This window comes from Callospermophilus lateralis, chromosome 3 (assembly GCF_048772815.1).
Source record: "Callospermophilus lateralis isolate mCalLat2 chromosome 3, mCalLat2.hap1, whole genome shotgun sequence".
In the NCBI taxonomy this organism is placed as follows: Eukaryota; Metazoa; Chordata; class Mammalia; order Rodentia; family Sciuridae; genus Callospermophilus; species Callospermophilus lateralis.
Window position 1 is genome coordinate 72,179,668 of NC_135307.1, and position 119,315 is coordinate 72,298,982.

The window sequence follows — 119,315 nt, forward strand, 5'->3', positions numbered from 1 at the left end:
GCACACCAAAACTTCATATTAGGTCACTTGTTTTAATATCTACCCCATTTGATTACACATTCCATGAAGACAGGGACCTTCTTCACTTTTGTGGCTCCTGGCTTAGCATTATTAGCATAATACCTGCCACACAGAAGATACTCAATAAATTGTTGATGAATTAATTCTGATAAGGGTTTTGTGTGCTGCTGAAGTTAGCTTTAAATGTTTTCATAATTTGATAACTGTTAACTTACAGGGCTCATAAGAAAGGTACATAAATAAATTAATAGCTTAATCAATATAATTTCCATAATTTAAAGCAATTTCACAGATAGTATGTAGTAGTCTTCTAAATGTGCTAAGTATAACCATCTTTCCTAGTAAAAGACAGTTAAACTGAATATTTATTACAAAAACAGCAAACAATAAAGGCACACATGGAAAACTAAAATTAAATATCTTGATTTTACAGATAAAACCTTCCATTTTAGGTATTAGAATGTCTTTGCCCTTTTACTTTCTTAGTCACATGTAAGAACTATCTAAATTTTAGGTAAACTCAAAACATGCCCAATATTTGAACTGTAATGCCTAGTAAACATTCACTTAATTTTATAACTTTTCCCAGGCCCCAAATGAAAGGAATTTAAAGTGTCTACATATTTATTCAATGAATATATCATTTACTCTCTGTAGCAACACCCCAATACTTCACTACCAAATTTATATCAATTAGAAGGGATAGACAGTACTCAAACTGAAAACTTAGTTATCTCAGATTTACTGATTTGCCTCTGAAAATATCTCAGTGTCTAAATCTAAGGTTGCTTCCTAGTTTCAACTAGATTTGAATGACACATTTTTTATTTGTATAAGTACTAGAAATATTTAATTAAAAGGCTGAAGAATACACTGAAATGCTTTGTTTTGTGAAATCTGATTTTTCCAACTATAAAGTTACTGGCATTTGGGGAAAAAGCAACAACTTAAATGAAAACTAAAAATATAAAGCCTATGTTTAAAACATAGCCTTTATTAATACTGACCGCTGAGCTCCATTTTTATTTTACATTGAAATACTTCTGCTTTGCAAAGAAAAGACAGAAAAGTGCATTTTACAAGAGTACTTTTTTTTGTTTTTAATTCTCTGAGAAAATGGAAGGAATCTGAATCACAAGTTCACAATGTGGTAAAATGAAATTAAGAAACAATGATTTCAGTAATGCTATGCCATCACTAGTGTTTAGCTCTGACTTTGTTCTTGTAAATCAGATCCTGATATACAGTCTAGAGCATCTAGGTTATACTCTACAGCGTATTAAACACAGAAAAGGAGGTTTAAAAAAAACCCTTTTCAATGTACAAACATGAATTTAAAAATTGCTTTTAAAAAATCACTTTTTACATAATGTATATGCAAAACTGCTTTAAATACATGATTTTGGAAGAATTATTTACAAAATGTATCAGCCTGTGGAACAATTCACAGACAAAGCATACATAGTTGCTTTACTTAGTTGTTGCATCTCAACTTTGGGAGATATAAATTTATTCGGCAGTATAGCAAACATAAAACTGTGACAAAATTTCTGAAGGGCAACCAAAAATTTGATCCTTAAAACAGTTTAAATACTAGGACTGCCAAAGTTTCTAAATAAGGACATACTTCAATGATCCAGATGCCCATTTATAGTTCTATTCTGTTTGAAGGACTGAGACAGACTCCCTTCAGTACAGGCCAGGCTGCTGGAGGTACCCCTCCTGTAAAAGGGACAGCTGAGAGCTAGCGTCATCCAAAGAGTGAATTAACCTAGAATTTTCTTTTTTTCAATTTTATTAATATTTTAAAAAATACATAAAAATACAACATCCAATGTCTGAATAAATATATTTAACAAGTTGCAAGATAATACCTTATTTTACACAAAATTTTCAGCTTTAGAAATCTTGTTAAATAACTTCATTGTTGTTATATATTTCATTTTTGTATTTTTGTAACAAAATAAAAACTCTGAAATTACATAGAAAAAAGACAAAATATTTTTGTCAAGGGATAAGATAGTCCACTGAAAACTTATTCACAATTCCACTGTAAACATTAATAAACATTAAAATATTTGCATAATTGTGTGCTCAAAAGTCCTATAAAAAGTGGAAGACTTATTACAACTGTAGTTTTCAGTCAACTACACTTCCTTTCACAATTTATTTTGTCCCATTTACACCTTTAAACCTGGGCACACTGCTGAACATATACTTTGGCAGTTCTAAATAGCAAGTGCTTCCACAGAAATTAAAAAACAAAAACAAAAACATCAACAACAATAAAAAACACAACATAAACCCCCTACTCACCAAGTGTACAAATACATCTTAGTGAAAGTGCAGCAGTATCTATTCAGCTGGATAATATTTTGATGTTTACCATGTGCACTTGCTTGTCTATGATTTCTATAACACCTGAAAAGCTTTATTTTACAAATTCAAATTTGCTAAGTGCCCTTTTTTTCTATATCACAAAAAATGAAAAAAATAAAGAGGAAAAATTATAACAAATATGGCAGGCTGCCTAACCTTCAATTATTAATCAGCTTTTTTTTTTTTTTTTTTTTTTTTTTTTGCAACAAGATAAAACAAGAGAGAAGGGAATAGATACAATCCAGCCTGGAAAAGTACACAGGATATACTTAGCAATGTCAAACCAGTTGAGTGCTCTCTGTGGTTCTATTTCAGGGTTTTGGAATTTATGTCCATGGCAGCAAACTGCTGGGAAGGCAGAGAAATGTTTATCACCTGCATTCTACAGCAAGGACATTTTGTGGGGGAGATGATGATGAGGGACTCATTCCAGTGTCTGATGAAGCAGATGACATAGAGGCTCCTGCATGAGACACTGTAGAATCAAAACAATGATGTTAGAGTCAGAAATGATTGCACAGAGATACCTAGTGGATGGCAAAGTAGAAATAAGATTCTTAACATTATTTTCTTTATTCATTGGTCTCTTAGTGTTACATGATGGGATAACAAATGCCAGCAAATATTTTGTTTGACTCAATTGAGTGGAATCAGACACCACAGGGTTGGGAGTGTTGCATGTGTTTGGTATATGCAAGGCCCTGGGTTTAATCCCTAGCAGTGAAAAAGGGAAAGAAGAAGAAGAAGAAGAAGTAAAAAGAAAGACACCACAAAATGTAAAGATTAGAGAGATTAAACTTTTAAACCCCTATTGAAAGACCCCAGTAAAGGACTTGGCTTGACCCAAATCAGAAACATCCAGAGAATTTCCGTAAATATCAGCTATCACAATTGTGCAGGTTATGGCAATGTGGGTGTATGAATAGGGGAAAATCTCAAATACCTTTAACCTAACTTTAGAGAGAAAGTGTTTAGCCAGTTTTCAGACTTTTTCCTTTGTTTTCCCTTTTTGCTTTTATCTTCTCTCTTTTTTTTTCCCCCAAAACTTTCCTTCTCCAATCCTTTTTTTTTTTTTTTTAAATGGTACTGGGGATTGGATCCAGGGGCACATTACCTAAACTGAGCTATATCCCCATATCCCCAGACCTTTCTACTTTTTAAATTCTGAAATAGGGGGCCCTAAGCAACTTAGTGAGACCCTGTCCCCAAATTAAAAATTAAAAAAGACTGGGGATGTGACTCGGTGGTAAAGTATCCTGGGTTTAATCACCAGTCCAAAAAAAAAAAAAAAAATATTTGTAGATGTGTGTAATTACCAATAGATATGTTATTCATTATAAAAGATTCTTGTTTATATGCTAGAAATCACTTGGTCTCAATTTAATAACTTACTATAAAAATTTCCAAAGAAGAAAAAAGGAAGGAATCTTTTAAGTTGTCTGAAACTTACATCACCATTAGGAAACTGAACCCAAAGAAGTGAGGAGTTCTCTGAAGAAATTTAAAACTAAAAACTGCTGGAGCCAACTGTGTTGGCACATGCCTGTAATCCCAGTAACTCAGGAGGCAGAGGAGGAGAATTGCAAATTTGAGACCAGTCTCCCCAATTTAGCAAGACCCTGTCTCCAAAGAAAAGCAAATTAAAAAAAAAAAAATTTTAAAAAGGTCTGTGGTTGGAGCTCAGGGGGTAGAGCACCCCTGGGTTCAATTCCCAGTACCAAAAAAGGGCTAGATTTGAGTGATTCAAGACCACGCGACACAAGTTATTTTATCAGTAATTCCTTCTAAATCTTTACCGAGGGCAGGAAATTTGTCTCCATAAAGCCAAGCCTGTCAATTAATTCACCTTGTACTTAATTATTTTTGAGAGGTACTCCTGGAGCCCTTCTGCCTGCTTCTGTTCCATCCTATTTCTGGAGTAGGTGCTTCCCAGGCTTGCTATGCAGCGGTCATCCTACAGCTTCCGTTCACCATCCCATCCCCCTGAGATTTTCCTTTTCTATTTTTCTCTGTGGGATTGCCTATTTGCTGGACTACATATCGTTTCTTAGCTTGGCTTCTAAATCTGACTTAAGAAACTTGATGCTGTTCTGAGACTTATTTCTTTCATATGTACCTTCATAAAGTAAACTTTTAGAAATCTTTGTCCATAGGATTCTAAAATTTCAAGACATGCTTTGCTATTACTCTCTCCCTGTTCCCCTCATTCTTTAGAGGGTACAGTGAGTCCTTTCAATCTTCTAGTTTCATTTCCTCCAGTTCTGAATTGTTTTTGTTTTTCTTGTACCAGAGATTGAACCCAGGGTTGCTTAACCACTGAGCCACATCCCCAGCCCTTTTTTATATTTTATTCTAAGGGCTGGGGAGGTGGCTCAGTGGTAGAGCACTTGCCTAGCATGTGTGAAGTACTGGATTCGATCCTCAGCACCAAGTTAAAAAATAAAAATATAAAGTTAGATTTTATTCTGAGACAGGATCTCAATAAGTTGCTTAGTGCCTTGCTAAGTTGCTGAGACTGTCTTTGAACTTCTGATCCTCCTGCTTCAGCCTCCCAATCTGCTGGGATTTTACAGGCAAGTGCCACTGTTTCTGGCCCCTGAATATTTTTAATAGTGTACCTTTCGCTTAAAAAAAAATAAAAAGTTATACTGTTTTCCCTCAAGTTCCTTTTTGGTCTCTTTATCTACTTTAGCATCTGTTTTATATACAGGCTTTCCTCAATTATCTGGTCAGGTGGCTCCCACATTGAAGAGAGGGGCATCAGGAGGCTAACTGGAAGCTGTCTATGAACACTCAGGCTTTTTAACATATGCAATGCACATGCACTGATTAGCACAGATATTACTTTCTGGTATAGAAACATCCAAATGTTGGTATTTATGTTAGGTCTTTCTTCCTGTGGTGGTCAATTTCTTCAGAATCTCCTCCCAGGAATGGACAAAAACTTGGCTACATCTTTCAGTGAGCCAAGAGGATCAAATCCTAGGCTGGAAGATGGACAGGAGTCTTACTATTCAGTGTTCAAAATTTTTGCTCAATCTATAACTTTTGATTCAACCTTACTCTCACTTCTAGGTATGGCTGGTGTCCCTGAGTCTATAAACCTACTTTCTGTTAAGTTATTCTCCTGTTTTATCCTGGACATGAGGAAAGCCATAACCTTGTTTTACAGAGGGGGATAGGAGGATCTAATTTCTCTTTCCATTTTCACCCAATCTCTATTTTTTCGGCATCGTCCCACATCCCTGCCTTCAGAGCTTTTCTGGAATCAGGTAATATGAACTGGCTTGCTGCTTGTTTTGTCTCTTTGTAAGAATCGTCTCATCTGCTAGGAGAGTTACAATAGTCCATTGGCTGCTCAGCTATCAAAAGACATGCTGTTGACATTTCTTTTTTCCTTTAGTCAGCTGTCTTATTCTCTATTCTTTCGAGGTATAGAGTTTTAAGTTTTTTTTAATGAGTAAACCATTATTTATTCATCCATCCCTATTTATGAATGTTTAGGCTATTTTCCATTTTCCTCTATTTCAAAACAGTGCAGTAAAGAACATCTTTGTATAGTTGGTTTTGGCCACAGGAATAAGGATTTCTCTAGGTTTGAAGGATACACCTAGAAAAAGAATGTATTCTGCATGTTTTTAGTTTTTGTGGGTACAATAGTTCTCTAGAAATAGTTATACCAAAATTGTTCTTTCATAAACAGTATATAAATTCCAGTTATCCACATTCTTTCCAACACATTTAATTAGAAGTCAACCCTACACTTTTATTTTGTGTGGTGTGTATGGTGCTAGGGATCAAACCCAGGGCCTCCTGTGTGACAGGCATTCACTCTACCACTGAGTCACACTCCAAGTCCAACCCTTCATGTTTTTAAGATCTAACTGGGATACTTTATCCCTTTAATGATTACTTCAAAGTATCCTGTCCTTCGACTAACTCCTACACTGGTTAATGTAATTCCTGGCTGTCCTTCTAGATGTTCACATTTTTGAGATCAAAGTCTGCACTCATTTAATTCATCTTTTCAATTCTACCAACTGGCAGAGCACCTAGCACCTGATGAAGTAGTCATTAATGATGGTGAACTGCACTGAATTATACTACAGTTGCTTAGAAAATGACTTACTGCCCCAGCAAGATAACCCCCTTGAGGATCAGCCTTATATCTTATTTATTTTAATGACCCTCATAATAACAAATACAGTGTCTGTGAATAGGCACTCAATAAATTCCTGTTGATCAAAGAGTAAATTTCAGAGAAAGTCAGATCTTCTGGAGAACCCACCACATTTAGTAAAATAAAAAATTGTATAACTTAGTTCATACTCCCTTTCGGAGGTCTCATATGGACTAATTCAGCTGCTAACCCATTCACTTTAGTAAAGGCAACAGAAGAAAACACTAGGAATCTAAAAGCAACAACCAATAAATGTATATACCATATTCAGAGAGTGACAAACAAATCTTCTAAATTGATAGTATATTTGGAAAAAAAATGAGAAAAAAATTAATAAAATTACCTTCTCTGTCTTTCTTTTTTAATCTTTTTCTTCTCCTGTCTATGGTTGCAACTTCAGACTTCAAAGACATGTAATATTTTCTGATTTCCTGTAATTTTTCTTGAAGAAAAGAGATTCTCTCTGTACTATTCATATTATCTAATTCATCTAAAAGGGAAAAAATTTATTTTAAAATCTATGACAAAAAAGATAGCAGTTCTATCAAAAATCTAAATCATAAGTGACCAAAAAGTTTAGTTTATTAAAGCATACCATAATAAGTTCAATAAGGCTCTTTAAAAAGGTAAGATATAAATTAAATTCATGATTAAGCATCCTTACATATCCAAAATTTCTATACTCAACATGCATTACATAAATGAACACAAAGCAACCCTTATCTATATATAAGTATTATTTTAAATTACTGATATGACAAAAGGTGGCTCAGTTTAATCAATTTATATCAGACTGGTTCTGTTTTTTTGGTACTGGGGATTAAACCCAGGGGCACTTCATCACTAAACCACATCTCCCGCCCTTTATTTTATAATTAGTAACAGGGTCTTGCCAAGGCACCTAGAGTCTTGCTAAGTTGCTAAGGATGGCCTCAAACTTGTGATCCTCCAGAGCCGATGGGATCACAGGCGTGTGCCACCACACCCGGCCATGTGTCTTTTTTTTTTTTTTAGTTATACCTGGGCACAATACCTTTATTTTGTTTATTTATTTTTATGTGGTGCTGAGGCTCGAACCCAGAGTCTCACACGTTGAGAGGCGAGTGCTCTACTGCTGAGCCACAACCCCAGCCCCATATGTGTCTTCTTAACTGGCAATCTCATCAATATTTATCAAGTTAATCTTATAAAAAGTTACAGATTTGTATTTAAGATAACAAGTAGTGATTAATGATTTGGAATACATAAATAATTTGTTAACCATTATTCCTTATTAAGTTGGCATTTTAAATATACTCCACTTTACAATATATATTCATGTTATCCATAAGCTGCTTACTGAGTTGAAAGCTCCACTTGTATGTCCTAGGAGATGAATTTGGATGTTTTTCTCTGTGTTTCTCTTTCTCTCCATCTTTGATATGAGGGGAGATTCTTGCAGGTGATCGTGTAAGCTTCTGAGGCTTAGACACACTAAGGTGTTTCACTGGGGTACATTTACTTGAATTGTCCACAGCTGGGAGATCTTCACTATCACTGCTTTGTCCTGTAACAACAACAACAGGTTTACTTGGAGACTATAAATGATAAAAACCTAAATGCAACAGACTCAGCAGTTACACTTCTTTTTTACACAAACATATATTTTAATGATTTCCAAAAAAAAAAAATTGTTAATTTAGAAAAAAAAAATGCAGTGCATTTTCAGCAATATTATTGCCAGAGACTCTGTCTGCTCAGTCCACACATAAGAAGTAGTTGCCTTCTATGGTGATATGGTTTCTCTGTACTAATTCCCAAAACATTACAGCAGGGAAGTACAGACTGAATTGTTGCACAAAGGAACATTTACTCACCAGATCCCACCGATCTCTCCTGTACCCGCTTCCTGGGCAGCCTTCCTGATGAAGCTTTATTGATTTGATTCAAAGTTTCTTGAGGAATCCAACTCATGTCAACATCATTCTGACTTGATGTACCCATTTCTACTTTCTGTATGTGTCTCTTGCACTTTCTAGATTCTAGGAGTTGATGAAGGCCAACACCAGAAGTCCAAGACCAGCAAGGAACATATACATAATGTTTCTCCATCTAATCCATCTTCTCTTTTAATAACTATAACCAGTTGATTAAAGACAGCATCTTGGAATACACTGCCATTCAAGTCTTTAGTTCAAATTGATGACCAGACCAAAGGGTCGTCTACCCATGGGCTCTGCAGGAATACTCAAAATTGGCCTATCTCTGGGGTGGTACTACAGTGTTCAGAGGAAGAGCTTTGAAATTCTGGATATAACACTGATAGTCCTGAAGATAACGAAATGAGGCATCTAGGGATTCGACAATAAAATCTTCTGTACCCTTGTTTGTAAAGCCTACCAAGAACTTCACTATGTTATTTGCTGGAAAATCTTCTCCTTTCAGAAACAGGATAGTTGTATCTGCATTTGGTGATGCTTCAGAAGAAGATAAATCTTCTTCCTCTGATTTATCTTCTGCCAAATCTGTGGGTTCATCTTCTTCTACCTCAGCTTCGTCATCTTCATCTTCAATTATTGAATCTTCCACTGTTTCTTCATCCTCTCCAAGATACTGAGCCACTGCTAATGAGCCAGCAAGAGAAGCAGAAGCAGGCAGGGGAGGAGTCTCATGGCACGGCCAATCCAGTCCCAGTCAGCGAATGCTCCTGGCGGCTCTGGCGTTACTCTTCATCCCCAGTTACACTTCTTAGTATCATATCAGCAATCTCATATTAGAAGATACTTTTGGTTTTCCCATAAAACACATTGGAATTGTCAATTTTATTTCCTTTTTTTTTTTCAAGCTCTACCCCTTACCTCTGACGTAACTTCATTCTCTAAAGCCAACCTTGCCTTCTACTAAAAAGGCAAAGTTGAGGGTTACACATTCAATTTCCAAGCCCCTTTCCTACCTGTATTTGTCCTTAATGTCTTTTTATTGTTTTGGTTTCAAAAAGAGTTTCTGGACAAACTGATCTCTTCAGCTACACTCTTAAGACCAGCTGTACCAGCTCCTCTCCAATAACCAATGTCAACTGTCTGTATTCTCTTCTTTGGTTCCCAGAGTGCAGAGCATGCTTAGATCTTTCCACCCTTGGAAAAAGAGAAGGAGGGAGGAGGAGAAGACCTCGCCCTTTAATTGGCAGCTCTTTTCCTTCAAAGAGAAACTCTTGTTAACCTGACTTCCATAGTCTAACCACACCTCTATGCTGTGGTTAGGGTCCCAAACTTAAACTACTGGTTCAACTCAATTATGTATTTTAATCCTACTTGAATAATCTACAGCATTTGAAACTTCTTATTCAAATCTCCTAGTGTTTACTAACTTCAATTTATCTCTGGTGAGTTTCCACACTCTTCCTCCTAGCCCACATAAAGGGTTATGCCACATAGTTTTTGTTCCTGTTTCTGCTCATTCTTTTAATTCTTTCATGGTAATCTCATTCTCTTTCGAGTCTCTGACAACTATCTTCTAAAATCCGATTGATTTCTAAGCCCAAATCCTTCTTTTCCTAATATTGGGTACCTTTAAATAAACATTCTCCAAATTTCTCTTCCTATAGCCTGCTACTACTACTCCCATATTCCATATCTCAGGTAACTAATTCCTCATACTTGACCCATCCTAGTGATTTTATTTATTTTATCTTATTAACTAAATCCTAGTGATTTTATTTACCAAATCTCTTTAATTATTTTCTCTTTCACTGCTTTTTAAACCAGATTCTAATAAAATTAGTCATGTCCTTTCTTCCTTTTTAAATCTTTTTTTTTTTTTTTTTGGTACCAGGGATTGAACTTAGGGGAACTCGACCACTTAGCCACATCCCTAGCCCTATTTTGTATTTTATTTAGAGACAGGGTCTCACTGAGTTGCTTAGTGCCTCACTTTTCCTGAGGCTGACTTTGAACTCGTGATCCTCCTGCCTCAGCCTCCTGAGCCTCTGGGATTACAAGCGTGAGCCCTTATACCTGGCCTCCTTTTTTAATCTTCTAAACTTTGTATCTGAAATAATCTTCAAATCTACAAACATTACCCATATTATTTTCTCACCCAATTGCTACACTAGAGTACTTCAATGTGTGATATTTCTACAAACATTCTGTGTGTCAGTTATCTGCTGCTGTATTACAAATTAGTCCCAAACTTAGCAGTTTAAAACTGCAAATGTGTTCATTATCTCACACAATTTTTGATTATCAGAATCTGGGAGCAGATTGTATGGTCTGGCTCAGGAATCTTGTGAGGTTACACTTGAACTTTGAGCCAGGGCTTTTGTCTGTGAAGACTTGACCAAGGCTGGAAGATATTCTTCCAAAGTGGCTCACTCACTCTCTCAGGCTATTGGTACAATGCCCCCAATTCTTCAACATACAGGCCTCTGGACAAACTGCTTGAATATCCTCCCAACAGCAGACTTCCCCTAGAACAAGCCATCCAATGGAGAATAAAGAGGAATTTGGTGCCTTTTATGACCTATTTTCCAGAGTCACACTCTGTCACTGCCACTTTGTTAGAAATGGGACAGTGAGTTCATCCCACACTAAATGGGAGGGGATTTAGGTTTTCTTTCTTTCTTTCTTCTTCTTTTTTTTTATATTTATTTTTTAGGTGTAGATGGACACAACACAATGCCTTTATTTTTATGTGGTGCTGAGGATCGAACCCAGGTCCCGCCCGTGCTAGGCGAGCACTCTACCACTGAGCCACAATCCCAGCCCCTAGGTTTTATTTCTTGAAGAGAAAAGTATCAATGTATATATGGATATTTATTAAAACTACCACACTCCTACAGAACGATGATAAAGCATCAATATCAGAAAGTTAGCACAGATATATTACTATCATCTAATCCTCAGATCTCCAGTTGCCCCAATTATACCCTTTATAGCAGTAGTATCCAGGTGAAAATCATGTATTGCATTTAGTTGCCACATCTCTGTCTCTAAAGTCTCCTTCATTCTGGACCATTTCCTCTTTCCTCAATGCTCATGACCTTTTTAATTTTGAAGATTATAGGTTAGTTATTTTACAGAATATCCTTTAGCTTAAATTTTTTGATGCTGCCTCATGATTAGATTCACATTATGCATCTTTGATAGGAATATCACATATGTGGCTGCTAATGTCCAGTGGGACACTATTTCAATAAGGATGGTGTTCACTTTGATTATTTGACAAGGTGATGACTGCCAGGCTTGTCCACTTTAACATTACTCACATTCCCTTTGTAATTCCTAAGACTTTTATATACTCATCTCCTATCACGCTCTTTTCCTTAGACTACACTGTATAGCTGACAGTAACCCCCGACTACTAAAATGCCTTTTATCCTGTGTAAATCATATGTTCTTTCCTTGAACTATGTGTCTGTTGTAACCTAGAACTTCCATTTCAGACTTGTATGAAGGCATATTTTAGAGGTTAAATTTTTAATCTGTCAAAATCAATTGCATTTATTTCTACCACATTTTCTTATTTAATTTTATTCATTGCGCAAAATTTTTTTCATGTAATTTAATCCATTCATATAGATTTACTAATTTTTAAAATCAATAAGAATTGCCCTTATTTCTCCATGTTTTAAAATTACCATACTATCTACAAATTAGCTTTTTTTTTTTAGCTCAGAGGAAAACATTCCCTGCAAAAATGTAAACTTTATCTACTTTTTTTTTTTTTTTTTTTTTTTTTGTGTGTGTGTGTGTGATACTGGGGATTGAACCCAGGGCCTTGTGCATGTAAGGCAAGCACTCTACCAACTGTGCTATATCCTCAGCTCCTTTATCTATTTTTAACACCAGAGTAATTGTATTTTTCTTTTGAGTCCCTAATATGTTTCACTAATATTAAACTGCTTTCCATAAGAAATACACATAAAATAAGTATAAAAAATAATTGCATCTATCCCAGTTCTAAGTAAAATTGATATGTACCTTCAGATTAAAGTTGATGAAAAAATATAATAAACTAGATTTATTTTTAAACAGACACAAGCCAGGATCAAAACCAGCGAAGTGCTGAAATGACTACCACCCTACAGAAGCCAGCACTGAAAAGCACTGACCTGCTCCATTCTTGTCATTTTTGGCTACAGCACTTGTTCGCTTTGGGGTGCGCTTTTGTTTTTTTGCCATTAATCCACTATTTCCATCGCTTGGCCTTTTCTGACCTGAAATAAAGGGAAAGAGATAATTTGAAAACAACACAAAAAATAAAGAGTAGGTACATTTATTCATCTATGCACTCTACGTTTACTTCTATATAAACACCTATTATTTTGGTACTGAGGATTGACCTCAGGGGCACTCGACCACTAAGCCACATCCCTAGCCCTCCGGAGCCGCTAGGATTACAGGCGTGCACCACCACTCCTGGCTATATATACATTTTAAAAGATTATTTATTTATTTATTTTAATTAGATATATATGACAGCAGAATGCACTTTGATTCGTTGTACACAATTGCAGCACAACTTTTCATTTCTCTGTACACAATGTAGTGTTGCACCATACATGCACTCATACATGTACCTAGGGTAATAATGGCCATCGCATTCCACCAGCTTTCCTGCCCCCACGTTCCCTTAAATACACATTTTTAAAAGAGAAAAGAAAAAAAGATGGTACTTAAAAATCAGCAGTACCTGAAACTCTTAACTTTCACTTTAACACAAAGGCAAGTATTTCCCTGGCAAGCCTTACCTTTCTCCCTGCTCTCTCGTTCCTGTACAATTATATTGCAAGTACCAGTGGCAGCACTGGCTTCAAACCCATTTGCTGATTCCCTCTCACAGAGACCTTCTTGAGACTCTTCAGCAATGCTGTCAACCTCAATCGTTATGTCGCTCTCACTTTTTACACTTCGAGATTCGTCCTGAGAGAGAGTAAGTGGTGAAGCTGCTGAGAAGTTATGCTGAGCTGCAGGAGGGAGGGCAGATGGGACAGAAACAAGGGAGTTGGACTCAGAGCTCTCAACTACCACCTCCTCAATGCTGGTCTTTTCCTTCTCATCCAGATCATCCAAATCTACTTCATGGCACACCAAGGTTTCGGGCCCAATCAGAGGCATTGCCTCTTCCTCTTCTTTCAGTGGTGTATTCACAGTTTCTTCAGCTGGACTATCAAGTTTTTCACCACTGGACTCTTGAGCACATTGGTTTGACTCTGCTGTTAATGATGGCATTCCTTCATTTTCTGTTTCAAAGTGCTGTTCGAAATTTAAGTTTTTTATTCCCTCAGATCCAATACAATCACCAGTCCTTTCTTGAGACACACTATTTGTCATTTCTGTTCCATTCTCCAGTCTTATTTTTTTCTCTGGTGATGACTGTCCTAATATTTTCCTTTTCAACTTTTTTTCTTTCCCATATTGGTCAATTTCATCTTCAGTAGCACAAGAAAAGTTTTTACCATCTAATGAGGAAAATTCAAGACTATGAGTTTCTATGTGAGGTTCACTTCCTGCTTCATCTGGGCTAAATGATGAAATCTTTATAATTTCTAAAGAAAGATCTTTTGTTTTGCTGCGCCTTCCCTTTCCTTTAGGAGATTTTTCTGCCTCTTTCTTAACTTCTTCTACTTGTTCCACTTTGTTTCCAAATATCTGCACTATTTGTTCATTCTCTCCAACTTCTAACTTCAGGGTTTCTAAAGGCTGCATTTGAGTCCTATCATTTTCTTTTAATATATGTGCAGCAATCTTTGGATTTTCTTCATCTAGTTTATCATCATTCAAATTTTCATTTTTTTCAAGTTCTTCCTTAATATCAGGAGAGAGTTCTTCATTTATCAAATTCTTTTCTAAAGGATCTTCTGTTTCACTATCAGATGAGCAAGAGTCTGCAAGAGAAAAAATTATTATACTATACAGGCTTTTATCTTAATTACCAATGTAATCTTATAACAAAAATCTTACAAAATATAATCAAGACCCTTAATCATCTACTTCCAAATACTCTCCACACAAATTTCCTACATAAAATAAGCTATAACATTGTGACAAAAATTTAGAAGAAGGGGATTTCAAACTAAACTCTGTGAAGATACAGTAAATAGCATATTACTATCTCAATGATAAATAAAAAGCTGTTTGGTCATTTTCCTTAGTATCATATTTAGGTTATAAGAATATGTAGCAAAGTCAAATGACAAGTACTAAGAAGTTAGTATGTTAAGCAGTTTGATCTAAGATCTAGTATGTACTAATATTAACCGTTTTGGGTCCTAAGAAGGGAATATATGACATTCCATTTTAAACGATTCTGGAAAGATGACTATTTAAAATGAGCACTTTTAAATTTAAAGCAAAACTTTAAATAGACAAAAAAGTACAAGAAAAGGCACCTACTTGCAAGTAAAATTACTTTTCTTTACATTAGAAAATCTTTAAAATAATAGAATAAGGGGGGTTCTAAAGTTGTATAAGAACTGTAAAACATAAAAATCCTGCCCATATGATGCTCATATCCAAAACAAGTTCAAAAAGGCAAACAATATATTTTTTAAGTGAAAAGTATAAAGTTTCATTTTGTGGTTTTATCATAAAAGAATATAAATGGGGGTTGTTTTGTTTTTGCTTTTTGTGTGTGGTACTGGAAATTGAACCCAATGGTGTTTCCCCTTTCTTTATTTTGAGACAGGTTCTGACTAAGTTGCTGAGGCAGGCCTGGAACTTGTGATCCTCCTGCCTCAGCTTCCCAACTAGCTGGAATTATAGGCATGTGCCACCATGCCTGGCTTAGAATTCATTTTTTTCATGTTTAAAAAAAACCACAACTTTTATACAGAAGTTTAATAAAGCTGCTATGGATAATTCTGTAGTTTGTACACTGCACAAAAGCATGCCACCTATGGGGTACCTTTCACTTTGTGGACATCCTGTATTTGTATTTTATGACAGCACTCCAGCAGATGGCAGTAAAGAGAAAAGATGTCCTTTTTAATTTGCACTCAACCACCACATAAACTAATGACAAATTGTAGTTCAGGACAATCTCATGAAGGGAGGGACATTTGTAAGATAATCATTTAAAATTTCTTACATTACATGTAAAAATACACAAAATTAGAAAATTGAGGTGAAAGTAAAAGAACAACAGCACAGTCTTGGTTTTGCTGAATAACACTAAACTTAACATGGGATACTAGTGCATGCTTTGCAGCAAAGTGTTGCACACATCAGGTCTCATGGATTGTTAATTAATCCTCTGTTAAAACATCACTAGATTTTAAATAAAATCTAGTAGCAAATAAGCATTAGCTTTGAATTAAATTTTGTAATTTAAATCATGAGATTAAAACCTAGATTATTTTTACTATGTCTCTCTCACACAACAGTAATTTTAACAACAGTTAAGTAACACAGCGTGATGTTTCAATCAATGATGGTTGCATGTATGATGGTAGTCCTATAAGATTCTATTGCCTAGTGATGCCATAACCATCTTGGTTTATGTAAGTGCATTCCATGATATTAATAAGATTACTGCTGCCTAGTGATACTACAACCATCTTGGTTTGTGTAAGTATACTCTATGATGTTGCACAATGACAATGCTGTTCTCAGAATGTATCCCCATTGTTAAATGACACATGACTATATATGATTTTTTAAAAATCAGTGATCCTCAAGAGTGAGCACCTTCCATTCCATTTGACAGAGGTGAGCTGTCTGGCATAGCGCTGTGAGCACAGCTGGTACCTGATTTTCCTTCACTGTTTGCTGTCTTAGATAAACCATACGGCATATTTGATGAAAGGGTTGATTTTAAAGGAGGTCGTCCCCGTTTTGACTTCTGCCTCTCTTCATCCCTTTTTTCATCCTTTTCACTATCTTCTTTATTCTGGGTAACAACAATGACAAAATGCATGAGAATGTCCAATGCCTTAAGAAAAATGAACATTTAAATTCTCTAAGGAAAACTAATAATAATAAATTAAAAAGCTAGTTTATATATGTCAACCCCTAATTTGTGTTTATAGAAAAATCAAGAACAGTTTTCTAATCTATTTATATGAATACGATATTCCACAATTTGTAACCCTGCAATTATTTTGTGAAGCTAGTGCATTGGCAAGCTATACAACTATTCAGCACTCCCCCTGGTTCCTTATTATCTACTGACCAAGACATCAAAAATAGATAATATGCTAGGCAGATCTCTACAGCAAAGGTTGAAGACTGAAGGTGTACAGGTAAGGCTACAACTTCTAAGTAGATGTGTTTTAAATTTACTATTGCTTCCAGAATTTAAACATCAGATTTTGCGTTTTTAAAAATATAGTGGTTCTGGCAGTTGCACTGACAATGATACATAGGCACAGACCAGTGTGTCCTTGGACTAGAGAGTGGGATGTCCACTTCTAATCGGGGACCTTCTTTGCGCTAGTGACAAAAGAACAAATTAAAAATGGGTGATGTTGAGAAAGGCAAGAAGATTTTTGTTCTGAAGTGTGCCCAGTGCCACACCATGGAAAAGGGAGACAAGCACAAGACTGGGCCAAATCTCCATGGACTGTTTGGGCAGAAGACAAGTCAGGCTGCTGGCTTCTCTTACACAGATGCCAACAAGAACAAAGGCATCACCTGGGGAGAAGATACACTGATGGAGTATTTGGAGATTCCCAAAAAGTAAGTCCTTGGAACAAAAATGATCTTCGCTGGCATTAAGAAGGGAGAAACGGAAGACTTAATAGCTTACCTCAAAAAAGCCACTAATGAGTAATAGCTACTTACTGCCTTATTTATTACCAAACAGAAATGTCTCTTGACTTTCTTATGTACACCATAATTTAATTGATGTGATACACCAGAAATCAGATCATGAATGACAAAACTATTTTTGTTGGACAACCCTCATTTAAGTAAAAGTGACTTGTAGTTAAATTAATATTTGGTAATACTTCCACTTCAGTAAATTCAGTAAATTAAAGTTATGGTTGGACTTAATTAGTAAGGTTCAGTATTTCACAAAAATCATGAATGACATCTGAAAAATGGTTTTATATTTAGGTTTATATAACTGATCCTGTGAATATGTTTAAATATAAGGGAAACCCTTTTGCACTCTCAGAACCAAGCATGATTCACATTTGTTTCAATTTGTGTTCATCAGCCTATTAAAGGCAGTGGTTGAAGATAAGGAAGCAGTTTCTATATTTTTGTTGACTATGCCAGTTTAATTAGAATCTTTGTATCTAAAATGCTGTTCTTTCCTTATAGAAAGGCATTTTAGGGTGGTTTATGTATGATATTAAATAAAGAATACTTAACACTTCTCCCATTTTATAGTTGATCTATTAGTTCAGATGCTTTTATGTCAGCATAATACAATAACAAGTTAGACTTTACTTTTTAATTCTTAATTTTCTAAGACTAAGTTATCATTCAGGATTGTCTTTAAACAACTGTTCAGAAACAATACTATGGAACATCTATCTAGGTGGTTGGGAGTGGTGCTTTTTACCAACTTATTAGATGGAAAAATTAAGGTAAGAGATCAAAATCAGTACAAATTTGTAAAATAGGTAGCGTGCCTGCCTGGCATGCGCAGGGCGCTGGGTTCAGTCCTCAGCACCACATAAAAATAAAGTAAAGATGTTGTATCCACCAAAAACTAAAAAAAAAAATAAATAAATATTTAAAAATTCTCTCTTTTTAAAATAAAAAAAATCTCAGATCATGAAAAAGTAAAAAGAAAAAAAAAGATTGAATTGGGTGTCAACATACTTTATATACAGAGATATGAAAAATTGTAGTATATGTGTATTAAGAATTGTAATGCAAAAAAACAATGTACATGTATAAAGGCATAAATCGGCGTGAACATACTTTATTACAGAGATATGAAAAATTGTGCTCTATATGTATAATAAGGATTGTAATGCATTCCACTGCTGTCATGTATTAAAAAAAATAAAATCAATAAAAGATAAATATATACATAGTGGTTCCAAATAATAAAATCTGGCAACCGCATTGCCCCAACAGAATGATTATTTCCACCCTCTCTAGTGAGAACCAAGTCCTCTATGTATCTCTGAGTCCTACTTTACCCTCTTCCTATGAAGGCTCTACAGGCATTCGAGTTCTAGTGCCCTAGGCATTGCTGGTTTTCATCTCTCTGTGAGATGAGGTGGTAATAGATTTTAAATTTCAAAAAAATTTTTTTTTAGAACCTGAGTTATAACAGAGAAAATCTGCAACTCTCTTAATAGAATCAAGACAATTATTACAGTGAGAAAACAAGATTTATTAAAAAAGCACAACACCTTAAATGCTATTACTAAATGGAAGAAATCAATCAGAAAAGGTTATATGCTGTAATGATTCTAACTATATGACATTCTGGAAAAGGCAAATTTATGCAGACAGTAAAAACATTAGCTGTAGCTAAGGATTAAAAGAGAGTATAAAGAAGAACTGATTGAGCACAGAATACTCTGTATGACACTTTAACAGTGGGTACCTGCCATTATACATTTGTCCAAACTATGTGTGTTATACCTTTCTGTGCTCATTACCCTGTTGTAAACTGTGGATTCTGATAAAGCTCTGTCAATGTAGGTTCATCAGTTGTTAACAAATACAATATTCTGGTGGGAGTTGAGGGAGTGACAGTGGGAGAGGTCATGCATGTATGTGGCAGAGGGCATATGGGAAATCTCTATATCTTCTCAATTCTGTTGTGAAAGCAAAACTGCTCTTAAAAAAACAATGTCTTAAAGAAATAATAGAATTTAAATAATTCCTGTACCTATCATAAAGTCTATGAATATAGAAACATACCTTAGCTTTCTTCTTTTGTTTTTTCTTTGGTCCACCTTTGTCCAAAGGCCAGATTATCCTGTCAGCCTTCACCCATTCATCATACCTTAAAATGAAAATTTAAAAAATACATAGTGATATCCTATTCAAAATATATTCATCAAACAAAAACAACTGTGAGAGAGATTAAAGAGTTTGTTTCCATGTTGACAGAAATGTGAAAGACTCAGAGGTGGGTTTGTGAGTAACGTGTACCAGCCACTATACTAGGTGCTTTGTGTACCAACCATCAACAGGAAAAGCGAAGAGCAGTTTTTAGAGTTAACAGATCAGAGTGAGCAGACACTAAGTATATTCAAAACTATTGGAACTGCTTTGTTTTCAGAACTCCCAAATATAAGCTTATAAGCAAATTCTGTACTAGAATTCTTCTACTAAACAAATAATACAAAGATAACTCAGGTAATTCAAATTTGCAACATGATTGATTCCAGATTATTTTTATCAAGTCCTGTGAAATTTCTTTTCCTCCCCAGAACTCTTTAGCCTCTACTATTTCTAAAAAAGTTTTATTCTGAATCTCATCATCTTTGAGACTTTCTAGTTTTTTAGAGATATTTATATTTAATTTTCTTCAACAATTTATATTTTTGTTTAACTCAAGCAGAGAATAAAAAATACAGGATGTCCTCACTTTAGACTGCACTATGTAAATAAACTCAATGTATCTGGAAACCATACCACCATACCTGTGCTTTGTAAACCAGTTACCATGAAGAGGTACAAAATAAGAATGTGGTTTCTACATGCACAAGTTTCAGCTAAGATGGCACACTGATACTTACACTGTAGTTTGAAATATAGTTAATCCTGGTAGATTAACCCAAGATATAAAGCTTTTGAGAAAGGACTGTTTATAAGCATTGTACCAGACTTTTTAAGTATCTGTATTTTATTACCTTACTTAGAAATATTCATTCCTGCATTTTATTACCTTATTTAGAAATATTCATTCATTTGGACAGTCACTGAGGATCTACTGGTATGCCAGGCTCTGTATGAGGAAGAAGGTAGAGAATAGAAAGAACAAGGCCTTGCTCTCATACAATTCAGTCCCATATGAAAAGAGGGCATAAAATGAAATGAAATAGAGTCTGGGAAGTACAATAAGACTTATGTATCTGACCCAGAACTAACAAAGAAGCAAATGTCCAATTCTGAAATTTTCCAGGAGACATCAAATCACCAAGAAGCACAGGCCTGATCTGAACTTGGCATAGGCTACAATGTTCTGATGAAAGCAGTCTGTTGTATGGGTACTTCCAGATCAACATTGCTAACCAAGGGTGGGACCAGGATATCTCTAAGTAGAGACCTGAACCCCACACTAGCACATGTTTTCATTTTAGAAATTCAACTAAATTCTCTAGGAACGATAGGAGCTCTATCTCAACAAGCAGGCCAGAATTATACCAGTTTTTTAGGAGTACGGAGGACAACAACAACAAAAAATATCATGTGAGTAACCAAGTAGGAAACTACTAGCAAATTACATAATAAAATGAGGATTGATTAGTCATAAAGTAAAACATTAAAAAGATGAGACAGAAGATATAGGAAAGAGAGATTCTAGAAGGAAGAACTGAAATACAGTAGGTAAATAACAGTATATGGGCCAGGCACGGTGGTGCATGCCTATAATCCCAGCAACTTGGAAGACAAATTTGAAGCCAGTTCAGCAAATTAGTGAGGCCCTGTCTCAAAATAAAGGGGGGGGGGGATGGTTGTGGATGTAGATTAGTGTTAGGGACACCCATGTTCAATCCCCAATACTAACAAACAGTATATGGCTGTGAACTGAACAGAGTCAGAGAAAAGAAATATAAAAATCTTACATTATGTTCATTAAGCTCCCACCTTTTCAGATGATGCCAAATTAAAAAAAAAAAAAATTGTCACTGAGCACACACTAAGTGCTAAGCATTTTTCTAGGCACTTTACATGTTAATTACAGGTATTATCATTTTATAGCATTCCTCTGAAATTTTTATTTCAGTATTTTATTTTCCCCAATTTAGTGATGAAGGAATTGCGCCACAACAGAACATGAACCTAGTATGTGGAAAAACCCTGGAGTAAGATGGCTCCAGGTGAATCCAGGCAACCCAGAGATTTCAAATACACAAGACTTTAGAGAAAAGAAGCCCTGACATTCAGGAATTGGTGTGGTATAGCTCTAGCTAGACTTTGGTGTTGTAACAAGCTGATCTGGCTTTTATAGGCTCTTGTTGAATATGAACAACTTCACATAACCTCAGATGTCTGCTCAGTGCCCATGATAGATCTAAGCAACAATAAGACCATTCCCTAATCATGTCTGAACACAAGAGGCAGGAGGCAGGGGACAGACAGGAATATCTTTTAAACCACAAAAATGACTAAACATCCTTTTTTCCTGATTAATGAGTCATTGCTGCTTCTTCACCAAGTATAGTGTCAACCTTGGACTAGTCTTCCAGTAAAACTAAGAAAATCAATTATAGAATTATCCCAGCTTCCTGACAGCACTTCATATAAAAGCCAAGTCTCACTTCCTTAAAGCTTCCCCCAAACCACCTAACAGGAGCTCAAATCCAAGTTCTTTCCAACATTCTTTTTTATTAATTAAGCAACTCAGAATTATTATAATGCTTGACAGAAGGCTTGATTTCTCATAAACAAACCAAACCAATGTTTGCAAAGTTGAGCTACAGGCCTCACTCTCTGATCATATTCTGCAATGTTTTCACAGAGTCCTGGGCTATTCCTGTTCTCAAAGGTGGCACTCTTGAGCCTTTGCTATTGACCTAACTCTCTGTTAGTGCAATGCCCCATAATTCCCCATGTTATGTGTTCTTTCTCACTGTAAATGAGTAATAAACCCAGCTTGTTCCGATGACAGATCCTAGTGATCTTAATCTGGAAGTACTGACATAGCTTGTAAAACAATACAAATGTCAACATGTTGGGACAAGTTAGAATCAAGTAGTGCTTTTTAAACACTCACACATAAACACCACTTATTTAATAATTCTTCACAAAGTTAAAATGATCTCTCAACTACTGCCAAAATTTCAGTAGTAAGAAAATACTTTCTTACTTACCTGACATTCCATCCATAATAATGTACCAAGTATAGAACTTCTCCATCATCAATTTCAGTGCTTTTAATGCTGGCTTCATAAATTTTCTGAGTTTTCCCTCGTCCATATTTCACTTTCACTTTGGTTCCTGTTAGGCAGGGTTCCATGTCTTCCTCATCTTCTTCCCCTTCAGAGTCACATTTGCTTTCAGTTTCTTCCCTGCAATAAGTTATAACATTGATAATGCTACTAATAACTTAATGGAGAACAAAATAGCATGTATTAAAAAGAATCCAAATAATCACAACCTAAGTATTACCTTAATAATGTCAGTGGAGGAGGAGAAGAAGGAGGAGAAGGAGAAGATTTTTATGGACTACTTACTAAGGAATTTATTATGTAAAGGTGCACTGTACCAAAAATAAATCCATACTTATTAAAAGCCAATCAATAATCAGAGTTAATGATGATACAGAGTCAAATAAATCATTTTTGATAAAATAAGAACAATCTGCTCTGAAAAAAAAATCTTTGGAATTCATATTCAAGTGCCACCTTATATGTGAAATAATCTAAAGATATTTTGTAACTTCCTGCAACTAATTATCTTAAATCTACTCCTATTTTATGTTTTATTTTAGAATAGTTCTTAGTTTTTTAATGGGCTTAAAAAATGAACAAGGGCTTTCTATCTTAGTAACCATGTTTTTAAAACCAATTTATATTTTAAAGTTCTCCCCATTCTAACAAATAAACAGATTTTTTCTGTTGTTTTGTTATTTGTTTGACTTGAGATGTCAGATAAAACTTATGGGTGCTTTATCACTGAGCTACATCCCAAGCACTATTTTATTTTTAATTTGAGGTAGGGTCTTGTTAAGTTGCCAGGGTGGGTAATGAATTTGCTATCCTGTCTCAAGTCTCCCAAGTAGCTGGGATTACATCGAGCACTACTGCATCCCAGGAAACGAAATGTTTGAAGGTGAGGCCATTTGTTGAAAGTACAGGATAGTACCAGGAGAATGCATTTTTTGGGGGTTTGGGGGGGATTAAACCCAGAGGCACTTTACTCAGAGCTATATCCTCAGCCCTTTTTATTTTGAGACAGGGGGCTCGCTAAGTTGCTTAGGCTGCTACAGGCTGGCCTTGAACTTGTGATTCCCTGCCTTGGCTTTCAGAGTCCCTGGAATTATAGGCCTGTGCCATTAAGCCTAGCAAGCTCTGCATATTTTATGTTGTTTTATGTTTTTTCACTTATCTCCCATCAGCTCTTCTTTGTTTTGAAAATTGTGTGTAAAAAGATATTCACGCAGGTAAGTCCACAATATTTTGAATATTCTTATTATAAAACAATCTGTTAGCCCTGGTAGGATTCAGAAGAGAACTGCGTCATAGAACATTTAAATGTTACAAGAGTTTTAAAAGCTTAAAAAGAAGGACTATGCTCTATAATAAATATAGGGCATTATTTTGGTGACCCCTCAGGGACTCAACTCAAAGAGGCTTTGACAGCCCATTTGCAATGGGAATGTTTTCTCTCCAAGGACACCATCCAATAATAGCCTAGAGAGGTAATTTCTGAAAAAAAACCCTTAAAACAGAAATCACCATGAAGTACTATTTCCATAATTCCTAATGTAGAATGGGAATACAGATGTGTTTGCTGTCTGTATATTTGATTTTTATTTAATAAAAATATTATTTATTTATTTATTATTATTATTATTATTATTATTATTATATTATTTGGGTACTAGAGATTGAACTCAGGGGCACTGGACCACTGAAACACATTCCCAGCCCTATTTTTTGTATTTTATTTAGAGACAGGAGGGTCTCATTGAGTTGTTTAGTGCCTTGTTTTTGCTGAGGCTGGCTTTGAACTCACGATCCTCCTGCCTCAGCCTCCCGAGCTGCTGGGATTACAGGTGCGAGCAATGGCGCCCAGAAAGAATACTATTCTTTATATTTAATCAAATCTGTTTATTTTTCTCTAAAGAAAATTTCAATTTCATTTACATATTAATTATGAAGACTTTTAAAGCCATGTATTATTTATATGTAGAGACTAATCATGTTTTATATTATATATACATTATAATATACACACAGTATCTTGATGCTTAGTTTGCATATAACTACCAATAATAATTAGCCCTTCCTTTGTAAATAGTTCACTTTCATTTAATTTATTAGCCAAATATTTAAAATACTATACTTGTATCATTATACTCAACTCTAATTATTTCCTCCCACTTTTCCTAATCCTAATTATATTTCACTATAGAATTTTCATTTTTTACTAACCTACTTCACAAATAATTGTGATACTTTCTGTACCTATTCATATTGAATCAAATTACCTCTCCCACTAAAATATTAATTATTCCTATTTTTCTAAATATTTATTTTCTCAATGGTTAATTTTCAGATTGTGTCAGCTACTAGTTGGATGCAGTAGTCCTCTTTCTCCAAGTCAGGCTTAACAACTCAATTTTCCAGAAAAACCTGGCATTATATTAATAAAAGAATAAAAAATAATTATAGAGAAGAGTTTATATTTTAAGGAAGTGTGTTATGCTGCTGTTGCTCTTTATAACTTGTTTCTTGTAGCATCTAAAAATTAGCAAATCTATTCAATGACACTTACAGAATGGCCAAGTAGGTAACGTGTGGTCAGACATGACCTTGATTTAGCCAGACTGCCTAATCTTTGGCTATTTTTGTCAATTCAATACACACATGTCTAATACATGGAAAAAAGATACAATTTTCACTCAACAGCAAGCAGGATGGACATTAAAAAGCTGAAATTTATTGGTGGGATGTGGGGCAAGAATGTATTTTCCAAACAAGAATCAGGGGTGCATGCCACTTATTCTAATACAGTAACTTGAAAAAGAAAAATATCTCAAATAAAGCTAACACACAGAAACATCTGCTAGTACTGTGCACCCATGTGTTTGTTAGCTTTCCCACATTGTACCTTTTTTAAAATGGAATTTTTGCTGCCGCTGTTTCCTCTTGTCCACTTCCTCCATTTTTCTCCAGCTCCCTTCCCTGCTGTCAACTGCAGGACCTTTCTTTTGACTGGGTGGCGCAGCCTTCTTTGAGGCCACTGTTTAGGGCACAAGTGCTATTAAAATGGTGCGACCAGTATATTCTCCAATTCCGAAAGGCGATACACATCATCTTCACAATGTGTCTCACCTTCATTAGACAAGAGGAACGGAAGTCCCAATAAGAAAACATTCCCTCAAACCTGAATTTCTAAGCAGGAACAAAACGCTGTTGTACCCCAGACAGCTGCTTCTGGAGAACAAACATAAAATAATGTACCTCTCTTGGCTTTTTTCTTCCTCTTCATCTGAGTCTTTATCAGAATCTTCTTGCTTTTTAATTTTCTTCTCTTTTTGCTTTGGTGTATTTTTTCTCCCCAGTAGCAGTTCATTTTCTTTTTTCTCTGAAGTTTCATAGTCATCATCTACAATCTTATTTTCTGCATCAATATCTTTTAATTTGTCTTCTGTTTTCTCCTCTTCAATTTCCTTTTTAATAGAATTTGCATCTCGAGCAATTCTCCGTCGTCCCTAGTATAGGACATAAAGCTTTAAAATAGCTATCAATACAGAGGGGGAAAGATATCTCTCCCCTGAACCTTCACAGCAATGACTAGCTAGCTATCTGGCTTGAGATAAGACCCTGAAACCCACATGTTCTTTTCTCTTCCTTCTGAAGCTTTTTAAAAGAATAAACCATGTAAATTAATTAATTATATCCAGATTTACCATAAGCCCTTCCATATATTACAAAAGAAATAAAAATTTCTCCTGGGGCTAAGGATGCAAATCAGCAATAGATCATGTGCTTAGCAAATGCAAGGCCCCGGTTTCACTTCCCAACATTGAAAAACAACAACAACAAAAAACTCCCTTGTTCACTATATTATTTTATCCACTTTTAATAAATATTTCTTGACTACAATAAAATTTTATTTGAATTATGCAAATGCTAATAACAAAAGTTAATAATGATAACGAATTAACCCCCTGAATTATGGCCTCTGTGGTCTATAGTTCTACTGTTTATTAAGACAAAATTTACATCATCCCTGTACAATACCCCTCAACTTGAAATACAGCAAGAAAAAAAAATGAAGGTACCAGCAATGCAGGGAGCACTAGAATATTTGACAACTACTATCTCAGTAAACAAATGTTTCCCCTAGTTCCTATGTGCTATTTACACTTCAAAAGCACAAAAAGAATAACCTTACTTCTACCGTAAAGCACTGGAACCTAAGTTCCATGATGGCATGGTTCTGTATTATTCAATTCCATATCCTCAGATCCAGACAGTGCCCGACACATCATAGATACTCTTTAAATATCTGTATGTAAATGTATAAACACTGTTACCTATCAAAATTTTAGTTTTTTTTACACATATCTCCCAGAAATCTCATTTTTAGAAGTCTGGTTTATATGTTAAAATAAATGAAGGGGATAGTTTAAAAGTATGTCTATTGTAGCACTTTTTGTACTGTTGAAAAAATTGGAGAAAATCTTTGGGAAGGTAAATTTATGGTTCATCCATACTACAAAGAGCACTGCAGAATGTCTTACAGAGGACAAGGAAGGTTTTCAGCTAAAGGCAAGAAAGAATGTCCACAATATATATAATGGAATATTATTCATCTTTAAAAAAGGAAATTCTTCCCCATGCTGTAACATAAATGAGCCTTAATGGAAGGGAAGAATAAAGAGTTATTGTTTAAAAAGGTAAAGAGTTTTGCAAGAAAAAATTCTGGAGCTGGATGCTAGTGAATGGTGGGGACTGCTGCACAACATTGTGAACATATATAATGCCAAGAACGGTATACTTAAGAACGATTGAGAGGCAAACTTTTAAGTATTTTACCAGAATCAAAAACAAGACATTTTATGGTAATTAAGCTTGATAGTGTGGTAAATTCCTTTTTTCCTAAAAGATGATAAATCCTTCTATGGAACAGCATTGGACACTGGTCAGAATGGCAGACAACAATTCCTGCACACACATTAATGGAGAGGAAGAGTAGAGTTGGAAGATAAAGCCAGAGTGCACATGGCTAGAACTGCAGAGTATGCTATCAAGTTACAGTGAAAGAGATCATCTGGCTGGAGGCTTGAATGTTAGAAATGGGGAGACTCATTCATCCAACAACTAATTAAGAAGCACTTATTATGTGCTAGACACTATTCTAGAAGCCTCGGGTCTGTCAATTAAAAAAAAAATCAAATACTAATTCTTGAGCTCAGAGAGTGCAAATCTAGTACAGAGCAAGGCAAAAGAGATGAAAAATAATAGACATAATGCATAAGTAAATTATGGAAGAGGGTGAAATTGAAGTGATGAGAATGCCAATGAGAAGAGGGAAGTTGCAATTTTAGGAGAGACCTAGTATAGGCTTCAATGAGGTGACATTTTAGCAGAAAACTTGAAGGAAGGTAATATGCAAGACTTATCCTAATGAGAATGACTGAACAGACACAAACAACAAGAGAAAGAGTTTTCAAGTAGAGGAAATAATGTGTGATATATCTAGAAAAAAGTAGCTAAGCTAGTCTGGATGTTATGGTTTGGATGTTAAGTGTCCCCTAAAAACTCACATGTGAAACAATGTAAAGGTTTGGGAGAAATGACTGGGTTATAAGAGCCTTAACCCAATTAGTGAATTAATCCCCTGATGGGATTACTGAGTGCTAACTCAAGGTGGATAGGGTGTGGCTACAGGTCACTGGGGGCATGCCTTTGGGGTATGCATTCTGTAACTGGAGAGTGGAATCTCTTTCTCTCTCCATCTCTCCTTTCTGATCATCATGTGAGCTGCTTCCCTCTGCCACACTCTTCTGTTCAGCCTCACCTTGAGCCCTAAAGAATGGAGCCAGTTATCTATGGACTAAGATCTCTGAAACCACGAACCCCCAAATAAACTTTTTCTCTCCTATAATTGTTCTTGTCAGGTTTTTTAGAGCAGGAAAAAAAAAAAAAAAAAAAAAGCTGACTAAAACTAAAATACTGGCTGATGTGTGACATAAATAATAGAAAATTAAACTAGGTTCACTGTGGTATTTTTTTGCTATCTGAAAATGTCCGTTAAAAAAAAAAAGTAAAATAATGCTTTAAATAACTTAAACTTAAAAAAACATAAAACTACTAGTAAGTACTCACCCTTGGAGATTTTAATTCTATTTCTTCTCTTTCACTTTCACTGTTTGAATCAATGTTTTCCTCAGGTTCACTCTTCACTTCTATTAAAGGCATTTCTTGATCTACTTTTAGAGCTTCTTCCATTGATTCTTCCAACTCTTTGTTTTCCACTTTTACTTTTGGCTCATGGTGGTGAATAGTTCTGAACTGAATATTTGCAGAACGGCAGTACTCCTCAAAACCATAGAGATACCTAAAAAACCAATATTTTATTTTAGGAAATCTTGGTTGCTACATTTAACTTGATTATTATGTTATTAAACACACACAGTTTTAGAAAGTAAAACTCTTTTTTTTGGGGGGCGGGTATTAGAGATTGAACCCAGGGGCACTTAACCACTGAGCCACATCGCCAGCCATTTTTTTTTTTCCCCCAGAAATAAGATCTCACTAAACTTAAGGCCTCACTTAATTGCTGAGGCTGGTCTCCAACTTGTGATCCTCCTTCCTCATTCTCATGAGCCACTGGGATTACAGGAATGTTTCATAAAACTCATTTATATGGTTTCACTGCATAATCACTGCACCCTGTTTTCTCAGTACAAAAATTGTTTTACACCCTTCCGATGTGTAATCACCACATGGTACAACTGTCTTTGTATGCTGTTTAAAAGGCAAACATCAGCGGTGTATTCACTAGTGGCATATGGATACACACTTGTCTTCTCAAACACAACAAGCCACAAGCCTAGAAAGCTCTGTTCATATGCACTGTCAATATAGTACTGCAAACCAACTTTTATGTGGCTTGTTCAGAGTGCTCCAGCGTTAATGGTAAACACATCTTACATGAGTACAGCCGAGGGTGCATCAGATGAGAAAACCAATGATATAGCACAGAATCTTCAGACACAGAAGATTAAATTTTTAAGCCCATACTTTGCAACACTGTAGGAAATTTTCTCAAGTGTAATATTTCAACTATCAAGCAGAAATCAATTAAAACTAATGTATTAACTTTTTCTCCCCCAAGACTAGAAAAATGTTCACTAAACTGTCATAAAAAAATGATATGAGATTTTAACTATTCAGTTTTAATGTATATTCACAAGTATTCTGTGCATCCTAATCTTGTACCACAATGGGTTTAGTAATAAATGACTTTTAAGTACAAATTTTTTATTAAAATAAGAAGCTTCACAATATGTTGTCACCCCACTTTTATTGCAAAACATATTTGTCATAAAATATGCAACAATTATGCAGTAAAATAAGGTAAACAGAAATTCTGATTATAAAATAAAATTCCTTCCTGAGAAATCTGAGTTTGTGATAAGTGAACAGAGCTATCATAGTTTTGATATGAAATATGTTCAACCCAAATACAATGCTCAATGACATTTACCTTAATACCAGATGATAAATATCCCTGATTTTGGAAAGGAAATCAGTATAACATGAGAAATGGAGCAAAGTAGAACAGACACTCTGAAATAACTTTCAATCACAAGTATCTATTAATAGTCTAAGCCTTTTTGTACACTTTCCCTAACATTTATGTTCCTTGATGTATTCTTATTTGTTAACAAATTCAAAGGACAATATTACCTGTAAATGGGTATTCTTTAATGAATAAACTATACTACTTACTTTCTATAAGCAGTTTTTACATTGTAGGAAGCAGCTGAATTCAAAATTGGAATGCCAAGGTCCATATAAATTTGCTTCCATACAGCACCACTATCAATCTGGAAAATTAAGTTTTTTTTTGGTTAAAATTTCAAAAGGTAATTAACCTTTAACTAACATTCTATGATCTTAAAGAAAATGGGTATACTGACTAACGTGCATATAAAAGCTCAACATCAGATGGTTAACTTTACATCACATCAATACACAATTCAAAAAGCAATTTGATTTTAATTATACTTACATTGTCACATCCACCCTGATGATAAACCAATCTAAAGAGTTTGAAGAGATTGAGGTCTTTGTAGCCCAAAACAGGTGGTTTGTTGATTGGAGTACCTTTATAACATCAGGGAATGAAAGAAAAATGTTTATTCAAATGAAAAATAAAAAATTGACAACAAAGCTATCAACCACTAAATCCCCAAATTTCATTAATTAGAGGCATAATATTTGAAGAACCTTAAATTATACAAGACAACACAAAACATTCTCTCTATTCTTCACAGCTTTGTGCGGCCTTTAGACTTCAGATGTTTTACTTCTGCAAGTAGTAAAGTCATGTCTCTGCCTGTGAATTGCGTAAAACTAAATTACACTTTGGCCAACAATGGTGCCGGTTCATTTAGGCATGAAGCAACACAATGGAAAGGGAAGTTTTAGGCCATGGAACCATTCACATTGTTCTAACACAAATGTTAAAGCTGTCAGCAGTAATCTGAAGGACCATTTCTGAAAACTCTAGAATGTCTAGGGTTTATGTGAGGATTTTCTAGGACTGGTGAATGTCAAGGAGCACATTTATAATAGTTCCATTTATTCTACTTCTACTAGAAATCCTATCCTATTCAGATAGATGGCTCTTCAATTATGTTTAATTCATAGAGACCAAGGATCAGTCTAGTTCACTTGCCATGAATATAGCATTAGTAAGAAATAGGTATGCAGATTAACATTACCTCTATTTCTGAATAATATATTTTTTAGTCCTATAAATCCCTGGGAGATTTAGTTTAATTACATCAAAACTGCTTTCTTACATATCTCTGCTCAAAATAGAGTTTGTTTGAATTCCAAATATTTAACTATTTTCAGGTATAACTGATTCTTAGACTTTAACTGAAATATAATATGCTCATGATACTAACTATAACAATGAATACATCAAGAATGTAAAACTGTGGAAGAAATGACTATTTTTAAATAGAAAGCATGAAAATACCTCTGTCTTCCATAAACTTATAAAGCTGTTGGAGGAAGTTGTCCCTCTCTTCAGGATCAAGCTCTTCCTCAGGCTGTGAAGGCAAAATACATAAATGTATCTAGTACTGTAAATGGGAAGGAACACAATGTTGTTGTCTTCTTTTGTTTCTGTGAACATAATGTAACATAATGTAATGGGATAAAATTTTACTGAAGCTGGAATATCTGATTTTTCTCAAATTCCCACTGGTCCAGATTTTGAGTTAGTTTGTTTGTTTTTTTGCGGTACTGAGGAATGAACCCTTAGGGTCTCCCACATGTTAGGCAAGCACTCAACCGTTGTGCTACGTTCCTTGCCCTTTACGTCACATTTCCACACAGCTGATCTGATGTTAACTATGAAGATGTACAATCTCTCCTGTTCACCCTGCCTTTGAGAATTACTGTAAGGACTAAGATTAGTCATGAGTAAAAGATTCAAAAACAGAATGAGACTGTTAAGTTTTCACCTCATTTGTTTTTTGTTTTTTTGAACATAAAAATAACAATGTGGCTTGTACAAATATTCTGGTGGGTAAATACAATAGCAAACACATTTATTATGTAGAAATAATATTGGTGAATGAATATAAATTAGAAGTTGCAAAGTCACACTGGCAAAAGGTTTTCATATGGATGGTGCAAAATTTTAAAACAATTTAAATGCATCATGCATTTAGGTGAGCCATATGAATTTTATTTTGCCTCATATCCCTTTATACCCCACTTGTCTCACAGGAGCCTACTTTTCTCATTTGCCCTTCTTGTGTGGCCTCCATAGTGGACTTTGCAACCCCTGTCAGAAAGATATAAGAATTATTTCTTAGGAAAGAAAACTAGATACCTAATTACTAATTTAGTTCCATTAAAAACAAATTTAAAGACTAATGGAAACACTGCTATAAGAAACAGTCGTTTTTGTTTGTTTCTTAAATATTTATTTTTTTTAAAATTTTTTAAAAATATTTTTTTAAGAGAGAGAGAGAGAGAGAAAGAGAAAATTTTGACATTTATTTTTTAGTTTTCGGCGGACACAACATCTTTGTTTGTATGTGGTGCTGAGGATCGAACCCAGGCCGCACGCATGCCAGGCAAGCGCGCTACTGCTTGAGCCACATCCCCAGCCCTTATTTTTTAATTGTAGGTGAACATAGTATCTTTATTTCATTTTATGTGGTGCTGAGGTTTGAACCCAATGCCTCACGTGTGCTAGGCAAACACTCTACTACTGAGCCACAACCCCAGCCCCAAGAAACAGTCTTTCTTAAAACTACCTGTTTAAGTGTTAACCTTTCACAAATTATACAAACTTAGTGGTCTCTATCTATACTGTCAACATCTGGGCTCAAGTCAAACAGATTTTTTTTTAAAATATTATTTATTTAGTTATAGTTAAACACAAAACCTTTATTTTATATATTTATTTTTATGTGGTGCTGAGGATTGAACCCAGGGCCTAGCATGTGCTAGGCGAGTGCTCTACCACTGAGCCACAACCCCAGCCCCTCAAGTCAAACAGATTTTAATAAAAATGTTCTCTTTTCTGATAGATTACTCATAAACTTTTACTTGGAAATTATTCTTTAAATTTTAGCAATTCTAAGAGAACCAAATAAAACACTGACGTTTCTTCCATATAAAATGATTGTAATTTAATTTTAGAGTACTACTTTGCTATATTCTACGAGAAGAATCCAGATTTTTATCTTTTCAAAGCCATATTCAAAGGAAAGGCTATTTTCAAGCAATAAATATTGATTGTTCAGTGTCCAGAGGGCAATAGGCACTTTAAAATTATGTTATCCTTACAGAATTTCAATCACTTTAATAATAAAGCCAAGATCAATGAACATATACTCAATTGAAATATATAACAAAAAACCATGAAGCAATCAAGGAAAAAGAAGTTAAGATCTTTTAAAATTCTCTCTTTAAGTTTTCTTTCAGTATATTCATTTAGAACAATTTATAACATCAAAACACTTTCAGTTTCATTAAACATAAAGGAACTTAGTTCAAAGTTCTAGTAAGTTTCAAACATCAGCAATTTTACAAAGTTAATAATCACTAAAAAGAGATCATTACTTAATTCTCAAATCCTGAGAAGGCAACTTTTTGTCCATGTGAATTTTAAAACTGGGCTTTTATAAGGTCTTTAATTGTCAGTGAGTTAACTCAAGGAACAAAAAAAAAAAAATCCAATAGTTCAAGAGCCCCCCCCCCAAATCATTTCATACATTAGTCTTAAAGACTTGTAGTGTGGAAAGCAAAAACAGTTTATCCCAGACTGGCTATACACTTTGCCAGTGCTATGTAATCACAATTAAATCCTCATTCTAGTACGTATGATCTTACAGAATTCAGGTAAGAATGCTGAATACAATATATGTGAAAACAATTCTTTGAACAGGCACTGATTTAAAATCAAAGTTGCTTTAAAAAAACACATAAACAAAATCAAGCCATCAACTGCACATTAGGCACACATTAAGGTGGCACCAAACATCTGATAAATTCTTAATGATTAAGAATATATGTATCTTTAAGCCAGACTTGGTGACACATGCCTATAATCCCAGCAACTCAGGAGGCTGAGACAGACGGATCATTAAGTTCAAGGCCAATCTCTGCAACTTAGCAAAACCATGTCTCAAAATAAAAAACTTAAAAAACTGAGGAGGGCTGGGGTTGTGGCTCAGCGGTAAAGCACTCGCCTAGCACATGCTAGGGTTCAATGCTCAGCACCACATAAAAATAAATAAATAAAACAAAGGTATTGTGTCCAACTATAACTAAAAAATAAATATTAAAAAAAAACCTGAGGATATTACTCAGTGGTAAAGCAACTTTGAGTTCAATCTCTAGTACCAAAAATTTTTGTAAATGAGGATTTATTTTTATAGATAAGAATTGGTAGCTTACAGGTATTTTATTTAAAAGTTAATGGGTGATCAAGAGTATTTTAGGTTGCAGAATGGAACCACCATTTGACCCAGCTATCCCTCTCCTCAGTCTATACCCAAAGGACTTAAAACATCATACTATAGGGACACAGCCACATCCATGTTTATAGCAGCACAATTCACAATAGCTAAACTGTGGAACCAACCTAAATGCCCTTCAGTGGATAAATGGATTAAAAAAATGTGGCTTATATACACAATGGAATATTACTCAGCAATAAAATAAAATCATGGCATTTGCAGGTAAATGGATGCCGCTGAAGAATATAATGGTAAGTGAAGTCAGCCAATCCCCGCCCCTCATGCTTAATTTCTTACAGTAAATAATTCTTGACAATTTATTTTTTCAAAATAACTGTGTAGCCAGTCCCCTTGGATTAAGACTGCTAGAAAATACCTCCAATTAGAAAACTGTTCTTTTACGAACTGTGGATGGGGTTCATATTTCTCCTGTGGTTTGCTTCCTCTATCCATGGCATTTTCATACCTATCACGTCTCTATTCTGGTTGAGAGCCAGGGGTTAAAAGCCAAGGGGCTGTTGCATCTCTTAACAGTTTTAAAGTAGGATAAGATTATAAATTTGGGAAATACAAGTTTCACCAAACTGTGCTATGGAATCTTCGTCCCCTCATTTAGTCAAAGCTAGGAGGAGGGTTAAAGAGACAGAAGAGGAATGTACATTATGATCATAATGTGAAGAAATTTATAATTTTAGTTAGCATCAGTATATACTACTTCTATCTACACTACCAGATTGTGAATTTTCTGACTTCAAGCACTGTGTCTTTCATTTAAGTTCAAGCATTTACTGATGGTTACCATAAGTCAGGACTGCACAAAAACAATGAGGATTAAAATGAGAACACATGGTACCTTCTGTTATAACTGCTCTCAATCTGGCAGGGGGTGCAGAAAGGTAAAACAAATCAATACAATCAAGTGTGATAAGTGTAAACTACATAAAATAATATGGAAGCAACTGAGGGAACGAGTGGTTCTGCTGGAGGCGGAGTGGCCTTGGTAATATTATAGAAAGCCTCAAAATGCAAGTAGTCTCAAAAAAAATGTAAATAGTCTAGCCATAAACATGAATCTGGCCAACATGGACTATGATGAGGAAAGGGCTTTGTAAGACATGATATGCCAAAGAATCAGAACTATGGTAGAGGTCAGGTTTGAGAGTACAAAGAAGCATTAGGTCAGATTTAAGATCTAAGTCAGGAATGATTATGATGAATTGGAAGGAACAAGGAAGCTATTACAATGGTCCACAAAGAAGACGACAATTGCTTGCTATCTGGTGATGACAAGATTGCCCAAGTCCTGAAGGAGGAAAAGGGAGAGAAAGAAAAGGAGCAATGGTGAGGGTTTTTGTTGTTGAATGTTTGATTTACCTCTTATTTGTGTTTGTAGTTCTCAAAATTTCAATGCTTGCCTATTTTACTCGCAATTTTATCACTAATTAACTAGCATTCAATTTAGATGTAAATGTAAATGGCATCTGCACAAATGAAGGATTTTCTTCACTGTTCTATATTTGCTGCATTAGAGGGCTAACATTAAAGATGATACAAATGCAATACAAGTCATAGAAAAGAGAGAAGAAATTAAGAACGGTTTTCTTAACACTAAGGAGTGGAGTAGGATAGTTTCTTAGCACATAACAGATTGAAGTCACAAAACCTGATATTATGATAGTGGGGGAAAGTGCCGCAAAAACCTAGTATTTGTGGTTTCCCTGCATTGTGTATTGTATGTGAAAACACATAAATTGTTGATGGGACTCTCAGTTTTCAAGAACACCTCAGTATCCTTTAGCAGTTTTAATGATTATACAATGCCTGTCTTTTTCTTTTGTACTCTAGTACAGCATGCACATTTTTTAAATTCTAAAATACTGATTTTTGTGTATATGTGAAATGTTATTTTGGACACCGGCATCTTTATCTCCCCTTCATGATGCTGTCTATAAGCTATCTTCTGATCCCCTTCATTGGCTCCCCTTCCCACTACATCCCTAAAACTCCATCTCAAGTTGTCCCCACTCTTCAGCTTTTAACAATCCCTCATCTTCCTTCCCCAACCACCTCCAAAACAGAAGCTCAGCTTGGAGTCAGCAAGAGGAGATCTCTGAAACACCAGTAGCTGCTTACTTCATTAACTTTGAAATGTGCTGAATAGCCTTACCAATTTTTTAAAATTATAAATACCAGAACATCTTACTAAGGTAAATGCATTTGTAAGCCACATACAACCACTTTAATTCAAATACAATTCTCTTGGTTCCTTTGTAGAAGCCTTTTGCATTTCAAATTTCTTAACACCTATTTTCTGAGTTTTAAATTTTTTCATTTCATTTTATCTATAATATTTAATACTGATAAAGGGAATGGGCAACATGAAGGTGATACTCTATGTAATATACCTGACAGCTCAACAAGCAGCTTCTGAACAATGTTTAAGTGGTAGCAGGGGAGCTATAGGAAGTTCCATACTGCTGAAGAATAGTGGAAGGGAGAATAAAAAGGTGAATGTGGGTCACATCATAAAGGGCCAGACTTTTAAAGGCCTATGATAAAAAGCCTAGGCTTTATCCTGTAGGGGCTAAAAGCCATTAAAGGGGTTCCAGCAGGAACCATCTATGTTTTAGAAAGATGTTTATGGAGAATGGGTTGGAGGTGAAAAAAGACGACCAGAGAGGACATCTGAAATAAGTGGAGAAAATACAAAGGGGTATTATTAGTGAAGAACTCTTACTGCAAGGGGCAGAAAACTATCCCCAAATGGCTTAAGCCAAAAAGAATTTATTTAGAAACTCACAAAATTAGTTTAGAAAATAAGATTCAAAACTACAGAGTGCACTGCCAGAGAAAAGATATACAATGAAGGAAAGTTAGGCACATTATCTCATGGTACCCTTCCAAGTGAATTTTCCAGAACATTACAATAAATCTCCCAATACCTTGTGTCAAAAGGTAATTTGCTAGGATAATCGCATAGTTTACATTCATTTATTCAGAAACTACTTAGTGCAGGTTTAATGAGAGTCATGCTTGGTATTGTTAGCTGATGGGTACACACAACTGGTGGAAAAAGGGAAAACCAAAATCCTTGACATCCTCTGCTTTCATAGAACTTACAATATTGAGGAGAGAAAAAAAAAATTTAAAGTCTATAAAACCTTCTTTAACTTCTCTAAACCTCAGTTTTCATACACACACACATACACACACCAAAAAAAAAGAAAAAACACAAAAAACAGAGAAGATCAGTTGTAAAATTCTACAAACTTCACTTTGGAAGGTACCACAGGATAACATATTTAACTTCCTCTCATATGTACAAGACATATATTATATACCATATCCGTGATATACACTTACATAGAATCTCTCTCATAGGCTGTTGTGAGGAGTAAGCAGTTTTCATTTAAAAACCCATCAAGTCTCTAAAAATAAACTGAGAAAATTACTTGGTGTGGTCATCTTTACTTGTTTATATCTTTTATAAAAGTTACTTATTTTTATTTTTTTATGATGTTGAGGATCAAATCCAGGCCCTTATGCATAGAAGTAAGCACTCTACAAATGAGCTACAGCCACAGCCCAACAGCTTCCATATTTTAACAGACTATATTAAAAAGCACATCTTACAGATGATGTATGTTCCAGTACAACAGCTATATTTTTAGATATACTTTGTTGTCACAAGACCTCTGTGAAATAGCAAATAAAAACTTAAATGAAAAAATCTGGGCACAGCAGTGTGCACAAGTAGTCCCAGCTACTTCAGAGGCTGAAGCAAGAGGATCACTTAAGCTCAGCCTAGATAATATAGAAAAAACCTCTCTTTGGGGGCAGAGGGAGAAGAAGAAAAAAATCTTATCTTCTAAATTTAACTTAAAATAAAAACATAAAACCAATATTAAGTCTGGTAACTCAAGTAATTCATATGTCAAAATGACTCCTTAGGCTGTCCATAAGCTCAGCCCCAGGAACAACTGTCCTGGGGCTATCATAAGTTATCATATATAAAAACTGACAGTTTGTATAAGGGCTAAGAGTCACGTCAGCACTGTATTACAAGAATAACTATTGAGCAAATATCAAGTTAAATAATATTTGGTATATTATTTTTAGAAAGAGATGACATTACATATTATAAAAGTATTTCTATCAGAAAAATAAAATCCACAATCTTTTGTGCCCTACAACTATTCTATGCAGAAAGAAATAAAACATAGTTTCAGTTTTAAAATATCTACTTTAGATCCAGTGCAGAGAATAGACTGGAGGAGGGCAAGCATGAACCTGTGAAGAGCAGTTAGGATGCTGCTGTATTAGTCTAGATAAAAAAGAATAATGGCTTGGACTAAGGTAAGCAGAGAATATAAACCAAAAGAAGGGGGGAAATTTGAGAGTTATTCAAGTAGATAGAAGAGAAAGCACTGTATGTTTAAACAGATGGGAGAAGAGAGTGAGGAATCAAGGTGACTTTCATGTGACTGGGTTTGGACAACTGGGTGGATGCCACTTCTATTAAAATCAATTAGGGACAAACAGGGAAAGGGCATGTTTTGGGGAAGGCAAGATGACCGCAGTCATGCAAATACTGAGATTGAGTAATTACAAGAAGAAATTTTAGCCAGGCGTGTATGCCTATAATCCCAGCAGCTCAGGAAGCTGAGGCAGGAGGATCGCGAGTTCAAAACCAGCCCAGAAATTTAAGGAGACCCTAAGTAACTCAGAGAGACCCTGTCTCTAAATGAAATATAAAAAAGGGCTGGAGATGTGACTCAGTGGTTAAGTGTCTCTGGGTTCAATCCCCGGTACGCCTCCTCCCCGCAAAAGAAGAAGAAATCTTCATTGCTGCTAAGAATGTGTGGTACTAAGAATTGAATTCAGGGCTTTGCACATGCTAGGCAAGCAATCTACCACAAACTATATCCACAAAACTATATCCACTTTGATTTTGAAAATGAGTCTCATCAAGTTGCCAGACTGGCCTTGAACCTTCAATCCTACTTCATCTACCCTAGTAGCAGGAATTATAGGCATATGCCATTGAACCCAACTACGAAAAGACATCTTTGATGCACATACAGATTTGGAGCCATTATAGTGTTTGTTAGGAAGTAAATGGGAAAAAAGGGTAATGCCATGTGTGTCAAGGGTCTTAAAAAAGGTATGTCAGGGCTGTTGAATCCTGCTAGTAGACAAATGAACTGAAATAAAAAATTTTTTATTTAGTACAAAAGTTTGTTGGTGGTCACTGGTAACCTTACTAAAGTTGTTCAGGTTGTGGTGAGAAGAAACACACCACAATGAATTAAGAGTGAATAAGAGTTCAGGAACAGTATAGATAGCTCAAACAGTAAATACAGCTCAGCAATCCACCCACAAGGGTGAGGAAAAAGCATAGTACCTGGAGGGACAGTAGAGGCTTCCAGAAGACTGGTGGAGGGAATATGGAGGGAGGTTAAGACAGGCATGTTTTAAGGTGCTGCTGAGGATACAAAACAAGGATAAGGGTTAAAGATATTGGTGAGAAAAAAAGAGTTGATTATCTAAGATTTCCTGAAAGAAAGAAGTTCAGAGCATGAACTGAGATACCTCTCTTACAGAGAAGACAATATGTTGTCAAATGTTCCTTGGGAAGGAGCATGGACAACATTTGAAGCTCCTAGTTTCTTCCTGAAGTTGAAGTGGAGTGGGAATAGGGTTGTTGATTTAATGGAAGAAATAAAGATTTGACTACAGAAGCTGGGGATTGCCCAATAATACTGAAGGCCCTGTGAAATTTGATAATCGTATAATTTAAATTAGTACCATACTTTCCTGTTATATACTTACAGAAAACTTCACAGATCACATGATATGTGACACATTCATAGTAAAACACTGTTTTAGTTTAACAAAGTCAGCCTACAGTAAATGATTACATGACATTTATATTGTATCAGAGTTCACTGAGTCTAGTAATTAATTTCCCCATTTGAAAAGGTACATACATTTAATCATCAAGATGTGGTTTGGACACTATCAAATCCAAGTTTTTAATCAGTCAACCCTCTAATATCACCAAAACCATAAAATATATTGAATAAAAAGTGTTTTTAATACAAAAAATGTGCAATACTCTAAATCTGACGAGATAACCTTAATTTGGTTAGAGTTTTATGCTTGCATCAGAAGAGAGATTTTGCTAAACTCATTAAGGCATTTTTGTTAGCTTGATTAGTACGTTTAAGACTTTAGCAAGTAAGTTCTTAAATTTGAATGAAAGCTAAAAATCTCAATTATCCCTTGAAATTTGGCTTTTTAGGATCAGTTTAAAAACATCTGATGATTGGCAGATTGAATTATTAGATAAAATATTGACATTACATTTAAAATCTTTAAAGTTTTACAGACTTAGCATGATTTCCCCGAGTTATCAAACATTTACTCTAAGTTCATACCCAAAGTGATCCTGAATGATTACTTTATCAAATGCCATTACAATCTGCAAAAGGCATAGATTAATACACAAACAACACTGGATTAAACATCAAAAAATATTCATGTTTCCTTGTATTAAAAAATGCAAGCACTTATGATTTTTACAAAAATGGAGTAGAGTCTCAGACATTAGATGAAACAACCATCCCTAGAAAAGTCAAAAGACTAGAGAAATGAGTATTAATACATGTACACTAAAAGAGCAGTTCTTAAAAAAAATTCACTAAATTTCAATTTTCATTACTAAACATAAATTCATAGAAGGTTTTTAAAAATTACCCAACATATAAGCCTACTTATAGCAAACCATAAGGATTTAAAAGGCTAAGTCCATCAAATTCCCCTTGATAATCAATCTTTTAAATAGCCATGCATTTATTTTACCCTTAGAAAATCCCCCTATATTTATTCAAAATAAATATGTAAAGAGTAAATGAATAACTGATATCATTACTTGTGTTTTCCTGGACTTTTCAATCAATTTCAAAGCTCAAAATAAATTACAGTGTATCTTTTCTAATATAAAATTTTCTGAACAAAGACATTTAGGCAACACCCACAAAAATATCCTCTAGGGCTTTTTTCAACACAAGTGTCAATAAGTTGAAATTTAAAATCATTAATACACATAGGACTTACTTTCTGCCAGATCCTCAAGTCTTACCAATCAGTAACAGTATGAGATATATTTCTTGTACTCTAATACTGAACTACCAAATGCTTTGGAATTCAAGATAATGTGAAGTAAAAACAAGATACCCTTCTATAATAAAATCATAGAATCTCAAATGTCCTTATTACTTACTCTTAGGTTAGAGCACCTGAAGCATCAAACATAAAAACAATGCATACTGCTAATTACCACTGCAGAAATATCTAACACTTGTATGATTCTACTGCGTAAAATTGCTTGCCGTACTACAAACATCAAATGACAGCTACAGTATTGTCACAGTGGTTTATAGAATATTATAAAAGATCTTTCTGATCACTGAAGAGCAACATTAAATCTTCATGAAAAGCATAGCAACACTACCTTTTGGAAAGACTTATGATATGTAACATGATACAACAGCTTAGCCTCACTTGTGTGGGAAAGGCCCATAATGACTAAGCCAGGTAGGCCCTGGCTTATCAGATTATTCATTTTATACAATATTCATTTTTTATTTGTTGTGTATAGACTAAAAGTGCTTTTCAGTTTAACAATATTTAAATTTTAAAAATTACTGTTAAAGACAAGTTAGAATGATTCAGCAACTAAATCTTAAATTCAAGAGCAAGAAATGCAGCTGATTTTTTTTCTAAAGCAACCAAAATCTTACTCAAGAAAACCTACTTGTATGGCCAGAGAAAAGAGAAATTAGTTTATATTAAGGAATTTTAAAAAGCATGTTATGAAACTGACAATCTGAAAAATAATTGGAAATAACCTAAATCAGTGTCTATATTTTGTAATTTTGCTGTTATTTTTTAGTAGATTAAAACCATCCAGGTTCACTTAATTTTAACAGATTCATAATTTAAGTAAAACATTTTAAGATACTAACCTTTAATCATCCTTATCTTTTAAAATTTCCCTACTAATACCTACAAACAATAGGTAACAGAGCTTTTTACCTCTGCTTTCATTCTTTAGTAACATTTCCTCACAGATTGAATAAAACATAATATTTACAAAAATAATCATTGTAATACAAGCTCTATTTACTATTTTATAGCCACCCTCTACAACTTCCTACAAAGCTCTTTTACCCTCTTTGTTTAAAATTTCAGGATTTTTTGGGGGGTAGAGAAAATGCATTCTGGAAGGGACACCAATTAAAAGTATTAAGAAAAATAAATTAGACTAATCTTTTTTCAATATTCGACAGTAAAAGACCCTAACTAATGTTAATTAAAAAAAACAAAAGCTAAACCACAGGCTGCAACAGTTCACACCCTGAAATGTGGCCTATTTATCTTGAAAACATATAATCCATAAATAAATACAGATAAAACACAAAATTCACATTTTATATTCAGTCTTTAAATCCAGAATTTTGCCAAACTGTCTCATTATCATTTTCATTTCAAAATCTATCTTATATTTGAGAAAAATAGCTTTCATCTTCTGATAGTCTAAAAATAGACTCCTACTGTCTTTTTTACAAGAAACAATTACATTTGGTTATGAACCCGACCATATTAGCCACATCCTCAATACCTAAAATACTTATTTAACCCGATTTTTGGCAATCAAAATAACTAAATATACAAAAAAAAAATCTTACCTATATGCTGCATTTTCTTTCAAATGCAAAATGGTTAGATTCCCCTTCTACTTAATCAGTACAGGGTCTGGACATTTTTCAGTCTGACTTGCAAATATTTGCTTTCCCTCTTAGGGCATAGCATCCGCAGGGTTATACAGCACTACTTACATTCTCTTCCACATAAAAATCAGACATTACATGAAAGGAAAAGAAAGACAGCCCATTTCAAAGCATCTGGCAAACCTCCATTGGCAACCTGCCAAGCCTCTGCTAAACCTTCCTGTCTTTCCGAGCATGCTCACTTAAAACCAACAGCATGTTACTATGGCAACTCTGTAGGCAGCCTGTAAGTATGAACCGCCATTCTGATTTCAGAGTGTAAAAAACCAAATACTGCAGAGGAAGTAAAAGGAAAGAAACAGTGTATAACCTTCATCATAAATAATTATACCCATGTTATTTCACAGATTCATATTTGTATATGTAAAATAGAAACAAACATCCCACATTTTTCCAGGCAAATGTTTCACATGCTCAAATAAGTCCTTTTTCAATAAATTCATTCTCTTTGTTTTGCCCCTAAGCCCCTTGACCTAATAACATCCAAAAATGTACTGGACAATCTATTATATTTAACCATACTGTTGAATAAGTAGACAATATTCATATAAGCAATTATGTGATACTCCATGAATGATTTCCTACAATTGTATTTTAAATGACATGGCAGTATTACAAAGAAAATCATTTATACTTATAAAATATAAGCTAAATTTTTTTTCTATATTTTCTCAAACAGCCAAATGAACTTTTCTTCGGGTTTGGATAGAATTTTTTACCCTGAAAAAGATTTTGAGGTTATCTCTTAACCTCTACCAGGATTCTCTAACCATACTTGAGTTCAAATCCCTATCCTCCACATTTCAGTTGTGACACCATGGAAAAGTTACTTAACCTTTATGAATCTCACCTCATCTTTAAAGTAGGATAACAGTTATTTCATATGGCAACAGTTTAAATGAAATAAAATACTTAAAAAGTACATTTCTTTCCTCCTGGGTTATTTGGAAAAGACCCTAAGAAAACAAATATTAATTTGTGGACAAAACTTGATAAACACTTCCTTGTCACTTCTAACCCCCCAAAAACTAGTGCTGATTTACATACTGAGTTATGAGCCGAAAAGCTCCCTCAACCCTCAAATCAACTTGAGCTAGAAATGGATAGAAACAAGTGACAGGGAATCTAGAACAGAGGGTAAATACATGATGGTATTATTATTACTCGAGAGCATTAAAAATGTTCACATTTGCTATAAACATGAAATTATACCTACCACCTCCTCTTCTTCCTTTTTGGCTTCCTTTTCCTTTTCTTCATCATTTTCTTCAGCAGGACCATCTTCATCATCACTACTGGATGACTCAAGGATTTCACTTATATCCATTTTCCAATTATCAGGAACAATTCTAGTTTTTAAGAAGACACTTGCTTTCTGTAGCCCTACGAGTAAAAATGTACTTCAGCAGTTGCTATGGAATTAACAGCACAGAATGACAGAAAAGGCATGACATTCAGAATCAGAAGATCTGAATTCAAATTCAGCATTTATAAAATGATGCGGTAAGGTTGAACATATTTGAACATATTTCTTAAGCTATAATGTTATATAAATGTTATTACTTTAGGGAGTTCTGTTAGAAATCTTCATGGCAAAATATTAAAGTTAAACTTGTCTAAAAATTATGAATCGAATATTTTATCCATACATTTAAAAAACTACCATTAAGGTCTGGGGATGTGACTCAGTGGTAGAGCAGTTGCCTAGCACACATGAGGCCCTGGGTTCAAAGCCAACACCATTAAAAAAAAAAGCAACCCTGCCATCAGATAAGAGCGATAATCAACTCTAAACAGTAAAAAGGGCACCCGAAAATATTCATTCTGGCTTTATTCATTGAGAAATAAGGGATTTCATTCATTTTGAAATAAGGGATTGATTCCTCCTATTTTACCTGGTTTAGTGGAGAGCTCTGATTCTGGTAGATTGAGAATGTCTACTTCCTTAATATCTTTCCTTGCTATAGAATAACTAATAACAGAAAAATAAAGGGGAGGAAAACCACTTATTAAATAAAATTTATGACTTCAGTAGTTTATATTAAAAAATGAAAAATATAAAACCCCAAATCAAATTTATTTTGCTTATAAAAGTGTTTTAAAAGTCTAAGACCATGCATATCCCCATCTTTAATAAAGGATCAGAGAGAATACAAGCAAAGCTAGTATCTTATTTCTGAAGTTTTATATACTCAAAGTACCATTAATTTGAGAGCCTTAAATCCATATAACCCTCCTACAGATAGTGCAGGGAAACTGATAATAAGCATAATATTTCTAACACTTATAGATAGTGATGCTGTTATGGTTTGGATGTGAGGTATCCCCCGAAAACTCACATGTGAGACAATGCAAGAAGGTTTAAAGGAGAAATGATTGGGTTATGAGAGCCTTAACCCTACTGGTAAATTAATCCCCTGATAGGATTAATTGAATGGTAACTGAAGGTGGATAAGGTGTGGCTGGAGGAGGTGCATCATTGAAGGCATGCTTTGGGGGAATATATTTTGTATCTGGTGAGTAGAGTCTCTCTGCTTCCTAATCATCATGTGAGCTCTTTCCCTCTGCCACACTCTTCTGCCATGATATTCTACCTCATCTCAAGCCCCAAAGAATGGAGCTGGTTGCCTATGGACACAGACACCTGGAACCATGAGCCTTCAAATAAACTTTTCCTCCTCTAAAATTGTTCTTGTCAGGTCTTCTAGTCACAGCAGTGAAAAAGCTGACTGAAACAGATGTTTACTTTAATGTTCAATATTTCTTAATTGTTAACTAATTTTAATTTTAAAAAACTACTCAAAACTAATACTTAAGTATCTTTACTATGAGATATATTATGGTATTAAATTTTTTTGGAGAATTATACTTAATAAATATATGTATTAAATTTCTCCTTTTTTTAAAAGAAAAAAACTGAGGGAAAACTTAGGGAAGTTTCCAACAGTCTGGTTTTTAATCAGAAAGTCAAAATAATTATTCTAGTACTATAAACTCTATTAAAAATAAGTTCATAGTTCATAATATGAAATGGACATGATAAAAATAGTTCTACAATTAAAGAAAAATCAATGCCTTGCTTTATTTAGAAAATAACATTTTCTTAATATTGTTCTCATATCAGTAAAAAATACCCTACATTACAAAAACTCAAAACTTATAACAACTTCTCAGTTAATAAGTGATTAGAATTTTAAAAATAAAGACACAGTGAAGTGGGTCTATTACTGATTCTACTTCTTATTCTCTCATGTAAAATTATTAAGTGATTCATTACTTACAATTTAGAATCGATAAATGATCGAACTAAACACTGATCCTTTTTCACTGTGATGTCATCATTACAGCTAGGAGATATTACCTGAAATATAAAATAAAGAACTAATGATCCCTATTTCCCTTGTTTAGTAAAAGAATATATTTTTTAAAAGAATACCTCTGGTCCCCTAACTTCTCAAATGGATTATACTTTACAAGAAATAGCTCCATTATAAATAACTTACATTATTAATGAACTGTTTAACAATAAAAAAAACCAAACTCTGGATAATATGTAAAAAGAATAACTGATAAAATATACGTTAAAATGTGACCTCTACTTTTAAAATATTTAGGATTTATCTAAGCTAAATAATAATTCATTTTTTGAAAAAAAATAAAATTTATGAGGGTGTGATCTGAGATGAAAATCTGGCACCAGCTAGGTGTGGCAGTGAATACCTGTAAAGCCAGCAATTCAGAAGACTGAGGCAGGAGAATCAAAAGTTCAAGGTCAGCCTTTGCAACTTAGGGAGACCCTGTCTCAAAGTAAAAGGGGCTGGGGATATACCTCTGTGGTAGAGTGAGCCTGGATTCAATCCCCAGTATCTCAAAAAGGGAAAAGGAAAAGAAAATATGGACACATTATAATTTTTAAAAACATACTTCAATCAGCATCTATTTTAAAATATGGCTTTTGTTAGAAATGAGACAAGAAACACCTAAGAACCTTTTCTTACCAGGGCATGTATAATTTTTTTTTTTTTTAAAGAGAGAGAGAGAGAGAGAGAGAGAGAGAGAGAGAGAGAATTTTTTTAATATTTATTTTTTAGTTTTCAGTGGACACAACATCTTTATTTCATTTGTATGTGGTGCTGAGGATCGAACCTAGCGCCTCGCGCATGCCAGGCGAGCGCGTCACAGCTTGAGCCACATGCCCAGCCTGGCATGTATAATTTTTAATAATCAAAACAATTTTTAAAAAATCTAAACAAAAGAAGACTGGGGATATAGCTCAGTTGGTGAAGTGCTTGCCTTACATGCATGAGGCACTGGGTTCAAATCCCAGTACCACCAAAAAATAAAAAAAAAAAAGAAAAAAAAAGATCTAAACAAAACACTTTTTTTTAAATTTATTTTTTAGTTTTAGGTGGACACAGTATCTTTATTTTATTTTTATATGGTACTGAGGATCAAACCCAATGCCTCATGCCTGCCAGGCAAGCGTGCTACTACTTGAGCCACATCGCCAGCCCTAAATAAAACTTTTTAACTTTTAAAAATAACAAATGTCTTAATGCTTATTAGCAAATAATTTCTGAATACTTTATAGAATTTATATTTAAAAAAAATTAAACTGGGTGTGGTGGCACACGATGATAGTCCTAGTTGATCAGTAAGTGGAGGTAGGAGAATCACTCCAGCCCAGGAGTCCCAGGGCCACAAAGCAAGATCCCATCTCACAAAAAGAGAAAAAAGCCAGGTGCAGTGGTGAACACCTTTAATCCTAGTGACTTGGGAGGCTTAGGTAGGAGGACTGCAAGCTCATGGCCAGCCTCAGCAACTTATCGAGGGCCTAAGCAACTTAGAGAGACCCTGTCTCAAAATAAAAAATAAAGGTCTGGGATATAGAGTTCAGTGGTTAAGTGCCTCTGGGTTCAAATCCCAGTCCAAAAAAAAAAAAAAAAAAAAAAAGACTCGTAATAAATTACTGAAATACACCTGTTCATGAGTTCCCCAATACTATCCTCTCTTCTACAATCTAGCACTATATGTAGACTTTTTATGCACTGTCCAATACAGTAGCATTGAGTTACACAGGACTGAGCATTGAATTTTCAATCTTTTTCATGCTGTGCTGGGGATCACATTTAGGGCCTTGTATATACTAGGTAAGTGCTCTACCACTAAACTCTACGTACTCACAGTCCCCAATTTTATTTAACTTTAACTAAGCTACATTTAAACTTAAATAACCCATACAGTTCATGACTATTTTATTGCACATAAGTATATATCCAGATTATTAAATATTCTTGGCAGTCACATCTTGTCTTAACAACAAATGGAAGAAAATGTTTCTTTGGTAGGTACTGGTAATTCTTAAGACTAGTAATATAGTTGTACCTACCCTAAAGATCTAAAAGTATAACTAAGAACCAACAAAAGAAGACATACAAAAAGAACAAAATGGGGATAAGTATAGTGATACCACAAGGCACAAGATAGTATGCAAATACCTAGAAGGAAGAGTTAACCCAAGGTGGCAAGGAAGAGGTGTGGCATTAAGACTTAAAGTTTAAGTCTTAAAGGATGAATAGGCATAACTGAAGGCCTCATGATTTTACATGTGAACCATTCTAATGGCATTCAAATGGATTCTTGCCACCTCCTGGCTTTGCAACAACAATGGTTCCAAACACACCACTGCTTTATCAACATTCCTAAACATGCAGCTCAAAAGATACCACTCTTTTGCAAAATTCTCTGCAGAATTAAATCCAAATTCTTACAGGTTGATAAACTGTACAAAGAAACCTTACTTAGTCTTTTAAGGATCCTTCTGTACCAGATACAATTTACCTTTTCAGTCATGTTTTCTATTATTCCCCTATTCTCATTTAATAGCTAACCGAAATGGAGTCCCAGTGAGACAAATTCTTTTTTTTTTTTTTTGTACCAGGAATTGAACCCAGGGACGCTTAAAGCCACATCCCCAACCCTTTCTTATATTAGAGATAGGGTCTCGCTGAGTTACTTAGGGACTCACTGAGTTGCTGAGGCTAAATCTGAACTCCTGAGCCTCCTGCCTCAGTCTCCCCAGTCACTCGGATTACAAGCATGTACCTCCGCAAAGGGCAAGACAAAGACTTTTGACTCATCTCATTAAATAATACTCTTGTCTCTGCTAATTAAGGTGGGGTAAGAGCTCACAGGAATCAGGTATGTTAGTTAACCGGGGTGGGATGGGGTGTTTAGAAAACAACTGAATATCTAAGGAAGGTCTCAAACATCCACTTAAAGAATGTAAAATTGATAATAAGGCGGATTCAGTGAAAACTGATTATTTATTTATTTATTGTTGAGACAAGGGTCTCACTTTGTTGCCCAGGCTGGTCTTCAACTCCAAGGCTCAAGCCATCTTCCTGATGTCTTGTGCCACTGTACCTGACTGAAGATTTATTTTTGAGAATAGGATTATCATGGTTAAATCACTATTTAAAAAAGATTGTAACTAACTTTAAAAGTAGAAAAGTAGTCTGAATTTAGTAAAAAAAGAATTCAGGAATCAAGCTAAAGGAACCTGAAGGTACAAAAAAGGATAGAGAGGCCACTGGCCATATTTTGAGGTAAGAACTGAAAGGTTCCAGTAAATGAGAATGAAAAAAAGGGAATAATAAAGGACAACAGTGAAATACGATTTTTGTAGACCTGGCTGACCGCTCAGTTTTTAAATCTGCATCAAATTAAATTTGTGTAATGCTTTCACAATATTTCCAAAGCTTTTTAAAAAATCTATTCTAAATAAATATTTATATGGTTGATAAACTGTGCAAAGAAACCTTACTTACCAAAGCAGGATACCATTCAGTCCTCTCAACTGTAGATACCACACAAACAACTTTTCCTAATAATTCGTCATTGAGACGTTGCTTATCTTCATCTTCCTCTTCACTACTTTCTTCTTCCTTTTCATCTTCAGTACTACAAGTTAGAATAACCTGATCATTATGCTAACATAAATCATTATTCAACACAATCAAAGTGGTGTGAATTTAGTATGTTGAATTCAGCACATACTGTAGTAGACTCTCTATTCCTATTGGAACTGAGGAGATGGATACTTTCTTAGCCACACACAAGTCATCCCTGAGCTGTCTATGGTAACTGAGCCCCCTTCACTGTATCAACTAGGTCCTCATAGAAGCCACCATCTGGGACAGAAAAGGCTAACTACACCACCATTAAGTACTTACATTTTTGAAGACTGCATTTCTGTTTTTTAATGCCAGAGGTAAGATAATAAATTTTAGTTTTCTAACAATCTATGAAAATATCTCAGGAAAACAGAGATGAAAGTTTATCTATGTAACTTATCTGGATAACAAAAGTTTATCCTAAAGTGTAATCAGTATGTATTAATTGTAAGCCTTTAATCTCTTTTTTAATAAAAATGTATATGTATTCCCATTTGAGTTATTGAATAATTTGATATCTTAAAAACATCCTGCATTACATTGATATGGCTGGAGTTTACTAAAGGTATATAAAACTATTAATTCTTATTAAGTGGTTCAAATTCATTCAGTTCCTTATCCTGTTATGGTTTCATTCCTTCTTTTCCTCTTCATAGATGTCAAACTCCACATTGCTTTCTTTATTGTCTGTATTGATCAATCTTTTTTATCTTCTTCTAACACCTCTATTTGCTTCTCCAAATCCCCTGCACTTTTGAGAAACCAGATGACTCAACTTTTTAAAAGCATAGATAAAATAAGTGTGAGCAAGATTTCAGTAAAAGTCTAAGAGACTAACCTAAGAATAAAATATTTATATATTAATGATTTATTGAATACATGTAATACACCAAGTTCTTATTATACATGGAAAATTTATATATATTATCTAACTTCCTCCAAACTAGCCAATGTATTATCATTTCCATTTTTCTCCGTTGTGAACCAAGAATAGTATCTTGCAAGTTTTGTAAACACTATAGAGTAAATATATGTAAATGTACTTAATTTCACAGAGGTGAAATAATCTCTCCAAACTAACATATCTAGGAAGTAGTGGAATGGATACCTCCACTTAGGGACCCCAAATATCTTTTATTACTTTCTGGTTTTCAACTTAAGCATTACTGACTTTGCCTTTTAAAATCTTCACTATAAAACCTCCCCACCCTCTCCCAGCAGCAATAAGTGGGTCTTATACTTGAGTCTTGGTTTCTAACTACTATTTTCCACTAAAAGATACAAGGGTCCCTGGAGAAATGGCCAATTCCAGAGTTGAGACAGGAAAAAAAATAACATGAGGCTAAGATACTTTGTCATGCCAGAAAGTGACAAAATGCTCAAGAAATGGTGAGGATATGTTGAAAGGGCACAGAAAGGCTCCTTCCTGGAGAGGCTCCTGCTGGCTAAAACTGGGACAGCTTGAGCATCAAAATTAATTTTTAAACAGTGAATCATAATCCATTAAGTAAAATTAAAATTCATGAGTCCATAGTGATAAGGAAAAGATTTTTACTGTAGTTACATGATAGCTAAGAAATGTAGCAAACACACAAAAATTTTTTTAAAAATCACCATTTTGGTATTATAGTTGTAGGCAAAAATTATCGAATGACAAAGACCACTGAAAGTTTGATAAAGAACACAGTAGGGCTGGGGTTGTGGCTCAGTGGTAGAATGCTTGCCAAGCATGAGTGAGGACGTGGGTTCGATCCTCAGCACCACATAAAAATAAATAAAGATATTGTGTCCAACTAAAAAATAAGTATTAAAAAAAAAGAACACAGTATTTAAATAATTTTAAAGTATCATCACACAGATTCATGAGTTACAAAGGAGAAAATGGTAAACTATGATTAATTTCAAAGTTGAGAAATTTGGTAGACAGCACCTTAAGTAGGTGATCAAAGTTAATATCACCAATTATGGGAAAAACTGATAACATATACTTATAAATGCACCAGCACTGAAAAAAACTCAGTATCATTTACATAGTATATACAACCTGAATATATGATGAAAAAACTATTGTGCAAACCCATATTGATTAACAGTCTATTAAAAACTTGCCTATATTCTTCAAAAATGTCAGGGTTATATAAAACAAAAAAGGTCAAAGGACTTTTCCAGATTAAAGGGCACTTAAGAACCATATAGACAGATTGATGACACCTGTGTATAAAACCAGGTACTCAGGAGGCTGAAGAAGGAAGATTTCAAGTTTGAGGCCAGCCTAAGCAATTTAGTGAGAACTTATCTCGAAACTTAAAAAAAAAAAAAAAAAAAAGGTCTGGAACTGGGGCTGTGGCTCAGTGGTAGAATGCTTGCCTCATATGTGTGAAGCCCTAGGTTCAATCAAGCACCACATAAAAATAAATAAATTAAATAAACATATCATGTCCATCTACAAATTTAAAAAAATATTAAAAAAAAAAGGTCTTGAGTTCAGTGGTAGAGTGCTTGCTAAGCATGAATGAAGCCTTCAGTTCAATCCCCAGTACTTCCCAAAAAAATACAGTGTATGATTTTGGATTATATCCCAGAATCAGAGGGAAAAGGGAAGGGATGTCATAAAAACTACTATTAGGACAATGGGCAGAATTAAGTATAACAACATATGTGAAAAGAGAGGAATACAAAGCAAAATGTGCCCCCAAAAACATTAAAAATTGGTGAAACCAAAGAAAAGTATATGAAAGTTCACTGCATTACTACTATTATTACTTTTTTTTTTTTGGCAGGACTGGGAATTGAACCCTTGCATGTGATAGGCAAGTAATCCCAGTGAGTTACATCCTTAGCCCCTGCTTTTTTTTTTTAGAATCAGGGACTGAACGCAGGGATGCTTAACCAGTGAGCCACATCCCCAGTCCTTTTTTATATTTTATTTATTTATTTATTTATTTAGATAAATATTTTTAATATTTTATTTTTTAGTTTTCGGCAGACACAACATCTTTGTTTGTACGTGGTGCTGAGGATCGAACCCGGGCCACACGCATGCCAGGCGAGCGCACTACCGCTTGAGCCACATCTCCAACCCCTTTTATATTTTATTTAGAGACAGGGTCTTCCTAAGTTATTAGGGCTTTGCTAAGTCGCTGAGACTGGCTTTGAACTTGCAATCCTTCTACCTCAGTTTCCTGAGCGGCTGGGATTACAGTGCTGCATCATTGCACCCAGCATCCCAGTCCTTTTTAAAAAATTTTACTTTGAGACAAAGTTTCACTAAGTTGCCAGCCTGGCCTCATCTTCCTGTCTTAGCCTCTTGAATAGCTGAAATGACAGAAGTGAGCCATCATGCCCAGTTTTCATTGTATTATTCTTTCGATTTTTAAGTGTGAAAAATTTTGAAAATAAAAAGGTAAAAGAAATACATATACTGCATTACAAAAGGGAACTCATCATTAAGATTAAGGATTTGGGCAAAGTAATTTAAAACAAATGTAGCCTTTCTGAAAATGGAGTTATGATAATCTGAGGGCAAAGTAATGAGAATAATTAAGGATAAGGTCTACTTAAAACAAAATGTCTAACATAAGGACACAAGATGTTGAAAAAAGGTTATCCAGGTTACCCAATCAAATGTAGCCATACTGGGAAAATAACCTGTTTAATGTGGTACTAACTATAACTAAGATACCCAAATATGAAAAACTTACACTGGAAGTGAGGACCTTCTTCCTCTATTGGTTTTCTTTGCAATTACTGGAGTTCCAAAATGCTCTGGATTTGTTAATGGAAGCTGGTCAAGTGTCTGGATAAGAAATAGATGAATTAAATTCACATTTTACCTCTAGACCAATAGCTGTTGTTAAACCCCAAAAGTCCATCCCTGTCACCCTACCTCACTCTCTGCAAAATGTCTCTCTCCTTTCAAACAAAGTGATGTACGTCTCAATGTTCTCTCATCACCGTCATCAAACACTACGGGATAAGCAAAAGGTATCACAGAATTTATGAACACAAATAAGAATGTCAGTGCAAAGACTTGTATTATTGCTATTTATTTAGAGCTTAATATTTGTTAGCAATTTTTCAGAACCCTTTAAAATGAACATACCACATTTTTTTACACTGTATGTACCAAAGAGACTAAGGTTAATGGCTGCCCCAACTACTTATTTCCATTTGCTTTTTTAATTTCTATCACTATAGAACTACCTTCTTAACATTAGCAAACCCGGCAAAGAATGAACATTAAACTTTCTTCCCTTTTAGAAGAATAAGCAAAAAAAAAAAAAAAAAAAAAAAAAAAAAAGGTTTAAAAGAAATAGTACGAGTTCTTTTGCAAAAGTTATCAATGGAGTACCCCTGACTTCTTGAAGCTGTTTGACCTCAGTAATGCTATTGGCTAATGCCACTTCTTCTACTTAATTGCATGATATGGAAATACTGGTTGCCAAATTTGAAAGTCCTAAGGATCAAGCTTTTCCTCTGCTAGAAAGACACTTATAAGTGAGTCACAAATAAAGACTGAAATAAGGAATTTCAGAAAGATACAAAGTTGTTTTTTTAAAAAAGAAATTAAAAGAAGTTATGACCACTCAGTGAAAGCTTTTACTTTTACTACCTATTTAACACAATCATACTACTTAATTAATTATGTTTAAATAGTTCAAGAAATGAAGGTAGTTTAACAATTTCTCATTAATACTCCCCATAAAACTAACTATAGTTTTGATAATATTAATAGGTTTAATTTTGCAGAATGTACTGATTTTATCATAACATTAAGCTTATTAAAAAGAAAATGCTTTCAGAAGACATCTAATCATCTAGTATTATGAAGAAATAAAATATAAGAAGACAGAATCCTCACCTCAGATACTTAAAATGCATATTCATACAATGGTGATTGTATATCTTATAAAAAGAACATATTCACAGGAAAGCATATATATACAAAATTATCATTAAGATCTAATCCTAATTTTCTTAATTCTAGATTCTTTTCCATTTTAACAGAGTAAGTTAATATTAACAAAGGAAAACTCTACAACACCTTGACTTAATAACTTAAGAATTAGTTATATTAATATCAGAATGAAAATCCTGAATTTTTTTAAAAAAGGATGTTTCATTAGTAAGCACTCTGCCTTCAAATCATAAACTTATTTTTAAAAAGTTTTTAAAAGAAAAGTTAAATAAAAGCACTTGTGTACTTATCTATTTCAATCAGTTCTCTTTCTGAGACTAAAGATATCTAGTTTATATTCTCTTATATGCAGGAGACAATAAAAGGTCCTGAAGCATATATTCAAAGAACCACAAAAAAGCAGCTGTACTATGTGCTGTCCATGATCCCAAAATTGATGACTACCTGCACATACAATGACAGAATAAAACACAACATCCTCCATCAATTACATCACCAATCTGCTCTTGATTAATAATGTCCAAAATATGTACATCAAAAATCATGATGTATATGTTAACAAGTATAATAAACCACAATTCTTTCAAAATTCAAATGAGATCATTAAACTTAAAATAATTCTTCATCTTAATATTAATGCCCGTAGTGTAAAGTTTTATAAAGAATAAAACCTTAAAGGTTTCAATTTTCCTTTATGCCTACAATGGTAAAGATAATGATACTGTGCATATACATATTTAAGTGCAGGTATGAGGAGAGAAAATGAGAATAAGGTGATCGATAATATCATATTTACATAGCAAAGTCTTTTCACAGGGTTCTTTCATTTGTCAATGGCAGCCCTAAATCAAAACATTCTGATGACAAATTTCTACAATTTATTTCCCTTAGTTTCTGTTCAAAAGAGGGTTGTGGTATGATTACTTCACAGTTTTATAAATGAACCTTTCCTACTTCAAGTAAACAAAGAGAAATAGTTTTTTTTTTTAATTCACAAAACTACACAAATGTATATACTGAAGTACTTTGTACATTTGTTAAGTAATGTAACTTTTAAAGATTTTCTGAAACTCATGAAAATCCAACCACATAGTGGAGTTATTAATCTTGACATCCCTGACTACCAAAACCTCAAAGAAGCCCCTTCTGAAAGAAGTCCCTCTCTTGGCTTCCGCGATGAGTGCACCATCCAAAAGAACAACAGCAGCATGGAAAAGTGACTTCAGGGTTTTGATAAGAGCGAAATGACTGCCGTTGTCTAAAGTAAGATTTAGTTCATCTTTATGGTACGACATGCCAAGAGAAAAAAAGTTTAACTCTAAGGATTTAATAATCTTTATGTTTGATGTCCACCAAAATGGCATTTGAACAGCAAAGAACATGGATGTAAGTCAAAAGTGGTCTCACTGTTATTATAACACTTGATGTAAATACGAAAATCTACTTAAAGGAAAACAAAAAAGATGATATTCTCATGACAACACTAATCATATTAAAAAGACAAAATATACAAACCTTAAGCCTAATCTGTTAGAATTCACAATCAGAAAACAATTAGGGTTGTGTACGGAGTGATACTGACCAGATTATATTGTTATACTGTGTGTGCATGTATGAATTTATAACAAGAAATCCCATGATTATGTAAAACTACAATGTACCAATAAAAATATGGAAAGAGAAAAAACAACAGGGGTACAATTACTAAATACAAAAAATATCTGCCTACCTGTTATCATAACAATGATAATGTAGGACAGTAAAATAATAATAGTAAATAAAGTTATATCTTTCCAAAGATGTAATTAGCTACTGCTAATTAAGTTTCTACCATATTGTAATCCACACAAGTCTCTGCAAGTTGGGAATCACTATTCTTCTTTTATAGATAAAGAAACTGAGGTTCAGAAAGTTAACCAATGAACTATAATTAATTTAGTTAAGGAAGAATCAAAAGTCATAATAAGCCGGTAAAAGAAAGCATAAAATAAACCTACACAAACCTAGATGATATAGCCTACTACACACCTACGCTATATAATATATTCTGTTGCTCCTGGGCTACAAAAAAAGGGGAGGAAGTCAAGAATTCTGACTTCACAAAAATAAGTATCATTGTTGTTATGTTTTTGGACAGCAATTAGGATTAACAGAATATTTCACATGCTGGGGTAAAAGCTTTAAAATTAAAATATATGTATATATATATACTAGGTAGAACTAATAGTTTTTAAGAAATTTACTTTTACTTGACAAATAAAAATAGTATATATTTACACTATACAACATAATGTTACGAAATACAGTACGTATACATTGGAATGGCTAATCAAGCTAACATATGAATTACATCACATATATTTATTTTTTTGTGGTGAGAACACTTAGAATCTACTCTTGCACACAATAGATTTCTTTAACTTACTTAACAAATTTTGTACTGACTAACATCTCACCAATCTCTCATCCCCTGCAACCCACCACAGACCCCATAATTACCATTCTACTCTTTTCTGAGTTTGACTTTTTTAGACTGATCCTGTAACAAAGTTCATATGGCATTTTTTCTTTCTGTGTCTGGCTTATTTCACTTAGCATGTCCTCCAGATTCATTCATGTTGTCAAAAGTGACTGGATTTCCTTCTTTTTCAAGGTTGCATGGTATTCCATTATGAATATATAGCACATTTTATTTATTCATTCATCTGTTGATAAAGTCTCAGATTGGTTCCTTATATTGACGATTAGAAACAATGCTACAATGAATAGGGGAGTGCAAATAGCTTTTAGACATTCTAGTTTCATTTTTCTTTGGATGTATGATAAACACCAGTGGAATTGCTGGATAATATAGAAGTTCTATTTTAATTTTTTGAGGAACCTACATTGGCCATCCTATTTACATTCCCATGAAAAGGGTTGCAAACATTTTCTTTTCTCCATATCCCTGTTGGTACTTCTTATCCTTTGTCCTTCTGATAACAGCCATTCCAACAAGTGTTAAGTGATTCCTCATGGCGATTTTAATTTACATTTTCCTGATGATTAATATGTTGAACGTTCTTTCATCTACAGTCATGCATCCATTAACAAGAGTCTGAATATGTGCTTGGATGTGTTGTCAGTGGTGTTAGTCAGCTTTTTGTCAACTTGACAAAATAATCTGAGAAAAACACCTTAGAAGAGGAAAGGTTTATTTTGACTTATGGTTTCAGTCCTTTGTCAGCTGGCTCCAAGGCAGAAACATCCTGGTGGAAGGGTGTGGCAGAGGTAAGCTGCTCATATAATAGCAGCTGAGAAGCAGAAAGAAAGGAAAGGGTCAGGTATAGGCCCTAAGAGTATGCCCCCAAGGAACCATACCATCCAACTAGATTCCTCCTCCTCCAGTTTCCACCACCTCCCAATAGTCCACTAAGGTATGAATCCTTCAATGGTCAACGAGCCCTCAAAATCTAATCACTTCCCCAAATCCTCATCTCTGTACTAGGGACCAAGCCTTCAACACATGAGCCTTTAGGACACACACCAGATCCAAACTATAATATCATGTGATTTCATCATTGTGAGAACATCACAGAGGGTGCCTACACAAACCTAGATGGTAAAGTCTATTATATAAGTAGGCTGTATAATACACTGTATTGCTCCTGGGCTACAAACTTGTACAGCATGTTACAGTACTGAATACCGTAGGCAAGAGTAACACAAGAATAAGTACCTGTGTACTTAAAATATCTAAACATAGGGTACAGTGAAAATATTGCATAAAAAGTAAAAAAATAGTATCTCTGTTATTACAACACTTGATGTAAATCGAAAATCTACTTAAAGGAAAACAACAAAGATGAGATTCACCTGTATAGGGCACTGACCATCAATGGAATTTGGGGACCAGAATTGCTTTGGGTAAGTCAATGATGGAGTGGTGAGTGGATGTAAAGGCCTAGAGTAAAACCATACACTATGTAAATATTATAAACATTGAACATTTAGGCTCCACTAAACCGTATGTAAGATTTTTTTTCAATAATAAATTAATCTTAGCTTACTGTAACTTTTAGTTTATAAAGTTCACTTTTTAAACTCTTTGATTCACATAACAACACCCGTTTTAAAACACAAATCCATTGTACAGCGACACAAAAATACTTTCTTCCTTTATATCCTCATAAGCCTTGTCTGTTTTTAATTTTTTTCTTTTTTTTTTTAACTTTTTAAACTTTGTTAAAAACTAAGACATAAACACATATTTGCTTAAGTCTACACAAGGTCAGGGGCATCAACATCACCGTCTTCCACTTCTGCACTGTCATACCGTCATACCGCAAGGTCTTCAGGGTCAGTTACACCCATGGAACTGTCATTCCCTGTGATAACAAGGCCTTCTTCTGGAATACCTCCTGAAGGACCAGCCTGTGGCTGCTTTACAGTTAACTTTTTTTTCTTAAGTAGAAAGAGTAACTCTAAAATAATGATAAATAGTATAGTAAATACATAAACTGGTAATATTGTCATTTATCAATACTATGTGCCATACACAATTGTATGTGCTATACTTGTATACAACTGGCAGCACAGGTTTATTTACACTAGCATCACAAGCGTGTGTGTGAGTAAACTGTTGCATTGCAAAGTTCATGAAGTCACTAGGTGATGGGAATTGTTCAGCTCAATTATCATCTTGTGGTACCACTGTCATATATGTGGTCAGTCACTGAACAAAATGTCACTATGTAGTGCATGATGGTGTCTATTGACCATTTGTATGTCTTCTTTTGAAAAAATATCTATGTCCTGTGTTAGCTTCCAGTTACTGTAACAAATACCTGAAATCATCAACTTAGAGAAAAGCTTATTTGAAAAGGCTTATTTTAAAAGGCTTATAGTTTTGGAGGTTTCCGTTCAAGATTGGTAGGTGTTTTGGGGTTTGTGGCGAGGTAGCACATCATGGCAGCAGTGCATAGCAAAACCATTCACCAAAAGTGAGAGGAAGAGGAAGGGGCTGGGGTCTCATGGGCACAACCCCAATGACCAGACATCTTACAGGTTCCACCACTTCCCAATCATGCCACAGGCTAGCGACCATATTTCTACACTAAAACTTTCTACACTAAAGCTTTTAACATGGGCCTTTGGGGAAACTTATCTGGAACACAGAAGGTCCTTTGCCATTTTTAAATTGGGCTGTTTTCTTACTATTGAGTTCCTTATGTATTTTAGATACTAACTCCTTATATTTGTAAATATTTTCTCCCATTGCACAGGTTGTCTCTTTACTGTTGAATGATTTCTTGGCTGTGCAGAAACTTTTATTCTGGTGTAATCCATGTATCTATCCTTGCTTTTGTTGATTGTATTAATCCATTTTCCTTACTAAAACAAAATACCTGAAGCTGAGGTTTATTCAGCTCACAGTTTTGGAGGCTGAAAATCTAAGACCAAGCAGCCCAATAAGTTCAACCTATGATGAGGGCCTAATGGCAGATGGCATGATGGCAAGTACATGGGTAAGACAGATCACAGTGAGACAGGAAGCCAGAGGAGATTTAAAGGCCACTTTGCTCTTAGTAACTCAATTCCTTTCAAGGAAAGCACTCTCCCAATGCCCTGAACACTTCAAACCAGGCCTCATCTCTTAAAGGTTCCAGACCACATCATATTTCTACACTAAAACCAAGCTTTCACACATGAAACCTTGGGGACAAGCCACATCCAAACCATAGCAGTGTGCTTTTGGAATCATTAAAAAAAAAAACAAAAAAAAAAACAACTTATCGCCCAGGTAAATGTAATAGAACTTCTAGCCACATTTTCTTCTAGTCATTTTATAATTTGAGGTGTAAATTAATCTATTTTCAGTTGTGTGTTTTTTTTGTATATGGTATAAGCTGATGCTCTAATTCCATTTTTCTTCATGTAAATATCCAATTTTCTCAATACCATTATTGAAAAGATTTTCCATTCCCCATTTTGTCACCTTCATTGAAAATCAACTGACTATAAATGCATGGATTTCTGTCTGGGCTCTGTATTCTGTTCTATTGGTCCATGTCTGTTTTTGTACCAGGACCATGCTGTTTTGATTGCCATAGTTTTGAAATCAGTAGTGTGATGCCTCAAGCTTTGTTCTTTTTGTTCAAGATTGCTTTAGTTCCAATAGTTCTCAAAGAACCGTTACTCTAAGAGTTGTGTGATAGCTACAGAAGTCCCTCAAAAACTTAAGCAATCTACAAACTGAAGAAATTTATATATGAGCGTATGTATACATATGTATTTACATTAACAAAATATCGGGGGAATACTAAGTCTTTTACATGATCATTTAAATAATGGGTTAAAGCCAAAGATTTCTTTGATGCTTAGTACTTAGTGTTTATCACCTGGTTTTGAAAACATTTTTGTAATTGATTTGATTATAAAAACATTGTCATAAAAGGGTATGTAAGACTAAATTAAAAGCCTTATGAGCCTGCAGTACAATCTATTCAGCATTTTAATTTAACATCCTCTCATCAATACTCTATCAATTAGAACATCTAGGAAATCTGATATAACAAATGTTCAAACAATAACTACAAGACACAAAAATATCTGATTTTTTTGGTTGTTGTCATTGTTGTTTTTACTGGGGATTGAACCCAGGTATACTTAACCACTTAGCTATATCCCCAGACTTTTTTATTTTTTAATTTTGAGATAGGGTTTCACTAAGTTGCTTAGGACCTCACTAAATTGGTGAGCCTGGCTTTGAACTTGTGATCTTCTAGCCTCAGCCTCCCAAGTTACTGGGATTATAATCATGTACCACTACACCAGGCCAAAAACATCTGATTCTTAAGAAGTATTTCTTGTTATAAAAATATTGTACTAATTTAAACAATAGAATCAAGTTTAGTGTTAAACCTGAAATAGGATGTATATATATATATATACATTTAATATGTAGATTGCTGACATTTTCTTCCTTTAAATTTTCCTTATTTTACAAGTACAATGTGTTATTTTTAGTACTACAAAAAGCAAAAAGAAAAAAAAATGGTAGATTCAAAATATCTGAGTTTGTATATTTGAGGAGCTAATTGCAATATTCAATTGGAGATATAAATTCTAAAATCAATTCTGACACCTTTTGAATGACTAGACAGGTAACAATAGTCACATATATCACAGATTCCTTATATTTAGTGGAAGGATTAGAACTGTCAAATCAATAGAATATGGTAGGAAGCAACTGTTTTATGATAGAGATGATAGTCTAATGCTAAAAAAAAAAAAAAAAAAATGACCTGGGGCTATGTATAGTTCAACATTGGGGGGCCAAGTGGCAATAGATTTAAAATTTTAAAAACACTGAATCATTTTATATCCATAATCTCTTTTAAACTGGTTAACCAGCTATAACAGAAGAAAAATACTTACATTAAACAAGGAATTAATGTCACTGACTAATGATAATTTCATTTTATTTTCTTAATCATTTTTCCCCATTATATTTAATTTATTTATTTTTATGTGGTACTGAGGAATGAACCCAGGGCCTCACACATGCTAGGCAAGCACTCTTCCAGTGAGCCACAACCCCAACCCTAATGATAATTTTAGATAATTAATGATCAAAAGTCCTATTTCATTCAAGCCAGCAATGTGTTATCTTCTTTTTTCATTTCTAATAATGCAACACATCTTCAGGGATTTCATGAAATAAAAAAAGATCACAAATGGGACTGGGGATGTGGCTCAAGAGGTAACTCGATCACCTGGCTTGCACGGGGCGCTGGGTTCGATCTTCAGCATAAAAATAAAGATGTTGTGTCCACCGAAAACTGAAAAATAAATACTAGAAAATTCTCTCCTTTCTCTCTCTCTCTTAAAAAAAAAGATCATAAAGAATATCAATACTTTGTATAATTTTCTGATTCTACCTATATAATAGTTTGCTGACAATGGGAAATGAAGAAAACTTCCAGAAACAAGCAATTAAACATAATGGGTAATATATGCTTAATAAAAGAAATACATAGGAAGCTCATGACTTATAAGAGTGCACAGATTTCAGTTTGCCACTGTTTTAAAACAAATAGTAAAAAAACTCATTATGTGTACTCTGACCATTCTTTTGGTCCACCTCCGTCAATAAACATTACTCATAGTAGGGTAATATAATGAGTGTGCTTTAACTTCATAGTGCCTCTCAAAATCTTTTTATAGAAGAAAATCTGATTCATGCACATAAATGCAAAAATCATTAATATTTTATTTTTGTTCTTCTGTTTTTGCAGTGTTGAGGACTGAACTTGGGGCCTTATGCATGTGAGGCAAACATTCTACCATTAAGCTATATCCTCAGTCCTCTTTAATAATTTGGATTTTTCTCCCAAAATAAATCTCTATTTCTCCATGTGCCATCTGTTTTTCTAAGTGTGTACTACCTGCATCAGAGTCACCTAATGTACTTAGAAAAAGAAAGATTTTTGCATTGCCATCCCTGAACATACTAAATTTGAGAGATTTGAGGTCCTCAAATCATTTTTTGTAAGTGCCAACTGATTCTTATGTATGCTAATGCTTGATACTTTGATTATATGCAATTTAGGTTCTAAGTAGTTTGAGAACAAGAATGATATAATTTCTTCTGTAATTACCAAACACAGAAAAGCCCCATAGAGAATGCTCAGTATCAATTTGTATTCAGAAATCTTAAAATACCACTCACATAGAGTACAGAGGTCATAATTCATAACCGAATGGTTGTTCTGGGATGCAGAAACCCAGAATGTGAAAACCTGCAGAACATAAGCATTTTAGTATTTGAATCGGAAAAGCCTCACAAGTAATTTGAGTGCAACCTTGTTAGTAAGTATCATAAGATGCAATATTAGTATTTGAATATGCAATATATAATTTCACATGATTCTGCACAAACCAACTTCTGTCATTTTGACCAGTGCCATCTTTAATACATAAAAAAACTATTAAATCTGTAAGAGTTAACTTTAAGCTTACGTTTTAAATCTCTAACAATTATCAATAGCCACCACAATGATTAATAAAAATATGTAGTTCAGAATAATGGTTTCATTGTGAAACAACAACTTACAATAGGTCCAAAGAGAATAAAAAAGGTTAGGAAAAGAAGTTACATACAGCAAACTGTTGCTGCTAATAAAGCTACAGAGCAAGACACAGGAAGTACAATTTTAAACCAAATATGTTCTTCACAACTCTGAGCATTAACTGGAAATGAATGATTTTTATCCAAAGCAATGAATCAAGTACACTAAAGGTAAACCTAAAAGATGATTTTCTTTCTTTTGACAATGTAATTACATTATAATTACACCACTTATATCAAAATATAAATATAAAAACAACAATGCTACAGGTATCCAGTATAAAACATAGTATCAGATGTAATTCACAGGACTGTGTAGTACAAACTACTGCAAGATATGGAAACATTATCTATTGGTATTCTCATCAGCATATTGATAGCAACTATTTAAGTACTACTTGAAGGTTTTCATTTACATATAATATGATACTTGTTGCTTCTCACTAAAGTTTTCTACAACCAGTGTAAGCCAACATATGGAATGTTAAGAATACATTCACATTAACAACATGATCATCTTCCTTTGATTTTTTTTAGATGGGGGTCTTGCACTGTTGCCCAAATTAAACTGGAACTCCTGGACTCAAAAAATTTTCTTATCTCAACCTCTCCAGTAGCTGGGATTCCAGGAGCTCATATGCAGTCTGTTTTTCTAAGTATGTACTACTCACGCCAGAATCACCTACTATATTTATGAAAAGAAAGATTCTTGCATTGCTATCCCCAGACTTACTAAATTTGAGAGGTTTTAGATCCTCAAAACCTCAAATCCACTGCAGTTGGTTTAAATCTTTCATGAAATCTGCCAACAGGAGAACCCATATTGTACTGAACATAAAAAATGGAGCTACAAACATCTGGGCTTGACTCTGCTCTTGTCAGAACATTTTTAGCTTGAAAATTCTATGGTAACATCTAGATTACCCTTATAAAACAGGTAGGAATAGCACCTATGAAATTTTAATTGCAATTAAAGAACAAACGAAAAGATCTGATTTTTTTCTTATGGAAGAAAAATAATCATATATTCTTACTTTTTTAGAGAAATATCAAAGTAATCTAAAACAAAGTATATTCTTGGATGAAACAAAACAAATGGCCAAGCAATGACTATTTTTGTTAAGAGTAGGGTATCATTAAAATTTAATCCAGCTATATCCAGTAAATTGACAGGAAAGAATAAATACATGGTTGTCTGCCAACACAATGCTTCAGTGTATCCACAAAAGAGAGGTATATGTAACCTCCAAATCAAATCTATGTATTAAATTACTTAACTACTTACCCACAGTATACCAGCTAGCATCTGTCAACTTGCTGATAATAGCTTCCTGAAAGGATCCATCAGATGTCCTGGTTTCAACAATAGCTCCAACCTAAAATATAAAACCCAAATTTCCTTACCAAATTTAAACAAACAAATCAAATCACACCCACCATCTACATTATCTGGGTAAGAAAAATAATACTTATGATAATTCTTCCTTACTGTAGCTTAGATCTTTATCATTTATGGTGCTCCTATCTTCATTATGTTATTTGACCCCAAAGCACTTTGGCTTAAGTAAGGTAACTATTATCATCCCTATTTTATAAATTGAAAATTATAGCTCAGAAAGAGAAAATAATTTGCAGATTCCAGAATGAGAACCCAGTCTCTTAAATCTTACTTTAGAGCTTTTTTATATCACACTACCTTCAAGAAAATTAAATAAGAACCATAAAAATACAAGACAACCAAAATAGTCTCAATTTTCTTTCATAGAAATATTGAATATTGGACTCAGCATTTGTATTTAAGGGACCTTTTAGATAAAGGTTCACCTGGAGACAGAAGGATGGACCAGTTGACCTTCTTTCAGCTTCCAGACCTTTGTATATCAGATAATAACCGAAGTGGTACTCTGACATAACAAAGATTTATTACATAAACAAATGGCCAGAAATGGACGGAACACATAATAAAGGTATTCATTAAATTGAATTATGAAATGAACATAGTTTACTTGATAAATCAGAACAACAGAAGATTCAAGCTTACAACACTGGTATCTAACTTAGCAGGCATCATCTCAGACACGGCAACGATTTTAAAAAAACAAATTCAGTCTGAAAATTTAAAACACAAGATGGGCGAAAATTTAACATATTTATATGTATATTAAATTACCCTGATGTTAGATGCTTGACCTTCTTTTAAAGATACAATTATTGCAATATCACAATTTATACTAACTATACAAATATTGCAAATCATAATTTATACTAACCACACAAATATCTCATTTGTATTTTTATTTTCTGTTTAACATTCTTTTAAAATGTTGATTGTAAAATTAAATTCGGTAAGTTATGGTATGAGTTTATAATTCATTATTTTCGATATTAAACTGTATAACATACGTACTCTTAAAGGACCCTTTACTTGATCATCTTGCACCAACTGTGTTGTATTATCTTGTTTCAGGAGTACCTGAAAAATATTTTTGCACAATAATTTGCATGCTTCAGTTTAAAACAATACATTCATGTTAACACTGTAACCACCATGTCTTTAAAGGCCCTTTCTTAGTATCCTATGGTTACCTCTGATTATTACATTGTCTTATATTTATGCTTATTGTCCCTCTCATTAACTAGAGTTCCTTGTGAGCCAGAGTCTTCCTTTTATTACTAAATCCCCAGAAGTAGGCCAGTGTCAATGTATATTATAGGCATTTAATAACTTTGCCGAGTGAATGAACGATAGAAAATTTATAATCTATAATGATTACTTTATAACTTTAAAACTAACTTTAGTGCATTTATCAATAAGTCATAAGTCATTCTGGTTGTTATCAAATATTTTCTTAAAAAGGTATCAAACTTTGGGGCGGGGAGCATGAAAAGAATGGAGGAACTTTAGGTAGGGCAAAGGGGAGAGAGAGCAAGGGAGGGGATATGAGTGTAGGAAAGATGGTGGATGGACACCATTATCCTAAGTACATGTATGAAGACACGAATGGTGTAACTCTACTTTGTGTACAGAGACATGAAAAATTGTGTTTTATATGTGTAGTATAAATTCAAATGCGTTCTGCTATCATGTATATCAAATTAGAATAAATTTAAAATTTTTTTAAAAAGGTATCAAACTTTACTGCCTGCTTAAAACCAGAGGTCCTTAATCTGAACAATAATCATGAGCAAATTCAGTTACGAAATAGTTCCTTTCTAATTCTCCTTTCTCCCTTCCTCCAAAATCCTTTCCTCCCAAATATATAGGGTAACCATCCCAAATAAAGCAATCACACAAATGAGCAAATTCAAATTCTAGGTAATGTATATATGATAAAAACAATCCTAAAATTATCACTGTACTGATTGTCAGTAAATGAGAGCCACAGGAAAAAAAGTAAAAATAATCAGACTCTACCATGAATATTTAGTAATCGAATCTTATATGATTAAAAGGCTATTAAAACAAAGAAGAAATGAACACCAAACAATATCCTAACCATACTTACAGAAAAGTTTTAATGACAGATCAAAATTTAAATAAAAAATTTATAAGAATCATGAAAAACTCTACCACACAAATCACATTTCTCTAGTTCAATGATTCTCAACATTTAACATGCACCAGAAACATTTGGAGTGCTTGTTAAAACACAATTACTGAACTTTACCCCCTGAGTTTCTGATTTGGAAACAAGTCGGAAAAGGGCCCAAAAATTTTCAGTGTGAACAAGTTCCCAGTTGAGGCTGATGCTGAATGTTTGGGAGCCACACTTTTGGAGTCACTGCTCCAGTTCATTCATTTATTCAACAAATTTTAAGAACCTGTTATGTATTAGGCCTTATTGTAGGTGTCAGGGATAAAACAAGTCAGATGTTTCCTCTTTTTGGTGCTTAATTCTGGTAGGAAAACATTAGATATATAAATGAATAAAAGCAAATTGCAAACTACAGGTACAGCATGATCCAAGAATAACAACAAAATGAGAGGCACATTACAAAACCTAGAAGATCACATTGAATCTCTTTGGAATGTTATCACGGAGAACTTTCATGATATATTTTACAGCTCATGTATAATGTTAAAAATGTTTTTATAAACAGGAACTTTTGCATTTAAATAACAAAGACTGACAGAAACTATACTTATATAGGAAAAATTACTAGAAGGAAACAAAAATTGTTAACAGTGTTTCTGAAAAGTAAGCTATAAGTAATAATTCACCTGTATTTTCTGTATCTCCAAATATTATACAGTAATATATTAATCTAATTTTTTTTCTGGTCATAAAAACATCTTAAAAATCAACTTTTGATTCATTTTTAATGTTGTCTTGAAAACACAATTCCCACTGTACTGTTCTTTCTAATTACTGAAACAGTTTACCGGAACATTATGAAAGGGGAGAAAACAAATTATAATAAGTATGGTACTACAAACAGGAAAAATCCAAATAATAGGAGTATCATGAGTGTGGTATTTTGATAGAAGCATCTTGGAATAATTTCTCATTTGAAGTTATTTCTCAATTTTTAACATGTGCTTTTCCTATAAGTTTAGGGTATAACAGTGCTTTCACATATTATAGGTTCAATAAACAAAATATTTTCATTCTTCCTCTCTAGATAAAAAAACTCTAATCTTTTAATCCAGTTAATGAACCTGTTACATTAAAAAACATACACATATATGCATACATATATATTACCTTAACTTTCACCAGCCTTTTCACTGTTTTAATCTTTGCCTCACAGAAGGCACCTCGGTACTTGGCACTGACATCAGTTCCCACTGTCAGGTAGGCAGGCTCATCCGCCGCCTGATGAAAGGAACATAAAACTGAATGTCAGTACTATTTTCCCTAACCCAGCCTAAGGCAGCATTAAAAAGTTCTGTGTTTAAAGCAATGAGAACATTAAACAGTATTTGCTTATTAATATCATTGATAATTTGAATATCCCCAAAACAAACATTTTATTAACAACATTTCATTTTATATACCAATTTCCTAATATCATAAAATGTTTAAAAGTGTAATTAAAAAATATCAGAAAGGAAATTCAATAACGTTTATTCTCCACATACAAATGTCTTGTAAAAAAAAAAGCTAATATTTGCATAAGAAACATAAAAATAAGAGAAAACAAAAAATCTATTAAATGTCTCATAAAACTTATTCACGTATGGCCTCCCATAATTGTTTTCAAATTAAAAAGAAATATTTCTACTGAATCTAACACTAACAGTACATAATTAATTGGTTGATAGAGCTATTTAAAGGCAACATTGTTTTAGATGTAGTATACCTACACAGATAAGAAGTCAACCCTTTTTGGAAAATTCATTGGCTAAAAGCTGTAACGGAAAGGTAAAGTCTGAATTCAGCTGATGAACGAATATATGACCTGATGGTTCAGGACTACATCCATAACTAGTTTACTACACTGGTCTTCTTGGTATTTAAAAAAAAAAAAAAGCTTTACTAAGAAACATCTACTTTCATTTTATTTTAGGTCCTGGGGATTTAACTCAGGAGCACTTTACTACTGAGCCACATCCCTAGCACTTTTTATGTTTTATTTTGAAACATGGTCTCACTAAGGACTTGCCAACCTGCTGAGGCTGGCTTTGAACTCACGATCCTCCTGCCTCAGCTTCCCAAGTTGCTGGGATCACACACATGTGCCACCATCACCAGCTAGAAATATCTATTTTAGCAAATGACCATGATCAGAATGATACTTTAAAAGAGGAGAAATTTCATTCCATCATTAATTTTAATTCCTAGAGTTACAGAATGATACTATTTCAGTCTGTCATTTTACCTATGTCTTCAAAAGTTATGCATATTCATAAGTTCAATTCAACATCACTAGGTGCAAAGGTAACCATGTTTAGTTTACTTATATATTTTTAAATAGAAAACAACTGTGCTCATTTTCCAGTAAGTTTTCCCAAGTAATATTAGACAAGGTGAGATGTGTCACTTATTTCAAGAAAACAGGAAGATGAGAGAGTTCAGGAAAATGTTACCTTTTAGAGCTTAAGGTGCTAAAACTGTGAATAAGACATGGATCAGGTACAGACATAGATAAAGTCAAGGGCATTTACAAAGAATGCAAACTGGAGAATATGAGTGACAAATAAAAATCTAACCAGAAACACAAATGTCTCCAGAAATTGCTATGAGATCTTCCTTTCCATTTTAAACATCTATGTTTCAAAGATTAGGAGTCTTCAGAAGAATGTGCATGTGTGTGTGTATTCAAGGACGGATATATGTTTTAAAATATTTACTATAAAGACTAAACTAAAACTAAGTATTAATTGTTTTGGGTTCAACCTCAAATACGATAACTGTAGAAATCTGCTTTATCCACCAAGAAGAAAATGATATCTCTTTTACTCAATCCACATATTCTTTTTCTCAGAAATCACATTAGGAGAAAAATCACACAAGAAAAAAAAAAATTTTCAAAATATTCCCCAAAGAACCAAAGCAAGACAAAAGCTCTACTTCTGCAAAGGTTACTGCCAACACAGGAAGTGTTTAAAAATACTAGCCGAATGGACAACAATTGAAAGGCTGGCCCAGCCTTTCCAAAGTGCTAACTGCTACAGGGGAGCTGAACTGACTGCATTACAAATATTTCTCACCATTCACATGTTCCCATTTCCAAAAGTCTGCTTAGTGGAGAAATCAATTTTAAGTAACAAAAAGATGACATTCCAAGGCACCAGTCTCACCACTGGCAGTGTCCAGGGCACGAGGTTCAGACGAGTTGATTCTACTTACCTTCATTTTTATTGGTGATCTGTGGGGTTCCAGCTCAACGAGTTATCTTCGCTGTCGCTAGAACCGTGGAGAGGGAAGACAGGCACAGAATCAGTCAATAGCGGGGAGCGACCCAGGAAAAGAAAGTAAACAAACGCCAGCGGGGAGGGGCAGAACCCTCAGCAGCCAAAGGATAAGACCCCCTCGGAGGGCAGCCAGGACGCAGGAGCCGAGAGGGCAAAGAGAATCCCATCGGCGCCAAAGGGCAGCCTGGTCCACCTCGGAGCTCCGCAGCGGCCCACCGCGCCCCCGCCTCGCTGGTCACTTTGATCTGGAATGCTCAACTCCGAGCCCCTGGACTGATCGCCCTGGAAAAGGGCAGGGCACGATCTGGGCTTCCCCGGGTCTTCTAGACGGGCGACCGCCGAGCTTCCACTCAGCCGCCCCCCGGATACCCAGACTTCGTCCCGCGCCCCGCCTCCGCCGCTCGGCCCCCTCGGCCCGCCCCGGGCCCGCGGTGGCGGCAGCGGAGTGTCACGGCGCCATTGCTCTCCTTCCTTCGCTCTGCACCATGTCAGAAGGAGAAGCGCTCCTTCACCCGAAGGGGCAGGGGCGGCGGCCTGCTGCCCGGAGCCGCGAGCTCAAGGGGAGCCCAGAGCAGAGGAGGGGGCTGGGGGGCGGGGAGGAGGAGGGGAGGTGGCCGGGACAGGGTAGGGTGTGGGAGGGGAGGGGAGCCGCACAGCGGCAGCCGCCGCCTCCTCCCGCGCCCGCCTCAACTTTTTGTACAGCCCGGAGAGATACCAGCCCCCCAGCCCCTAGCCCCCCGGGTCCTGCCATGGACTTCACAGAGAAGGACGCACCACGGAGTTGGGGGCCGACTCCCCCAAGCAGCCGGCTTCTCACCGCGCGGAAGCAAACTTAGCGGCGCGGCCAGCCCCACAGCCATTTTCCCGGGTAACCGGGGGAAGCGGCCGAGGAGGGGGCTGCCGCGGCGGTTCCTGCAGTTGCTGCCGCTATTCCCTGACTTGCCATTTCTCCTGCGCTCGCTGCACCGCTTGCCTAGCATCTTCCTCCCTTCCTCCAAAGCTTCCAACTGCACCGGGACCCCGGGCAGCAGCACCAGCTGCTACTGCCGCTTAGACCATTCAGTATACCCGCTTCCCTTCTCCCCACCTACCTACTGAGGGTGAAGTGCGAGCTGTCAGCTCTCGAGTCCTCCACCCCACTGATCGCCGTGGGCCCCCGTCCGGGAAACACCACTCCGGGCCGCGGCGGCAGTTCCTGCGCCGGATTCCCCACTCGCCCCGATTTACTGCCACAATCCACCAAATAACAAGCTGTTGAGCAGACTCTCTTCTACACGAACTCCTATTGGCTGCCCATGACGCCGAAGAGCTTTGGATTGGAGCTCGTTACCTGCCGTTCTCATTGGATGTAGATGTGAAACTTCATGGATTGGTGGGAAAAACAGCAGGTAGCATATCTTCCACTTATGATTGGCTGTCTTCGAAGCCCAACCTTATTGGAGAATCAGGGATTGAGTAAGCAAGTCCTGAGAAATGATTGGGAGAGACGACTCCGGATGTGCTTGACTGAGCACTGATTGGTGCATTGAGGGGTCAGGAAGAGCAGTTCCACACGAGGATTGGCGGTAGAGTGTCCCATGGAAACGGAACCCAGAACTGCAGCCAGGAGCTTGCACGGGGGCGGGGCAGGGTGTTTCCAAGGCGCCTGCGCTAAACCAGCTTCTCGGCGCCATTTTGTCCCGGCAGCAGTGGTCGCAGCTCTATCGCATTTTATGTTCCTGCCTGAAGGAAGCGGAGTTTTCAGCTGGTAGGTTTATTTTAATGTGGCGCCCATTCAACGTTCGCTCCAGGACAGCACTCAATGAAGACCGGTGGAGTCTCAGAGCTTTTGAAAAGGTGAGTTGGAGACTAGGGTTGTCCGACTGACTAGGGGATGGCGCAGCTTTAGAGGCACCGGCACCGGAAGTGAAGGGGCCGCAGGCGGCCATGGTTAAAGTAAGTTTCCCCGCCGTGGGGTGGAGTGTGGGGGCGGGGTGTAAGGGGGCGAGGCTTCCTCTCCCGCCGAGGAAAGAGAAAGGCTGAGGAGGCTGACTCGTGGTCCTTGGAGGTAATCCTGTGGTCCCTACTCAAGAGAATGAGCGGTATTCTGGATTCTTGCTTTTCTCCGAGCAGTCTTTCCTCCCTTTGGAAGTGCGTTTCAGGGACTTGTCATATTTTCCAGCAGAGTAGTTACCGCCGTAGAGGTGTCCTTGTTAACACAGGGAGGATATGGTTCTTTGAAACCTCTTGCGTTGGGGGAGGTGTTTTCCTCCTACCCCTCCCGTACGAAGCTTGGAGGAAGCTAGCAGGCTCTGGCATTTAGAATGCCAAGGAATTTACTTGCTGGTTCAGAGGCTGCTACTGTGACCTTAGTCAAGATGAGTGTCACTGTGCTCGTCGAGGCTACTTTGTGAAAGAGACTAGCAATACCTCTGCAACTGAAAATACCTTTGTTGAAAGGACTTCCCCTATGGTACCTGCATGGAGCTGTTAATAACACTTTGTCTGTTAAAGCAGTCAAGAACTGACATATTCTAAATAGTGCATCTGGGTTATTAACACTTATAAAGAATGTAATATCTTTGACAGTCAACACCGACTAAATTTGCACAAGAGGACATTTTAACGTAGAATTGATTTTTTACCAAGTTGATTTTTCTCAAAATTGTTCATTAAAAATGTGAACCATGTCTCTATTTCCAGTGAGTGACCAAGTCATACTTAACTGAATAGATGCTTATATTTACATTACGTGGGCCTAAAAACTAGAGAACAGTTGAGTGATTTAACAACTCTTTGGGGTTTTTTGTTTACTTTTTGTTTTTGGCAGTTGGTTGAAGACAACATATCAGTGGCAAACAGCTCAAGTATGATAGAGGTGAGTTCTAGTAAATAAATACTAGAATGCAAGAATGGTAGTTGAAAGAGGTTTTATTTGGTCAAGGATTCAAATAAGTCTGCTTAATTAGCTTCAGATGTGATGTTTGAAATCCCCAAATTAGGACATCCTCAGAATTGTTTACCTATTCATGTAGTTCTTATTTCTGGACTTCAGAGCGCTTCATGTTTTTTATGAAGGAACACTGTATATTTTTATAACCCCTCCCCGAGTTATTATTTGAAGTAGTTGAACACAATATCTTTATTTATTCATTTATGTGTGGTGCTGAGGATCAAACCCAGGGCCTTGTTTGTGCTAGGTGAGCGCTCTACTGCTGAGCCACAACCTCAACCCCCAAAATTTCTTTTACCGAATGATAGTAATTACAGTTCATACTGTGCAGAGGGTTATTTTGATGGTTTAAAACATCATTCTAGGGCTGGGGTTGTGGCTCAGCGCTTGTCTAAAATGTGCAAGGCCCTGGGTTTGAACAGTTGAGTGAAAAACTAAGTACAATTAGAATGATATATTACCCACTGGGAACATCAGAAATAATTTATCCATAAAGCATCTTTCATGGCCTTATAGTGTTAGATAGGACAGATGTACCATAGTTTATATGACCTGTTTTGTTTACTTTTCTATAATAGCACTAATATGTCAGTGAATATCCTTGTACATATCAGGGACTAAAATTTCTAGGCATGTAGATCTTCTAGCATACCCCTAATTATTTTTTTGTAATAAATTCCCAGAAGTGGAAATATAAGGTCAAAAGAATTGTACATTTGAGGGTTTGGATACATGTACAATTGTCCATCAGAATGCTCTCTTGCCTTATGATCTTATTTGTTGTCCTTTTTTTTAATTGAAACCTTCCACCCAGTTTTCTGTTTATTCTTTATTTCTGAGATCTGTTACTCAAATAGAATTATTACAGTTTCCTTTTTTTTTCCCCTCAAGGAGTTAATACTCAAGTTAGTTGAGTATTACTACTTTGTGGTTCCATGCAGCCTTCCCTAAAGTTTCTCATATTTACATATACATTCCCTTAGTGCTATTGTAGCCTCAATTAGGACCCTTTACATGCCTTTCACCTCACTTTCTTTGCAATTATTTGCCTCTTCTCCGTTTTAAGAATGTTCCCAAAAGGCAGCAACTGTTTTTAATTACCAATATGTTCCTCCTCCTGGTACATTGTAAGATATTGAATCTGTATGCACAATTGTATACAAAATGTGAGAAATAATAAGCTAACATAACATTTTTAATAGTACTTTTGAAAATTAATGATGTTCTACAGATGCCAGGGTAACCTTCAAATTTTTTAATGTTCCAAATACTTAATATTCAATTGATTTGTAGTTATTAATAAAATAAATATTTACAGAACCCATTAATAATGTATCAACATAATTTTCTTAAGACTTTATTAATTCTTTAAGGATTTTAAATCTTAATAGAAGGCAACTGCATGGGGCTGGAGATGTGGCTCAAGCGGTAGCGCGCTCGCCTGGCATGCGTGCGGCCCGGGTTCGATCCTCAGCGCCACATACAGACAAAGATGTTGTGTCCGCCAAATACTAAAAAATGAATATTAAAATTCTCTCTCTTTCCCTCTCTCTCCCTCTTTCTCACTCTCTCTCACTCTTTCTTTTAAAAAAAAAAAAATAGAAGGCAACTGCAGATAAATATTAACTGAAGAGACTAGACAATATTTTTCATAGACATAAATGAAGGAAATTAAAAAATTGCACATTTTTTTAATATTTATTTTTAAATTATAGTTGGACACAATACCTTTATTTTATTTATTTATTTTTATGTGATGCTTAGGATTGAACCCAGGGCCTCGTACATTTTAGGTCAGTGCTCTAGTGCTGAGCCACAACCCCAGCCTAAATTGCACATCTTTATAACTTAGTGAACTTGACTAACGAGAGTAATACTTCATACAGAATCAAAATGTCAAATTATTAGTGATGTTTCAGTGATATAAAACTATTTTTGAAAGAATGTTTTATTTACGGATTCAAATGAAGGTACATAATTAGTGCCCTATGAGGTATTTTTTACTAAAATCTAAGGACATCCTTGTATTTGTTTAACCATTAATGTCATTCCTGATTCTGTTTTTTTTTTTTTTTTTTTTTTGAGGCAGGGACTTGCCATGCTTCCTAGACTGGCTTCAAACTCCTGGGTTCAGATTTTCCTCTTGCTTCAGACTTTTGGGTAGCTGGGACTACAGGCATGCACCACCAGGACTGGCTTCCATTTTTTAATTTTTAAGTAATATTTAATATTTTTATCAAAGAACACTGTGAGCATATTCATGGGGTCCCTCTTTCTTTCAAAAAACTTGAAAAGAAAATTGGACCAGTGACAGTTCAGCAGCAAGATAATTTTTTTATAATAGTTGTGTATTCTAAATGTCTAAGCTATAACATAACTCAAAATTAAAAGAAGTCTTTGTCTTTCAGAATAAGACTGATTTTCTGGGGAAATGAAGCTATGTATCCCAGTTTTGAAAGACTTGAATCTGCTGTGTCTTGAAAAATCCCATTTCTGGTGTGTAATTTTAGTTTATCCTTAAATAATCAAGGTTGGCCCTGTGTGTGTGTAAAAAATAATAGAATTTATTCCATTGTGCAGTTATTTCTGGAAACATCAGTATATGTTCAGAATAGAACTGATTGCTAAGTTGAGTAGAACTGATTCCTAGACTTATTTTTGAGAAATTACATAATTTGCTTATAATCAGAGCATACATTTTAGTCTATATCGTCTTTTGCTCTATCTAATCAGCTCTAAAATCAGCTCACTGATGATTTTATGGCCACATGGAGTCATAGATAATGTTTTTCTACATATAATTAAAATTAGAATAACAGCATACTTAAGATTTGGATTTATGCAGATCTGGTTACTAAATGGCTTTTCTACAAGGATCTGTGCTCGAGAAACTTACTGTCAATAAAAGAGAACATAATTAAACATGAAAAGTTAGTATAAATACATGCTTCAAAAGATTTAAGAAAATTAGATCTTTATTTAAAGATTTAAATAATAATAAAGTTTTCTATACAGTCAAGGAGATCTAGAAATTTTTAAGAAACATTGCTTTAAGAAAGAGCAGAGGAGCTGGGGATATACATATATATATATGTGTGTGTATGTAAGAGTGTGTGTGTATAGGTGTATACATGTCCATCTGTGGTAAAGAACATAGTTAGCATGTATAGGGTCTCGGATTAGATCCCCAGCACCATTAAAACACAACAGTAGAAGGAAATTTATTTATTGGTGTTTGAAGACTTTTTAAGGGTAATGATATATAACCTGTAAAATTAGAAAGAAGACTTTATAATTGGATGGAAGGTTGTGAGCAAGAATGTAATTATATAAGAAAAGATGTATTTTGGGCAGTTGGTAAACCAGTTAGGTAAAGATCTTGTAGCAATACATATAGTGGTATCAAGAAAGATTTAGTAGCCGGGGGCAGTATCGCACACCTGTAATCCCACTGCCTCGGGAGGCTTAAACAGGAGGATCACATGTTCAAAGCCAGCCTCAGTAACCACAAAGCACTAAGCAGCTCAGTGAGACCCTCTCTAAATAAAATACAAAATAGGGCTCATGATGTGGCTCAGTGGTTGAGTACCCTTGAGTTCAATCTCTTATACACCCCGCCTGCCCAAGAAAAGAAAGATTTACTAGCTGGGCACAGTGGCATGTGCCTCTGGAGGCTGAGGCAGGAAGATCACAAGTTCAAAGCCAGCCTCAGCAAAATCAAGGTACTAAGCAACTCAAGTGAGATCATGTCTCTAATAAATAAAACAAAAAATAGGGCTGGGGATGTAGCTCAGTGGTAGAATGGTAGTGTTCAATAACCGGTAACACTCCCCACCCCCCAAAAAAACTTTACTTAAAAAGAATTTGAACATGTAAAGATCCTTGTGGTTGGAATATTATCCAAAAAAAAAAAAAAAGAGAGAGAGAGAAAGAAAAGGGAAATGATCTTAAAAAGAAGGGGGGGATGCAACATGTTTTTCACCTATTAAGAAAAATACTCATTACAGACTACTCAATACCAGTAACTAAACTCACATGGAGGGTGATAGTGTAAATTAGTGTAGACCTTTTCAAAACATCCTTTCAGAAGTCATAAAAATGACTGAATAACGAATGACCCTTTAAATTAATCCTAAGAGAACAGACCAAAACACAGATAATTAGCATTTTTATTAATATGTGAAAAACATATTGCTTTTTTTTCCTTCTTTGTAAGACTTTTGTTGTTAACTAGTGAGGTGGAACCTTTTTCCATGATTTCACTTAATTCTTTTTTTTTTTTAATCATTCTTTCAGTATTTTTTTAATATATATTTTTTAGTTGTAGGTGGTGGACACAATAGCTTCATTTCATTTTTATGTGGTGCTGAGGATTGAACCCGGTGCCTCACAAGTGCTAGGCGAGTACTCTATCACTGAGCCACAAGCCCAGCCCCACTTAATTGATTCTTACACAAGATGAGCCTTCTAATTATAGATGGACTCTTGATATTTTATTTTTGTTTGCATTGTTATATAACACTTAGTAGTAATTTGCTGCATGTATTTTTGCATATAGATTTCTCTTATATTTTTAGTTTTCCTGAAGGTTTTTAAATAGACACAGGTTAAAATGTACATAAAATATATTCTTGGAAAATTACTCCAAAATAATGTTCAGTATGATTGAAAAATTGAAGATATTGAATAGGAATTGGAAAGACCAAGACAAGATACTGTTGAGGTAGTGTTAGCAAGAAGTAAATCTAGAGTGGAACCTGGAGAGCAAAGGTAATAAGTGGGCAAGAGCTTATTAGGTTTGGAAGGGGAAGAAAGAGTGGACAGCACTTAGCCTCTAATTTATTATAGAGGTATAAGAAAAAAAAAAAGTCACACTTCCAAGATTTAAGGAGAGGGAATAGTTACATTAATTGATTTAGGAAGACCAGAAAGACCACTTGTAGGTAAAAATGATGCGATTTGTTTTTAAACATATAAGCGAAAGCTTGAAATGTCCAGGAAGCATCTGTCTATTCACTTGTCAAATTACTTCCAGGGTCACTGATTGGAACAGGCATTAATACAGGATCTTATGTTGTTTCTATATTTTAACTTTTAATTCTAGTTTATTAGATTTGACTACTTTTTTAATCAGGACTTTCTTATTTCTGGTTTTTTTTTTAAGTCTTTTTGATTAAAAAGTTAAATGTGTTAAATAAGTTCAGGAAAATGAGATGATTCTCTAACTTAAGGAGAAATTAGTTTTTCATTATTGAAACAAAGTAGTTTTATGAAGGAATCTTATAAAGTATGTATTTTTAAAGTAGACACATGAAATAAAATCTCTTTGCTTCTTCCTGAGTGGACTAATTTTTGCATGTTTTGATATAGTTTGATTTCAGTAGAATATAGAGAGGTAAAAAATACACAAAATTTGAATATACTTCAAGATCTTTAAATAGCTGAAATCCAAGTAATTAAATTAACATTGTCCTGGGGCTTTGTTGTGGCTCAGTAGTAGAGCACTTACCTAGCACGTGTGAGGTGCTGGATTCAATCTTTAGCACCACAGAAAAATAAATAAGAATAAAACAAAGGTATTGTGTTTGTCTATAACTAAGAAAAAAATTTTTTTACATTGTCCTGTTTTTAGAAATCACTTTTAGGGCTGGAGTTTTGGCTTAATGGTAGATCACTTGCCTGGTATATGTGAGGCCCTAGGTCAGTCCTCAGCACCTCATATGAAAAAATAAAAGGTCCAGTGACAACTAAAAAAGTTTTTAAAAAAATAAATCACTTTTATTTTAACATAAAATTTTAATGTTAAATGTAAGAAAATATTTTAATAGTTAGAAATGTCAGAACAGGCCACATGAAATGGCACATGCCTGTAATCCCAGTGGCTTTGACTGCTAAGGCAGGAGGATCAGGAGTTCAAAGCCAGCTTCAGCAACTTAGCAAGTTCCTCAGCAACTCACTGAGACCCTGTCTCTAAATATAAAAAGGGGCTGGGGTCATGGTTCAGTGGTTAAGTGACCCTGGGTTCAATCCCCAGTACCAAAAAAAAAAAAGTCAGAACAAGCCAAGAGTTAACTTTTGTGCATACCTGTAATCCTAGTGGCTTGGGAAGCTGAAGCAAAAGGATCACAAATTCAAAGTCAGCTTCAGCAACTTAGCGAGACCTTGTCTCAAAATAAAAAAATAAAAAGGACTGGGGATTTGGTCTGGTTTGATCACCCCTGGATTCAGTCCCTTGTACCAAAAATTTTACAGAGTTAACTTTTAAGTATTCCTCGAGAAAGAGCTTAATTTAACCAGTTAACCTCTTTTGATTCTTCTACCACCTATTCCCCTTCTGCTCCCAACACACACACATACACACACACACTTGCACAATCACATGCAAACCCTTCCTTTCTAAGGCCTTAAAAAAAAGTGTGTGTTTTGTGTTTTGTTTCTTTTTTTTCCCCTGTGATTTACCAAGAGAAAAGTTCTTAATTTAGGAAAAAGCAGGTCTTCTAAATGATTAGTTAGGTATAGGTAAATCACAATGTTAAATTATTTTTTTCCTTTTTGATTCCACTTTATAGTTACCTGACAGGATTTAGGTTTTTCCTATCCCTGTAAGAATAATAGCTGTAAAAATATTTCAAGAAGGGCTGGGATTGTGGCTCAGGAGTACTGCGCTCACTACTACCACATAAATAAAAGATACTGTAGTGTTCCACTACAACTAAAAAATAATATATTAAAAAATCCTTCAGGGCAGGCTACAGATGTGCCTCAGTGAAAGAGCATTTGCCTGGCATGTTTGAGGCCCTGGTTTTGATCTCCAGCACCAAAAAAAACCAAAAACCATTCTGTGGCACATTCCTGTAATCCCAGCAACTTGAAAGACTAAAAAGCAGGATGATAATAATTTCCAAACCAGCCTGGGCAATTTAGCAAGACCCTATCTCAAAATTTCAAATTTTAAAAAAGTAGGACTGGGGATGTATCTCAGTGATAAAGCACTCCTGAGTTCAATCCCCAATACAAAACAACAACAAAAATACAAAAAAACATTCAGGGAGCTGGGGCTATAGATCAGTGGCAGAGTGCTTGCCTAGCATGTGTGAGGCACTGGTTTAAGCCTCAGCACTACATAAAAGTAAAGTAATAAAGAGAGTCTATGTCCCCTTTACAACTAAAAAAATATTTTAAAATATTTCAGGAAAAGCAAAGAAATAGTTCTAGGTTTAGTATGTGAAGATGTAGCCAGGGAATTTAGTGGTTTAGGATGTATTTCTCTTATTTTCTACCCCATCAGTAAGAGAATTCACCTGACAAGGTTGGGATTAGAATTACATTAATACATGTGAAGTACTATTAGAATGATACCAAGTTATTTAGGAAGTACTTATGAATCAGGTGGTCTTAGTGTGAATATTATTAAATGAGTGTTATCCCAGGAGAGTTTAAATTATTATGTTATCATATTTATGTACAGAGATAAAGCAGCTGGACAACTCTCTTATGTTATAGACCCTCTTCAAGGTCATAACAACCTTTCTTCAATGTTATTTCCTATTTCTTCCCTTCAAAAATCATATGCAGGGCTGGGGATGTGGCTCGAGCGGTAGTGTGCTTGCCTGGCATGCGCGCTGTGCTGGATTCAATCCTCAGCACCACAAATAAAGGTGTGTCCGCTGAAAACTAAAAAATAAATATTAAAAAATTCTCTCTCTCTCTCAAAAAAAAAAAAAAACATATGCAACAGTCACTCTCCACTGTCATGTTCCCCTCTACAAGCCTCATGCTTTTCCTGTTCCTTTTTCTGTTTTCGGTAATAGTCCAGCCTCCTAGAATGTTGCCTTATCTCTGCATGTTCAAATACATTTTAAGTAAAGCTTCCTTGATAGCACTATAGGTGTAGTTACAAGTAATATCTCCATGTTTTCTCCTACATAATTCCTGCCACTTTCTGTATTGCATTTTAGCTTTTTCATTTATTTATATGTCCTTCACTTTGTCATGAAATCTTTATAGATAGAGAGCTTATACCTTGTTCACCTTTGTAAGTTTAGGAGCCATCATAGGCCTTGGCATTTGTGGGTACTTATTTGTAGAATTAAATGTTATAAAATGTATAGCAAGCAAAAGATGGCATATAGTAGACAAATGTATGTCATTAAAGATGTGCTTTTTCAGTATTTGTACATCTAAGAACCCCTTAATCAATGCCTTAAAATTAGAGCACTTAAAGTTTTGGGAATTGAATCGGGCTCAAGAGCCTATGGAGGGGTAATAGCACTATGGGAACTATGCACAAATTAGGAATTTTCATTAGAATATTTTCTTTCAGAAAAGTTTGGCAAGGACTAACTTGCTAGTAACTAGGCCACCTGGATCAATAAGTTTTGAACTCATAATTTTACCATGTAAGTACTTTTTAAAAACCACAATACCATAATCCATAACACTAGAAATGAGAATAGGAATTGGATGAGATATTCTTGAGTATGTTTATTTTATCCTTAGTTGCTGAGATACTGATAAGGGTTTGGGCCTTTAAGATTTAGAAGAAATGAGAATTATGGAAATTAGGGAGATAAATTGAAATATCAGAGCCGTATCATACATCTAAAGAAGCAGTTCTTAGAATTTTTATAATAACTTAGTAGGACATTGAATTAAAGGAGCATCATAATATAGTAACACTGGCTTTGAAAAACAGATGTTATGTTGTAATTATAAGCCTGTTGGTTTTACTCATTACTGTGACCTCTGAGATAGTCACTGCATGAATTTTTGCTTTTAGAGAATAAACTTCATGGACTAGGTATTTATAACTCTTAATGTTTGAAATTTCTAATCCAGCACCACATTTTTCAAATAGGAATTACATTGTGTACTTCTCATACCCAAATCAGAAGTATCAGGCACTGACTTGATAATTTTAGCACTTAAGGAAGTAGTTGATGTTCATATTACATAGGATCATATTCTGACAAGTTTTAATGTCCCTCCTTATTTTCAAAGATCTTTTGTTTTCTTTTTTTTTCCCCCCTCACTGGGAATCAGACCCAAGGCCATGAACATGCTAAACAAGCACTTTACACTGAGTTCTGTCTCTAACCCATTTATTAAGAGTCTTGTTTTCATTGGACATTAAAGTAAATTTCAAATAATAGCTAAGCATGATTACCAGTTAATTTCATTACAGTGAAGCTTCTGTTTTCTATACTGTTCAGTGTACTTAAATCAGTTACAGGAGAAAATATTTATTTATTTGGTAGTGATTGAATCCAGGACCCCAAGCATGCTAAGCAAGTATTCTACTGCTAAAGTACATCCTCGTTCCACTCCCTTTTTTAAAAATTTTGAGTTAGGATTTCAAAAAGTTGGTCTCAAAACTTGAGGTTGTCCTGCCTCGGCTTCCTAAGTAGCTGGAATTACAGGCCTGTGTCACTATTCCCAGTTCTTCTGATTTATTAATATGTGATCTATTATATTAATACATGACTTATTAATACATAATCACACATTTCCTGACTGCCTGTGAATCTCATTTTGCTTTTGCCAGGGAGGAAGGAAAGGATAGATGATATTTGTTTAGTACTTTAGGCCTTTTAGTATACTGTACTGCTCTTTAGGAGTGATAGTTTAAAAATTAAGATACAAGTTAATTGGTATTGAAAAGTCCTCTAGTTATTTCCACAGCTTTAAAGTAGGGCATGAATAAGTCATGGAGGAAGGGGTTTTTGTTTTTTTGGCTGGTGGTATGTTTGATAATGTTATTGACTCTGCTGATCCTAACAGACCACTTAGGGGTTTATATTTATTCACATGCAGGGTTACCTCAAATGCTACAGCAAGCAAGAAAAAAAATCTCACTTTGCCCCATTGGTTCCCTCAAACCAAACTAAAATTCTTACTGATTCTCAAAAAAAAAAAAAAAAAAAATTTGTTTCTAAATTTTTATATGCCACCATATCGCTGTTTGCAGTGTTTGTATAGTTTTAGTGGCTTATATCTTAGTCTGAAGGAACTGGGAAAGGGATTTTCATGCAAGGAAATATAGCCAAACAAAAGGCCCTTTTGCGGTTTCTTATTTCTCTATTTATCATGTGATACTGCTTTTAAGGCCTTAAAATTACGTATGCTACTGCAAACTTTGCGGTTTTCCACCCAGTTTTGAACTTCTGCATTTTTATTACATAGTCATGAAGAACTAGGCTGTTCCCAGTAAATATTAAAGCTGCAGAACTTGCTTCTCTGCTGCTGGGTACTTCCTGTTTTGTCAGATTTCCATTTAGGGAAAAGAATAGATTTTAAAGTAGGCTAGTTTGAGTTTCATGTTTAAAGCGTCTCCTGAAATTCACTTTGGAAGCCATCCAAATATCGAGAGGGGGAGGAAGCTGGCACGTCATGTCTCCACATAAAGTCATTTGTCAGAAAGCTGCATTTGGCTTTGTATCATGAGAGAGAGGATTGCCAGGAAGGAAGAGAAACTGCTTACTGTCAGAAATTTTTAGTGTATGACTTGCCAGTATTATGGCTTGCCTTTCGGCTTTCTGTGTCAAACATGTTTGTGTTTGTAAATGAATTATGTCACCTCTGAAGGAATGGTCTGTGCTCGTTTCTAATAGACCTTTTTTTTTTTTTTTTAAGATTGATGTGATGTTTTTATACCTGTATTTTATTTATTTATTTTTATGTGGTGCTAAGGATCGAACCCAGCACTTCGCACAAGCTAGGCGAGCACTCTACCACTAAGCCACAGCCTCAGCCTCTCTAATAGACTTTATTCTAGAAATATAGAAGAATTGCATTCAGTTTATTCCAAATAACAGTGGGAACAGTTAAAATTCAAATGTTAGAACAGAAATGTATCACTATATTGTGAGTGTGTGGAATATATTGTACAAAAGTTGCAGTAATACCATTTTAAGAATCTTGCACAGTGGCACATAGTATAATTGCAACTTCTTGGGAGGCTGAAGCAAGAGGATCAAAAGTTAAAAGTCAGTCTTGGGCACCTTAGTGAGACCCTGTCTTGAAATTTAAAAGAGCTGAGGATAGTTTAATGGTAGAGTGCTTGCCTAGCTTGTGTGAGGCCCTGGGTTCAGTCCCTAGTACTGAAGAGGGGTTGCTACAGGGAATCTTTTATAACTAAAGTAATGAATAAATAGAACATGAGTTAGAAATAATGAATTAGTGTTGCTTTTTCAGTCCTGTGAAGTGAACTCATAGTTAATAAAATATGTCAGAGCATGCTTTCACTATAAACCTATACGCGGCAGGTAAGGGAATCTTGCTATACTGTGGCCGAACCAAGCTCTTATTTTACCAAATTGATACTTTTCTGATACTTTTCTCTTCCTTGACCTATCAGTAAAATGAGAGGCTTTTTACATTCACAGACAAATGCACAGAGCATTGTCTACTGGACATGCTTCTCACAGAGGAAAGAAAACTAATATTCACCAAGATAATGCTTCCCTCCACCTTCTGGTTTCATGAAAAATTAAGCCACTTCCTCCTTTTGAAAAAAAGGAAAGAATTAAATTCAAATGTTAGTAAAACTAATTCTTCTCAAAGGTTGTATTCTAAATAAAGATTGCTACTGCTTTGAGTAAAAGCTTAAAACTGTGAAATTAACAAAAAATAAAAATAAGAGATGGTTTTAATCTCTGACCATTAAATGAACAATTATACAGTTCCTGATTGGGGGCCCTGAACTTTTCATCCACCTATATGTTGGAAATAATTCTCCTAACATCTTTGTGTTGCTCTTTTTGAAAGTTGATGTTGAGTTGTAAAATATGTGAAACCATCTGCTATTAATTTCCTCTTTTTCACCTAGTTATATACTGTTCTTGGGTACAGGTGATTGAACTTAGGGGCACTTGGCCACTGAGTCACATCTCCAACACTATTCTGTATTTTTTCTAGAGACAGGGTCTCAGTGCTTAGTGCCTCCCTTTTTGGGGCTGGCTTTGAACTCGAGATCCTCCTGTATCAGCCTCCTGAGCCGATGGGATTATAGGTGTGTGCCACCACACCCAGCAAGTTGTATATTTTTATAACATTTCTCGTAAAATCAAATGAGTTTTCATAAATACCTCTTGCCCCTATTACTTCATTCTGCTGTTTAGCCTTATGACAGAAGTAAAATCTCTTTTTGAATTTTTTCAACTTGTAGATAGCCACAATACCTTTATTTTATTTATTTTTACATCATGCTGAGGATTAAACCCAGTGCCTCCCATGTGCTAGGCAAGCACTCCACCACTGAGCCACAGTCTCAGCCTAGAGGTATAATCTCGTAAACACTTGAAGTATCTTTTCTGTTTCTCTTCTTGCCCCATGAAAAACTGATGTTTTTCTGATCCTTGCAAGTTTTGCCTTTTCCAAAATATCACATTTGTAATTAAGCAGTATGTATGAGTCATACATCCTTAGTTTCCATTTCACATATACATACACCTGTCAGTAGGAACAGTGAGTTATGTGTTAAGTGTTAAACTTCATAAGAAATTGGCAAACTGTTTTCAAATGCAGCCATACCATTTTACTTTACAGCAGCAATGACTATTCTTGTTAATCCACATCCTCACCAGTACTTGGTGATTTGTCTTTAATTGTACACTATTTATAGCTGAGTGATAACACCTTGTAATTTTAATATGTATTTCTCTTAATAGTGAAAAGCATCTTTTCACATAGGTATTTGCCATCAATGTATCTTGTTTAGTGAAATGCCTGACTCTTGTCCATTTTTTTACAATTAGGATATTTCATGTTGCGTCATTTTGAAAGTTCTGTGTATCTGCTGTGCACAAGTCCTTTGTTAGATGATTTGCAAGTATTTTTCCTCAGTTTTTCCTATTTTGTCATTCTTGAAACTTTTTATTGTGTAACTTTAATGGATTTAATGGATGATTCTTTCTTAAAACCAATAAGAGATCTTTTATATTTTTTTGGAATTATCCTGTGGATAGATGTCCCAGTATTCTAGCATCATTTGTTGAAAAATCATTCCTTTCTCCACTGATTTGCCTTTTCACTCAGTTGATCATATTTGAAATCTGATTTTGAACTCCATTGTGTCTGGAGCATTAGAGTTAAGTCTGGATTTTTGTTTTTCTTTCTTTGGTGTGTTAAAAGATCAAACCAGAATCTCACACATACTAGGCAAACACTTACTACTTAGCTGCATCCCCTAATAGTAAGTCTTGAAGTCAGGTAGTTTCTCTACATGTTCTTTTTCTATACTATTTTGTCTTTTCAAATTGCTTTTCTTATAAAAATTTTAGAAACAGCTTATTAATTTTACCCTTCCTGCGCTCTGTGCCTCTTGAGATTAGGTTTACATTGAATTTAGAAATCCCTTTACAAATTGATGTTTTAACCATACTCGGTCTTCTGATCACTTCTTCTAATTCTTTCTAAGTTTAAATTTCTATCTTTACTCTTTTGTTGCTTTTTTAAATGGTACATAAATCCTCACTGTATAGATGAAATTTAGTAATTCTCCAAAATCATAATTATTAAAAATGACAAAGCCAGCCAGATTGAAACTTGTATCAATTTATAAACCATATCCTAGGTTTAATTATAATGCTATCTTTCTTAAATTAATTTGTTTACACTGAAGTAGGCTAGAAGCCCCCAGCTTCTTTTGTCAAGAAAAATCCCATTACTGTACTTCAGTGTAAGAATTGATCTTACAAATGTTACATATTTCTGAGCTTCAGTTTTCCAGAAATTCAGATAAATCACTGACATTTTTGAGCCTGTATTTTTAAAATATTATACCTTACTTTGTACTTTACTACTAGGAATTATTTCTGTAAGATGTGTACCGGGAGAGGGAAGAGGGCAGGGAAAGTGGAAATACAGGGTTGAAATGGAGCAAATTTTATCACATGCATTTATGACTATGTCTAAATGAACCCCCACTATTACAACTAACTAAACATTTTTTAAAAGACATGTGCCTTGAGCATTTGGATGCCTGACTCCTTGTTCACCAGATAAAAAGTAGGAAGTGTGATTTTTTTTTTTTTTTTGGTTGGTTTAAACAACTTCTTGTAAAATGTAGGTCAAGTACCTATAAGGGGGTGGGGGGCTATACACTTGTTTCATTAAAGACATTGTAGATTTATACAAATAGTCTCAGTGGTAGAACCAAAGTTTTATTTAGGGTTAGGAGCAACTGCACTGTTATTCTTGGGTTTTTTAAAACCTGACATTTAAATAGGAAACATATAAAGAGGGTTTTTGGCAAGGGCAATTCTAATTATCATTTTTGAAGGCTTTTTGTGGCAGTTTGGTGGGAGCCATTAGGAAAGACCTGTCAAGAAATAACCTATGCACATAGTATGGATATAGGAAAGTAAAATCTAGGTCAAGTCTGGATTGCATTTCCAAAGGTAAGAAATTTAAAACTTAGAGAAACATTAGGAGTTAATATTATACATAAACACAGTTTCATTTAAGGATTTCTTCTGGTTTCTTAATATTTTGAAATGTTGATATTTTTATAAAATGGAAACACTATAATTTTAATTTGCTGCTTACCTTGTGAAATTTATTCCAATGTTTCCATCATATTAATAACCTATGACTTCATTTTTTGGGTCCCTTTAGGAATGACAGAAATAAAAACAGATGGATCATCTCATCAGATAAGTTATTTTACATTCTAAATATATTATGTTGGAAACTGTAAACCAGAACTTTGTTCTTTAAAAATTATGTTTTGTTTTTGTTTTTTAAGGTACCAGTATCAAGATGATTTACAGCAATAAGGTATTCAGTCTTAAACATTGTATTCATGTCAAAGTAAAACATATCAGCTTTTTTTCCTGGAGGCTTGCCATTTCTCAATGATATGATTACAGAATGGCCCAACAATTAAACCTACATTAATAATGAAAATCTCTCATTTTTCTTTCATAATAGGTATCAAATTAGGTATATGTTGTATATATTTTTAAGTTTAGATTAATCCGGTATCACGGTAAATTTATATTTCTCTAGTACCTCTTACAGAGGGTTATTAGCTGTACTGATGAACAGTTAAGCCCACAGCATAGTAAGTGAAGTTTTAGGACTGGCCCTAGTTGAATGAAGGAGGAGAGTCAATTTCTGTCTGAAAATAGATCCAGTTTAGTATTATTTGGGCATTTGTCCAAGGCCAACACTTACCACTTTCTGCTATGAATGATTTGTAAAATATAGCAGGTAATCAATCTCATACTATGGAATTCATGGTATCAAAATACTGGTTTTGAGTTGTTAAATATTCAGGTATAATTATATGCTGTTTAAACCACAAAGATGCTCAAAGCCCAGCAATACCCTGCAGCTAAACTCTCAGTGACTAGATTACCTTCTTAGGAAAGCAATAACAGTTGAATGGAGTGAGGCTGGCATGAACTCAATTTAGGGTGTGTATACTTGGCCTGAGTTCGGATTATTCCTGCTCTGAGTAGTGCTGTTCAGGGCACATTTGTAATTCTTTCAGGCCACAGTTCTGATTTTTGTAAAGACAGAAAGTGACATAACAGAAATTCTTAACTTACCACAATAAAAGGAAAAAAGCAAAAATATTTGACTTCTCAGATAGTCTCTTCCTAAAAAATTGAAAACATCTTTCTTACACCTAAAAGTCAAAACTGGCTGATGACCAGTATAAAAGAACCAAACAGACTGAATTCATCTTATTCCAAAGACTCATTTTACAGTATTCTAAGGAATTTTAGTAGAAGGCGTAAGTCTGTATTTTAACAATAAGCAAATGTAATAAATGTCATTGATCATTTCTCCAATTATGTCAAGTAGATATTAACCAAACTTCAGTGGCTACAAGTCAAAAATTTAATGAAAATTGGTCAGGGGCTAAAGTTACATGGAACTGTTATAAAAATTTATAACAGAATAGATGCTGAAGTAAATGTTACATATTATCATCATCTGATTCATCCTCTTCCTTCAAAGATTCCTGTTAAGAGAAAAATGGTATTTATATTTGATTAATGTTATGTCCCACTTATTAGCCTCATTAAAAATTTATCTAAAAAATTTAGAAATGAAAAACGAATACTTCTTTACAAGTGAAAAGCATTTTGTGTCCTGAAAACCCTGTCTACTTTTAACCGCCCAAAAAACTTTGGAACCAGAGTGCAACTTTATTTCCACTGCAGATAAACTAGAAAATGTCTACCCTTGGTTCAACTCTTCAGTGTTTAATAGGCAAGTTCCTTTATTATCAATACATGATTTTAATTAGTAAAGTTTTTAATGCTGAAGCTCACCTTAGCATATTTCTCTGCTTCTTCCCTTATATCTTTTGGAACAATTTCATGTCTTCCTTTAGTTACTGTAAATTAAGCCATATATTTAGTTGAATTAAAAATTAGTATACTGATTTACAATACCATACAATTTATCCAAATCCATAGGTAGTATGATTGTTCACCTAAGGTTGGAATACTGTACTATGAATAATAAAAAAGATACTTTGTACTAACTTTTGTGTGTTTCTTTCATGTGTGACTAAATGTGCCCAAATTAAACTATTGAAAATTATGATTTATAAATCCTGAGAATTAATTTACATCATGATTAGATTTTGAAAATAGCCTATCCTTTAAGCCCTATGCTAGGTAGAAAAAATGGGTGACTTCTCAGTAATACATGAAACAGATATTTCAAAACAATGAACTGTTCACAACTTTAATTAATTATTAAGCAGAATTTTCACTTTGATTAACTAACAACCTGTTAATTCTGTTTTGGATTTCTTTATATTAAAAAGGGTAAATTAAGTACACTATAAGTGTGTCCTAGAATAAGTAAATGTCTAAAAGTAACTTACGTTCACCAACCCAGCTGAGCTCTAGTTCAAAAGCTTTATCTTTAACTTCATCATGTACTATGTAAATTCTAGAACAGAAAAGGATAAATTAGCAATTGGTCACCTCCAAACATCTAAGTTCAGGTACCCAGTCAGTACAAATTAGAATGCCCATCTCTATTTACAAAATTATATATACTTCCTGTAGTCTATTATTATGTACATTAGAAAAGACAAATTACACAGTTATTGAGATAGAAACCCTTGCTATCTTATAAACAATGAATATACCTATAAAATCCATTCAGTTATTTTGATATGTTTTCTATAGTTCAGTTTTAAAACAATAACAGGTTCAAACAGTAAGCAGTCATTCACTGTTCCTTGTCAGGATATTCATTTTTTTCTACTCTTTGAGCAAATATTTTAAAAAGCAACTTACAAAGACTTAGCAAATGATGCTTTCCTTGCCAAGTTTTTCACAACTTAATAGACGATTGACTCAAAAATATGATGTTCATTTATCCTACTATATTTCATAAAACAAATTTTGAACTGGACCTGGTGTATTTCTTTTCTGAGCTTTTTTTTTTTTTTTAATAGTGAATTACTGAATTTGTGAGTTTAATCTTAAGTTTTAAATGACATTCGTACTGGTAGTTGTACATTATATTTAATTCAGTATAAAATGATGTCTCAAAATAAGTAAAACCCAACTAACTGGCTATTTTACTATTTTTCAGCACCTTGTCCATTCATTTAGTAACAGTTTATATTCCACTTAAGTAGTTCTCACACTGTAGTATGTCACAAACTCAAAACAAGGAGGCGCTGTAGTATAACAAAGCAACAGGAAAAGTATCAAAAATTAAGTATCAGTGTAAAGTTTTATTTTATATTTTATACTGCTTTACACACTTTACTTTCAGAGGGTCTTCTAAAACCGTGCTATAATATGAAAGCATCTTATGATTAAGGGTAGCTATTTGATGTCTACCATTATACCTAAACATAATAGTGGTGAGGGCTGACTTCCAGAATGCCTGATTTCATGAAAGATGCTATTTAATATATCATATTAAAATGTAAAATTCAGTGAAAATATGTAGAAAACGGCTTATGCTTGCTTCTCAACTGAAGCTGAATGAGGGAAGTAAAGGAAGGGTACTGACATTAGCAGGAATGGTGGACAAGGAAGACAAAACCACCAGTTCAGAAAAGATTATCATTTAAATCACATTTTAAAAAGATATATACATATTTTTATTTGTAGGAGCCAACAAGTTAATTTTTTTTTATATGGTGCTAAGGATTGAACCTCAGAAGTGCTAGGTTCAAGCTCTACCACTGAGTCACAAAGCCAGCCCTAAATCATACTTTTTAAAATTATATAATTGAGACTTCTGGGATTTTTTTTTCCTTGCAAATATTATTAGATGTAAAGCCAAAGACAACTATTACACTAAGGTTACTCACTAGACTTTGTCTGTGTTGTAATGTGGGATGGAGGTGCTGTGAAATCTCAAACATTACAAGTTTTAAATCTCAATAGCTGGCTACAAAGTCAATATTTTAATGAAATTTTTAAAATAGCAAATGCATTCTTTCAACTAGAATTATGAGGGTGTTTTTTTTTTAATTGCCACCTAGGTTTATTGATTGTGTTTACTATTTAAAAAATTATATGCTACTTTTTAATATAAATCATTCAGGTTTTAACTGTCCTTGTTTTGTATGAAGGGGTTATTATCAAGGATTGAACCCTGGGACACTTAATCACTAAGCCACATCTCCAGTCCCCCTTTTTTTTTTGAGGAAGGGTCTTGATAACTTGCTTAGGACCTCACCTCACTAAGTTGCTAACGGTAGCTTTGAACTCATGATCCTCCTGTGATTATAGGGGTGCCCCTATCTTGTTCAAAAAAAATTTATGATGAATCTGAAAAAGTGAAATACATCTTTTCCAAAGAAAGCAGCAGATCAAAAATGAACCAGCTTCACAGATCATGTACAGAAGCAATTAGCTATAAAGTTTGCAAGACCAAGGGTATACAGCTCACCAATAGAGCATATATGGATTCCAGTTGCAGGACCATAAAATAAAAGCAAGCTTTTTGTTCAAGGCTATCTTTTAAGATTAAATAATGAACTTTATGAGATTTGAGAAGTTAAGAGCTAACAAATGAAGCTATTAATTTGATATCCAAGGTCTATTACATCTTCCTACCCTAAAACCTATTGCCTAACAGTTCATTTTGTTAAAAGGTATACTTTCCCACCCCATTCATTACTGAAAAATAAGGATATTCATGTCGATGGTATAGTTCATGTTTAACATGTGCAAGGCACTAAGTTCAATCCCCAAGACAACAAGAAAAAAAGATTTTCTTCTTGGTGTGGATTCTTAGGATTTTACATTCACCTTCTAAAAATTATACACTATATTATTTTCAAATGAAACAGCCTCTTAAAGAAAAATCACAAGTTATTCCAACTTACATTTTCGCAACTTCCTTAACAACATCACGGCAGGTCATTTCTTTCATCTACAAAAACACAGTATATATTCGTGAGATAGATTCTTGGATCTAAAACCAAATAAGATAACTTAAAATCCATAAAGAACAGACCATAAAGTTTCCTGATTCACAATTTAATATTTTTCAATTAACATGACAAATAGATATTCTAGATAACCACTAATTTTATGTTAAATTTTTTAAAATTTAGAAGCCTCTATCAATTCATTTATAAGTAGACCCTGAAGTTTAAAAAATTGGAGGGAGAAAAAATCTTGAGTTTGTTTTCAGCCAATTTACTTAATAAAATGCCAAAAATCATAATAGATAGTAGGTACCTACAAAACAGAAAGAACAACAAAAGAAATTGTTCTTAAGGGATGTCAGGGAAAGCTTTCAGAAACCATCAGGAGGATTTAAACAGGTTCTTAGAGCACAAATTGGATTTGGTTTGACTGCGGGAAGACAAATGTTAATCCACAAAGCAAAAGAGGGAAGCCAAAAGTTCATTCATATGTGTTTTCTCAGTTAATATTTGAAAATCAGAGTAGGAAAAAAAAAAACTATTTAGTGGTCAGCAGAGCAATGTGTATACTATTCAGATGCAACCCATTCAAAGATTTAATCACAGTGTTTGAGCATACTAGCATTCATATTTTGGATATGTCAGGAGGATGGAAAATGGTGAAAAATACAGAACACTTTTACATTGGTCCAGACTCGAAGTGTGATTCACTACTACTGTCATTAAATCAGGTTCATTAAATTTATTTTTATTTTAATTTAGAAATCCCGATGCTCAAGTTGAGTCTACAGGACGACATGAGGAAGTAAAAACCATAATATTAAGTTTAAGAACACTAATCTTAGAAAACAGACAAATCCTATTACAGAAAAAAAGGCAACTGAGATGAACTCTTCAAAATATGCATAGATTGGAGACTTGAGAGACCTAAGGAACAAATTCATTATGAATCTTTACAATATGGATTTAAAATCATTTACAAAAGACCTTGAGATTATTGAGGCAATGCATGTTAAATTAGGGGTGAAAGAAAACCTACTAAGGCTAAAAATATGAAAATTAGTTAAGTTCTATAGTTGGTGAATTAATTGCATCCTGCACAGGCAAACTTAAGTATAAATTGGAAAAACACATTTTTTTTTTTTAGAGAATTTTTAATATTTATTTTTTAGTTTTCGGTGGACACAACATCTTTGTTTGTATGTGGTGCCGAGGATCGAACCCAGGCCACACGCATGCCAGGTGAGCGCACTACCGCTTGAGCCACATCCCCAGCCCGGAAAAACACATTTTAAATAGCAAATATGTTTTTATATGTTCACAAAATATTTTTTGGAAATTTGGAAACAGGCTATAGAATTGATGTACAGCAAGAGGTGACAAAAAATACTTTCAGTACAGGACCAAACAATACTTTTACTAAAAGTAGCCATAGACTATGCCTGTATTCCAATAAAATTTACTTAAGAAAGCAGGCAGTGGGCCAGTTTTCAAACCCTGATTTAGTAGTACATGACTTTAAAGTATGTGTTCCTCAAATCAAGTGATTGTTCTAAATTTTTATCTGGGATTTGTTGTTTTCCCATTTGTTACTTTGGCTTAACCACAGACAAAATAAATTGCTGACTATTCTTATACTTTTTTTGGGGGGGGGGGATTTATCCCAGGAGCGCTCAAACCCTGAGCCACATCCTCAGCCCTTTTTATTCCAAGAAAGGGCCTAAGTTGCTGGGCACTAGCATGCCCCACTGCACCCATACAGGACACAGAACACTCTGGAGAGATGTAAACAAACTGGTTTACTCTTACACCAACTTATTATGTGACTCTAGGCAGTGTGTTATCCTGAGGTTGGGCTTTAGGCTAAGTAGTGTCCCTAGGTCCTTTTCTCAACTTTACTAAAATACCAAACATGAATCAGATTTCTAGAATTTGACATTAAACAAATGCTAAACACTAACAAGTGTTTTCTAGAATTGGGCCTTAAGTAAGCTGAATGAGTAAGTCAGGTTGGAGTTTAGCACTCATACTGAGTGTACCTGAAAATCTCTATAAAACTGAAACTCTGATAGGTCATATCCTTGTCTTTTAGGCAAAGATCTGACAAGCAAAAAGACGTTATGGCTCCTATTTCAACATAAAGTTAACTGATTTACAGCTAAAACAAATATTTTTAAATAAACTTTTCATACTAATAGCTGAATTTCTGGCTTATGAGAAAATAGAAAGTACGTAATTTTAACAGGACAGGCTTCATGCCTTGTCTAGCTAGGAACAAAGAAAGAAGCAGTAGAGTACAGCCAGACACTTTAATAGAAGACTTGTAAGACATAAAAGCTATATCCCAAAGAAAGAAATGATACAGGAAGAAATATCATATATGTTTTTTATTGCAGTTCTGTGGCATTAACTCATAAATTTTACACCACTAGAATTTTCAAGTTCTAGGGATCCATGAACATGGACTTTGAACCATTATATTAAAAACTACTTTGGATGAGAGGAATAGATGAATTCTAAATAGGGCAGAGGGGTGGGAGGGAAAAAGGTGGGGCAAGGGATTAGCAAGGATGGTAGAATGTGATAGACATCCTTATCCAAAGTACATGTATGAAGACATGAATTGGTGTCAACATACTTTATATACAACCAGAGATATGGAAAATTGTGCTGTATACATGTAATAAGAATTGCAATGCATTCCGCTGTCATTTTTTTTAATCAATTAAAAAAAAAGAACTATTTTGGATTATTTTGAATTAAGCAGTCATCAAATCACAAAAGGATCCATGAGGCAATTCAGATAACATGTTACCAACTTTCCTATTCAACTTCATAGCAATTTCACAAGGCTCTGCTTTAAATATCAAGTTATACTATTTCCTTGGATTAAGAAGTTTAGTTTGGAGTGATAAATTTTACTTCTAGCAGAATTCAAACGTTAAATGTGTGTTACCTGAAGTTTTTCTATTTCTGTCTTTGCAGCTTGCCTGGCTTTGCCAATGGCGCAGCCCCAATAACCCTATTTTAAAAAAAGGAAAAAAATTTAATCGTTTAATTAGTATACTATCCATTTCAATAATCACTACTGTTTCTACTTAAAAACTAATAAAAGGATGTTAATACCTTAAAAGCAAATGTGGACAAAGATATGCAACATTCTCCTGAATATATTACAGTGCTCAAAAAATTTCAAATACCAAATCCTTCCCTACATGCCTTTTTTTGTGATTCTGGGGATCAAAATCAGGCTTTGCATGCCCTAGGCAAGTGTTCTACCACTGACCTCCAGTTCTGTATTCAGTTGGAGTTTTTTTTTTTTTTTTTTTTTTGGTGCTGGGGATTGAACCTAGGTAGGCCTTGTGCATGCAAGGCAAGAACTCTACCAACTGAGCTATGTCCCCAGCCCCTGTATTCAGTTTTAAGACACTGCTAATATACTAATGAAAGAATCACATTTTAAATTTACTGTGTATTTTCTCTAGCATATGGAAAGCCATAGGTTTTTCCTCTGCCTCATATGCATAGGTTATTATTAATGATAAAAAAGAAAACATTCCTTGAATGAGTTTTAAAGAAACTAAGGAAATACTACAATAGAATTTTAAATGATTCAAGATTACTCACATATGAAACACCTGATGGGTCAATCATGTAGAGCTGTGCACCATCATTCACACTGTAAGATCCTAACATGAAACTGCATTTAAAAAAACCATTTTAAAAAGTCATTCTTTAATACCATAAAAATAATTTTTAAAAACTTGCAGTGATGTAAGTACAATTATAATTTCTATAATAAATTACTAATATACATAAAATTCATAGTAACTTCTTTGGTATGTTGGGTTCCAAATTAGTAAAATCTAGTACATACTAGAGATTCTCATGTGGGTTTTTAAATTTGTATTAAACTTTCTGATGAAACTATCTTGGCAAGATGCTAGAAAAAAGTAATTATCAGTGAAAAATAGAACTACGGAGAAGGTCTGAGAAAGCATCGACAATCAAAAGCCATGAGAATAAAATTCCTGACTGAAAGTCAACTTTTCAATGCAACTTTTTCCATCTTTCATTTCCCAATTTTTCTCCACTTTTCTGCAGTAATCAGAAATGGCTCAGTTTTATATGCTCAACAAACTGAAATTAGGCTATTAAATGATCATATGAATTACTGATTTTCTGACATTGTGATGTATTTGCTTTAGAGGTTACTAATCTCACTTTACCTCTTACATTACAGTTAATCTTTAACAGCAAACTATCCAGTTCTCACCCTTTCCATCATTTCCTTCCATCCTCTACACTACTATGACTTATCTTTCAGAATATATATCCAATTGTCATTATTTTAAAACCCGTCAACATTTCCAGAACTTCTGTAGGACTGGCCCTTCCAGCATCTGCTGTATCATCTCTAAAACCTTCTCTTAATCTGAAATGACCATGTAGTTTTATACTTTCATACCAATTCCTTTGCATCAAATACTGTTCTCCCATTCCCCCTATTTCTCATACCCCTTTCTTTGCCACCTCTCCAGAAATAGGCATTTGTTTCCCCACTACACCTAATACATATTTAAGGCCACTTTACCTGTAAGGTGTTTCATCTGTGTCTCTACTTCCATGACTGACTCCTAGCACCCTCCCCCCAACAAAAAGAAAGAAGTGTTTCTAATTCAGCTACTGTTCTGAAAAGAAAAGGAAGAGAGAATACATGTGTGCTAGATACATATTCTTACTCCCTTAAAAATCTCAGAAAAGGCTGGGAACAATGGTGCATGCCTGTAATCCCAGCGACTCTGGATGCTGAGGCAAGAAAATTGTGAGTTCAAAGCCAGCCTCAGCAAGAACGAGGCACTAAGCAACTCAGTGAGACCCTGTCTCTAAATAAATACAAAATAGGGATGGGGTTGGGGCTCAGTGGTCTAGTGCCCCCGAGTTCAATCTCTAGTACCCACCCACCACCCCCAAAAAACATAGAAAAGTAACTGATGAACTAAGAGCTCAGTTGAAAGATTAAAAATGAAAAGTATTCTATACAAAGTATTTCAGAGTAATTCAAGTGAGAATTAACCAGTGTTAACAAGTTACCCACCATGTCTAACCTATTGCCAGTGGAACAAAAGTCTCCTAAAATTTGTCTTCCTAAGTAATTTAAACATGGATGCTTATGAACAACTCAATGGTAGGATTATAGCTAAGCACTAAGATCTCAATGTTTTATTTTGATCAAGCATGACTGACTTTAAACAAAAATGTTATTAACTAACAGTGTTCTTTCATTTCAGGAAAATGTAGTTTACTAGATGACAACCATATCTGAATATTTACACACATTCCAGATCTTGGCAATAGAATCCCCACTTTGCTCAAAAGTAAACATACTAGCACTTTACCTTAACAGAAATAAACACTGTGCCTAATAAAAATTATAAAACATAACTTGTATGGATTCATTACAGACTGTAAACTCCATTTAAAAGCATTTTATCTAAGTGTTTAAAGTATATCTGATAGACATTAATGAGAAAACCAAAGTATAATTAGCTATCTAATGTCAACGTGGAATATATTTAAAATTACTATACAATTTCTGAGAATATAAAAGCCTCAGCACCAGAGCATTTATTATATAATCAGTTATAATTAGGAGTTTATTATTATGACCTCAAATCTCCTGATCCCTTTCATTATTCAAATAGTTTTTATGTATACTTTTAATATCAGCCCTAATACTTCTTGGTAACAATTTATAATCTGAAATGTATAAAAGGCCAACCTGCAGAAAATTGATATCTTAGTACAGATCTGACTTTTTTTTTAAATTATTATTGGTTGTTCAAAACATTACAAAGCTCTTGACATATTTCATACATTTGATTCAAGTGGGTTATGAACTCCCATTTTTACCCCGTATACAGATTGCAGAATCACATCGGTTACATATCCACGTTTTTACATAGTGCCATACTAGTAACTGTTGTATTCTGCTGCCTTTCCTATCCTCTACTATCCCCCCTCCCCTCCCCTCTTCTCTCTCTACCCCATCTACTGTAATTCATTTCTCTCCCTTGTTTTTTTCCCCTTTCCCCTCACTTCCTCTTATATGTAATTTTGTATAACAATGAGAGTCTCCTTCCATTTCCATGCAATTTCCCTTCTCTCTCCCTTTCCCTCCCACCTCTCGTCCCTGTTTAATGTTAATCTTTTTCTCATGCTGTTCCTCCCTGCTCTGTTCTTAGTTGCTCTCCTTATATCAAAGAAGACATTTGGCATTTGTTTTTTAGGGATTGGCTAGCTTCACTTAGCATAATCTGCTCTAATGCCATCCATTTCCCTGCAAATGCCATGATTTGTCATTTTTTAGTGCTGAGTAATACTCCATTGGGTATAAATGCCACAATTTTTTTATCCATTCATCTATTGAAGGGCATCTAGGTTGGTTCCACAGTCTAGCTATTGTAAATTGTGCTGCTATGAACATCGATGCAGCAGTATCCCTATAGTACGCTCTTTTAAGGTCTTCAGGGAATAGTCCAAGAAGGGGAAAGTTTTTTCTCAGCAAGAGAAACAATAAGAGAGGTAATAGGGAGCCTACATCCTGGGAACAAATCTTTACTCCTCACACTTCAGATAGAGCCCTAATATCCAGAGTATACAAAGAACTCAAAAAATTAAACAATAAGAAAACAAATAACCCAATCAACAAATGGGCCAAGGACCTGAATAGACACTTCTCAGAGGAGGACATACAATCAATCAATCAACAAGTACATGAAAAAATGCTCACCATCTCTAGCAGTCAGAGAAATGCAAATCAAAACCACCCTAAGATACCATCTCATTTCAGTAAGATTGGCAGATCTGACTTTTGATAATCTCAAATTTCATACCTGCAGCCAAAAGGTCTAACAGCACTGTAGAGTGTGTAAGCATGTACATACATAGCCACTCTGTCTGCAAGATGCTGAGGAGGAAAAAAGAAAACCTTATTAATACGTTTCTTTTACTGTTCAAAAGGTTCCTCAATATGTTACCAACTTACTTTTAGTGGAATGTTGTAGCCGAAATTAGATCTAAAGTTGGAAGCCTCTTCTCTTGCTATGTCTGCTAAAGAACGAGCATCTGCCAACAAACCTGCTACAGCCTGAGGGGAAACAAAGTACCAATTTAATAAACACATTCCTATCACAAATCAAAAAGTATAGTTATTTATAGGTTTATATAATAGTGCTTTAACAAGCATCATTTGAAATAAATTTGGGCTTTAGATCTTAATGGGGCACTTTGATGCTTGGAATTACATTTGGAATTTTTTTTTTAAAGAGAGAGAATTTTTAATATTTATTTTTTTAGTTTTCGGCGGACACAACATTTTTGTTTGTATGTGGTGCTGAGGATTGAACCTGGGCCGCACACATGCCAGGCGAGCACGCTACAGCTTGAGCCACATCCCCAGCCCTACATTTAAGTATAACTTCAAGTTGCTATGAAAAAAGTACTATGAAAAATCAATAAGGACCTTGAAATGAGGGTGGCAGCATCCAATATGATTCCAAACTATACAAAGTTGAGCAGTGTACAATTAATAAATGCAGTTTGTTTAGTTTTGGTTATTTATTTGGTATTGCAGAATGAACCCAGTGGTGCTTTAAGACTGAATTAGCCTTTTTCTTTTTTTTTTTTTTTAATACTTTTTTTAGTTGTAGAGGGACACACGATATCTTTGTTTATTAATTTATTTTTTATATGGTGCTAAGGATAGAACCAGTGCCCCACACATGCTAGGCAAGCACTCTGCAACTGAGCTTTGGTCCCAGCCCCTGAATTAGCCTTTTTTATTTTTGAGACAGGATCTTACTAAGTTACTTAAGGCCTCCCTAAATTGCTGAGGCTGGTCTTAAACATGCATTCGTCTCCTTTGGCCTGCCCAGTCACTGGGATTACATGCATTTGCCACATACCCAGTGAAATGTATTTTTTTCAAAATAAAATAAAAATCATATTTTCATAAAAATATCTTCTTTGCATTTTTCCCCCCTAACAACTACTATGTTTTTAGGACATATACTAAGTTGTTTGGACTTAAATATTACTTTTTAGCTAGTGAAGCCATGGAAAACAAATCACTGAGACATTTAAAGTGCCATCAATCAACAAAGTTTGGAAACTGCTAGCTTAGATTCACAGAATTGAAAAGTGACATCAGGATCTTTAACATCCTTTTGTTTTACTGCAACCTAATAAATTGGTAAATTCCTAACATATTGAGCACTTATTACAAAACAGTAGTACTTTGAAGAGGAGGAAATAAGTATTTAGAATAACTTCTCCAAGGTTATCACATTTTATTATAGTTCAATCAGTTATTTCAAAAATTTCATTATTTAAAAAATCTTCTGTTGCTTTGAAGAAAACTTACTATGAAGTCTAATACTCTCAAATTACTTTGAAGAAGACCTCTTTTGTCTAACCTCCTTCACGGTCCAAATTTTTTGCCAATTTCCTTTTATAAAAAATGCTGTTAGCTTCCTAGCTTCAACTAACAAATGGGACAAATTTAAAATTTTTTCTATCACCAAAGTTTTCCCCAAAAAATATACTTGAACTTTTTCTACTAAGTAAAAGAATACATAATGCATATCCTACCAGCTAAGGTATAATCTGACAAATTTTATCAGAACACTTCAGTTTCACTGACAATAATAAATCTGTTCAGAAGAGAAACAGCATTCAGAAAAAAATCATCTTTGAAGAAGAAAAAAAAAATCAGCCTTATGTTTGCTAGTTTTATTTTGCCAAACCTTTTGTATGTGTGCACATTCAACACTACATCTCAATTCATGAATACCAAAGTTATCAGCAAAAGAAATTAGTTTTATAATGTGTCACTGCAGAATAGGCTCTGGAGTAATAGACCCAAATTTGAATCACAATTTTTCTCTACAAGCAGCCCATCTGTTTTCTCATCTGTATAACTTAGCTCGATTGTCGAGACTGAGATAATTTATGTATCTAGCACACATGCATTCTCTCTTCCTTTTCTTTTCAGAACAGTAGCTGAAGTAGAAACACTTCTTTCTTTTTGTTGGGGGGAGGGTGATAGTTCTTACTGGAAAAGTCTGACATGCAACTAGGATGACATCAATACATACTGATAGTATATTTATGGCTTGGCTTGAACTTGTGCACTGCAGTAATTCAGACGGCTTAGATACCAGCTGTAGGTAGTAGCTTACAGTGATGCCCATGAAACCATTAAAAAGGATGTGTTCACCTGTTCTTTTTTTAAACATCTTTTCCTAGTGCTCTACCTTCCTATTTTCTCTGACATCAACTTTATTGTGATAGTGATTTCCATAAGGGATACAAAAAAACTAAACACTCTTTGCCTCTCAGCATGTACCATCTCTACTGGTGATCAGGGCTGCCAAGATTTATTTCTATACATACTCCCCCCATTTTCTCCTCCTTAAGACAACTTGGTTTTTCACATTTGTTACTAAGATTATGAGAACCTACCTTTTAGACAGTAAAAGGTAACTCAATGATTATTTTTGTGGCTACTCACTGATCTACTTCTGACTCAATGTTCCTAAAATCACATTTTATTATAGTTCAATCAGTTATTTCAAAAGAAATTGGACACAACAAAGAGGAACAGTTTAAAAAGTGACCTTACCATTCCAACATGCCGATCAACATTAAAAAGTCGTTTATTGGAACCTTCTTCATAAAGTTTAGACAGCACTAATTTTTCTACTCCAAAGACAACACCATCTTTACATCTGATCCCAATAGCTGTACTGAAACAAAAAGAAAGTCAATTTTTTAAAACTAAAAACAGAATAAACAATAATTTTTTAAGAAATCACAAAACTAGGTAAAACATTTAAAAACTAGCAAGGGAAAGCAACCTAAACTATGATAAATTAAATTTATATTAATATCATGTGAAGCCCCCCAAAATCTAAAATATCAGTTGACAAAAATATTAATATATAATTTTAAAAGTGCTAACAATATGTATAATGTGGCACAATGTATGTATAACATGATAGACATGTTATAAATTACTTTTCTATGAATAGTATATGCAGAAAAGATAAAGTGAATAATCTGAGTGGAAGGATTACGGGTTTTGGGTTTTGTTTTTTCAGTGCAAGGGATCAAACCAAGGATCTAGCGTATGCTAGCCAAATTCTCTACCACTGAACTATATCCCCAGTTCATGATTTATTTTTCTTCTTCCTTTTGCTCATCTGTTTATTCCAATTTTTCTGCAACCAACAGGTACTATTTCTAGTAAGTATTAAAAAAAATAAAACATGCTACAAATGTTTAAGATAAAAAGATCTTAACTTCAAGTAAAAGGTGGAGAAATCATGATGCTGTTGGAAAATTAAAATGTTAATTATTTTATTTATTTTTTTGGTACCAGGGACTGAACTCAGAGGCACTCAACCACTGGGCCACATCCCCAATCTATTTTTGTATTTTATTTAGAGACAGGGTCTCATTGAGTTGCTTAGTGCCTCACCCTTGCTGAGGATGGATTTGAACTCATGATCCTCCTGTCTCAGCCTCATGAGCTGCTGGGATTACAGGCGTGCCCCACCTGCCCAGCTAATATGTTAATTATTTTATTTTTATCCTTTTTAATAAAGATAATTCTGATCAGGAAACCTAACTGGACAAATTAAAAACACTTGATTTTATAGTATTTTTGTAAAATTATCTCAATTCCTCTATTTCCGATAATTGCATCACCAAGTTTTAATCCTTATATTTTCATTTTTTATCCTTTATTCCCATATTGAGCTATTATTGACTTTTTTTTCCTTCAAAATGTCTCACATGTCCATTCCTTTCTTACTAGCACTAGAATCCTTATAATTTCAGGCCTAGATTACAACATCTTTTCCACTTCTTCAATTCATTTTATGTAACATGAGCAGCCTAATATCTAGTCCTATTTTATTGTCATTATCATAATCTTAAAAAGTGGCCCATAACCTAAAAAGTGAGGAACCTGTCAGTTACAGGTCTCTCAAAATCTGATCAAATTTCCAGGCATGGTGGTGCATGCCTGTGATCCCAGCAACTTGGAAAACTGAGGCAGGCGGATCACTCGGTTCCAGGCCAGCCTCAGCAATTTAATCTCCAATAAAACATAGAAACACACACACATACACACACACCATGATAAAATCATGGTGTTTCTTCCCAGGGGGAAAAAAATATCTAGGAATTCAGCTCTTCCCCCCGCCCCCCAACATTTTTAGATGCCTTCAATGCCCCCTATCAAGTTGAAAGTCCTTTCCAAGCTTCCTAGGTAAAAATCCAGAGAATCTAGCAAAGTCAACTGGGCTTAATATCCTGTTAAGAATCTTATTAACCTCACTGCCATGCCTCCAACACTGTCATGCCTCCAACACCTATACTGAAATTAACCTCACCATCATCCCTCATATTCACTTCTGCCTCAATCAAGTTATTCTGGGAGCTAAGGTGCACCTCCTCTTAAATAACTGCATATTTAAATAAATTTCCACAGACATATGCAATATACTTGAACTTAAGCCAATTCTTTTTTCCTCACTGTTGAGAATCTAAAGCAATTTTTATTCTAAATCAAAAGTTCTTGACATGTAGTTTGGAAACTTTCTGGGAATCTCTGAGAAACTTTTAGAGATAATATCCATGAAGCCAAAGACCTCATTTATACCTATCCACTGTGTGGGCATTTGCACTGATAATACAGAGCAGTGGTGGGTAAGGCTGCTGGCATTTTAACATGAATCAATGCAATGACCACAAACAATAAGTGTAAACTACTTAGAAATGTATTCTCTGTTCTGCTATCACATATTTAAAAAGTTGCTTTTAGTTAAGAATGTCCTTAATGAAGGAACACTTAATTTAATCTGAACCCTTGAGTTCATCACCATCACCACCACCCCAACAGCAAAAACCACTGAGCTACAGACCTTTTTTGTTTTTTACTTTGAGACAACCCCAGTTCTTCCTGCCTCAGCCTCCCAAGTAGCTGAGATTACAGGTATGAGCCACCCAGCAAGTATCTGTCTTTTTAGTATTCTACTAATGAAACTGGAGGCAAAGTGCTGTTAAAGACAAAAATATGGGCACCTCAAGACAAAAAGCACTAGTACACGGGTTGGTTTGGTTTTGTTCTTTTGAGTTGTGAATTTTCTTGTAGGATTAAATGTCTGACCCAGGGCTATTCACATAGAAGGTGATGTACCCAGGGGTTATTCATTTTACAGAACTAATGACAGATAAACTATGGTTATTTACATTTAGTTATATGGCAGACAGTTTCCCTAAAATGAATAACATGAAACTGTTACTTCACAGGAAACTGACAGAATTTCTTGTCAATGATAAAAATTGAATTTTCAAGCAAAAACTGAAATTTTAGAAAACTTATATTCACCATTATAAAAATTCTTGTCTGCTTCCCAATATTTACAAACTTTCAAGTTGACACTGGTGGTGGTGATATTAACAAATGTGATGTTTTGATAGTTTATATAATTTGGGACATCTGTTGTAACTCTAGGAACTGTATTTTCCAAATGACCAAGCTATAATGGTACAAAGTCATGCATGACAGTCCACTGCATTTTAGTGTAACAAAGTAGGAGTTTATTGTTTCTAGACTTCATCATTACCATCAGTTCTGGTGTAGAACTAAAGAATTAGGTCCATAATTATCTGAAAAGTCTATTAAGATACTCCTCATTTTCCCAATCTGGGTGAAGCCTGATTTGCTTTATGTGCTTCAATAAGACATAATAGGTAGAACAAAGATATGAGAATCTAATTAAACTTTTAAACTAAGACTGATATTTGCAAACCTGTAGAATAATGCCTTTTTTCTCACTGATTTTTGTATTTTGAAAAAAGTCATTTTTTCATTTATTGTTATTATTCTTAATATGCAATTGTGCAGATGTAGCACTTAAAAATTTTCCAACTGTGTTACATATATTTCGTTGTTATGGGAAGGTTATGTAAACTAGGTAGACATCTTACATCCCGATTTTATATTGAAAAAAGGCAACATTCAGGGTCTAGGGATGTGGCTCAATGAATATGCAGAGAATGCCTGAGGCCCTGGGTTTGATCCTCAGCACAAAAAAATAATAAAAAATTACATTCATAGAACCAACAGAGAAACCCCATATTCAAGAAAAAGGAAACAAAATGTCATGCCTTTTTAGGTTTCAGTTCCTAAAAATATTTTTATTTACTTAATATATTTATTTACTCCTGTTTTCTTAAATGTAACTGTTATAAATATTTAGAGGTATTTTACAGAAAACGAATTCCTAAGATATACAATTCCTCACAGCTAAGCCTCAATTTTCAGGACTATATAGATGGTTTCAAGATATATTCCTAATTTTTCTCTTAGTCAAGACTTAACTTTGTTTTTACACCAGTGAAAATGCAAGAATATGGGGCTGGGGTTGTGGCTCAGTGGCAGAGTGCTTGCCTCACGTGTGTGAAGCACTGGGTTCGATTTTCAGCACCACGTATAAATAAATGAGTAAAATAAAGGTCCATCAACAACTGAAAAAAATACTAAAAAAAAAGAAGAAAATACAAGAAAACAAAGGAGGATGTTTTTCTGTAACTTGGCTAAGTCTCTCCAGCTCCTTGTTCCAAGAGCCCAAATTCCTTTGTCAGCCGGAAGAAAATGTCATTTTTTTTTTTTTTTTTTGGACACAGAATCTCACTATATTGCTCAGGTTAGCTTCAAACCCCAGAGCTCAATTGGATTCTCCTGCCTCACCTTTTCATGTACCTGGGAATACAGACACATGCCACCATATCCACCAACTCTTTCTTAAAATCTGAATTCTAGACAGGTACAATGGCACATGCCTATAATCCCAGCGTCTTGGAAGGTTGAGGCAGGAGGATCACTAGTTCAAAGCTAGCCTCAGAAAAGGGCAAAAAGGGCTGGGAATATTGCTTCCTGGTAAAGCATCCCCGGGTTCAATCTTCAGTGCCAAAAAAAGTTTGAATTCTATCAGGCTTTGTAAAGAATGACAAATATACGTCAGTCTAAAATCCTGAGTTTTTTTTTTATTATACTATCAGATACCAATAGCTTGTAGTACCGATAATATCTCTAATAATACATTTAAACACAAAATTCAGTACATTTATTACAAATACCAGGAGGAGTTAAGATTTAATTTTTGCTCAAAAATTTTAAAAATATTTCATAAAACTTTTGAAATTCATGTTCCTTCATTCTACCACTCAAAAGATGGCACATAAAATGAAAATTTGCTCATTAAGTACTAAGGGTTTCCCATGTGTCAACACATGCAAAAACAAGTAACTACTCAAAACAATAAAAGACATAATAAAATAACAGTACCCAACAGGAAAAGATCTTCGCAAATCCCCACCTTTTGGAGAGAAGCAGTAGAAATGGAAATTGGTGGAGGGGGTGGGGGTGAGGGAGACTGCTGAGACAAATGTGAATAACTGCATATAGGACTTTAAAACACAAAATGCATGAGAAATTTAAAAAATAGGACAACAGATCAGAAACCTAATGGTCAAGAAAAACAATGGTATCAATCAAGAATTTCAAAAAGGAAAATGGGCTGGAAAAGATGATAATAAATGTAGATTTATACACTATATTTGGGACATGGATATCTAAGTAGAATCAACTAGAAGTATAGAGTCGGTGCTCATGGAAAAGATATGGACAAGAAATTGTAAATGGATAATAAATTATTTTATGGAATATACTTTTATGTGCCATAGTACATAAAAGCCTAATTACAAAACATTAAAAATTAAAATATTTACACCTGGTTAAAACACATTTACTCCAAGTGAAACAAGTTTCTTACCTACTATTTTCTACAGCCTTCATAGCATATTCAACTTGAAAAACTCTTCCATCAGGAGAGAATGTAGAAGCTGACAGGTCATACTAGGGGAAAAAGCAACAACAAGCTTATAATGACTTACCTTTAACAGTAACAACCATACAACTTTTTGTTTTTCTAAACGTTAAACTGCTTAATCAGCAGAACTCTGTTACATCCCATCAGAAACTCTGCTTTGATGAAGGGGAAGCCTGTCAAAACAGCAATAGTGGCTAATTTACACAGCTTAAATTTCTACTACTGAAAAGTAAAGGATGCAAGTCCTTAGAAGAGGTCAGAACTTCTTTCACAGAAAATTCATTTTTGAAAAACTTAATACTGGGCTGGAGTTGTGGCTCAGTGGCAGAGCACTTGCCTCGCACATATGAGGCACTGGTTCCATCCTCAGCACCACATTAAAAAAAAAAAAGAAAGAAAAACTTAATACTGTGTTATGGTAGAAACAGCACTGAAGTCGTGTGTGTATGTGTGTGTGTGTGTGTGTATTTTTTTTAAAGATGCTAGGAATGGAGCCCAGCAAGAACTCTATCACTCAGCTACATACACAATCCAGTCAGAGCATTTAAATTCATAACTGTACCACTAAACTGAAGAACCTTGGTCAAATCAGGTAGCATTGATCAAATTATTTAATAAGTATCAATTACATGTGAGTCATTACATGCAAATACAAAGATAATCTCTCATTCATAAAATCCTTTTCTTTAGAATTGAACTAGACACAAACAATTAAGATGAAGAAAAAACAGTGAAGTGATAAAAGAAACTATACAGACTACTTCATCAGGGAAGGCCTTGCTGGGACAGTTGTACTTGAGTCAAATCTCAAAGACAAGGAAGTAGCCACTTATGATATGGAGAAAACACAAAGAAATCTAGCCTAGCCAAGAAAAAGAAATAGTTACTGCATCTTTTTTTTTTAAACTTACATTATGTAAGTTTTCAATTTTTTTTTTTTTTTTTTTTAGTTCTCGGCGGACACAACATCTTTGTTTGTATGTGATGCTGAGGATCGAACCCGGGTGTTTGTATGTGATGCTGAGGATTGAACCCGGGTCGCAAGCATGCCAGGCAAGCGTGCTACCGCCTGAGCCACATCCCCAGCCCTCAGTTACTGCATCTTGATCACCACTAGCAGTGAACAAATGAAAACACTATGCCAGTGAAGGAGAGATAAGCCAAACAATAATGGGGCTTCCAAGCTGGAGTGTATAGTTTATCCTTTATTATAAATGTTATGAGAAGTTCAGAAAGGAAGGCAATATGATTTAATGTTTAAAATGTCACTCTGACTTCATGTGGAAAATGAACTGTACAGGCAACAAGACTGAATGAAAAGACCAAGTATTCCAAAGATGATGACATTGGCTTTGACAAGAGAATAGAGGCAAGGGAATACGTTTTTTAGAGTTAAAACAAAACCTTGCTAATGGACTGGCTCTGGGCTGAAAAAATAAAATAAAATAAAAAATGAATCACACATTTCTTTTTCACTTGGATCATTCACTAAGGTAAGAATACAGGAGATGAAAAACGGCAAGAGGAGAAAATTTAGAGCTCTACTTTGGATAGGTAGTATGAAAATGACTATTAAACATCAACAAGACAGAAGTAGCAAAAAAGACAAATATTAGTATCTGGTGTTCTTCAGAAAAGTGAAGACAGGAGATAAACCTTCAATATTGATACTTTCTGAGTCTCAGAGATCATTAACTCTGCCACTGTCAATACTAAAATATATCAAATGATTATATTACCAATTATTTCTAAAAGATTTGCAGAATGAAACCCTGTTAACTGAAGGTCATATTAATGTAGTTGCAAAACTGATTTTCTACAAGATGCATTACTAAGCATTAACTTATCCAAAAAAGTATGACATAACTGCAACATTCCTAACTCAATTGTTTAAAAAATTTCAAACATAAACACCTGTTGTCAAACTTGGAATACCAGTATTTGAGCTAAATGCTAAGTATCAAAATCTTGTAAGCAGGAATAGATGCACTGATGAACCCATTATTCAATGTGTCTAATGCAAATAGCCAAGATAATTCTTATTTTAAAAAAAAAAACACCTTTCTATATGGCTAACTATGAAAGTAGCAAGCAAAAGACCGCATATACACAACACATTTAAAAAGTGAAATAGGAAGCTGAACAAATCCAGCTCCAAAATCTTCAAATTATTAAAAGTCAGAAGCAGGTGGCGCACGACAGCTACTCTGGAGGCTAAGGCAGGATCACAAGATCAAGACCAGACTGGGCAGTTTACTGAGACCCTTAAAAATTTAAAAATTTTTACAGGATGAGGGTGGCAGAGTGCTTGTCTACCATGCGCGAGGCCCTGGGTTCAATCCCGAGTACCGTCCCAAAAGGGTTTCCATGGACTCATACACTGAGTGTACTTGAACGGAAGACACAGAAGGCCTATGAGTCAGCAGCAGCCTAACAATTACAAAGGCGGTCCATAGACAGCATAAGTCTCAAACCATAGAATCCCAAGACGCAGTGTCTCGGCGGTTCTCCAAGGCGAATTGTTACCTAAACCCTTCACACACTATTTCAGGGCCCACGAGTTTCCACTTTCGGTTTCCCAAGCGGCTTAAGAAAGTGACTCAGCAATCCAAGGCCATTCCAAATCTTACTGCTGCTTTGCCAAGCTCGCTAAAGCTAGGCTGATGGCTTCTAAGAGTCACCGACACCTGAGAAGCGGGCCTAGAACACAGCGATAAAAGACCGCCGGCCTCCAGGCTGCCAGAAGCGGCCCACCCTACCCAAGGCAGTCCCAGCGCACCCCGGGTGTGAGACGCCCCCCACGCAGGGTGCCCGAGTTCCCTTTAACGCCGATGCTTAGACTACAATAACCCACTGAGGGATAACAAACTCACCCCGGTGCCAATGGAGCTCATGGTGCTAAAACCACCGGGATGTGTAGAGCTTCCAGGCCCAAAGCACTTCCCCTATAAGCTCCGCACCGCGCAGACTAGTAACAAGCCCTCCCATTGGCTGCAATTTCAACCAATAGCCTTTTTCTCTGCCGCTGGTTCCGCGGCCTAAAGGATTGTGGGAAAAGGAGAGGTGAGAGTAGGGAGCGGCGCCGCTGGGTGGAAGCAACAGACTTGGGGTTTGGTGGTTAGGGGAAGGTAGGGTTTTTTTTCCTTCAGTTGCAGTGCCTTGAGACACTTTGGGTCATTGGGTCCTTTAAGAAAGTGCTCTATTTCTTTTCCCAGCAAAATATATTTTATATTATCTCTTTCGTCTGTCTTGAAACAAACTAGGAAAGATGTTCCTGTGCTAAGATCTAAGAAAGCAGGAGGGGAGAGTTATCCCTTTGTCCTTGACCTCCTAGTTCTGACCCAGATAATGATGGTATTTATTTCACTTTTTGGTTTTTTGTTTTTGTACCAGGAATTGAACCCAGAGTCGCCTAACCACTGAGTCATATCCCCAGGCCTTTTATTTTGTGACAGGGGCTTGCTAAATTGCTGAGGCTGGCTTTGAACTTGCGATCCTCCTGTCTCAGCCTCCAGAGCCGTTAGGATTACAGGATTGTGCCACTACGCCGGCTATATCACCCTCTTAGGACTTCGGAAGGAAATTGCATTTTAAGGGTATCATATGATAACTTGAAATTTTACAGAAGTATTCGAGCCCTTCCTATGAGTATAACGTTTTTGAGTAAAGGAAAAGCCTGATTCAGGAAATTTATTGAGCATTAATAAGTTAAAAGTACTTGTCTGAGCATTGCTAATAAAATGGTGAACGAGATATATTCCCATCCCTAGCGGAATTCTCAATGGGAAGAAACAGGCAACAAAAATAAATAAGCAAAATAGTTCTATAAGTGGTAGAAGATAAAAATAGTGAGTTAATAGGCGATGGACGTGCAAATTTTAGGACTTGTGCTCAGGAAATGACTTTCTGAATGGGTAATTCCAGTCTTCTTTAATCTGGAAACCTGGGAAAAGGAAAGGCTTAGGGAATAGGCACTGGACAAAATTTGGCTTTTTCTAGGAACTGTCATGTCAGTATAGTCTGTCAGAGATTTCAGTGCGGTGAGGGACAAACGAAATCAAAGATGCAGACATTAGACCAGATCTTGTGAATGAATCTTAATATAATGTAAGTAAAAGGCCGGAAGCAATTGTTTTAGTTCTAAATACTAAATTAAAATGCAGTGTGTTTTCCCCTTTAAGACAAAACATAATTTTACATAACCATAGTAAAATTATGAAAATCAGAAAATAGCCGAGCATGGTAGTTTACATCTGTAATCCCAGTGACTTCAGAAGGCTGAGACAGGAGAATCCCAAATTCAAGGTCAGCCTTACCAAGGCCCTAGGCAAAGTATAGAGATCCTGTCTCAAAAATAAATAAGTAAAAAGGATTGGGAATGTATAGCTCAGTGGCAAAGCACCCTGGGTTAAATTCTCAGTACAAAAAGAAAGAAAATTAACAAATATTTCTACCTAATCTATCAATTTTATTCAATTTTTGGCACTTCCTGGTTATGCCCTTCACAGCGCAAAATAAATCTCAGAATGCATTCAGTTGTTATATTTCCAGTCTTCTTTAATCTGGAAAATAGTTACCTAGTATGTCTTGAGTTTCCATGGCATTAACATCTTTGACAAAACTCAAACCATTTATTTTGTAGAATATTCCCTAATATATTCATTCATGCCAAAGTGTTATCTTAGTAGACAAATGATGTCAGTTTGTTCTGTTAATGGTAATTTTTTTAAAGTTGTAGTTGGACACAATACCTTCAATACCTTTATTTTATTTTTATTTATGTGGTACTGAGGATCAAACCAAGGGTCTTGCATGTGCTAGGCAAAGCTCTACCCCTGAGCCACAACCCCAGCCCCTGTTAATGGTAATTTTAACTTTGATAATTTGCTTAACATTTCTTCAATATAAGTTTCTTTTTTCCCCTTTGTAATTAATTAATAAATAACTGGTGGGGAAATAATTTCAGACTATGTAAACATCACATCCTGTTATCCTCCATCTTTTGCCCACTAGTTATAGTATCTGATTATTCTCATTTGAATAAAATTATTATTATGGTGGCAGCCAACTGGCAGTTTTTAATTCCATCATTTCATTCCCATTAATTATTGGTTTTCTACATCAGGAAAAAAAATTCCAGCTGTAAAATTTTATTATTTGATTTAAATTATTCAATGATCTTTCTCAATCAGTTGGACTAGAGGTAGCAGTAGAAGTGAAAATTTGTGGATAAATTTCAAATGTGTAGGGCATGCTGAAGAATTGGATGTAGAAAGTTAGGAAAAAAAAGAATTTCAGTTGCTCTTTCCTGCTAATGAAGCTATAATTAATGGTTAAGGTTTTTTTTTTTCCTTGAACAAATAAAACATTTAAATTTTGTTCAAAGACTAACCACTTAACTTACCTCACATTAAAACATACTAGTTGTAATTCTTTCGTAAGAGCTCCTGATTTCAACCAAGATTGGTAAGAAAGTGCTGAAGAAAGCTAAAGTCTGTAGTCATAGGAGGGTTCACGTGGAAGGTAAACTTAAGTACTCCAAACTTGTTTAGGAACTCAAGTTAAATTTTTAAACAAATTCACTACTTGTGTGCAATACAGTGTTTTTGAGTGCGTAGGTCACTCTATTCATTGATAATTTGGGAGCTATTTCTGAACTCAATGTCAGATGAACTACCTACTTTGAGGTTGGATTGTTGATTTATATTATGTCTTGGAAAAATGCACTAAATTGTCTCAAGTTCTTCCTTATTTGTCTGATACATTGCAAGACTTAAATGGGTATGGATTTGTTTTAACCAATTTTACTCCAAAATACATTTGGAAGTAGTACATAAGAAATTCATGTGTAATTTACACATCTTTCTTATAGGATGATCAGCTTTTTGAAGTTAACATCTCTTTTAAAATAGTCTGTTAGACTGCTTAATGATGCTTTGCATATGGTAGATAACTTAATAAATCATAATATAACAAATTTAAACATTATCAAATAACATTTAATAATTATTTGATACTCTGTCTATTGTCATATTTAATTATTTAAATAATGGTTAGAAATAATAATTTTAATATGTAAAAAATTTTTCATTTCCCAGTTTCATTCTTCCAAGTTATGAAACAATCACAAATAAACCAGTTTGCGTTTGCGAAAAAAATTATAATCATATATGTATTTAAAATTTTTTTTAGTTATAAATGGACACAATACCTTTATTTTATTTTATTTATTTTTATGTGGTGCTGAGGATCTAACCCAGTGCCTTACAAGTGCTAGGCAAGTACTCTACCCCTGAGCTACACCTCTAGCCTGTAATTATATTATTTTAAGCTTAAAAATTTTAAATACCCTACTTAAGTCCCAGTTTTACTTTAAAGAATCTAAATATTTTATGACATGCCATATTTTTAAATTGAGTATCAGGAAATCCCATGCTCAAAGTATTTAATTCATAAATATAAATATCCTAAGAATTCTTTGTAATTTCCAGGGCTACAATTAGGCTTTAACTTGCAATTTTGAGCGGGAAGATTCACAGAATCCTTTATTTAGAAAGTTTTGCCCGACTTTCAGAATTTTAACATTTTCTTAGGAGATTATTCCATTGTTTCAGTTTGTCATAATTTGATCAAAATCAAATTTTTTCTCTTAGAAATAATATTTGTTACCTTTAGATTCAGAGACTTCCCTCCTAGTTTTTGTCATTTCAGCAGGATGATAGCCTCTGAACCACCTAAATCTCTATTATTAGAGTCATTCAATTTTTTAAATTGAATCAGTATCCCCTTTCCACAACTTCACTTTCCTTAATCAGACCAGACCAAAGAAAATAGCTAAACTCCACTCTTCTTCAGTGAAACTTAATTTCTCAGAGGTTGAAATTTGTTTTTTAATGCAGAGCCCAAATATGGAGGAATTGAATATATCATTTGATAGACGTTGGATAGCTTTGACACGTGTTTATGTAAAGAAGATAACATATTGGGCAGTAAATATTTTAAAACACTTCAGAAGAAAAGTTCAATGATTTTATAAAGTCTTGGGTAAGTTTTCAGTGATTTTAGGATTACATATAAAATAACAATTTTTAAATTTGCGTTTAAACGTTTTAAAACATCCTTGAAAAGAATTCTGAAAGGCCAACTTCATAGTGTATTAGGAATAATCTTTTAGGACAGGGGAAGGAAACCAAATATGGGTAAGCAGTCACCAAAAGACAGAAAATTAAGGCTGGTTTGCAGCCGCCCGGCTAGCTCAGTCGGTAGAGCATGGGACTCTTAATCCCAGGGTCGTGGGTTCGAGCCCCACGTTGGGCGGAGGTAAGACTTTTTTTTAATCTTGATAGGGGAAGCTCAATTTTCTCGGAGCTACTTCTTGATAGTTTCACCACAACACTTTAAGGATGATTTTTAAAACAAGAAATCCAAATCCTTTCAATATTAGGAAGATCTCTGGGAAAGTTCATTTCCTAAAGGAAAGGAGTCTGAAACTGCGCTTGCGCATTTGATGGCACACGCTGGTTCCCCACCCCGCCCTGATTAACACACAAAAGAAACTTAAAAGGCCACTTTTTTAGACCAGTCTCTAGGCATATTCTGTTACCATTCATGATTTCGTAGTTGCAGGTCGGTGGCAGTTTTTGCTTATGTCTTAACAAAACCACGAACCCTAATGTTAGTTGGTTTTTCTACTCCACCCATGTAAAAGCAGCTGGAGACGCTTAAGGACTCTGAGCAAAAGGGACCAGAAAGGGAACCTCACTCACTGGGATCACCAGAGCTAGGCACATTCCAAGATCTCCCGCACTCGACTGCGCAGGCGAGCGACCCATCCTGAAGTCAGCCGGTGCTGTCCTGTATTAAAGGAACTAAATTTTCTCTCCTCTTGATTGTTTCTTTCAATATACAAACCTGCTGTTATATCTGTATCTTAAAACAAAAATTTCCATCCTGTTTCCCTGCAGGCTACCCTTTTATTTCTGTTCCTCTGACAGTGTACAGGACTTTAAAAAACAGAAAAACTGAAACAACAACAACAACAACAACCCTAGTGAACAAATCGGATATATTACCTAACACAGTGAGGGAGAACTGTAAAGTAAGAAGGTGGTTGTTTAAAAAGAACCTAGGATTGAATTTGGACTTTGGTTGGGTAATATTGTGACGGGTATGAGGAAGTGGGGGGCTTGATCCACATTGGATACTCAGAAAGCCAGGGCAATTCTATGATCCTGATGAATCTTACACGTGTATACCGAGGTCAGACTAAGGGAAGGATATAGCTGAAATCGGTAAACAGGCACTCATTTAGCAAGAGAGAATATAGGACAGTGGCCAACTTGTATGAAGTGGATGTTCTGTGAGAAAGGGGAGGAAAACAATTTAGCAGACAGCATCATTATCAGCCCTGTAAGGGCACTGAAGCTTAGCTCCATCAGATTAGTTTCCAAATATTGGGAACTACTTCTTGCCTTTCTCAACCCATTCCAGTCAGGCTTTCCTGCCTCTCCTTTCTCCACTAATCTGTTGAACTGTTTATATCCTCCTTACTAAATCCAATTGTTCATGTCCAGGTCTAATCTATTAGCCTATCAGAAATTTATTACAAATCTGATCATCCATGCTGGATATACTTTTCCCCTTGGCTTCCACAACACTAGTACTATCTTGATTTTTCCCCTTATAGTTGCTCCTTTCCTTTCCACCTCATCACTTTGGAGTGCTCAAAGGATAAATGCTTGGTCATTGTCTCTTCTCTATCCACACTCACTCACTTGGTGATCTCATGTTTTTAAATATCAGTTATTTTCTTAGGATTTCTAACTTTATATAAAAGCCCAGAGCTCTCAGAAATGTCAAAGTTGAGTATCCACTCAGATATCTAGTATATGTGTATATGTGTGTGTGTGTATATATATATATATATATATATATATATATATATTTCAAATTTATATATATATATTTCAAATTTCATGTGTACAAAACTTAACTCTTCATCTTTGTCCAAAATCTTCTCTGGCAGTTTTTCTTTTATTATTATTTACTTAATGTAATGTTAACATCATTCTTTTAGTTATGCAGACCAAAAATCTTGGAATCATCGATTCCTTTTTCTCTTCAACCCCATTATGAAGGTACCCTTTAATGAATCAAGCCCTCCTGTACTCCCCTTCCACACTGTGGCCTTGGCCACGTGTGTAGTTTTAGCCAATTGGAATAAGTATGATGCAAATAGTGAATTGATGAGGGCTTACATGGTAGGGCTTGTCACAAGATGCCAAGTATGAAGTTCAAGTACTCTTGAGCTACATGCTCTGAGGAAGCCAAAGCTGTCCATCTGGGCAGAGGTCATATAGGGAGAGTTAGTTAAAAACAAGTCTATCGTGTCATTATTCCACTCAACACTCTGCAAAGGGCCCCTGCTTCACTCAGAAAGATGTCCTTATGAGATACGCCTACTTCTCCATTCTGTGACCTGATCTCTTATTATGTTTCTTCTTGTTCACTCTGCACCATGCTGTATACTGGAATAAGTACGATGCAACCAGTGAATTGATGAGGGCTTACATGGTGGGGCTTGTTACAAGATGCCAAGTATGAAGTCCAAGTACTCTTGAGCTACATGTTCTTAGGAAGCCAAAGCTGTCCATCTGGGCAGAGGCCATATGGGGAGAGAAAGACTATGTAAAGAGCACTGAGATCCCCAGACTTGTAAGCAAAGCTATCTTAGATCTTCCATTTTTAGCATCCCAATGAAATACTACCAATTGAATATTTCGAGCTGACACCACATGGAACAGAACTGCTCAATGGAGCCTTGTCAGAAACATTAGCTGATAAAATTATTTTTTGTTTGTTTTAAGCCATCAGGTCTTCAAATAGTTTGTTACATAGCAATAGATAATCAAAATCAAATCTATTGGGAAATCCTATGGTTCTCCCTTCAAGATGCATCCAGTGCTGGGTGTGGTGGTGCACACCTATGATCCAAGCAGCTCAGGAAGCTGACATAGGATGAGTTCAAAGCCAGCCTCAGTAAGAATAAGGTGCTAAGCAACTTAGTGAGATCCTGTCCCTAAATAAAATACAAATAGGGCTGGGTTTGTGGCTTAATGATCAAGTGCCACTGAGTTCAATCCCCGGTACCAAAATAAATTTTTAAAAAATCATATATATGATTTTTTTTTCTCCAGAATCAAACTTCTCATTTTCCCTCTAGTACCCTGATTGAGACAGGTCAGATATACCTGACCTGGACTACTGCAATGGCTTAATTGATCTTCATGCCTCAGTCTCCCTAAACTGTATTCTTAACACAATACTAGAATAAGTTAGTTAAAAACAAGTCTATCGTGTCATTATTCCACTCAAAACTCTCCAAGGGGCCCCTGCTTCACTCAGAAAGATGTCCTTATTAGATACGCCTACCTCTCCATTCTGTGACCTGATCTCCTATTATGTTTCTTCTCCTTGTTCACTCTGCAGCGTGCTGGGCTCTTCAGCAACATTAGATCACTTGCTTTAAGACATGTACAGTTCATATAACCTGAAATAACCTCCCAACTACTGAAATCCTACTCATCCTTCAGAAACTAGGACAAAAGCCTCCTCCATGAAGTTTCCCACTACGGTCAGAATTAAATATATCAGTAAAAACAAGCAAATGATACCTTTCGTGGCATCCACCATACTGTTCTATATAATCATTTGTGTACACAACCATTTCTACTAGTCTGCAAATA

The 119,315-nt window shown here is 34.9% G+C and overlaps 2 protein-coding genes, 1 long non-coding RNA gene, 1 other non-coding gene and 2 pseudogenes across 8 annotated transcripts; 3 read left to right on the plus strand and 3 right to left on the minus strand.

Moving 5' to 3' along the window:
* Nucleotides 1-995: 995 nt before the first annotated feature.
* Arid4a (AT-rich interaction domain 4A) lies at nt 996-72,541 on the minus strand. 4 transcript variants are annotated; one of them, XM_076850435.2, is made up of 24 exons: nt 72,392-72,541; nt 71,236-71,292; nt 69,148-69,258; nt 66,849-66,914; nt 65,727-65,817; nt 54,298-54,377; nt 54,113-54,207; nt 50,286-50,418; nt 46,737-46,816; nt 45,351-45,427; nt 44,672-44,838; nt 31,597-31,669; nt 30,619-30,713; nt 30,336-30,433; nt 28,707-28,938; nt 25,833-26,083; nt 22,515-22,712; nt 19,393-19,477; nt 16,306-16,447; nt 13,308-14,444; nt 12,669-12,773; nt 7,920-8,126; nt 6,924-7,070; nt 996-2,875 (listed from the first exon to the last, which is right to left on the minus strand). In XM_076850435.2, exons 2-24 carry the CDS (start codon nt 71,239-71,241, stop codon nt 2,772-2,774), a joined length of 3,780 nt encoding a protein of 1,259 aa, XP_076706550.1. In that variant the 5' UTR covers nt 71,242-71,292; nt 72,392-72,541; the 3' UTR covers nt 996-2,771. The 4 variants fall into 4 exon arrangements, with proteins under 4 accessions (XP_076706550.1, XP_076706548.1, XP_076706552.1 ...); XM_076850433.2 differs by having other exon boundaries at nt 16,246-16,447; XM_076850436.2 differs by lacking the exons at nt 996-2,875; nt 6,924-7,070; nt 7,920-8,126 and adding an exon at nt 9,055-9,342 and having other exon boundaries at nt 16,246-16,447.
* LOC143393477 (translocon-associated protein subunit alpha pseudogene) lies at nt 8,146-9,250 on the minus strand (annotated as a pseudogene).
* LOC143395294 (cytochrome c, somatic pseudogene) lies at nt 17,015-17,329 on the plus strand (annotated as a pseudogene).
* A 432-nt stretch (nt 72,542-72,973) lies between the features above and the next one.
* Nucleotides 72,974-90,733, plus strand: LOC143395296 (uncharacterized). Its single transcript, XR_013155372.1, has 4 exons — nt 72,974-73,136; nt 74,110-74,157; nt 76,641-76,728; nt 88,849-90,733. It is a non-coding gene; the product is annotated as an uncharacterized LOC143395296 (long non-coding RNA).
* On the minus strand, nt 90,068-111,544 carry Psma3 (proteasome 20S subunit alpha 3). 2 transcript variants are annotated; one of them, XM_076850438.2, is made up of 11 exons: nt 111,444-111,544; nt 108,514-108,596; nt 103,290-103,413; nt 100,653-100,754; nt 100,501-100,574; nt 97,232-97,304; nt 96,561-96,626; nt 93,560-93,606; nt 91,082-91,149; nt 90,519-90,583; nt 90,068-90,205 (listed from the first exon to the last, which is right to left on the minus strand). In XM_076850438.2, the coding sequence occupies exons 1-11, from the start codon at nt 111,462-111,464 to the stop codon at nt 90,161-90,163; spliced, it is 768 nt and encodes a 255-aa protein (XP_076706553.1). In that variant the 5' UTR covers nt 111,465-111,544; the 3' UTR covers nt 90,068-90,160. The 2 variants fall into 2 exon arrangements, with proteins under 2 accessions (XP_076706553.1, XP_076706554.1); XM_076850439.2 differs by lacking the exon at nt 111,444-111,544 and having other exon boundaries at nt 103,290-103,408; nt 108,514-108,597.
* A 4,270-nt stretch (nt 111,545-115,814) lies between these two features.
* On the plus strand, nt 115,815-115,887 carry Trnak-cuu (transfer RNA lysine (anticodon CUU)). The gene has a single exon. It is a non-coding gene; the product is annotated as a tRNA-Lys (tRNA).
* Nucleotides 115,888-119,315: the final 3,428 nt, after the last annotated feature.

Coding starts and splice junctions, on each gene's coding strand:
- Psma3 (XM_076850438.2), bottom strand. CDS start 111,464: ATGAGCTCCATTGGCACCGGG. Junction 100,575..100,652: donor GCTACAACATTCCACTAAAA/GTAAGTTGGTAA, acceptor TTTCCTCCTCAG/CATCTTGCAGACAGAGTGGC. Junction 90,584..91,081: donor GCTCAGCTGGGTTGGTGAAC/GTAAGTTACTTT, acceptor CTTAATTTACAG/TAACTAAAGGAAGACATGAA.
- Arid4a (XM_076850433.2), bottom strand. Junction 65,818..66,848: donor AAGTAAAGGGTCCTTTAAGA/GTACGTATGTTA, acceptor TTTATATTTTAG/GTTGGAGCTATTGTTGAAAC. Junction 28,939..30,335: donor GTAAAAACTGCTTATAGAAA/GTAAGTAGTATA, acceptor TTGGTTTTTTAG/GTATCTCTATGGTTTTGAGG.